Genomic DNA, 131,833 nt, shown 5'->3' with positions numbered 1-131,833 from the left:
GTATTGAACATATTCAGCTCGAACACACTGCTGCTGTAATCTTGACCAAAACATGAACATTTGACCATAATAATGTCTCTCCTCTCCTCACTACAGTGACTCCCAATTTATGTCAGATGTGACTTCAAGGTTCAAGATTCAATAAATGTATTGCCATGTCAATTTGTCTTGGTTCACTCTCAGTGAAGACAGTGCAGCAGCACGCAATATACAAACAATAAACATTAAACACAAGGAAAAAAAACATTCAGGAACCCAGCAGCATCGTATTCAGCAGAAAGTGCCTACAGTTTAAAGTGCTGTAGGTCAAACATAATGAATCAGTGCAAGTTCAGATGTCTTATGTCTTGGAGGTAGGTGCTATCTCTGCAGCGAGATGTTTTTCTCTTGATGCTCCTGTATCTCCTGCCTGATTGGAGGAGATTGAAGCGGTAGTGTGCCGGATGAGAGTTGTCTGCTATGATTTTATTAGCCTTCCTGATTATTCTTGTGGAATAGAGTGTTCTTCTCTAAAACACTGAAGCACTATTCACCCATGCCCTATCACAGCTTCAGTACAACATGTCCCATGCTGCTAAATGTAAATAACCCCCCCCCCATACAATGTATTTGCCGCAGCAATATGTAGCCTGCTGAGCATGAATGCACCTTTTCAGCAAGGCACGTCACCTTCAATGAGTTACTGGCATTCATACCTGGGAGCTAGCAATAGCATCACAGGCTTCTACTGTTGGACATTGAGCTACCGATAGCACCACAGGCTTCTACTGTTGGACATTCAGCTACCAATAGCACCACAGGCTTCTACTGTTGGACATTGGACAATACCATTGGACCAAATGAGGGTTAAGTGCCTTGCTCAAGGGACATTTATGGGCATCCTTTGGATCTTTGGTGAGCCCCCGCTAAGTGTAAAGCCAGCCTAAATCATTAATTTTTAAGATGTTTGATGTTGCATGAAAGTGCATGACCTCTACTGTATTTAAGTATGAGAGTATGAACCACTTGAACTAGGGATTTCAAACCCATAAGCATCTGAAAAAGACAGTTTTTCATAAGAAGAATTCAGATAAAAAAAAAGGGATCTGGATAATGTAATGGGTTATAAAATACACAATATATGTATTAAACATGGATCAAAGTAATCTAAAAAGGAATATAGGGGGCATTTTGAATTCTTTCCCCCTTTTATAATTTCAAACCAGCTTCCTTTGTGTTGAAAGTTTAACCCTGATAGCCATAAGAGGAGCACTCTACAGTCTTGGGAACAATAAAGCCTCCATAAGTGTTCTGCACACTCTAAAAGCATTCCCCCATAACTCTAAAGCTGTCCTACACAAAGCAACTCCATGCCCCTAATGGAAAATATGGCCTGACCCTCTGTGCTGATGTGGTCAATGCAGCAGTAATGGGTACACATTGCCTCACGGCAAAAAATAATGATGAATAGAATTCTGTTCGGTGAGGAACTTTAATTGTCTGCCTCCCCTGGGCTCTCACAATGGGTTCTTGCTTTGTCAGTGTTAGAGGTACAACATTATTTTCTCACTGGAAATTCAGTTTGCAATGCCACCACCACAGAAAAGGTGCATAGGCTATCACATTCAGCACATGCACTAGTTGACAGCAGTCAGAGTTATTGTGAAATGCTGTATTTCCCCCTATAGGCAACAAGGGGTAAATAGCATTGAAGGCATAAATACCATTTTAACTGCAATTTCCTGGTGGGATTTTGAAAAAGGTTTATCCAGAAATTGGGTCTTAGAAAAGTCATGGAGGGACATTTTGAAAGCTGATATTTCACATCTAACCTTCAAAACAGCAGCCAAGTAACTGCTGCCGCTGCCATCTAACTGCTGCCTGGCCTACCTGTCTAACATTATCTACATTATGGGCACCGTCCAAAACAAATGGAAGAGCCTGCACTATAGCTTCCCATTAATTTAATAGAGTGCATCGATGTTTGCAATGTCCTGGTAGCTCACCTTCGAAAGCATACCATTAAGGCTTAGTCCTTCAGACAGCCAACCCGGGTTCAAATCCAACCTGAAGTCATTTGCTGCATGTCCTCCACTCTCTCCCTCCCTGCTTTCCTGTTGCTGTCTAGCACTTTACTGTCCTATCAAAAAAAAAAAAATCTTAAAAAAGAAAAAGAAAAAACGGTGCTGTACAAGGTGGTGAAGTGAAGATGGTGCTTCGTTCTTTAAAAGAAAATGAAAACATGTTTTTTTTAGCCTATTTATCTCATTAACATAAATCAAACGAATTAAATTGAAATTGCATTATTTGTGATTAAAATAATGGTTGTTGCTGTATGTTAGACCCCCACAGATGTATGTGTTCATAGGGTCTCAGACTCTCCTTATGGGAGCTCAGCCCCATTGGCCCCCACATAACCCTGCTCTTTGGTATGGCAGTTGGCTGGCAGCACCAACTGAAGATTGCTGCCACACTGTACTTAGTTTTATGCAAAAGTTTCCCAGTCAATATGGTCCAGGTGATGTGTGGCGGCTGGGATGTCAACATCTTTGTGGAGGGGAGGGTTGAGGGGGCTCATAACACCATACAGTACATCGTGTCAATTTGTCTTGTTATCCACATGTGTTGCATTGAAAGTAACACAGATGTTTGTTGTCCCATGATGTACATAGAGGTGTTGAAAAGGACACAATGTTTCTCAGTGTCTGCTCAATCCAAGTATTACCTTTGTGGTAGTACAGGACAGAACATTGGTATTGAGTCATAGCAAATATGATGGAAGTCTATTTTAATACACATGGGCTCCCTGGAACGATCCCAGTAGGATTGAGAGTCATATCCTCTGTTACCATCTGATGAGATCTGACGTGTTAAGATGCAAGGCACATACAGCTGTGAAATCACATGAGGATGATGAGGAGGGCAACCTTGCACTGAGCTATAGGGATATGAGCTCGGGGATTATTGTAAGGTCAGGGAGTACAGAGATGTACCAACACATCTGGAACGGAGATGATTTCCAGCACAGAGGTGGAGGGATGGATAGATAGTAGATGGATTGATTAATAAGCAGAAAGGAGGAAGCATCCAAACTCCTGCATGGATTATCGGCGCATATGTGAACGGATGGATGGATAGATAGATGGACAGATGGGTGGAGGAACAAATGGAACACTGGTGCACTGCAGTTGATGGAGCAAACCATTTTCTCACCCGGTCCAAAGAGCGCAGTGATAGAGATCGGACGTGACCAAGCCAGAGGCTGGAGATGAGACATGCTCGCCCACGTATGGAGAGACATTGCTGGATCTCAGAAGGACATTTTATGATGTGGGCAAAGTTGGAAGGCCAAACCACAAACACTCAAGATGACGTCGAGGGCCTCAAGTGGCAGGAGAGTGCACTGAAACATCACGGGTGGATTTACAATAAATACAAACAGAAAATCATACATTAGACAAACCATTAATATGGCATAAATTGCTTAAATGAATTGCATTGGATGCATGCATGGTAACTGTGGGTGTGCAACAACCTTTTTTCAACATAGTGTCTGCCATGGTCAGCACCTCTCCAAAGCGTGTGTGCATTTATTATTTTTACAATTTTATTGGATTGTAACATCCATCATAAAAGCCCATGCATCTCATCAAGGATAACACAAAAAGTCCAAAACATATTTTAATTTTCGTGTTTGACATCTTAAGATCCTAACCTGTGAGACCCACCACACCTTGCAATATCGTGAATATCTCTCTCTCTCTCTCTCTCTCTCTCTCTCTCTCTCTCTCTCTCTCTCTCTCTCTCCTTTAAAAGCCACCCTGGCTGCCCCCTATAGCTGAAGCTGCCAGTGTGGCAGAACCAGTTCCTTTGACAAAGGACACAAGTTCCCCTGGGTGTGAAGCCTTGATGCCCTGAATATACTGGAAGTGTCTCTGTTTGCATGCATGTGTGTGTGTGTGTGCATAAGTGTAGGTGTGTTCTTGTATTTCTATACTTATGAGGACCAAGTGTGCTCGCAAGGATAGAAAGATGAAGATCATTCTCTAAAGCAAAGACATTTTGCCACTTTTCACAGGTGTTATTTTCGGATTAGGGCTAAGGTTTAGGGTAGGGAATGAGTCTAGTTGTGAAGGTCCTCACAAGTTTACTGTAGTAATAACAATGTGTGTACAACATGTATGTTGATTATTATCATCCAACAAGTTAAAGCAGCTATGAGGAATGTTCATTTTGTGTTGATTTTAGCAGCCCCTGTGGACTAAGGCGGTGTTGTTCTCCTGGAAGAATGCATTTTCTGAACGCCTCTGCCCGCTGTGACCAGCAGGTCGGCCGAGCTGCGACAGGCTGGCCAGGGCTTCTCCATGTCAGTGAGCCTCCCTCACTCTTTTATTTACTGCATAAAGTTAACGTTATTGCTTCAATCGTCGACCGGAACAAAAATTACAACCAGTTTCCTGCTGTTCAACAACCAACCATAGTAGTGGGGCTCAAAAAATGCACTCTCAATGTAAAATAGGTCGCTTCTGGAAAGAAGCGCCAAAATTTGCACAAATACTCCTTGTGGATTCTTATTTTGATAAAAGTAACTGGCCACGCAGAAATCTCGATCTTTCCAAGATGGCCGCCATTTGCCGCCCCAAAAACACTATTTTGGGGGCAACTTTGGGTAGAATTGTCCAATACGAATTATCTTGTTATCAAACCATACATTTATGACCACAGAGAAGCCAGATTTGTTCCATGTAAATTTCAAAATGGCTGCCATTTCAAAGATGGCTGCCATTTCAGCTATTTTTACCATAGGATTTCACTGTCCAGGGCGATTTTGATGATTCTGGTGTCAAATGACAGGTTTTTAACTATGGAAATTTAAAAATTATACATCAGAAATCATTTGTATATCTCCTTTTGCCATTTACTCTGCATATATTTTCAAAGTAATGTGAAAATATGCATAAACAACAGTATTTTAGCACAACTTTAGCAAAAGAGTTTTGTTATTGGTGTACTGCTAGGCTTGGGGGGGGGGGTTTGTTTACAAGATTACCCCCCCTCCACACTCAAAAAAGTGCTGCCCCTTTAAATCGGCTGTCACTGCGCTGCCAGCTGTCATTTGGTGGTCGCTTGGTTTGCCAACTTCTGTCTAATCTACTAAGAAAATTCCTAAACTACATTCTGTGTCTGTAAGTAATAAGTTACATTTATTTTTAGATATTTACCGTCATGTGATTCTCAGCTTTGATCCCTCTATACTTAGCGTGCTGCCTACCAGGCTGGATGCATATGGGCTCAATCATTACTTTGCCAACCAGAAGCACAAAGTCCTTCTGACTGGGGATGGATCAAGAAAGGCGATATGTGGCAGATCTTGTGGACTGATCTCCCCCCCATTGCAGAGAGTTGCCGACAACTGACCAAGTGTGGTTGCAGATTTGAATGCCGTGGAAGGTGCAAATGCTACAGATTTAGTCTTGTTTGCACAGCACTGTGTAGCTGCAGATGCAGATGTGAGGAATAGGCTCCGTTTCAACCCAGACTATAGGTTAGTTGATTATATATGCACATTTTCTATAACATAACTGTTGATACACAAATGGTCAGGTTATTAAGGTTGCAGATGTCTTCAATGCATTGTATGCCATCTGTCCATCAGAATGCTGTGTCCCCTGTGTGCCATCAGAAGACTTGGATGTCAACGTGGTGGGGATGGACTACCTGCTGGGCTACTTGTAGCGGAGCACCAGCAACATGAGCAACTCAGGGGTCAGCCTGCCTAGCAGCTGTAGTGTCAAGGACTACTCCAGCGCCAGCCTGCACCACCTGCAGGACACTCAGGAGATGACCCCCCCCCCCCTCATTGATTTCCTGTCCCCACCTTGACTCTCATTCTTTCAAAGCTATTTATTGTTTTAGCAAAAATGTATGTAATTACTTTACAGCAAGGTGTCCATTTATAAAAGTGGTAATTATTAGATCAAATGTACTTTATTAATTAATAGATTAATGTATTTATTTATTCATTTATTTATTTATAGCTTATGCATATTCAATTGTAACCAAATAATCGCTCCCTGTGAAAATAAAATGTAAATTTCCTATACATTTCTAATAAAAGTTGTGCTAAAATACTGTTGTTTATGCATATTTTCACATTACTTTGAAAAGATATGCAGAGTAAATGGTAAAAGGAGATATACAAATGATTTCTGATGTATAATTTTTAAATTTCCATAGTTAAAAACTAGTTAAAAAATTGCTGAAATGGCAGCCATCTTTAAAATGGCAGCCATTTTGAAATTTTCATGGAAAATAGTGTTTTCAGGCTGGAAATGGCGGCCATCTTGGAAAAAAAAAAATTCTGCATGGCCAGTTACTTTTATCAAAATAACAGTCCACAAGGAGTATTTGTGCCAATTTTGGCGCTTCTTTCCGGAAGCGACCTATAGTTGCTGTTTTGAGCCCCACTATAGTGCATAGGCATTTAGAATAACGACCGGTGATAGTAGGAAAACAGACATTTATGTATATGGAAATGTCTGCCACCTCTGGAACCACACTCGTGCTGCTGCTGGCCAAGGATCCAATCCTGCCAGTCCTTTCTCTCCTGTGCGTCTCCCTTTTTATTTTCCCACTGTCTAAAAAGAGTCTCTAAAAACAGCTTCCCTCAGAGGAAACAGCAATCGAACAGTAACAAATCTAGAAGACAACTAAAAAAAATCAAGAAAGATGGTTTTGTAAGTTGGGGTGACGCAAAGACATTTCGTGCTTGTGTCTCAAATTGTAATGTGCTTTTCCATGCATTGGACTGAACATTGAGACTAAATCCAATTTGTTTTTACCACTAGCATCAAGTTGTGGACAGTTTATCTGAAGTGTTTCCGCAATGGCCATCTGGCCCTGTTCCAGCTCCCTCCTCCCTGCCGGTCTCAGAGATCAAACCAGCAACCTTCCAGCACCCCCGCCCTAGAGCAGCGTTAGGATCAGTGCCTTGCTGACAAGCTCCTCGACAGCAGTTCCCTCGCTACGTCCTGCAGCTGGCTCCTGTCCAGCCCCGCCGCATGTAAATAATGCGCGCGCACGCACACACACACACACACACACACACACACACACACACACACACACACACACACACACACACACACACACACACGCACACACAGCATCAGGGATTGAACCAGCAATTTTGTAGCTATTACAAGGCCTCTCTTTTTCCCAGCCCTATTAAATCTGGTATATTATTAGAAAAACATACAATGCATACTGTATACATATTTACATGGAAAACGAATGAATGGGTGAATGAACAAACAAACAAACAAACATAAATAAATAAAAAGTATACATAATGGATAAACAGCTACATAAAAAATAAGCCACACAAGCTACAATAAACAAAAATGAATGAATAAATAAATATATAGGGAAAAAAACAGCTTGTGGATATTTAGACATACAATTAAACATTGCAATTATATTAATTTTTTTTTGTTTTCAAAAAGCCAAAAGGAGCTTTTTCCATTTTGCTGTATGGTGGGAACTTGAGTTTTCTAAATGTTATATAGTAAAACAAGCCTCTCTTTCCTCAAAGCCAATCTGCCAAAAACAATTAATTTATTCAATTCCTGCATGTATGACTACCTACTGTAGCAACCATACTGTAGAGCAGCAACATAGTTTGGGTCAATTGACTTTAACATCATACTATAGAATAGGCTACCTCTTTATTTATAATTATTTATAACAGTTAGGTAATGGTAATGACGTTCACATTGATTTGGAAAGGATATGTTTGATGGTGTAATTCTGATGTTTTAGAATTTTATTATGTTAATTTTCTTTCATTTATTATGAAAAATCAAAAGCATTTTTCAGGATGATATGGACACAGTGGATGGCTGGTTACTAAAACAGACATTCCTCATGGCTGCAGCACACGCAGCACCATATGTGGATCTGCTCACTTAGCCTATGCATGGCTGGTTTTCATCATTAGCACAGAATAAAAAATACAAATTAGACCTTGTAATTTCAAGCATTGTCTTCCCCTCAAGCGAAGATGGGGCTTACTGATATGGGTGGGTGTTGAGCTGTGCAAGGCTAGTGAAATATACACAAAATCTGAACAAGTGACCTAATCTATACATAATAAAGTTGAAGTTGTCTGTCTGTCTGTCTGTATGTCTTATGCATGCACACACCGAAGGTCGGATTGGGCCAAAATTTTGCATTGCGGGATGTTATCATCTGAGGAAGGTCATGGGCACGTCATCAGGCCCTCGTCCTCCTGGAAAATCCTGGAAACCACCTGAAAATGGGTTGTTATGATCTGGGGAACATCATAGGCACACCATCGAGTCCTGGAACAACCTGGAATATCCTGGAAAACACCTCACGCCCACACCCCAGGTCGGACTGGCCTGAAGGTTTGCCTGGTTGTGGATTATGATCTGGGGAAAGTCATGGGCAGGTCATCAACTCCTGGAACCGCCTGGAAGGTCCTGGAAAATCCTGCAAACCTCCTGCAAAACACCTGAAAATCTGCACAGCAGTGGGTTACGATCTGGGGAAGGTCATGGCCAGGTTGTAAAGTCCTGGGACTGCCCTCACACCCACACCCCAGGTCGGATTGGCCTGAAAATGGGCATGGCGGTGGCTAATGACATAGGTAGGTTGTATACTCCTGGAAAGCATCTGGACACCACCATCAATTCTGACCAAGCAAAAGACGCAGTTGTATTGCTTTGTGCCTATTTAACCTGGGCAACGCCGGATACATTGCTAGTTACAATAACAGACTATGAGATAGTATTAAATTAAGTAGGCATTTCAGCACAGATCTTGCATTCAGAGCGTTGTTCATGAAACCATCAAACTGGCCTGGAGATAATCCAAAACTACCTGAAAACAAAATGAATGGGTAAATCTAAACTCTGTTAAACTGCAATTTTGACACTCTTTTAAACACCCCTGATGAATTTATGCTGGATAAAAACATATTTTCAGGATACAGATCCATATGAAAGGACCGCACACTCCAGCTTGTGCCTTCACCCATGGCACAAGTTGTTGTCTTGTAATTTTTTGTTTGGTAAACTGTGAATTTATGCCCCAAGGCTTGGGGCATAAATTCCATTGCCATTGGTAAATAAATTACCAATGGCATTCGCTTGGGGCCCAAGCGAATGCCATTGCAGTGGCATGCGAATGCAGTTTACTTTACCGAGGCAATGCAATGTGGTGCAGTCCATGGGTGCTGGGGATTCAATTCCCTCTATCAGCTATAGCACTGACTGAGTCCATTGGTTTTTTAAATCAACTTTTCACTGTCTGGTAAGGTTGACAAATGTGCTGGTCTGGTGTGGTATGACATATGCCCCTCCTTTTTTCTGGGCCTGTACTAGACGCATGCTCTTCTGGAGAGAGGAAGACATCCTCTGAAGTTGGTTAATCTCAGCAATGCCGAGGGACAATCATCTTCTGCAGGCTGCTAGCTCCCCTTGGTGGAGAGAGTTGGTACACACATGATACTAAATAGAAAAGGGGAAAATGAAAAAAATGCACTTCAGCAAATAGAAGTGTTAGTAACAGTTAAACAGGACCTCCATTTTAATCTGGGATCACACTTGCAGATATCAAATCAGTCATGTCATAGCTGCTGCACTCAGGGGAAATCAAAAACAGGTGTGGTGGTGTGGTGAGGACCTAAATGCAGGACAGCAGTGAGGCACGTGGTGATCAAAGCCTAATGAATGTACACCAGATGCTTTACGATCGAACTATAGCTGCTAGCTGCTAGAAGGTCTGTGGATTATCTTCTTGATTAACAAGAGAAGGGAACTTTTTTCATTTCCGAAGGTGGCTAGCTGGTTTTTGAACTTATGCAAAGCATTATATCTCATTTTCATTCATAAAGTGTTTCATAGAGATAATTTATGGACCTCATTTAGCCCTGTATGTGCATTTCAATAATGAGAGACTAGTAGAAAGTTTAACAAGCTTTAATGATACAAACAACAAACAAACAAATTCGTTTTGGCGTATGACTCCATGATGACGCTCATCTGAGATGATGAGAGGGTGTCGTCATTGAAGAATAGGATAGGAAATAACCCATAGGGAATTCTTCAGGAGTCATGATGATGGTGGTGGTCAGGGGAGGAGGTGGGGCAAAAACAACTGCTTCAGCGATGATGATCAGCAACTGAGAATGACACATGGCACATACACAGCACATAGCAAACAGAGTAAAACATGGATCCTGATATATTATGCTGATTAGGTGATTGGGATCAGCTGGAAAGGAATAGCTTGGGCTGATTGGTTATTGCCACTTAGAACACGGCTCTCTCGAATACTCGATTCTGATTGGTCAATCAACAATATTCACCGGTCATTATTTCTCGACAACCGACCGCTGCTCTGCCACACCTGGATTAATCAGTTGATAAGAGCCTTTTGTCAGCAAGCCACTACTAATTAGGCCAACCAGTTGCAGCTGTGGTGTCTTGTGTGCCAATTACGAATGAAACCGCTTTGTCGTTGAAAACGCTATTAAAAAATATATTTGAATAATTATTTTTGTCAGATTATTGAATGATTTAGTTGTAGGCCGTGTTCTAAGCGGGATAATGTATATTGAGGCGGTGATTACTGGGAAATAATGACCTTCAGGTGAACGATTAAGCCCTCCGCTACGCGTCAGGCTCAATCCACCTGTCGGTCATTATTTCCCCCGTAATCACCGCCTCAATATACATTATCCCTTACATGCAGCGTGGTAAACTGTGAATGGATGAGGAGACAGCATCAGTGAAAGGGGGCGAGCCTAACAATGAATGGGTTATACAACCTCAAAGAAAGGGGGCGTGCACTGTGATATGACCTGAACTGGGTGTTAGCTGCTAAGTCTTCATTATTGAAAATAGTCCAAGACATTATTTATGAGCTGACATCTCATTTTAATGCGCTCTGGGAGTGAATGTGACCCTTATATCACTGCCAGCTAGCTGTAGAAAACAAACCTTCAGCTTCAATGACCCTACTACAGGCTGTATGTGTGTGTAGTGATGAGTTATACGTTATTAATTCACCCAGTCAGAGTGCATCAAATTACTACTTCAATTTCAGCAACGACAACACTCATCCATCAAAAACATGTCATTAGGCCAACTCCTTTTGTTACCCCCTCGAAATATTAGATTGACATTGAATCATCTGATAGGCTAAATAAATCCCATCTCGTCTTCCAATTAGTTTTCACCAATGTCCTTGTGTTGTTTTAATAACTTTGAAACTAAAGCAAGATAATAAGTTCTTTGGGTTTGTGATCCCTCACAGGGAACTGGAATATTGTTATATCCCAAAGCAGGAGGAAAACACACACCAATTTTGGAGTGTAACTAAGGCTACGTTCACACAGCCATCCTTAGTGCTTGAATCTGACTTGATGCTCACATCTGATTTTTTTGTGTGGCTGTTCACACAGACTTTTTAAAAGTGGCCCATATCAGACTCCAGTGTGAACAGATCACGGACATGAAGTGACCCGCATGCGTAGAAGAACAACAATAACGTCACACGCAGCGCACTGCTGTTCTACGTAAACCCGAAAGAAGACAGCAGTAAACATGGCGGTAGCTGACGATGTTGTTTCATCTGTTGTTCACGGTTTAATTTCAATGCCCGCGTGTTGGTCTTCCCCCTCCCTCCTCCCGCCAGCACAGAATAGTGACGAATGTCGCTCTGGAATGACGTAAAAGTCACATTGAAGTGGTGGACGCTGCCAGGAAATTTTGGGATATTGAAGACATTTCGGGAGATGACTTGACGAAAACGCTGAATGAAGTGTTCGCTTCGGCCTAGACGACTGGTCTGGGCCACAGTATGGATATTGGGGTGAATGGGCGCATTTTGGGTGGACACTTTATTGATATTGTATTTGCACTATAGTTTTAGCAATACAGTAGGTGGCGGTAATGCACCATTTAAGGATGCCAACTGCCATAAAACTCAACAGAAGAAGATGTCACATTGAAGCATTAAGTCAGATATGGGCCAGATGTCTGTTCACACCAGAGTCACTTTCAAAAACATCAGATTCGAATCTGATGTTTTACCACATTTGAAAGTAGCCCAGGTCGTCTTTAAAAAAGTAACTTTCAATGTGACTTGTACTGTTCACACAGTCATGAAAAAGACTGATCTGAGTCACTTAGGGGGGAAAAGATTAGATTCAAGCACTAAGGATGGCTGTGTGAACGTAGCCTAAAAGGCCTAGTGGGAGTGTCTACTGAATAAAGTAAACAGCTGTGAGGAAGTGATACTGTAAATTACATTTTTAAAATGAGTAATGAGTTGTTTTTTTGCAGAATACCCATGCAGTGTATCGGGCTGCGCAGCCATTGTGCAGCATCACAAATTTGGCCATTAATCCCCCTTAATTACCTAGGCCTATTAAAAATCCATCTCCTCAGGACACCCGTGATCACATGTAAAATGGCATAGCTGTGGCCGAACACAATTTCTGTGATACACTGATGAAGGCATATCCGTGAACTGAGCAACAATCTCCCACAATTTGACTTCCGGTTTAGTGATTTTAACCCTAAACCCTAACCGTGACCCTAACCCTACCTGACCCTAACCCTAAAACAACCTAACCCAAAAATTGTTGCTAGCTTTATCCTGCCGATGAAGGCTGGATGGCCGAAAGCGCTTTGTGCGACCAAATAAATCTTTGTACATTTTCCTGTTGTGCGACCATCCTTCATTCCATGGATTTACACATTTGACCACACACCAAGAGGGTCTGAGCACAGAGATATAAACAATTCTATATTCAAACACAATTTCTGCTGAAGTGAGTATGGTAGCTACTCAACAGGGAGTTAATAGTGTAACAGACTGTTTTGTGTAGGCTATGTTACTAGGCTATCTAGGCTACTCTTATTTTGAAGTCCGGAAGAGTATGCTACCTACCATAACATACACATAACAGTAGCCTATATTGTAAGTTAGTTTTTCTTTTTACAATCTTTTTTCTTTTTACACTCCATTATAGGCTATAATATTCCTATAATATTCCAATTGAGAGTTAGGCTACACTTTCTCTGTAGTACTAGTGACCTTTGTTCTGGTCTTGATCTCAATACAGTTCCTATTTGTATAGCCATCCATTGAAAATGGGTCATAGAATTTCTATAGCCTAACGCTTTTACTGTAGTTAGTTAGGCTATAATCTGATTGCGGAATCACAACCATATCGCTAACTGCTCTGTTTCTCAATAGGTATGCAGGTAAAGGCTAATTGAGAGTAATGAAATGCGCAATACGATCTCTCTTTCTCTCCCTCTCGCTCTCCCCCTCTCTCTCTCTCCCTAGTCTCGCCCCCCCCCCCCCCTCTCTCCTCCTACCCCAGCCTCTCAGTAGTGACACTGACATGTAACGTCAGTCTCACCGCTGAAACATGTACCCGGGCAGGCCTGCTGCTTTGTGGATGGATTGATTGAGGGGAAACCACCGAGGCTCCCGCGCAGCTCTAGGCTATTTCTGATCCTCCGGGTTTCCCATAATAACCTGTAACCAACATACTGCCCTCCAGATGAGACAGACAGACCACCATTTGTGCTCTCCTGTTACTATCTCTTTTGTAATTTTTTTCGCGCTTTCCTCGTCGCGTGTTTACCACCCAAACCTTTTCTTCTCCATATCTGTTTCCCCCCTCCTTCTCTCCCCCCCCCCCCCCCCCCCCTCTGGAATGACAGCCGAGGTGCATGTGCGCTGTCCGCGGTGCTGAAACTCCTTCGACCTTGGCTGCATACGGTACGGATCATCCCCACCAATTTAATTGACACACACCGACCTCTAATTGATTATTGACGCAGGATCGAGCCACTTGGAAACCGACGGAGGTGGAGACAAGTAGTGTAGAAAGGGCTTCAACTACCTGTTGTAGCCTAGCTGCGCGTTGGACACCATGATGCAGGCGATGGGGGAATAACAGCGGCTATACCAGCGAATGAAACGGAAATTTGCGACCTTGTTTAATATTCATTCAGCATATTTTAAATGCGACTGCATAGCCTAGGCTACTACCTATTGACCCACTTTTGCAAGTTGGAAATATAACTGACTGCTGGCTTGATTTGTGTCGCTCAGGATTGATTCATGCAAGGATTTCTCTGACTTTTTTCCTCAATCGTGAAGGAAAAACTACATTCTCTGTCATATTTTGGTTTTATACCAAGGCCTGCATTCAAAGGACAGAGTATGACGGTGTGGAAACAGTAACACTGGGGACTAAGGTATAGTCTATCAGTGATTTTCAACCCTTTTCATATCAAGGACATCTAATTTAGTACACATTAGAGCCACATGCAGGACCCCCATTTGACGAGATTTTGTTTCTCAGACGAAGGCTATTGTCAATATCTTGTCCAGAATTCCATGATTGCAGAGACATAACAGATCATCTGATTAATCTTCTACAGTATATTCTCTAATTGTGTTAACTTCTTGTAAATGAATAACACTGAAGTTGAACAATTAAGCAAATTTCTGGGGGTGGGCCCTGGACCCCCTCAAGGTGGTCCCCGGACCTTACGTTGAGAACCATTCTCTATGCAGCATGTTTTGGCGTTTATTGGCAGAAAGTTCCAGTGAAACGCCGGGACATTTCCCAGACTGTCAATAGGAAACGAGAGGGAGAGCCAGAGATGTGGATGGAGAGAGAGAGGGTCATGACCGCCTCTCTCGACCCGAACCCCGGGCTGCTGCTGCTCCTGCTGGCCTGTTGGACCCACACACCCATGATGGTTGGAGGAAGTAAGTCCCCCTCATGTGTTTCTCTCTCTCACTCTCCCTCTCTCCAGTGCACGCACACACATGCACGCACACGCACGCACGTGCACACACACACACACACACACACACACACACACACACACACACACACACACACACACACACACACACACACACACACACCATAACACAAAACTTCAAAAGTTTGTGACAGGGACTGATGAGTTTTAGTTTTTAGTTTTAGTTTTTGAGTATTAAAAGAAATCTTGATTTGTGCAATTTTATGGTTGCCTACTTGTTTTTTCCAATATTTTATTTTCAAATTTTCTGAACAATGCACAGACAAGACAAATGAACGTGCTCAGACACAGGGGAAAAAAGAAAACATACATACAAAACATTACAATGTGATTAGATATAAGGTGCTTATTTGCTTGTGAGAGATATTGTGCCTGGGATCCCACGCAAGGGGTCCATGAGAAACTAACCAGGTGAGTCACCCGTCACCCCTGACCTCGTCAAGGTAGGCTAGAAACAGGTCCCAAATGGTTGAAAACTTTTTAAGTGAATTGGTCCTCTGGTTGCCTACTTGTTGCCCCTTTGGACCGTGTCACATTTTATCTCAAATTCGTTAATCTTTGATATTATTATTATTATTATTATTATTATTATTATTATTATTATTATTATTATTATTATTATTATTATTGTTGTTGTTATTATTATTATTGTTATCATTATTGTGACATATTTGGTGCTGAGTGCTCATTGTTGTGGTGTTCTTGCACTGCATTGTCACCTTTTATTTGGATTTTCTATTGACAAAGTTTTTTAAGCACGTTTCCTCGACCAGTTTTTTCAGATTGAACCATGTATCTCAGCAGATGCATCTCATCAATGATAATGAAGTCCAACAATTCATTGAGGTTGTTGACCTTATACAGTAATAACACAGAGACATAGCCTGACAAATTAATCACTTACAGCACTGCATAACCACCACCCACCTTGCTTGGAGATACAGTGAATATATTGCCTTCCCCCCACTCTCTTCTCTCTCTCTCTCTCTCCCTCACTCACTCACTCACCGTTCCATGTCATGTCCCCCTCTGCGTGTCTATCTCTCTCTCAATCTGTCTTTTTCTATCTGTCTCACTCTGTCTCTTTCTCACTGTGTTCATATATATCTCCCTTTCTCCTGTCCTTTTTGTGGTTAATCTGAGACTGTTCAGCATGCGTTTGTACAATGTCACCGTGTTGTAGCCTACCTGTTGTGAATGTGTTGGATGTACTCTATTATATGTACTCTGATGCTTGGGGCTGTTTATTTTGGGATCTATACATTTAGGACGAGGGCTAAATGTGTTTTGCTTACTTTCTGTTTGGCTGGCCAGGAGAAACAAGGTGCACGGGCACACGCCCTTATGGCTCTTACTGTAATGTTCAGGGCGATGGTCTCCGCATACTGTACTTCAGGGCAGAATACGCTTATGACTCTCTGGTTAATGACGTTCCTGGTTTTCTAAATGTGTCTGGATAACAGATTGTCTGGATAAGAGATTGTCTGGATAACAGATTGTCTGGATAACAGATTGTCTGGATAACAGATTCTCATGGCAAACTCATCAAATACAACCGTTTAGTCAGGACCCCATGGCATCACTTTTTAGTGCCCTGGGTACTAAATAAATCAACATGGATCACACACTGCTGGAACACAGTTTTTCAACACAGAGAAAAAGCAATAGAGAACCAAAGTCAGGACCTCTTCCGGGCCAGGCACGTGAAACAAGAGACCTTATAAAATAAACAAAGAATAAAAGAAATAGTTTTGGTCCGAGTTAAATGTTATGGTATCTCCTGATTCTGTAGCTGCTTCTATTAGCTATTCTATAACGCTTGGCTATTCTATAACGCTTGACTAAGTAAAACTATTTTCATAAGCATTTTACGAAATGTCTATGAAGACTGGGGAGGTGGGTGGGGCGAAACACAGCTTCAGAGAATGGGATGCGATCAGCTCAGGTACAGCGACCAGAAGGATCAGGGAAAGAGGACGATGACACGCTGAGCATGGCTATAAATACTGCCACGTCATAGCCTCGGCATTGACGACATTACCGGCGTCATATTGGCAAGTGCGTCACACGGACATCACACTAGGATTACACTTGTCGTCACACTAGGATTACATATGATGTGAGGCAGCGTGTCTGGTCTTCATCTTGAAACTAGGTCGAGACCACCATTTCAATCATGAGAGACCACAGGGTAGAGTTAACAAGCAAGCTTTATTCAAGTATGGCATGGCGATAAGATCTATGGCATGAAACGGCATGGCAACATGGAGGATGAGGACACTCCGTCACTCCATGAGTGCAGAGCTGGAGTCAGAAGTCCAGCCATTCGCTCATGTAGATGCAGTTAGATGGAGAGATTTCTCCTCCTTCGTGACAGTCATCAAACACCGGACAGAGGCTGCAGGGCGCCTTCACCAGGCCTGTGGGGGGTATGATGGTGTTGACGGCATGGTACAGCTTGACCTGTCCATCCACACTGCCCACTGTGCCCTCCTTAGCCACCATAATGCTCCTGTCCACCTTCCCATCCCAGATCAGCGTGTTGAGGATGGTCTCAATGTCCTCCATGGAGAGGTCCACCTTGCTGATGCCCAGATCACAGATGTATTTCCAGACTTGGTGTGACGTGGCGATGGAGCACTTCCTCTGCACCATGGGGCTCTGCTTACTGTCTCGGGCCGCTTCAGCCTTGCTCTGGAGGAAATTGAAGCACTGCTGGTTGAGAACTTCCACAAACTCGGAGACAAACTCCTGGTCGCTGTACCAGGCCCCACCCGTCACTGAGCGGTCGGGCTGTAGGTTGAACAGCATGTAGACCTTCTTGGACGCAGCGACAGACTTGATGGCCTTGATCAGTTTCTTGCTCTCCAGGTTCTTCAATATCTTGTTGATCTCTGTCAGAGAGAGGTTGCTCTTGAAGCGGATGTCTCTGCTCCAGATTCCTTTGTTGCCTGCATCCTCAATGACCTGGTACACCAGCTTCTCCTGGTTGTCTAATGCTTTCATCTTACTGGCCATCTGAGCATTCTTCATATGGTACAGAAGACCTGAACTGTTCCTCAACAGGTGCAACTGGCCCATTGACAGCAGGTTGTTGATGGCGAGCGCTCTCTGCTGGGGCTCCAGGTGCGGCATGTCGTTCTGGATCACCTGGTCTGTGAGGCCATGTGGAAACTGCTGACACAGCTCCTTTATCCTGTTTTCAACCTCCACGACGTGTGGAGACTCCTTCACCTTCACTTCTGCCATTATCTCTGTTCACTTCTACTATGGCTCTACTGGGTCTCTTCTTCATCTACTGTAATGGCTTTCCGGCAGACTGGATGTCTTGCGGCACATTGCTGCCTCTCACAGAATATTACACAAATTCCAGATTCGGGGGTCCGCCTCCTTCTCAATGTTCTCTTTCACAGAATGAAGAGAGAGTTCACGTAACCGGATCCTCTACTGGGTATCTAAGGCCATGTTCAGACTAGGAGGCCAAACCATTTGCCTGTAATGTAATGGGATATGGCCTATAATGGTTTGGTTTCACTTCTTCTTCTGTGGTGTTTTATAGCAGTTGGCATCCTTTATGTTGCATTACCGCCTCCTTCTGGATTTATCCATCCACTGTTTCCATACATTCTGTCCCTCACGCCGACTCTCACTCCTCCCCTCCTCCTTGCCTATCGTTTCACTTTCTGCTGTGACTGAGCTTGACATCACTGATGATGTCATCAGTGATGTCACTCGAGCAATTGTGATGTCATCAGTGATGTCACTTGTGCAATTGTGATGTCATCAGTGAGTGATGTCATCAGTGAGTGATGTCATCAGTCACAATGTTATGATGCCATAATGTTATGATGACAAAATGTCAACACACACTTCAGTCCTTTCATAAAGCCTTCTGTTTGAGACGCAGCATACACACATAGTCAGTGTGCTTGAGCATGGCATGACGAGTGGCAGCTCCGCAATGCTGCCTACACATGAGACCTGGACAATACCACTTCAGAAGGCAGATCAATGAGCGGGGTTCGTGGGGTATCAAAATACACTGTAGCATCCCCAGAAGGAAGATGGTTGGACTTCAATTCACACTGTAAGAGCTGAGAAAAACAGCAAAACCACATCATGTCAGAGAAATCAACAATACCTAAAACAACGTAATTGTAGTTATTGACTCTTCTTATTCATTATGAAGTAGTATGTGTGTGTTCAATGACAAAATACCATAAATTAAAAACATAAAAAGGAAAACAAAGTGCTCAGTACATGCCAACAAGGCAAAATAGCTACAAATTGTTACTGAGGCCATACAGCATTTAAGCTATGCAGACAACATTAATTGAAAAATGACAAACATGAAATAAAACACAGGTGACAATAAACATCACATTTGTACATTATTCACTCTCCAACATAAATTCACTCACACACACAAGGCTATAGTTCAATGATGATGTCACTGATGACATCACTGATTACATCATTGATGACATCATCAAAAAAATACGTTTTTGGGACCTTTAGCCATATTTAGAGGAATATTTAATTTTAAATTAACATTAGGATTATACTGTTGTGATGTCATTATTCAGTATCTTCTCCTCTTTGCAGTATTACTCAATTTACCCTCAGGAATCAGGGACAGTGATAGCCTACCTGCTATTCCTCCCATCTTCTCTTTCTTTTTTGTCAGTCTTGTCATCTTGTATCTCTTTCTCTTCACAAAGCTGGGATTTGACTGGCAGAGTCATCATTTTTGTCTCAGACTCCGTGAACAAAGTAAACACAGCTATGTAAACACTAGTTTCAACGTGAGGCTAATTAAACTTCAGTATTTCCCGGAGTGCACACTTCACATTGTGTGGATCCTACTTTTACACAAGAACCACTGCGTTGAGCAAAGATCGTCTATGGACAAGATATCCACTACACAGCACAGACCCATGCACAGAAACACAGTAGAGCCAAATCCAACAATTTCGAAAATTCCATCTCTTGCCACCAGGGGGTGCTGCCGCACCCTCAGCACCCACCTTCCCGTGCCCTTGGAGAGGGGGGGAGAGACTGAGGGAGAGAGAGAGTGAGACTGAGGTAGAGAGAGGGAGACATTGCGCGTGTGCCAATAGGGCAGGCAAGGCCACGCACCACTGAGCTGCGGGCGATGCGAGCTGCAGGCCGTGTGAGGCCGCCAGCCCGCTCAGCGGGCGAGCCTAGGAATCGAGCGCTGCCTAGTAAAGTACAACTAACAACTAACTAACTAATTGATTTAGCAAGTTAATATTGCTGGGATGCTTCTCCTTGTGTACAAATGCCGCATTCATGTGCTCCTCGGATATATGGGATTTACCAGGGGTGACGTCGTAATTACGACAGGACCCTGTTCAAGTGCTCTTGGTCGGAAAGAGCAACAAACATGGACACTTGTTTTCTCGTGGCTGGTGTTTTCTTACTAAAAGCAAGTAGGGGGTCATTATGGTAGCTTCATAGGCCATAATGTGCAACTACGAAAAGAAATGATAGTTACTATGAACAGAATAACAAAATATATAACTTTTTTCAATTGGTGCCACGGACTCCATACTAAAAGCCTAGCAGCACACCACTTCCTCAGAATTTTCCAAAAACAAAAGCCTCAATTTCAAAATAAAATGTCCTCTATAATTTACATGTAAACAATAAAACCATACAATTGCAAGAAACTAGTGCATGTGTAAATGTGTGCAATGCTGACAAATACAAAAATAAACAGATAAAATGACACTGAAATAAAGTGTCCTTGCATGCACTTCTCTTTTGCTCAGTCATCCAGTGCCACGCTGCCTCCTGGTCTCAGGAGACTTGACTCGAGTGACATCATTGCTCGCTGCTTGAGTGACCTTAGTTCAACCAGCAGATTTTCTGGCTGAACGTCCCACCTACTGGTCAATGAGATACCCTGGTCCTGTATACCTTAAACCCAATGTACACACCAAAGATGTGATCTATGCGGATCCGGTAAAACTGCCGGAACAGACTCTTGCCCATGTTAATCGATTTGTCGGATCCCGCATGTGTCTGACAGATTACTTTGGTGTTGGTCTGTTCAGGCAGCGGCACGGAGCCGTAACACAGCCGGTGGACATACACCATTATTACACTAACTTCATTGTAAACCCATCGCCATCATTATTAGACGCTCAGAGCAACTGCTCCTGTCACAGGTTTGTTTCAGGAATCCCCGGGCCACAACAACACAGACACGAGAGGCAGATAACTTTAAGATATAAAATGATTTATTACAAAATAACCAAAAAGGGTGTCCACAAACGATAATTAAAACCTGCTACTGGCCAGTCAGTAGTTCTAGATAAAAGGGTGTTAAAAGCCTATTGAGCAGCTAAGTGGTTTCTCCCCCTCAGGCACAGTCAATGGGCTGAGTCTGGGGAAAGGGCAAGGTCCCTCCGTGATCCTGTAGCTCCGCCCGTGGCTCGCTGCCACCGCTCCGTGCAGTCCTCTGCGTGTACCAAGCCGCCCTCTCGTCGTCCCGTCTGTCCTTCCACACTCCTCACGGCAGGGGCTATGCCAGTCCGCCCACAGTCCCCACGGCAGGTGGAGGTGGAAACGCCGTCACGCTGAGTGGAGGAGAGCACAGAGGCGCACACACAATCACCGTCCGGCGTGTCAGCAGTCACAACCCATTCATACAAATGTGCAAAGCTGGGTTACTCTCCTTTTACTTATCGTTTTAAAGCGTATCACATCGCCGTCTGGACGTCCCGTCTCCTCTATCCTCCCACGGTCCTCACGACAGGTGGAGGTGGAGACGCCGTCACGATCGCCGGCTCGACGTCCCGTCTCCTCTATCCTCCCACGGTCCTCACGGCAGGTGGAGGTGGAGACGCCGTCACGCTGAGTGAAGGAGAGCACAGAGGCGCATACACAATCACCGTCCGGCTTGTCATCAATCAATAACCCATTCATAAGGAGGGGAACGGCTGGGCTACGTTCCTTTTACTTATCGTTTTAAAGCGTATCACATCGCCGTCTCAGTTCCTCCAGTGGCTGCTACTGGCTTGGTTCGGCGTCGGCTCTGGTCGCTGTACAGTCGGGCGCTGCGCCACGCCACGCCACGCCACGGATCCTACCAGCCTGGTAGGATCCCAGGTAGGTACACGGAAGAGGAAGCGCGCTCACAGGTAAGTTCCACCTGTCTTTATACCAGGTGCAGGCTGGCCGGGGCCAATCAGTGGAAGACAATTAATGTAGGAGGGGGATTAAGGGGAAAGTGTGTGTGCAATTGTCCATGATTTGTACATGCAAATAAGTCCATGCATTGTCCTTCACTCATAAGAACTATATTCACCGCACTAAACAAGTTTGGTGCATAGTAGAAACAAAGTCAACTTGATAAGGCACAGCACACAATAAGATTATATGAAACCGCAAACAATACCGAGTCACACAAAATAGTTTGATAAGGCACAGCACACAATCGCATTAAATAATACACAGCACACCACATCTCCCTTGTCACCCCGTGACACTCCCGCCGTCCATTCTGAAATCGACATCACGGTAGAAATAAAACATTGGCCACTGAGGCCGTTGTGGTCAGGGTGCAGGAGGGGCATAAACACTTGTCGCCTTTCACAGCGTGCGCTCAAAGTCTACATTTCAACTGTAAGTCACATTTAACGTTTGTCTTATTTAATGCCTAACCCAAACCATAACCCTAACCTTGACCAAGTCGTTTTATGTGCCTATAAGACAACCGCCATGGTCTCGCAAAGGTAGCGTCCGGTGGCGTCGAAAAATGACAAGAAAGGGTCGCCTGTGCGTTAAAAAGTGACGCGGTCGTGACAAAGCAGTGGAATTTGACATGCTGGGATAAGAATGTGTTGCAAATATACAACTATCGTTTTCTGTCTCTCTCACTACAGTAGGTCGCTCTCTCTCACTCACTCTGATTGTGTTTGTTTCATAATTTTTTCTATTCAGTTGAATTCAACATGCTTTATGAACCGTCATAAAACTGTCAAAGCCTTAATTGAATGTCTGTCAGGGGATTAGACTTTCAAAGCAGTTTTTTCTCTCTCTCTCTCTCTCTCTCTCTCTCTCTCTCTGTTGTTTAATTAGCTGTAGCAGGAGTGCACGGGCACTTTCAATCAACAAAACTTGTGCCGATATCATGGCTCAGCCCTCCACTTCTCCCTGTTTGCTTACATTGTGTTTCATGCAAAGCCACCTTGGCAAACCTATAACCAACGTGCACTGCCTTTGCTGAGTACAGTACCAGCATGTGGCTAATCTACGTTTATGAGGCTCCATATTGATTTAGCCAATGAAACTATTATTTCCCCGCATGGCCTATAAACATCTCAGTGATGTGTGAATCAGGTGGCTTGTTGCTGCTGTCTTGGGTGGAATCGAAGAATTTTAATCATAAACCACTGGAGAAAAAGCAACTGGGCGATGATCAGCTTTTTTCATACAAAATAGTGAACACTTCTGAGGACATAATCACACCTGTTTTTACATTCTGACTGATGATTTTGAGGCAATGATTCTCATTGAAAATAGAGTAAAAAGAATGATTTGAGGTCCTACTCAGTATGGAACAACTAAAAAACATAAAATCCGTAAAGGTCTCCCTGACAGGGTCAGCCTTATTTCACCAAGCAGAACAACCCAAAGATTCAGTGACCTCCAATGATGTAATATTGTTGTGTGTGATTTACACTGCCTGTGCTGGCCTTGCAAACTGAATTTCCCTGGGGACAATAAATACTTTTGCATCTTGACACTTGATCATGCACTGCAAAATCTATCATCTTAAACTGATTTAATCTTGAATTCAGTCTTAAAGTCATACTTCTAGCCTATGCAGGTGCCCTCCTCTTGCCTCAAGAGCAGCGCCACTGGCCAATGGAGTCAAGCGCCAAAGTATTTGCCATGCATGCCGATTGCTAAATAAAGTTTGTCTAATCCTACCAACTGGCCTCTCCTGATTGAACTTCTTTTTTAAAGCAAGTGAATTAAATCTGTCAAACCTCTAATCCAATTTCCCTTCAATAATTTTGTGGATCACTCCATCAGAATCAACAAAATGACGTTGAATCAAGATACTTTTTGAGACAAATTGATTTACTTTGGGGCTAGGAGAATTATCTCAACCCTTTGAGAGATATTTCCACTTGTTGTAAGAAAGATACTATTTCAAAACTCAAGCCTCTGCAATGGACAATGCAGCGTAGTTCATTGAAAAATTAAGACGCTGCATGATTAATCAATTTAATTTATATATAAATTGTACTTGGCCAATTCCCCTGCTGTCCCGGTCGTTGCTACAGCCCATCTGTGGATCTGGGGAGAGTTGTAGACTAGCACATGCTTCCTCCAATACATGTGCAGTCGATGAAAACCTTCTATTGCCAAGTCAACTTTGAGAAGACTGTGGGAAAACACAGATTTTTGAAAACCTTAATGGGTTTAAAGTGGGGCTGAAAGGCAGAAGTGTTATGAAGTGCGCACAACATTTAGGGGGATCAATTTAATGTCAAGAAAGGCACCAACATCACTGGTCTTTACTGAAGAGGAGCAGGGCAAAGTGTTTTTTTTTTACTTTTTTTTTTTTTTTTACTTTTTTTAAATCCAGCAAATAGTCTACTGGAAATTCCTTGGACCCAGTATTGGTGTTTTCTATGAACTTTTATTAATGTCTATAGGCCTAGTGGATGAAATTCAACTTTGTTGCTAAAAGTTGCATGTTGAGCAATTTGAATAATAAGCATAATGAGCTAATTAATTGCCTATAATTTTGCTTGTAGTTAACTTAGAAACGTGATCTAAGAGTCTAAGGGCTAATGTACACCGCCAGTTGTTTAACTACATCAGTGGCTTCCTCCTGGAAAATTCATGTTGATCCCGCATCATCCTCCAGCTCTGCCTCTATCAGAGGGTGGGTTAGGAGTTCAGCTCTGCCTCTATCAGAGGGTGGGTTACGAGTTCAGTTTCAGGAGTTGCTCAAAGTGCTCCTTCCACTGCCTGATTACCTCCTCAGTTGAGGTCAGCAGTGTCCCATCCTTACTGTACACAGCTTGGATGGATTCCCGTTCCCCCCTCCTGAGGCCCTGGACGGTTTGTCAGAATCACTTTGGCGCCGACCAAAAGTCCTTCTCCATGGCTTCGCCAAACTCATCCTACACCTGCTGTTTTGCCATTTGAGGTTTGTCATCCCTTGAGGCACCAACAACCTTGAAACCACAGCTCCCAGCCATAGCTTCAGCAATGGAAGCTTTGAACAGTGACCACTCTGTCCCCAACCTCTACTGAGATGCCAGAAAAGTTTAGCAAGAGGTAGGAGTTGAAGGTCTCCTGGACAGGGACCAGATGTTCTCTGTTCACCCACACCACACTTTTGGGCTTGCCAGGTCTGTCCAGAGTCTTCCCCCGCCATCTGACCCAGCCATAGCCATTTCCTGTTTTGGGCAATTAATATTACGCAAATTGCTAAACATCCAGCTTTTAGCAACCAAGTTGGATTTAATCCACTAGGCCTATACGTAGATGACATTTCAATCATAAAAGTTCATAGGAAACAACATTGCTGGTTTCACTATAGGCCATATGGATGAGGTTAGGCGCGCTTCCACCCAAACAGTGCAGCAGGCTGGTCTGGTGCTCTCAGAAGACGGCAATCTTGCAGGACAGACTTCAGTTCAGATAACTAAAGTATGGCACTGGAGCACATGGATCAAGTGTAGAAAAACATTTTATTGAAGACTAATGTTTCGATGCCAAGTGCGTCTTCATCATAGTCATATAGAACAATAAGAATAAGAATGTCATTGTTCTGTATGACTCTGATGAAGAAACATTTGGTGTCGAAACGTTAGTCTTCAATAAAACGTTTTTCTACACTTGATCCGTGTGCTCCAGTACCATATGGTTGGTTTTCTGAACTGAAGTCCAAAATTGTTACACGTTTTAAAATAAATACTCCAAAACCTTCGTCCGTCATTAAAGTTTTCAGAGCAGGTTTGATTTTCTGCATTTTTCACATCTGTCAAAAGACTTTTGTGACCTGTTGACGGATTAAAAAAACATATACGGGGGGAAAAAAACAGACTGTGGGTGCAAAGACCTTTAGAGTATGTTCAAGCCCGATTTGACCTTCTGGGATTCAACAAGACCCACCCAGGACCAATTAAAATGCTCACTTAATTGCTGCCGCTTGGGTCGGATTGAATGTTGTATAAGGTGGTCATTAATCAGAAAAACCAATTAGGAAGTTGAGGCTCCAGTTGGCGTTTTCCTCACAGAAAACAGAAAAAAGACAATAATCGAGAATCATATTTATGAAAAATCCTCTCTCACCTTATGTTCTGCTATGTTAATTTAATCAGCATGTTCCAAACATTAGCTACTTCAAAAACAACAATATAATTCCGAAGTGAGGACACAGAAACCCACCCACTCACTCACACACACACACACACACACACACACACACACACACACACACACACACACACACACACACACACACACACAAACACAAACACACACAAACACACACACACACACACACACACACACACACACACACACACACACACACACACACACACACACACACACACACACACACACACACACAGATAGCCATCCATCACAGGCCAGCCATTAGCCAGATTAGTCTGCCTGTGTCTATCTGCAAACCGTCACTTCCCTGTGATTTACTGTCGTCAGTCTGAGGCCAATCATACGTCACAAAACTACTCTACTCCAGGAGAAACACCATCATGTAAACAAACAGTGGCTGCATGCTGCTGCATGTCACAAAGCTTGTTTTTGTCTTTGGAGTCGTCCTCGTAATCTTGATGTTCGGGGCTGTGGGGAAAAACTGCTTCAATTTGACAAGAAAGTAATTAAGTGGAAACTTTTGTCCAACGCACCTTACTGTACAGTGATGGCCCCAGTGGGAACACCTGTGTGTGTGTGTGTGTGTGTGTGTGTGTGTGTGTGTGTGTGTGTGTGTGTGTGTGTGTGTGTGTGTGTGTGTGTGTGTGTGTGTGTGTGTGTGTGTGTGTGTGTGTGTGTGTGTGTGTGTGTGTGTGTGTGTGTGTGTGTGTGAGAGAGAGAGAGAGATGCTCACAAGTCATTTTTGCAAGTCCAAGTCAAGTCTCACGTCTCTTATAGATGAGTGTTCTATTATCTGTTGCATGCCATCCGGTCTGCTTAGAAGATTCAAAGTATGTACTGTAGTATCCTCACTCCTTTATCTATTAGCATACAGTATCAGCATTGAGTAGTTGACATTATTGTTAGTAGCCTATACATTCCTTATTGTTAATGCGACAAAAAAAAAAAAAAAAAAAGATTGTTCACGAGTCCCAAATCTAGCATCTCAAGTCAAGTCTCAAGTCACAAGTTTAACAAACTGTGATAATATTGATAACCATGATAATTTTGGTCACTATGATCGTGATATGAAATTTTCATATCGTTCCATTTCTAATTATACCACACCTAAGGGTCGTGCGACAAACACCCTTAGGTGTGGTATAATGAGCAAATATCATGGCCTGAAGTGAGCTATATTCCAGCAAGCACGGACGGACCCGGACGAATCGAGAGAGCCCAATCGGGGCCAGCTCAAATCTATCATGACGAGTCAGATCTGGCCCAGATTATCACTGTATAATCACTATCCAACTAATTTCACTCACCGGTCACCACTGAAATATCCATGAGGATAACTAAATGGTTGCAATCAATCACGTATTTCTCAGCCTGGGCTATTTATTTATCCAAAATGTATTTATCCGAGTGATCAGCACTTGCATGTGGACAATCTGCGCTGATTAACAAACTGTTTATTCGTGGAGGAGGGACTACGAGGAGATAAATTGCGGGGAATCCTGCAGTTGTCTGCAATGTGTTTCGGGGTTCTTCTTACACACATTGGCTGAGTTTCCCAACAAAGAAGGTTCTTAAGAGTTAAGAAGCTTCTTAAGGAGTTAAGAAGCTTCTTAAGGAGTTAAGAAGGCTCCAAAGAAGTGTTTCCCAAACGCCTTCTTAACAGAAGAGAAAAAATAAATAAATAGAAGGCTCTTAAGAAGCATCTTAACTGGAGCTGTCCACCATCTCGATGTGAGAGGTCCTCTGCGGCCCATTAGATGGCACTCTGAGCCCACCAGTGGGCCACGACTCAGTGGTTGAGAAACACTGTTGTAGAATAACCTAATCATGGTCCCCTTAAACTTTATTAAACATTATTTATTTCAGACATGGACTGCAGTTCAAATTGCTTTATATACACAGCATACAACAAAACAGAGAAACACTACAGAATTTAAGCGACCTTGGGTTCTGTGAAAGGTGCTATATAAATCCACAACATTATAAAAGGAATCCATTCTGATTAGAGGAATATAGCCTATGGTTAAACATTTAAAACACAAGTAACCATACATAGAGGGGAGATTTTCAAGTGTTCCCCAATTTTAAAAACTAAAGGGTGCATGAAAGAAAGGAAAAGGGGAAAAACACAAGAGGAACAGTGGACACAAGTATTTCCTTTTGCCTGACGCGGCTGGATCTGCCAGTGTTTCGTCATTAAGAAGGTGTTAAGAATGCCCCAGACCCTTCTTACAAAACCTTCTTAACGAAAGATCATCTTAGCGCTAAGAAGCTTTTGGGAAACGCAGCCTTCTTAACGGAAGATAATTGGAAGATAATTTTAGGCTAAGAAGCAATCGGGAAACACATTGGCTTCGTTGGCTTCTTACGGGAGCCTTAAGAAGGGTCAAAGAAGCTTCTTAGCGCTAAGAAGCTTTTGGGAAACGCATGCCTTCGTAAAGAAGCAATTGGGAAACGCGTTTGCTTCTTAAGGAGGCCTTAAGAAGGGTTAAATTAGCTTCTTAGCGCAAAGAAGCTTTTGGGAAACCCAGCCATTGTAGACGGTTACACTGTGATGTCCGATCCAAGACTTGACGCCGTTTAACAAGTTTCTGCCATAATCCTACATAGGCTATATTCGTGTCTCATAGCCTAACAGGAGCACTGGGTAAACAAACGTTATAGGGTGATAGGCTACTTGTAAATTTTGAGGGAATTCCTCAATGATTCTTCGAGATTATGGTTTGAATTAAATTAGCTTTCGTTTTTATTAAAACTGTCCCGACTCCATGGATGTATACATGGATGTATACCGGTATAAAAAGAACAAGGGGTCCATGTTTTGAAACGGTAGGCTATATTACTCCAACATACAGCAGATAATTTCAGCGAACACTTAGTGTAGTGGTAGAATAAGTGTAGTGGTAGAATAGTCGTTCTGTAAGTTGTAGATCCCGAGTTCAAATCCCACACAGGGCGGTATTAATTATAGCTTTATGTATGCTATAAAGTTGCTGAATATACACTGTGTACATAGCAGAATAACTGAACATGCCCATTCATGGTAACGGTCATATTTCGACGTCAGCTTGACGTTCTCGCGTAGACGTCTAAATCATCCCCAAATCACCCTGTGATCCGGCCTAGTCCTGAACGTCACTGAAACACGTCATCACAACGTTATCATGACGTCATTTTGCTTGCTGGGATTGCTTTTATAAAACGGTTACCAAGTATGGCAAAATGAAAGGAATAAACAACTCCAATTTAAATGGCTGCTATTCATAAATCATACTCTTCTGCGTAATACGATAGTCCCTCCTGGAATCCCTGCACAACGGACGCAGTTGCTGAACATAACGTCAGCTGCAGGCTTGGTGAGAAACTTTGGCTAAATGCTTGTGCTAACGTTACATCCCCCGTTCTCACTCCGAGCGCGTAGCATATTGACGCTTTGTCCCGTCCCTTGTGCGTCGCTTGTTACTAACATGGTACCCTTGAGCGACACATGAAACGACTTGGGCTTTCCGACTAAACTCAATGCAAACCCATGGAAGTCATCTTTGACGCTTATGGCAACTGCTCCCCTATTAGCCTAACTGCTCCCCCATTAGGGTCTGGAGGAGCTAACCTCTCCCAGACCCTAACCCTAAACCTAACCTCTCCCACCCCCCATGCCTAAACCTACCCTCCCCCAGACCCTAAGCCTAACCCTAACCTCTCCCACCCCCCATGCCTAAACCTAACCTCCCCCAGACCCTAAACCTAACTTCTCCCACCCCCCACGCCTAAACCTAACCTCCATCCAGACCTTAATGGGGGAGCATTTGACTAATGAGGGGAGCAGTTAGGCTAATGGGGGAGCAGTTGCCATAAGCGTCAAAGATTACTTCCATGGGTTTGCATTGAGTTTAGTCGGAAAGCCCAAGTCGTTTCATGGGTCGCTCAAGGGTACCATGTTAGTAACAAGTGACGCACAAGGGACGGGACAAAGCGTCAATATGCTACATGCTCGGAGTGAGAACGTGTTGCACATCCGAGGCTAGGTGGCTTTTCTTCTGGAGATAACGTGTCCGGTAGCCACTGCATAATCCACTCGTCCATAGATAAGCCACCCCGTAGGTCGAAGTTAACCTTAAAGGGATAGGTCAACTTTTTGGGAGTTAAAGCCATTTTCCATATTGCCTATATTAAAAGTATACATGGCTTTATTTTCAATCTGCGTGCAGTACAACTCTGCGAGAGCCCTGACTACTCATAGTTTAGCGCTACAATGGCAGTCTATGGGATATTTGCCTACTCCCGTTCCGTAGAGCAGTGTTTCCCAACCAGGGGTACATGTATGCCCTAGGGGTACTTGAGCAGCTTGCAGGGGGTACTTGGAAAGATTGGGGATTACAATTTATTTACAAAATGATTAAAACATCATTCCAAGTAATTTCATAGGCACATCTTAGTAAAACTGATGACTTTTTCCAATTGAAAACAGTTAGAATTGTATTAAAGGGGGTAATTCAAATGATTTTCATTTAATAATCAGATGTGTTAGATAGGCCTACTAAAAGTTTAATATCATTTTAATAAAACAAATTTCAGAAAATCATCGACACACATGAGTGAGGGGGTACTTTGGCATGGCAAAACAGCTCAATGGGTACATAAGACCAAAAAGGTTGGGAACCACTGCGTAGAGCACATGCATTGTGTGCATGTGCGCATGGCAAACCAGAAAATAACTTTGGTTATTGTCCTGTTAGTTCGGTTAGGCTACTCTTTGTTTAGGTCTCGGTGTGTGGACTTGCTATGAAAAGGACCGTTTATCATAACTTTGGATTATTATTTGATCGCGTGGTGAGTACACGAGTCACACCATGTAGCCTACATGTGAGTGTTTTTGGCGCTGTTGGAAATGTGCATTTTGGGCGACTGAACGGGAGTAGGCAAAAATCCCTTAAACTGCCATTGCAGCGCTAAGTTATTAGCAGTGAGGGCAAAAATGGCCTAAATTCCCAAAAAGTTGGCCTATCCCTTTAAATGTTTCCATTTCGGTAGGCAGCTAGCAAACATTGTTATCGCTGATAGCTAGCTTGCGGCTAGCTAGCTCAGCTGTCGCATAGTGATGACGTCACTAGCAGGAGGCGACAACACTACCGCAAGGCACTCTGGGTATTATGATGACACGGTTTGGCTTAGGAGCTCCCGTCATGGGCTCCTGTTTGCGAGGCTAGCAGGCTAGCTAGTTACCATTTGTTTTCTCAGGGATGCGGCTCTAGATGTGGTATATGCTAAATATACAGCATCCAGAGACTTACGCACATCCACTAGTTGGTGCTGAGCTCAACTATACCAAACAGGAAAGTAAACGAAAAAAGGGTCTCGCAACACAGACAACATTTATTAGGACAAACCGTTTCGGCCTGGTTCAGGCCTTCGTCATTAGGCTATTTAAACTTGTGTTGCGAGCCCCTTTTTTCATATGCTAAATATACCACAGCTGTGAACCAATCAGCTTGCTTGATTTGAGAGAGCCGTTTTATAATCAGAATTCTATTGGACTACCCTGCACGTTGCAAAATGATGGAAAAGAGAAAAAAATGTGTTTTAAAAAGTGACACCAAGGGGTCCAAACGTCAGTATGTTGATGAGATGGGAGTGAGGATGTGTTACACTTACAAAGCGAGCATGGAAAAAAACGCAAAATGTGAAATGGGATGCGACAGGAACAACATAAAAATTATGAATAATTTGGACAGACAGGCATGCAATATGAAGGACATACAAGGACATGGGAGGAGAATGTGTGTGTGTGTGTGTGTGTGTGTGTGTGTGTGTGTGTGTGTGTGTGTGTGTGTGTGTGTGTGTGTGTGTGTGTGCGTGCGTGTTTGTGTGCAAACTCAACTGCTATATTTCATCATTTAATCAATACCCACACTCCTCCTCCTCCACTGTCCTTCATCCATCTCTCTTTTTACCGCTCCCTCTATCATTGATCGTTTTCCTCCTTCCAATCCGTCTCACTTTGCACGCATCTCCTTGCGATGCGCCAAAAAGGACTGAAAAGCGCTCGCCTGCATCTCTCGATAGCGTCCGAGATAATTTCTCTTCTCTCTCTCCTTTCTCTCTGTCTTTTTTCCTCTTGACTCATTCATCCCTCGCTCTCTTCTGTATCGCTCTGTCATACAGTATTATGTCTCTGGTGTCTATGCATACTGTACTGTACCTCTACCCTCTCCACCCCTCTCTCTCTCCCTGTCTTTCTGACTCCTACGTCTCTCCTCCCCTCTCACCTTCTCTCTCCTGGTGGGGTGTATAATGTAATTGCAGGAGTCTATTCGCTGTGTGTGCACTCCAGACCAGTCCTTGCAGATGAAAGGGGTTGGGATTTGGCAGCCGTGATGGGGGAGCGCTGCTGTCAAGAGACAAAGAGCGTGGTTTTGAATATATTTTCTCTGTGAGATGTGTGTGGAGGTGTGTGTGGAGGAGGAGGGTGGGAGTTGTTTGTGAATGTAATGTGAGTGTACTGTATGTGTTTCTATTTGCATACTTGTGGCCTTGTGCCATCAAGCATGTCTACATAGTACATACTCTGCTCTCCTTGAGAGGTGCACACTAAAAAACACTTGTTAGAGACTGTTGAAATGCGAAATTCTTGCACACATAGGCTATAGGCTGGTAGCACCATGTTGTAATGTTTTTGTTTCTTTGTTTTTCTTTTCCGTCTTTCAGTTTGAATTTGTTTGTTTACTTGTTTTGTTTTTTGTTTGTTTGTTTGTTTTTAATAATTTAAAAGCAAAACCTGTATAATCGACTAAGTTTACGGGGTGGGAGAAAACAGTTTATTTTCAGATCAAGCACTCACACTGTCGGTGTCGCCATTGCATCATACGTGTGCATGCAACTTATTTCAAGACTATTTGTTGTGGGTTCTGTCCCGTCTGTTTGTTGTTGTTTGGTTTTGTTCTTTGCTTGGGTGTGTGCACCCATTTGTTGATGTCTGAAAACGAAACAATAAAAAAAATTATATACAAAAAAAACAAAGACTGTTGATTCAAGATTTCAAGATTCAAGATTTTTTATTGTCACTCCATGATACAAGTATCACGTGTGAAATTCTTGTGCTGTGGACTCCGTTTACAACATAGTACAAATGGGGGGCAGTGGTGGCCCAATGGTTAGAGAAGCGAGCTTGTGACCGGAAGGTCGTCGGTTCAATCCCTGGGACCGGCAGGATAAATCTGGGTGGGGAAAGTGAAATGGCAGCGCTTGCCCCTCCCTCATTACCACCACTGAGGTGCCCTTGAGCAAGGCCCTTAACCCCAACTGCTCCAGTGGAGCTGATCAGTGGCCAGCAGATCAGACTGTGGTTGTACTGGTCAGCTTCCAGGTATGAATGTGTGTGTGAATGTGAACAGGGCACTCCTGAAAAAGAGAGCATTGCTCTCAGTGAGACTCCCCCTGTATAAATAAAGTAAAGTAAATACAACAGGGCATATGAGTGCAAAAACAACAAGAGACACAACAACCATAGGTGCACATGTCATGTGCATACTTTAGACGTGCTTAAACATTTTAAATTCGGCATATTTGACATACAGGTGCAAATAGCATATTCCTTATTAAACATACAATTAAACTCGGCATTTTAAATTCGGCGTATTTGACATACAGGTGCAAATAGCATATTCCTTATTAAACATACAATTAAACATTAGACATACGTAATGGTAGCAGCTACAGTACGGTACAGCACGGCTACTACACTATTTGTGTATGTTAAGGAGTCTCGTGGCCTGCGGGAAGAAACTGTTCCTCAAGCGATTTGTGCGTGCTTTTGGGACACTGTATCTTCTCCCTGAGGGTAACAGGGAGAACAGGCTGTTGTGGGGATGGTTTGTGTCTTTGATGATCTTCAGGGACCTCCTGAGGCACCGCTGTTTGTACAGTTCATGCAGGTCTGGCAACTCACATCCTGTTACGTGCTGGGCCGCGCGTCTCACTCTCCGTAGCGCCCTGCGGTCCATGGTGGTACAGTTCCCGTACCAGGTGGTGAAGCAGCCAGTCAGCAGGCTTTCAATGGTGCCTCTGTAGAAGTCCGTAAGGATTTCTGGCCTTAGCCCAAATTTCTTCAGGCGCCTGAGTCCGTGTATTCGCTGTTGGGCCTTTTTGACAACAGTGGCGGTGTGGCCGGCCCACGTCAGGTCCTGGTGGATGTTGACTCCCAGGTACTTGAAGCTGTCCACCCTTTCCACCACTGTGCCGTTGATGGTGATTGGGGGGGGTGCGCCCCCCCCCCCCCCCCCCCCCCCCCTCCTGTAGTCTACAATGATCTCCTTGGTCTTGGAGACGTTCAGAGAGAGGTGGTTGTCCTGGCACCATTGTTCCAGGGCCCCCACCTCCTCTCTGTAGGCCGTCTCGTCGCCCCCCGAGATCAGCCCCACGACTGCTGTGTCGTCTGCAAACTTCACGATGGTGTTCGAAGTTTGAGTCGCCACGCAGTCGTGGGTGTAGAGGTCGTACCAGAAGGGGCTGGAGACGCACCCCTGGGGCGCTCCTATGCTGATGGTCAGTGGGGAGGAGGTGAGGTTGCCCACCCTCACCACCTGGCGGCGGTCTGTCAGGAAATCCAGGATCCAGTCGCACATTGCTGTGTTTAGTCCCAGATCCTTGAGCTTGCGTACCAGCCTGGAGGGTACTATGGTGTTGAATGCTGAGCTGTAGTCCACGAACAGCATTCTTACATAGGTGTCCTTCCCCTCCAGGTGGGACAGGGCGGTGTGGAGCACGTGTGCTACTGCATCCGCTGTGCTCCTGTTGGGGCGGTATGCAAATTGTAGCGGGTCGTGGTCCGGGGGGAGTGTGGGGCGGATCTGTGATATGACTAGCTTTTCAAAGCACTTGCTGGCTATTGGCGTGAGGGCTATTGGGCGCCAGTCATTGAGGCTGGTCACTTTCTGCTGCTTGGGAATGGGGATGATTGTCGCTGCTTTGAAGCAGGAGGGAACACGTCGGAGGGAGAGAGACTGGTTGAAAATGTCTGTGAATACGCCTGCCAGCTGGCGGGCGCAGGCCTTGAGGACCCGCCCGGGGATGCCGTCCGGGCCGGCTGCCTTGCGTGGGTTGATGCGCAGGAACGACCGGCGCACCTCATCCTCAGTGATGGTGAGAGGGCGGTCTGGGTCTGTGGGGGGTGGGAGGTGGGGGGGGTTGGTGGTTGGGTGGGAATGGGAGGTGGTGGGGGTGCTGAGGGGTGGGGGGGGAGGGGAGGAGGGGAGGTGGTCGGGGGGAGGAGGGCAGTGGGGGTGGTGGGGGGGAGGAGAGGAGGAGGGGTGTTGGGGGGCGGTGGGGGGGAGGAGAGAGGGGGGGGGGGGGTGATGGGGCGGAGGAGAGGAGGAGGGGTGATGGGGGGGAGAGGTGGCTGAGGGGGGGGGAGAGGAGGGGGGTGGTGGGGGGGAGGAGGAGAGAGGGGGGGTGATGGGGGGGAGAGGTGGCTGAGGGGGGGGGAGAGGAGGGGGGTGATGGGGGGAGGGGAGGAGGAGGGGTGGTGGGGGGGAGAGGTGGCTGAGGGGGGGGGGAGAGGAGGGGGGGAGGTGGGGAGGAGAGTGGTGGGGGGGAGAGGTGACTGAGGGGGGGGGAGAGGAGGGGGGGAGGTGGAGGGGGGGTGGTGGGGAGGAGAGGGGTAGGGGAGGAGGGGAGGCGCTCTGGCAGAGGGGTCGAACCTGGCGTAGAACGCGTTGAGTTCGTCTGGCAGGGTGGGTGACACGTTGGCGTTTTGCTGTTTTTTCCCTTTGAAGTCTGTGAAAAGCAGCGACTGGCAGTGTGTGCATTCCTGGCTTCATTTCGTTGTCTCCCTGTGGTTAACGGGCCAAAGGTAGACAACTTGACTAATGCAGTGATTTCCAGTGTAGCTACAACTGAGTTTGATAGAAGAAAATGTTTCAGCGATCTAAAACATCAGGACTAGACATCAGGTTTTGGTGTCAGTCCCTCAGAATCAAAGAGCGAGGGCTTCTTTCTAGAGCCGCCATTTTGGACCGGGAGATAATTACAACACTTCATCACGAAATAGCTCCTGGAATGCATTGAACATTACCGACTGATGATACTGTAGCGTAAGGCTGCTTTACAGGGTGAAACTTTCATGCAACTAGCTGCAGGATGAAAATAGCATGAAAACTAATTTCCATGCAACTTGACAATTACACAAAGCAATTCAAAAAGAATCAGTCTCATGCAACATGATCGCTCATTCCACTTTCGAGAGAACCGTAGGCCTTGTAGGCCTCGCTGCCAGGCTGAGAGAACCGTAGGCCTTGTAGGCCTCGCTGCCAGGCTGAGAGAACCGTAGGCCTTGTAGGCCTCGCTGCCAGGCTGAGAGAACCGTAGGCCTTGTAGGCCTCGCTGCCAGGCTGAGAGAACCGTAGGCCTTGTAGGCCTCGCTGCCAGGCTGAGAGAACCGTAGGCCTTGTAGGCCTCGCTGCCAGGCTGAGTCCACTCCAGACAGGAGTCACTCATTTGATGTTCTCATTTGAGACAATTCCCACTGATTCATTGGTTGTCCCACTTCCTATGTTTTGAGCGACTGGACCACCATACAAGGCAGCGTGCAGTAGCCTACCCTACGATAACAGCGAGTGGGTGGGCGTGGGGGATTCATGAGCACTCAGACGTTCGACAGACTGACCTGTACATAGGCTATCGGACACTAAGAAGATTCGTTCAAAAAGATTTGTTTGTACTTTTTCACCCATCACTAAGTTTCAAGTGCGTTGCAGAGCGATTTACACCTTGCAACTTACTTTCAACAACAACAACCGGACAGACACCCACAACACATGCATGCATTGCAACCACACACACACTCATGCTGATGGTGGCTGGTGAAATGCACTCTCTGCTTGCTTAACCCACACAAGGCATGTCCTTTCCTCCTCTGAGCAGCCAGGAGCAGTGGGCAGCTTCAGTTGTAATGACAGCGCCCGGGGACCATCTTCTGTCGTCGTTGCTGGTCAGGTGGTGATCTTCTTGCATGTTTCTAGTGGGGGTTCATATATGGAAGAAACCCCAGGGGAGCATGTGGAGAACATACAAACTCTAGACAGAAAGGATAGCTCGGGGGGGGGGGGATCGCACCCAGGAACTTCTTGTTGTGAGGCAACAGCGCTACCACTGCGCCTCCGTGCCCCGTTTCACCTAGGCGGGGCAGTGTGCACTCCAGGGAGCTGGGAAGGCTGGCTTGCATAAATGAGCCACGGTTAGCTGGTTAGCCTCATGGAATAGAGCATAACGTTCCTGGTCGCATTCAATAGAGCCTCAATTCGATTTAGCGATGCATGGACTGCATTTTCATTCTGTTTTGAATAGAGGCCTGTCACAACATGTTTGGTGAGTGGTTAGGCCTATCAGTGCTTTTATCAATCAATCAATCAGTTTAATACATGTCCCAGAAGGGCACTTTGGTTCACATCAGACAGTAGTGGAAATTACAACATCATTACTAATTTGATAGTAGTAATAAAGGCACACTTCAGAATTGAGATACATTATTACTAGTTTGAAAGTAATAAAGGCACACTTCAATATTATACAGTACATAAACATTTGTTGCAATATGTACAGGCAGGTGACTGCCAATCTTCCTACCACAGAAATGACTCGTTTTGTTAAAGAGGAGAATACTAATCATAATACTAAGACTAATACTAGTAATAATAATAATACATTTGATAAATTTGATTTTTACGCTGTGCAAAAACATCAAAATCGGAAAGAAGCATACTGTATCAAGCCTAAATAAATGACATTCAGAAGCTGAGGTAGTAAAAATAAAATAAATGATTTTAATTTCACATGGTGCATTATTTAATTTAATTTTTTTAATACTAACTAATGTCCTCCTTTGTTAGGCTTAATGCCCTATTTGGCTGGTGTGCAGGCTCCTTTTCGCTTTTGATGGTGTTTTTTGGACCATGCTTCCACATGCACAGTTGCTTTCAGTGAATAAAGTGAAGTGAAGTGATGTGATGTGCTATTCTTATCCGGCACTAAAGAAGAAGTTAGATTGACCAATAGCTGACTGGTCAGGAGTACCTGACATCCAGTAAAAAGCCAGGTTATTGATTCCATTAGATATTGTATCATTATGAAGAGTAAAGTAATGTCTCCTAATCTCTTCCATCATATTATCTCTTTATTTCTCTCTCTCTCTCTCTCTCTCTCTCTCTCTCTCTCTCTCTCTGAGTGTAGGTCGTAGCTTTTAACAGTGATTTAGTGACATAATGACTGTCACACTCTCTTTGCGAACACTTCAAATCACCCATCTATTTTACTTCGCCCCAGAGAGTAATTGAAATGAGCGGTGGGGTGTGTCTGTGCCTGTGTGTGTGTGTGTGTGTGTGTGTGTGTGTGTGTGTGTGTGTGTGTGTGTGTGTGTGCGCGCGCGCGTGTTTGTGTGTGTGTGCGTGCGTGCGTGTGTGTCTTTGTGTGAATATACATTTACACTTTAGCCATTTAGCTGACACCTCCATCCAGAGCGATTCACGGTGACTGAGTGGACGGGCGTTATCTGTGTGTTGCTCAAGGACTCTTGGACAGGGGACAGGCCGCTGATGGGAGCAGTGAACAACACACACGTGCGCACAAAAGAGTGTGTGACAGGCCGCCGTTTGAGTGTCCCAGGATGTCCAACTAGAGCCCAGGACACTGTGAAGTGTGACAGGAATTTGCATTTTAGCCAGCCGGGCCCACTCCAGTCCGAGAAATCCTGGAGAGGTTGTCTCCTCATCTCTGCCATCAGACCGTTTCTCTGTCTGTCCCTCTCTCCCTCCCTCTCTCCCTCCCTCTCTTGCTTCCATCCAACTTTTCTTTCTGAAGGAGGGGAGGAAGAAAAGGAAGAAGGGATTATCTCTGTCTCTCTCTTGGTGAATTGAGACCGAGCGGGGTCGAGACCAAGACCGCAAAACTACGAGTCCAATTCGAGACCAAAACCATAGCAATTTATCCAATGTTACCATTATACAGAGAAGGAAAAAAGTTTGCACTCTGGAGCATACTTAAGACTTAGAGGAATTCTATTGATTAACGTTTCGGTTCAACAACCTTCATCAGAAGGTGAACCGAAACGTTAATCAATAAAACTCCTCTAAGTCTTAAGTATGCTCCAGAGTGCAGACTTTTTTCCTTTTCAACGTATAGCCTTGTTAGTCTAGCACCTGGTTTGCATAGTGGATGTGCAGACGCTTCTCTCTACCATTATACAGATGCAGCAATCTTCAGGTGGCGCCCGGCCAGACGGCTGCCACCCAAGGTCCAAATTAAACAAAGATAAAACAGAAACTTAACTTAATATACTTAATAGTTAGTTTAGTTAATAGTTTGGTTAATAGTTTGGTTAATAGTTAATAGTTAGTTTGGTGCTCATCCCTTGATGGTTTGAGGTATGTGTGTGTGTTTATTTGTTTTTATAGAGTGAAACTTATCAGAGAATATCGTTTTTTATGTGTGTGTAGTCATGTTTCTTATATAGTCATGATGTCGGGGGACTAAATATAGATAAATTGATTTATTCTATTATGCAAACCCAATGAGTCCTCTATAGGTTTTTAGCTCTTTTTGCAACTGCTGCGCCTGTTGCTTAATGCACTTTTTATACTCTTTTTTTAAGTTTTGTTGTGATGCTTTTAAATGTCCATTTTATTCTCTTCTTTTATTCTTTTATTTTCCTGTCAACCATTTTATGTGAAGCACTTTGAATTGCCTCTGTGTACGAAATGTGCTATACAAATAAACCTGACTTGACTTGACTTAACTTAATCCCTGCGTTTGAACGGTTTACCGGTGCTCTCTCTCTCCACATAAACACAACCTCGCTCGACCACATAAACACAGAACACAGCAAACCAATGTGCTATCACTAAAATACACACAGGGCGCAGCGTCTCTCTACAAACACACACTGCCACACTATTATATGGGCCAGAAGTGATCATTTTGAGGGTAAACGTTTGTATAATTATATATTTTTTTAATGAAATAGTTGCATAGTAAACCTCATTAGTTTCTTTAAAGCAGTGTCCCTTAAGGTGTAACAAAGTTCAGTTCTTAGGTATGGCAGCCGGCTTGCAGATGAAAGGCTTTCAGCTGGGAGCACCAAATGAAGATTGCTGCCACTGTATTTGACTAAAATAGTATATTTTTGTTTATTGCCTAAAATCGAAGGGAGGTTTCGAACGACATTTCAACAAAATTAGTATGTTTTGAGGACAAATTACTTCAATTACTGTTCATAACAGTTGCACCTTTACTTAACTAGAAGTGGACTAATCTATTTAACCTACTTTTTCCTTACTGCTCCTGCTGCTCTCAGAATTGCTTGACTGAAATTCTTACCTGGCATGACATTTTAATTTAATCATATTTTTTAAACTAATCTTGTGCGCTGCGCGCACTCGATTCCTAGGGTGGAGACTCTGGAGATGATGCGCCATGGCTGCAGTTATGGAAATCGCCCACCGCAGACAGACATCGTGGAACTGTCCGCCATCAGCTCACCACAGTTGCTCGAGTGACATCACTGATGACATCACAACTGCCTGAGTGACATCACAGTTGTCAATCACAGTTGCTTGAGTGACATGACTGATGACAGTTGCTCGAGTGACATCACTGATGACATCACAATTGCTCCAGTGACATCACTGATGACATCACCACAGAGCCCACTTAGCCATTTGGCCCTGTTTACACGGCAACGCTCCCTGCATAAAACGGCAAACTTTTTTTAGCGTTAGTGCCTTCCTTTTACACGGGAACGGCGTTATTGGTGCCTGAAAACGCAAAAAAGTGAAAACAGATCCCAGAGTGGAATTCTTTGATAACGTTACTTACTGTTGCCATGTAAAGTGCCAAAACGCAATTCAGGTGAAGACAGCCCCTTTGCCATGGAAGACAATGATAGATAATAGGAGCATTGAACTAGCCCAATAGGCTACATACAGCCTTATGGCACAGGCACAATGAATCGCATTGGCATTCAACAAACATGATAACCTAAACCCAACTCTAACTCTAAACCCCTTAAAGAAGTTACCACTGAAGCCAAGAAGTTACGCACGCACGCACGCACGCACGCACGCACACACACACACACACACACACACACAGAGCAAGAGAGATACACTCAGAACACATTTTACATCTGTATTTGGGATGGGATCAAAGTCAGTTCCACTGAGAACACGATAGTCCTCACATTTACACACACACACACACACACACACACACACACACACACACACACACACACACACACACACACACACACACACACACACACACACACACACACACATTTCACTGCAAAGTGCACGGGAATTAAAAACTGCCGAAGCAAGTTGTACTTTAATGAATGAGGGCATTATGTAATGGCTAATGAATTTGACATGAACACCCTCATACAGGGCAGTGAATCCAGTTCACAGCAGGACAAATCCTTCCTACACGGATACAACACTCATTTCTCAGTGCTCATTTTCTACTTTGTCCAATGCAAAAAAAAAAAAAACGTTGTCCAAATGCAAGAAACAGGACATCCTATCCAGATTCCTCGGACCGGAGAGGGTCCAGCTGGGTGGAATGCAGATTCCTGCCACACTCCACAGTGTCCTGGGCTCTAATTGGATGCCTTGGGCCCCCCTGGCCCTGGACTTACCTGCAGTCTGTCACACACCCTTTAGTCTGGGATGTTTCATGCATTCTCACAGTTATTTTGTGAAGTCATGCGATTTTGGTGAAACCACTTTTCCTCTTCCTGGCTCATCTACTTTTAGTGATTTCCCAGAATGCTATTTGACAGCCTCCTTCGAATCCACCCACTTCACTGAGTTGAGTTTTGACTACTTCCGGTCTGGCATGATGTGCAATATCTATTTCCTCAGTTGAACAAACAATTAGCCAATCAGTGCAGAAGGGGGCTGGTGATTAGCCAATCAGTGCAACGGGCGGAACTAATGCCGTCAAGCGGTTGTCAAGTGCAGTAATAACAGCGACGGGTCTGTGTACGTTTTTGTGTGTTTGAAATGAGAAAGAGGGGGGGGGGGGACTGAAATATCATGGTTATAGAATAGAATAGAATGTTTTTGCCCAAGTTATGTTTGCACATACAATGGAATTGCTGTAAATGACAACACATCAATGGCATTCATGCATTTTTTGTCTTTGCAGAGGATGTATGTGGAAAAAACCTGAGAAACAGAAAGGAAAATACTGAAAGCTTCTGGAAGGATTCAAATATGGAAATATGGTTCCATTTTGTCTCTTTGAACTTTTGATGTAAGAGAGGCCTATAATGGCAGATTATTACAGTATATGATAGACTGCACGACCATTTAATTTCCACTCCATCACTCCATTATTCAGCCTGAGATTGCTTGCTTGTTTGCAGTTTTCTCTATGTGTGTGTGTGTGTGTGTGTGTGTGTGTGTGTCTGGGGGGGGTGGGTACTTCTTAAAAGGTACTTCTAATTATCTGGGTCGTTTTATGAACTTTCAAGGGCTTTTTCGCAGCGAGAAGCTGTTCATTTCTGACAGATTGTTGACACCCCACCAGGTCTAAAGCTCTGCAGTCACCTTTATACTGCAACCAGCTCTGCAGCAGGCAGTCCACATCCCCAGCTGTGGCTCGGCGGTCAGCCCTCCACAGCACAGCGAGTGCAACAAGAGCTCATTGAGATTCAGATGACGGCTTTGTTAGAGCTGAACAAACAGCATGATCCTAAGGAATCACCCGTCCTGAGCCTTGGCCCCACGTTGAGTTCCAATGCAGTCGATTTAACATCAGGCGGTGTGCGACCCTGAGCAACGCCTTGCAGGGTGTTTGAGCTGAAACCAGTTGCTGGTCGCTACTCTGTGGAGAGAATACTTCACATTAGATGCGTCTGGGTAGTCTAGAGGTAAAAGCATTCACCCCCCACGGACACCCGGGTTCAATTCTTGGCAGCGGTAGTTCCAGCTTGGTCAGATGATTACACTAATTCCAGACTCGGGGGTCTGACATTAAACTCAGAATTCTAACTGTATTCTGACTTTATTCTCAGAATCTTGACTTAAATTGTGTGGTGTAAAATAAATAAATAAATAAATGAAATTTAGAAATTCCAGGTGACTCCATTTAGGGTCCCAACCCCAAGGTTGGGAACCACTGTCCTAACATGTAGGAATTGCTGAGCAGCAGCAACAGCCGCCTCTGCTGCCACAAGTATGTGAATCAAACTTGTGCCTAAAGGCACACGTGTGTTATGCCATTTAACCACATAGCTATCAGCTGTTACGCCATGTAACCACATAGCTATCAGCTGTTATGCCATGTAACCACATAGCTATCAGCTGTTACGCCATGTAACCACATAGCTATCAGCTGTGCACTCCAGTTCAGATTGGAGACGTAACCACATTCATATTTTTCTGTGGCTAGGTACTGTATAGCAGAGCCTGGCGGGGATCTACATTCTATGCACTTTTTTTTTTGTCTCTGTGCGTTCAGATTTTGGTATCATACAGTTATATCAGCTTACCTGTTCACTGTGGTGTTGTAAATTATTTGAGTATCGTGATATACAGTACTGTATGCTCTTATAGATTTTTCACAACAAATTTGTCATGGATTTGAAATACAGGTATTCCATCTGTTGCGACACCACGTTTTACTGTGTACTCAAGTTCCTTAGTTCCAAATATGACGCTTCAATGGTCTTGAGTCACCATGTTGCCACAGCTCTCTGTTTACATGTTTAGGATGCACTGTCTGGATGTCAGCAATTTACTGTTCCTGTACATGACACAGCTTTCAGTAGACTAATCCACAACATAATCACATCATATGGAGTTGATCACTTTAAAGTGTTGCAATGGAATTGCAAGAGCAGGGCATTGGATTCCCTTTAATTAAAGATGAAATTGAGTAAATAATGTATGGAATGACAATGAGTAGCAGAGTTGCAAGCATGACATCAGAACTATAATGAAAATGGTTAAGGTGGGTTAAGGGTTGCTTTTTGGAATCTGTGGCTTTCTGCTTAAAAATAACTTTTTTCATTCAGGGCTCAGTTCAAGCTCAACTGCTCTGTCTGCCATGGCATTGCTCCAGCAGAGTAAAACCATGTAGTGTACGTTTCCCTCTGCTCGGCCTGCCAGCCTCTGCTTCATGTTGCAGAGTAAAACCATGTAGTGTACGTTTCCCTCTGCTCAGCCTGCCAGCCTCTGCTTCATGTTGCAGAGTAAAACCATGTAGTGTACGTTTCCCTCTGCTCGGCCTGCCAGCCTCTGCTTCATGTTGCAGAGTAAAACAGTGTATGTTTCTCTCTGCTCAGCCTGCCAGCCTCTGCTTCATGCTGCAGAGTAAAACCATGTAGTGTATGTTTCCCTCTGCTCAGCCTGCCAGCCTCTGCTTCATGCTGCAGAGTAAAACCATGTAGTGTATGTTTCCCTCTGCTCGGCCTTTCAGCCTCTGCTTCATGCTGCAGAGTAAAACCATGTATGTTTCCCTCTGCTCAGCCTGCCAGCCTCTGCTTCATGTTGCAGAGTAAAACCATGTAGTGTACGTTTCCCTCTGCTCAGCCTTTCAGCCTCTGCTTCATGTTGCAGAGTAAAACCATGTAGTGTACGTTTCCCTCTGCTCGGCCTGCCAGCCTCTGCTTCATGCTGCAGAGTAAAACCATGTAGTGTATGTTTCCCTCTGCTCAGCCTGCCTCTGCTTCATGTTGCAGAGTAAAACCATGTAGTGTATGTTTCCCTCTGCTCGGCCTGCCAGCCTCTGCTTCATGTTGCAGAGTAAAACCATGTAGTGTATGTTTCTCTCTGCTCGGCCTGCCAGCCTCTGCTTCATGCTGCAGAGTAAAACCATGTAGTGTATGTTTCCCTCTGCTCAGCCTGCCAGCCTCTGCTTCATGTTGCAGAGTAAAACCATGTAGTGTACGTTTCCCTCTGCTCGGCCTGCCAGCCTCTGCTTCATGCTGCAGAGTAAAACCATGTAGTGTATGTTTCCCTCTGCTCAGCCTGCCAGCCTCTGCTTCATGGCTGGTGAATCTGTGATGTTCCAGCAGAGGAGGTTGTGGAGGATCACGGGTGCCTTCACCACCTTTCCACATTCTCTGGGCACACCCCACACATATGATGCCATGGTACAGTTAATCCCCGCTGTGCAGCCAGGATCCTGAAGGCATCCTCCTCTCTCTGTCTAGCTCGTGACAGATGATAGTTACTAAAAACACAACGGTTTCTGGAGAGCTTGAAAATGCTACAGAGGGGGGGGGGGGGGAGGGGTGTCTTTTCACAGAGGAAAGGACTTCATTGATGAATGTCACAAGCTCATCTGCATTCAAGAGCTTAAAGTAAGATGAATATGCATTCAAGTAATCAATGATGCATTCAAGCTACAAGCCAGTGGTACCCACTTTGATTTGGTACATTCTTGTCATGCCATGGCAAGCTGCAGTGGGGGGGGGGGGGGGGTATTTGGTAAAGAGCAAAGAAAACATTGAAATAAACAAAAGCCCCACTTTTACAGCAGCAATGCTTTCACGGTGAGGTGTGCAAATGAGATAGCATTGTAAGCTCATCAGTTAACTTGGAAACCGGTCCAAGCAGGTGTTCAGCATTTGGGAGTGCTAAGATCCAGCCTCCCTGCTTGGAGAGCCTTTACAAATCCTCCATCGCTGTTCCTTCCCACATCCACCTCCCTGAACACCTGGCATTGCCCACAGCCAGCAGGACTCTGCAGAAGGTGCCTTTGTCATTAGGCCTATAGATTTGTGATCCAGATGACGCAGGGGGGGCGGGATCGCAACGTGCGTCCCATCCGTCCCATCGATTGCCCCTATACAGTTTGTGAAGCTCCATCGCTGCTCAAAGTCACAGGCAATCTCTCTCCAATGTGGGAAGTGGCATGTTTTGTGCCACAAAGCAGTAGCAAATCCCTGTGGAAACAGAGGGTACAATACTTGTCACGGTAGCTGGAGGCGATGCTGCTGCATGAATCCCCAGGAGCAGGGCATAGCTGTTGGAGGAACACAGAAAGATCTCAGTATAATTCCCGACAACAATGAATGCATTCATTTAGGGGAATGAAACAATAAAACACTGCATGTTATGAAGATGAAAACGGGGAAAGCAACAGCAGATGGTGTAATAGCTGCAATAACAAGATGGAGATGAAATATGAGAGAGGCTATGAGCAAATAAAAGCATGAGGAATGTAAAAGCTTTCCTTTTAAAACAGTCGGCAGAATAAAATGTCACCATTGTACATTTCTGCATCTATGGAAATGTAATATATACATGAACATATCTGAAAGAAATTACGTTGGATTTCACGTTTCTAGATACGTGAATAATTAACATTACACGTCATGGAACCTAATGACAACCTGAGTTTTAACAAGGACATGAAACATTTGATCATATGACTCTAGTTCATTTGCATTCACCTCAGACAAGACAGGACACGGCTTTCAAGTCTGAAATGTATCTAGATTTACTAGAAAGATTTACAACCTTTCACCTTTTCGCCAACTAAGGCACTGCTAGATGATGTTACTAAGTTGACAGTACAGTACAGTACAGTAGTGGAGTACCTACAAGCTAGTTAAGTGTTGGTACTAACGATTTGTTGACTTCTAACAGGCTCACATCATATGCTGTTGACTTGGGTTCTTTTGATTAATCAAAACGTTTAAAATCCTTAGCAGCGTGCTAGTTGGTGAAAAGCTGAAATGTTCATCTTTCTAGCAAATCTAGGTGCATTTCAGACTTGAAAGCTGTGTCCTGTCTTGTCTGAGGTGAAATGCAAATGAACTAGAGTCATATGATCAAATGTTTCATGTCCTCTTTAAGTATGAAGTCACAGTAGGGAGAAGGGAGGGAAAAGGGCTGGAGGTGGTGAACCTGCACCGTTCCCCAACTTGTAACTTTCTTGTCACAAGAGAGCTGGTTCGAATCCTGACCCAAACCATAGCCCTAACCCCAACCAAATTGCTTTTGTTGCCTAAACCCAACCAAGGCGCGTTGGTCACGCGGGTCTGGGGCCCAGGCCGGGTCGGTAACCAGGAAGAGCAGTCCTCCGGTGCTGGAGGACTGAAATGTTAATATTTTACATTTCCGTGGACTGCAGAAACATACGTCATTTTATCCTGCCGATTGGGTCGTTTTAAAAACACTGGCTGTTCCAAGCATTGAGCCATCGTTTGTCTTATAAGAAAGCAGCTCACTTCAGACCACCTTGGGTACATAAGGTATTATATAACTTATAACCCCACAGAAGGTGTTATATAACGTATAACCCCAATGCTGACACATTGAAAGATGTGAACCATAAGATTAATTTTGAGGTGCTTGTATGTGTCACGGCACAATCGATAGCAGACGTACAGCTCTGGTCCACTTACCGCGGACAGATGGCCGAACATTCTCATGTCCATCTTTGTGATCTGGGGTCTCACCTTCTCCAGACGGACGAATTGCTCTTTGTTCAACCTAAAGTGGGACTCAAATCTGTTTGCCTCAAACTCACCTTGAACTCACCTTTAACAAGAGAGACAGCAAAGTTGTATGTTCCCAAATGCTGATTTTTTTTTTACTATTGATTTTATTTTATTTTATTTGTCTATTTGTTTTCTTGTTTCTGTTGTATTACACATTAATTTGTATGGATTATTATTATTTGGTTTTCTGAGGTAAAGACCCATAAGCCCTTTCAGGGATTCTCATCTCTACCTGCACTTTGCTTTCATGTTTGCATTAAATCCGTTTTATATTTTTGTGTGGGGAAAAATTGATTGGCTAGCCTAGTCTAGTCTTCTGTGCTGGATTAGAGGGAATAACAAGACTCTGTTACATTTTGATCTTTTGATTTTAGCAATAGAAGAGACAATTTGTATGCCCCGCTTGTGTGATGATGACATATCGACAAGCCCAGAATACTATATACACCATGAAACAACTAAATGAGCCCAGAATACATCACATAGAAATCCACCATCAAACAACTAAATGAGCCCAGAATACATCACATAGAAATACAGCACCAAACAACTAAATGAGCCCAGAATACATCACAAAGAAATACAGCACCAAACAACTAAATGAGCTCACAATACATCACATAGAAATAAACCACCAAACAACTAAATGAGCCCAGAATACATCACATAGAAATACACCACCAAACAACTAAATGAGCCCAGAATACATCACATAGAAATACACCACCAAACAACTAAATGAGCCCAGAATACATCACATAGAAATACACCATCAAACAACTAAATTAGCCCAGAATACATCACATAGAAATACAGCACCAAACAACTAAATGAGCCCACAATACATCACATAGAAATAAACCACCAAACAACTAAATGAGCCCAATACATCACATAGAAATGCAGCACCAAACAACTAAATGAGCCCAGAATATATCACATAGAAATACACCACCAAACAACTAAATGAGCCCACAATACATCACATAGAAATACAGCACCAAACAACTAAATGAGCCCACAATACATCACATAGAAATATAGCACCAAACAACTAAATGCACCCAGAATACATCACATAGAAATACACCACCAAACAACTAAATGAGCCCAGAATACATCACATAGAAATACACCACCAAACAACTAAATGAGCCCAGAATACATCACATAGAAATACACCATCAAACAACTAAATTAGCCCAGAATACATCACATAGAAATACAGCATCAAACAACTAAATGAGCCCAGAATACATCACATAGAAATACAGCACCAAACAACTAAATGAGCCCACAATACATCACATAGAAATACAGCACCAAACAACTAAATGAGCCCATACATCACATAGAAATACACCACCAAACAACTAAATGAGCCCAGAATACATCACATAGAAATACACCACCAAACAACTAAATGAGCCCAGAATACATCACATAGAAATACAGCATCAAACAACTAAATGAGCCCAGAATATATCACATAGAAATACACCACCAAACAACTAAATGAGCCCAGAATACATCACATAGAAACACAGCACCAAACAACTAAATGAGCCCAGAATACATCACATAGAAACACAGCACCAAACAACTAAATGAGCCCACAATACATCACATAGAAATACAGCATCAAACAACTAAATGAGCCCAGAATATATCACATAGAAATACAGCACCAAACAACTAAATGAGCCCAGAATACATCACATAGAAATACACCACCAAACAACTAAATGCACCCAGAATACATCACATAGAAATAAACCACCAAACAACTAAATGAGCCCAGAATATATCACATAGAAATACAGCACCAAACAACTAAATGCACCCAGAATACATCACATAGAAATAAACCACCAAACAACTAAATGAGCCCAGAATATATCACATAGAAATAAACCACCAAACAACTAAATGAGCCCAGAATACATCACATAGAAATACAGCATCAAACAACTAAATGAGCCCAGAATATATCACATAGAAATACACCACCAAACAACTAAATGAGCCCAGAATACATCACATAGAAACACAGCACCAAACAACTAAATGAGCCCAGAATACATCACATAGAAATACACCACCAAACAACTAAATGAGCCCAGAATACATCACATAGAAATACAGCATCAAACAACTAAATGAGCCCAGAATATATCACATAGAAATACAGCACCAAACAACTAAATGAGCCCAGAATACATCACATAGAAATACACCACCAAACAACTAAATGCACCCAGAATACATCACATAGAAATAAACCACCAAACAACTAAATGAGCCCAGAATATATCACATAGAAATAAACCACCAAACAACTAAATGAGCCCAGAATACATCACATAGAAATACAGCATCAAACAACTAAATGAGCCCAGAATATATCACATAGAAATATAGCCTAGGTAAACCCAGCCACCACGTGACCTGCTCTCTCAGTTCCCAGTGACTGAGAACAGGTCTGAGAGCAGGTCACGTGGGGGATGGGTTTACCCAGGCTAATAGAAATACACCACCAAACAACTAAATGAGCCCAGAATACATCACATAGAAATACAGCATCAAACAACTAAATGAGCCCAGAATACATCACATAGAAATACAGCATCAAACAACTAAATGAGCCCAGAATATATCACATAGAAATATAGCCTAGGTAAACCCAGCCACCACGTGACCTGCTCTCTCAGTTCCCAGTGACTGAGAACAGGTCTGAGAGCAGGTCACGTGGGGGATGGGTTTACCCAGGCTAATAGAAATACACCACCAAACAACTAAATGAGCCCAGAATACATCACATAGAAATACAGCATCAAACAACTAAATGAGCCCAGAATACATCACATAGAAATACACCACCAAACAACTAAATGAGCCCACAATACATCACTAGGAGCTGTTTAAGTGCATGCTTTAGGGTGGATTTTTCCTTTACGATCAGAATTTGGACTAGGATTAGGTTCAGGTTAAGGTCTCATTATGCTTTCCGCATCAGCGAGGAACGCGAGTGTCCACGCGGAAAAGTGACGTCAAATCAGCAGACACGCCCCTCCGCAAGGCTCCGTGCGGACGGTTTTCGACCGGCCGTGCGCACGCCGAATTTTGTAACTACGCGGACGCGGACGGGCGGACAAAGTGGAGTTTTCAAGACTCGCGCTCAATTCCGCCTGCAGAAACCCACACAGAGTATACAAGCTCCACACGTTTCCTCGTCGGATTCCGTGTCTCTCATTTCCGTGCGGCCGGCCAAAGCGTCAAGCATAATCCAGGCTTTAGGGTTATGGTTATAAGGTTAAGCATGCAGTGGAGCGGGTTACTGTAGGGTCAGGGAGTTTCTTTGGACTCTTGTGAATCCTCTGCCTTTTAAATACTTTATTGTCTTCTTCTTCTGCTGTTGCAGGACATGCACCATCTGCAAACCGGCAGTTTTGCTGAGTAGGGCCAAATTGTTCCAGATTTCTGTGGTGTTTTAACTTTTTCTTCTGTATGAATAAATTATTGAATGAACGAATGTATCAATATAGTCACTAAAGGTCCTCACAAGTATAGTAATACAAATGTGTCTGTATGTGTGTATGTTTTATAGCAGTGCCAGCAGCCCCAGTGAACGTATCGGTCACCCAACTCAGGGCGCATTCGGCCATGGTGACCTGGAATATTCCCCAGGGAGACACTGTCATTGGATATGCCATCTCACAGCAGGTACAGTGTGTGTGTGTGTGTGTGTGTGTGTGTGCGCGTGTGTGTGTGTGTGCGCATGTGTGCGTGTGTGTGTGTGTGTGTGTGTGTGTGTGTGTGTGTGTGTGTGTGTGTCAGGGCCGGCGCCAGGATGAAATGACTGAGGGGGCTGTTATAACTGGCGAGGGGGCTGTTTTTTTTTGTTTAAAAAAAAATATATATATGATATTTTTATATCGTAAAACATAGGTTATATACCCGCTATGCCTATTTCTGGACTTTTTAACCATAATAACCTCTGAAAAGCGCAATAACAACACAAGAAAGACTACTATTCAAAATCAAATAAAACATTTATTTCACAGCAGCAGATTAAGGCATTAATAGAGGTTCAAGGGTTCATAGGTTCAAATTTAATAAATAGCTACATCTCTGACACCTTGTGACAACCAAAGCACAGCAAATAGCGCTTCCCTGCCAATTCTGAAACAACAGAGCTATGTTTACAGGGAGTAGCCTACATCAACTTAAACTGATCAAATTTGATGAAGACTGCAGAAACAGCAGCCTAAACATGTCAGGTACAAACATTGCCTAACTGGCCTTTATAGATGAACTATTCTTTAAAAAAAAAAAAAAAAAAAAGATTTCAAGTGAGGGGGCCGAAAATTGAACTGAGGGGGCTAAGCCCCCTTAGGCCCCCTCGTGGCGTCGGGCCTGGTGTGTGTGTGTGTGTGTGTGTGTGTGAGAGAGAGAGAGAGAGAGAGAGAATACTATCTACTATGGCCATGCGTGCAAATTTAGCTATAAGTGTGATTTTATTTTGTTTTGTTATTGGTTTAGTCCTCGTTTAGTCTTGCTGGCCAGCCTCCCCTCCCTACCGTGAGAAGAGTCTGGCGGCGCAGGTCTCGATTGTCGGATTGCGATGGGCGTCGCTTGGGGGCAGTGCCCTTGTAAAATAATTTCCAACAATTGCCATTTTCAGCGTGTAGCAACGAGCTAGCATGTAGGTTTGTGCCGTTAGCTTGCTAGCTAGTTAGCGTTGTTGGCACTATTTACAGCGACACACAGGGAGTGGAAGCCGCTCTGATTGACATGGTCGGAGCCAATGACAGAGCTTGTAATAAGCCGGAAGCGGACATCCGGCCATGACTGAAACAGTCGCTCCAATGGGGAGCAGCTGTAGAGCAAGGGAGGGCTTATCCCAGGAGCCTGTTTCCGTGCAGCCAGACGACTCTCACGGTAGGGAGGGGAGGCTGGCCAGCGAGACTAGTCCTCGTTAAAAAGCCAGTCAATTAATTTCTCAGACTCCTCATTAACTTCAGTCAATCCCTCTGTCATTTTATCGCTTTGCGCTCATTTGGTAGCAGACCAATCAAGTTGGCAGGAATACAAACTGAGGCGGTCTAAATAATATATTCAATGGCCAAAAACCTGGAACGCTGCCATGCTGAGAGAACCAGAAAAATGGCTTTTTAAGCACTGAATGATGTATTTTTGTGATACTCTGTGAATCTCTTGAGGAGTGAGTGATTCTTTCCTCTCTGCTCCTGTCCGCAGAGGGTTTCAAACACGCAGGGCAATCCAGTTGCCAGAATAAAACTTTGGCATTTTGCGTGTCTGTAAGCCAGGAAAATGTACAATCACAACCTACATTTTAAATACATTTCAAAACCTTGCAAAAAGCCTTTCCAATGGTAAACACAAACAAAACAACTTTAAGAACTTGGGTTATGTTTAGGCAAACAAAACAATTTAAGGTTAGGATTATAACACCCTTACACCCTTACTGGCCACTGCACTATTTCAATAGCAGACTCTATAATGTTGATACACGTATCTAGAAATGCGATACGTATTTATCGTGATACATATTTTTGGTTCAGATATGTTTATATTCAACACATTCTCACTCCGAGCACGTAGCATATTGACGCTTTGTCCCGTCCCTTGTGCGTCTCTTGTTACTAACATGGTACCCTTGAGCGACCCATGAAACGACTTGGGCTTTCCGACTAAACTCAATGTAAACCCATGGAAATAATCTTTGACGCTTATGGCAACTGCTCCCCCATTAGCTTAACTGCTCCCCCATTAGTCAACTGCTCCCCCATTAGGGTCTGGGGGAGGTTAGGTTTAGGCGTGGGGGATGGGAGAGGTTAGGTTTAGGGTTAGGGTCTGGGGGAGGTTAGGTTTAGGCGTGGGGGGTGGGAGAGGTTAGGTTTAGGGTTATGGCTAAACTACTGCACAGTTGTTATATTCTACATATCCGTGGATTGTAGAAACGTACAGTGTCAACGTTTTATTCTGACAAACAGGCTGCGCACTGAGCAGACGTTTAGCGTCTTGCTCACAGGCACTTCTGCATGGCGGACACTTGGGGCGATGAGGAATTGAACCTGGAAAGTTCCGGTGACTCTTTCAAAGTTTGGAAACGCCAGGGGAACCTGATCGCTTCATTTACCGAAGATATTAATGTGAAGCTTGGCTGCTGGTCGCATCTTTGAAGGAACAATAAAAGTAAAATACAAGTCTCCTGTTGTAAAAAAGAGTTTTAGCCAGAGGTCAAACTGTGTTATTTATCAAATGCACAGTAGTATAACAGAAGGTCATTCTGAACAATGTGATTCTTAGGACAAGCAGTGTTGCCAACTCTTTTCCAAGGAAAGTAGCTTGGCTGCTCAGAAAGTCGCTAGAAGTCGCCAGATGATGTCATACGCTGATTTGCATATCAATGTAATGCTGCACAGCGCGGCATAGCCCGTTTGAATATAGTGCGGACTCTGCCCGCCAACCCTATCTCCAGGCAGCCCCTGCTCTCAGGAGCTGTGCTGTGTGTGGGACAGGCAGAGAGAAAGAGACAGAGAGAAAACTGGCATCACTCGTACCAATTTATTGCCAAATGCTTTGGGATTCAACACAATAACATTGCTTACCATAGTCAGAAAAAGTCCCCAGATCTGTCACTAGTTGCTTTTGAGAAATACATTTGCCGGGGGGGCGGCAACACTTACGACAAGGCAAACGATAACTATGTAGTGGGGGTGGGGGATAATATATCAAATATTAAATGTCGCAAAGAGTCACAAATAAGGGCAAAAATAGCCAAAATAAAAAAATAAATTAGCAAGCAAGTCAAAACCATAGATGTAGCCACCGTGACGTCACCCATTGGTTTGTGGGCTCCGGTTTTGAAGCCTTGAGTTTGGCATTTTGACGGTCACCATTTTTCTTTGTTTTTGTTTTGTTGTCTTGGAGCAAGAAGCAGCTAGCGCGAGACCAGGGGTTTCTCAGCCGCAGCGCTAAGTCTGCTCTTCGTCCAGGATCGGCGAGCTGCGCAATCACTGGACAGGTGACCTGCCAATCACACCCCAAAGCATAGTCTGCTTTATCATCTACTCCATTGGTTCCCAAATGGTGTGCCGTGGCACACTTGTGTGCCGTGAGGCAATTCCAGGTGTGCCATGGGATTTTGTAACAACCAAGGGTTAAATTGAGACAGTTATAGATTTATTATAAAACAACATATCACTATTCACTATAATATAGAATAGACCACACATAAATGGTCTATTCCTTCTTATCAGTTGGGCCTGAAGCCACAAAATCCTCCAGCCTTGAAGCCAGAGTGACTCGAGTGGAGAGAGTGAGAGGACGCGGACAGGCACGTTCATAGGGATGCATTAACTCCTCCAGGTAGCATGGTGCAATTCAACACAACATCAAACAGTTTAACAGCGTCTCCAGAGGGCATTTCAAACAATTTCAATTTCTCTTGTTAGCTGATAGCACCGACCCTCTCCCCACAACCCCTCATGAAAACAGAGAAAGAAAATGAGGATGATATACTGTAAGACAAAACTGCATTAACAGGTGGATGGAAAGGTAGGGAGAAAAATAGGTCAGAAACCAAGGGCGCGGGAAGGTGGGTGCTGAGGGTGCGGCAGCACCCCCTGGTGGCAAGAGATGGAATTTTCAAAATTGTTGGATTTGGCTCTACTGTGTTTCTGTGCATGAGTCTGTGCTGTGTAGTGGATATCTTGTCCATAGACGATCTTTGCTCAACGCAGTGGTTCTTGGGTAAAAATAGGATCCGGGAAATGCTGAAGTTTTGTTTACTTAGCCTCACGTTGAAACTAGTGTTTACATAGCTGTGTTTAATTTGTTCACGGAGTCGGAGACAAAAATGACGACTCTGCCAGTCAAATCCCAGCTTTGTGAAGAGAAAGAGATACGAGATGACAAGACTGACAAAAAAGAAAGAGAAGGTGGGAGGAATAGCAGGTAGGCTATCACTGTCCCTGATTCCTGACGGTAAATTGAGTAATGCTGCAGAGAAGAGGAGAAGATACTGAATAATGACATCACAACAGTATAATCCTAATGTTAATTTAAAATGAAATATTCCTCTAAATATGGCTAAAGGTCCAACAAACGTCAACGCTGTAAGGAAGAGTCCCTTCTTTACAGCACCCCCTATTTAAAAGTAGTTCCAGCGCGGCTGTCAGAAAGATTCAAGATTCAAGATTCAAGATTTTTATTGTCACTCCATGGTACAAGTATCACGTGTGAAATTCTTGTGCTGTGGACTCCGTTTACAACATAGTACAAATATAACAGTGCATATGAGTGCAAGTCTGACATGTTTAATAACAGAATGTGAATTGCTCTGATATTCTGCTTAAACGAGTAATTGCATTGTGTGTTGGTGCTTTGATATAGGCTAATTTGATAAAGTTTCAAATTAATTCTTAAATAAAATGCATTTACAGACTATTTTGGATGGATATGAATACAGGTGTGCCTTGAGATTTCGGCTTGCCCTTGTGCCTTGGAGACAAAACGTTTGCAAACCACTGATCTACTCTACTGTAAAAGAGACCATAATTTACAAAATTAACACCATGCTGTATTTGAAGAAGACTTGAAACTAGTGATTGGAACCATAAACTTATTAGGAAAGTGTTTACTGAGGTAATAAATCGAGTGAGAATTAGGCTCATTTCCCCATTGACTTCAAGACAATCCGACTCCTTTTTGCAGCCAGTGCTGACCATTGGACCATTAGGTTTAATGCACTTCTGCAATTGGCTTTATTTTTCAGCTGTGGAGCTTGCCCCTTGCTGGCCAGAACACCCTGGGGCTTTCTAATCAGCCGATCAGCGGAAATGTAACCAATGAACGTAAATATTAGACATGGAAATTGTGCTATATATGTCATGCAGTAGTCTTAAAATTAAGTTAGCAGCAAATGAGCTGGAACCCTGTAATGGGGATTTAGCATTTTATTCTGACCATATATCAGCTCATTTTCATTTTGTTGGGCTTACAGCCAAAGCAAGCAGAGAGAGCCGTGCATCTACTAGCCCAGCCTGCTTACTCAAGTCTGCATCATTTTAATCAGGTTTTATGACCCACAGCTTGGCAAAAGGCAAATTAGACCTTAGCTGGGCTCTGAGTGGGTCGTCTCCATTAGATGAAATTATTTGGCCGCGACTCGGCTGACAGGAGAGCATCCACAGCCGCGAGTAGCAGCACGCACTGCCAAACAGCCCTGTCTTTAAAGTCACCTCACGTCCCACTCATCCATCAACCCCATGGCCTCTTAACAAATGCAACACAGCTTCAAAATGCCCCGAAGAATCTCGAGCCACAACCTCAAAAAGCACTTACATTAAAAACTCAAATATTAAATGCAAAGGTGGCAGGGGGGGGGGGGTTGGGGGTGGCGCAGGTGTTTTGCGGGTTATGCGGTGGGCTTTATCTACTGAGTGTAATCTTTCATCTTGCTCTACTGTCAAGTTCAGTGGAAGTCGTTCTGTCATTCTGGATAAAATAGGTAAATTATACCCTGATGGATTGGTCTGGCTTTTCATAAATGCAGTTATATCAGTTACTGCACTAGACACTGTCAGTCAGTGTATCTTGGTGTATCTATTTTTTTTGCTGAGAAAACAATACTGTCAGTTGTGAGTAAAACATACGGTCAAATTGTCAGATCTTTAGCTATAAGAGATTATTCCAGATATCTTAGGATGAATGAATCTGCTCAAAGGGTTTATTTCACTCATCTGAAATCCTTCCAGATGCCTGAGCACAGACTGGTGCTAATCACATGTTATGTAACAGCGTGTTCATACAGAATTATGGTGTGTCACACACACACACACACACACACACACACACACACACACACACACACACACACACACACACACACACACACACACACACACACACACACAGCATTCAAATCCGATTTCCCATCTCAAACATAAAAGTCCCAACAATTGTAATTAAAATGTATAAATGCCAAAAGATATAGCACCAAAAATGTAGCATGGGTGCAATAAACACGATTTCAGACGGACAAGCCCGTCTTTTATTGTCACACGATCACACATCAACACATGCATGGCCACAAACACACTCATGCTGACGGTGGCCGGTGAAATTTGTCCTCTGCATTTGACCCATCCTGGCTTGTCCTTTCCTCCGGGGGGCAGGCCAGGAGCAGTGGTTGCTTTCTCGTACAGCGCCCGGGGACCAACTTCGGGTGTTGTCGTCACTGGTCGGATGACGATGACGATCTGATCTTCTGCATGTTTTTCATGGGGGGGTTATATATGGAGGAACCCCCTGGGGGAGCACGGGGAGAACATGCAAACTCCACACAGAGAGAAAGGCCCTTACGATGAGATACCCCACCTGGGCAGTGGGCACTGAAGATATGGGGGGGAACACAACCACAGCACCCACAGTGTCCCAGGCGAGAATCGAACTCAGGACCTTCTGACTGTGAGGCGACAGCTCTACCACTGAGCCACCATGCCCCCAATATAATCTCAAAATGGAGCTTTTGTTCTGACATTTTGAAATGACATAACCATAATATTATACAATAAACAAAAGGTTAATTGATGATTAATGTGTTAATGTGGGTGGATGCTGACAAAATGCACTTGCAGCCTGCAGAGAGTATCCAATCCAAATGATAATTGTGTTATGAGATTTCTTCATTTACTAGACACTGGCCTGTTGTAACAGTTGTGGAGAGATTTGTTTATATTTTATACCAATAAGATGGATCACCAAATGCCACCATTGGAATGGATTTGGCTGCCAATATTGATTTTGTAAGTTGCCAATGCATTTGGACTTGTATCTTCAATGATATCCAAATAAAAATCATTTTATAACCAAAGCTTGTACCAAAATCAAGATCCAGGCTCCAGATCAGAAGCTCGCGTGTTCAAATCATGTCAGGATCATGTGTGAGTGGAATAGAGCCTATTCTCTTGCTGGGATGTCACAGCTTCAAAAAGCCACACAAAATATGTATATTTTGTGGAATAGACCTTGAGCGTGACCTTTAACCTGCTGTATCTTTGTAAGTCTCTGCCAACCTGTCATTGATCTTTTTTGTATTGACTGCTACTGCTGAACACTCCAGATAGTAGCATCAGACACACTGCAAAATCTGCCATTCATCAAGCAAATTCTCTTCATATTAAGTCTGAAGTGAAGTCTTGACGTGATTTCAATCAGGAAGACTACTTGGCTCACGCCCAGTTTTATTCATATTTTTCTCAATCCAAACACAGTTATCCACACATTCCCACGCTATTAATAGCCAATCAATGGAAGTCTTTGCCCTCCCTCCCTTTGCTGCTGAACCAATCATCTAAAGCTAAGTTCACACTAAGCGCTCCGCGCCATCGGCGAGGTGTTTTTGGAGGTCTGCGACAAACCCAAGTCATGCTGGCAAGTCAGACAAGTCATGCTGGCTCGGTGCTCTTCGCGAATCGGCGCCCACTTGTTAACACATTCACTGCCAGCCGTTTTTTCAATACTGTATGTAGGTTCTGCCAAGGTTTTTTTTTGAGGATTCTGCCTCATCTTTCAAGAGCTGAGGATTCTTTTCTGCTAAGATTTTGTCAACACAAATGATCTCAAAAGAACTAATAGAATGTGTGCTTTCTCTGTCTAAAAGAGTTAGTTTGTAGAGTTAGTAGTTATGTAGGCATTAGCAGTAGAATACAGCATGGTTTCAGCGTCTGAAAATTTATTCTGAGATAAATGGCTTTTATGAAATTCGATAGAACAGTCACTTTAACCATTTATTTTTGGCGTAAGACGTCAGACATCTAAACAATAGTTTTGAACAGTAATTTCCTCCATAGCAGCAGGAAACCCCCCTCTCCTTCAAACTCCTCCCTCCGTGGTTGTGTCTCTTGTGGCTTTGCAGCGTTTGTCACAAGCGAGGCTCTGCCTGTCTGTGCTGCCTGGCTGCTGGCGGCTGCTCTTTGGGCGAGTCTGCATGAGTCGTTTCGGTTGTTGAGCTCAGCTGCAATGAAGCTGCGTGCGATTGTGGGCTTTCTGCGCGTGTTTCAAAGTGTGTTGCATAATCTATTATGCAAATTTGCAATCCCCCACCGCCAGCTCCCAGCGCGATAATGCGCGAAAGCGAAAGCGTTTTCGCCAATCCATTTTACAGTATGAGAGAATGGTTTCCTCGCGCGTTCCCCTGCAGTTTTGGCTCAGCTTTTTCTAGTCTGGAGAGCACTGTCGCCACTTAGTGGGTCGGTGGAATGGGTTGTACACGTTCGGTGGCTCCAATATTTTTATAGGAGACGTGGGGGGCGTTGATCCACGTCCCACCGTCAATTTTTTTTTTTTTTTTTTTAAGACGAGATATCTCGTCATTGGCAGTCAACCGTTGGATTTTTTAAGACGAGATATCTCGTCAATGGCAGTGAACGTGTTAAGTGTTCAAAGAGGCGAGCGGAGAGCTCCCTGAGTGCTCACGGATGAGTCACAGAGGTCAGATGGATATCTAGCCTGCTAAATATCTGCTCGTGGTGGGAGAGCACAGTAGTGAGGCAGACAAGGCCGAGGTGATGTGGCGATGTCTGCTGTCTGCAGCACACGGGGAGCTCCCCGCTCACCTCTTTGAACAGTCCACACTTGACTCATTCCCCGCCATTGATGGGATATTACGTCAATCTGTGTTTTCACTGCCTGTTTAACTCATTGGTATTGATCAAAATCCCTATCAACACACTGCAGATATATTGTAGTCATTTTATGCTGTGGAGCTATAAAAGTCATACTTATTGCCCTTATATGAGAAATTGCTTGATGGGATGGGTATTTTGTGCAGCGTAATGTCGTGTGCTGAAATAGATGTTCCCAGCATTGATTATTCTGTTCTATCAATCGATTCAACAAATAAATCTTACAGATGAAGCAGGCAGGATGGCCTGATGGTTAGAGAGGTTCTGCCGTAACAAGGCCTGGGATTGAAACCCCTTATAGCCATATAGAAGCTATAGAAACATTAAACCCTCTACTGGTCTAGGGGCATCGCACCAGCAGGCTGAATCTGCACCCCAAACAGAAGCAAGTGTATTCCCATAGACTGTATAGAAATATGGACGTAGCTAACGTGACGTCACCCGTTGGACAGCTGCATGTGTCTGCATTGCTCTGTCTGCATGTGAATGTGTGCGCGTGTGCATGCATTCTCTCAAGGTGAGGAGTCTGGTATAACCACATTCAGCAGATGGCCCGTGTTATTATTTCATGTGTGTATTTGATGCATGTGTTTGCAGAGGCAGGACGGGCTGATGTGTATTTTGATGTGTATTTGATGTGTATTTTGATGTGTATTTTGATGTGTATTTGATGTGTATTTGATGTGTATTTGATGTGTATTTGATGCATGTGTTTGCAGAGGCAGGACGGGCTGATGTGTATTTGATGTGTATTTTGATGTGTATTTGATGTGTATTTGATGTGTATTTGATGTGTATTTTGATGTGTATTTGATGTGTATTTGATGTGTATTTTGATGTGTATTTGATGTGTATTTGATGTGTATTTTGATGTGTATTTGATGTGTATTTGATGTGTATTTGATGCATGTGCTTCCAGAGGCAGGACGGGCTGATGCAGCGCTCCATCCGCGAGGTGAATACGTCGAGCCGCTGGTGTGTGCTGTGGGACCTGGACGAAGACACACACTACAGCGTGCAGGTGACACACACTCAACACATACTGATAACACTTTGTTTATGGCAAATCTATTAGTTATTACAACTAATTCTATTAGTAATTAGTTCTGATGCAGCACAAGTGTATAATAGCTCATAGTACATTAATAACCAGCACTCATTCCAGCTAAAGCAGATGATGGAGCAGTATCTAATTTGTGGCTCTATGGCTGATTAAACATTGTATAATCTAGTATAGCTTTATTACAGACTGACAGATTTTTTATATGGTTTATTTGATAGGGACAATGTAAATGAACACAGTGTCACTTCAACTGGTTGGAAACAAGTTGATGAAACTCATGTTCTGCATACAGAGATTATTAGAGCTATTTCTAGTTTCCAACTCCAAGCCGACTGCTGGCTGTTGGCAATGTCTGCATCATCGGTAAACTGTCTCCCTAGTCTTTGTGGTGTGTCCCGCACCGTTACTCTAGTCAGCCTTGACGGCGGCTTTTTCGGCATCGGGACGTCGGTGAGAGCAATCACTCTGATTGGCTGGTCAGCTCGTAGCGAAGCAGTGCATGAGAAGAGACGTTCCTCTCATTTTTCAAAAGACGTGGCCTTCAGAATCTCATTTTTCAACTATCACAAAGACGTGACCTTCAGAAAAAAAACCTTGAGCCTGTCACACTGTATGATATCACCCATTTAGTGCAGTTTCTCCTTATTTTTCCACCTCCGCCTCTTCCTTCAGACATATTTTCAACTAGAAGTAGCTATATTACGATACCATCTTAAGAGGTGAGTGAGAGTGGCATGGCGTGGGCGCAGAACGTACGTGCTAGCCGGCTGTAGTCTTTGCAGTGTGTTCAAGTGCAACCTTTTTGGCCCCGACACAGACGACGTGAGGCAACACAACAGTTGGCCTTCATCAACGCTAGTCCTTTGAAGTTAGGTTAGTGTGTTCCAGCCTTAAGAGAAATAAGAAAATATCAAGGTTAGATATAATTATAGATTTTTTTTAATAATGAGGGAAAAAAGCTCTTTTAACGTGTGAGCAGATTGTCCTTCAATGGGAGGACTGGCCTCAATAAGCATCCGCCCTGCAGGAGTGTCATTGAGCAAGACACTCAAACCCTGCTAGCTCCAAGGTCTCTGCTCTGTAACTGACCTCCCAAAGGATGGAGAGCAGTGAAGAAATAAATCAAATAATTATACAGAGCGACTTTGAATGAGAGAACTGGAGCTCAGGCTCCGTGTCTTGCTCAAGGGTAGTTTGGGATAAAACGTGTCTCTTGAGAGGAAAAATCGACTTCCGCTTCTCTTCTACTTACTGTATATCATCAGTGATCGAAGTGTTGTTTAATTTTTTGGTTTTCCGGAGTCACTTTGTCTCATAACCCGTCTGTGATCAGGAGGAGTCACTTTGTCTCATAACCTGTCTGTGATCAAGAGGAGTCACTTTGTCTTATAACCTGCCTGTGATCAGGAGGAGTCACTTTGTCTCATAACCTGCCTGTGATCAAGAGGAGTCACTTTGTCTCATAACCCACCTGTGATCAAGAGGAGTCACTTTGTCTCATAACCTGCCTGTGATCAGGAGGAGTCACTTTGTCTCATAACCCACCTGTGATCAAGAGAGGTCACTTTGTCTCATAACCTGCCTGTGATCAGGAGGAGTCACTTTGTCTCATAACCTGCCTGTGATCAAGAGGAGTCACTTTGTCTCATAACCCACCTGTGATCAAGAGGAGTCACTTTGTCTCATAACCCACCTGTGATCAGGAGGAGTCACTTTGTCTCATAACCTGCCTGTGATCAAGAGGAGTCACTTTGTCTCATAACCTGCCTGTGATCAGGAGTCACTTTGTCTCATAACCCGCCTGTGATCAGGAGTCACTTTGTCTCATAACCTGCCTGTGATCAAGAGGAGTCACTTTGTCTCATAACCTGCCTGTGATCAAGAGGAGTCACTTTGTCTCATAACCTGCCTGTGATCAGGAGTAGTCACTTTGTCTCATAACCTGCCTGTGATCAGGAGGAGTCACTTTGTCTCATAACCTGCCTGTGATCAGGAGGAGTCACTTTGTCTCATAACCAGCCTGTGATCAGGAGTCACTTTGTCTCATAACCTGCCTGTGATCAAGAGGAGTCACTTTGTCTCATAACCCGCCTGTGATCAGGAGGAGTCACTTTGTCTCATAACCCGCCTGTGATCAGGAGGAGTCACTTTGTCTCATAACCTGCCTGTGATCAGGAGGAGTCACTTTGTCTCATAACCTGCCTGTGATCAAGAGGAGTCACTTTGTCTCATAACCCGCCTGTGATCAGGAGGAGTCACTTTGTCTCATAACCTGCCTGTGATCAGGAGGAGTCACTTTGTCTCATAACCCGCCTGTGATCAGGAGGAGTCACTTTGTCTCATAACCTGCCTGTGATCAGGAGGAGTCACTTTGTCTCATAACCCGCCTGTGATCAAGAGGAGTCACTTTGTCTCATAACCTGCCTGTGATCAGGAGGAGTCACTTTGTCTCATAACCTGCCTGTGATCAGGAGGACTCACTTTGTCTCATAACCTGCCTGTGATCAGGAGGAGTCACTTTGTCTCATAACCTGCCTGTGATCAGGAGGAGTCCTTTGTCTCATAACCTGCCTGTGATCAGGAGGACTCACTTTGTCTCATAACCCACCTGTGATCAGGAGGAGTCACCGGGCGTGTTTCCAGCAGACTATTATCGTAGATTAATAGATAGATTATCGTCAGATGGGTCTAAGTGATGAGAGGAGCTGGCGCGTCTGGGTATTTTTAGACAGTTATTGCTCCCATGGGAGAAAGTTGTAACAAGGTGCAAAGATTATTTTAGGCATAAAAACATATTTTAAACTGCAAAATGCCTCTGCCTGTAATGCCCCAAAATCTACTGTATGACCACACAGCAGCTGCATTGTATATGAGTCAGTGGGTTCTATTCTGACAGATCAGGAGTGGAAAGCAACATTTTGGAATCTTCAACTCTTCGTAAACCCTGACTTTACATTACGAGGCCTTTGGGCAATAACGCAGAGCTTTACTTCTTCTGGCATATGCCCTTCAGCTCTGTTGAGGCAAGCCAGTCCAGTGTGTCATTGTCCAGGTCAGTCAGACCACGATGGCCATTCGGTGGCCGGTGTTTATTATGTGTTCCACAGTTTGTAATGGATCCCCGCACTCGCAGTGGGCACTGTCCACGAGGCCCCATTTTTTTCATTGCTGCACCGAAACAGCCTACGCCTGTCCTCAGGCCATTCAGGATAGTCCATTGCTTTCAGGGCAGGTGCTGGGATCTTTAATGTAGCGATTTACCCTAGATGGTTCTGCTGACTCCCACTGGTCCTTGCAAGAAGAATATCCCCCGCAGTGTACGCAAAGCCTATGTTCCCTGCTGGGATGACGAATGTGAAGACCTACTTTGTGCCAATACAGAAGCACAAACCTGCAAGGACAGGGACAAAACAGCAGACAATCTATTCTGCAGGCTAAACGAGCAATGCAGGCAATGATGTACAGAGACTGTGGAATCAATCGACTTCACACACTCCAGCCACCAGGCGTGGGAGACCATGAACAAGCTGACTGGAAGGTCAACAACTCCAGCACAGTGTCCCATTGTCCCATTCCATTGCGTCGCTCCTGCTGAGTAATGGCCGCTTCCCTAACGCAAACAAGGACTTCACCAGAACAACATCAGCGAGAGCCCATGAGCTGCTCAGGGCCCCAGGCTGCGATTCCAACCTATCCATTGATTTCACGACATAGGAAATCGAGCAGACCACCCAACGCCTGAAGACCGTAAGGCACTAGGAGTAGACGGAATCCACCCTCAGTACCTAAACCACCAAGGAAAGAGGGCAACTGGCTGCACACTTTCTTCTCCACATGTCTCCACTATTTAAAGCTGCCAAAGATCTGGTGTCGTGCCAAGGTGATCGCCCTGCCGAAGCCAAACAAGCTGAGCGACGAACCCAAGGGATACCAGCCCATCTCATTGATGTGTGTTCCATACAAGCTCCTCGAACGCCTCATCCTGGCACGTCTCAACCCAGTGATCGACCCCCAGCTGCCAAAAGAACAAGCCGGCTTTTGAAACGGTAGGTCAACAGCAGACCAGGTGACCCTCCTGTGCAAAGACATAGAAGACAGCTTCCAGGCAGAGGAGAAGGCTGGCGCCGCCTTCCTGGACCTCACAGCTGTGTACGACACTGTCTGGCTGCGTGGACTACACATGAAGCTCCTGGAAACCATCCCAGACAAGCACATGGTGAGCTTCATAATGGAGATGCTGAGCAACCGCAGCTTTTGGCTATACACCAGCAACGGCCAAAGCAGCAGCGTGAGAAAGCTCAAGAACGGCATCTCGCAGGGCTCAGTGTTGGCACCTACAGTATGTTGTTCAACATCTACATCCACGACCTACCTGCAACAAAATCAAGGAAGTACGGCTACGCAGATGATCTGGCCATTCTACTCAGCAAGCCATCCTGGGAAGCAGTAGAAGAGGGCCTCTCTGAAGACATTAACATCTTCTCTTCATACAGTCTGAAGAACTGGTACCTCAAGCTCAGTGTTGACAAGACTGTATCATCAGCGTTCCACCTCCACAACAAAGAAGCGACCCGCGAAATGAACATCATGGTTGACAACGCTCGGCTACAGTTCCAGCCCTTCTCCCTACATTTCTTGATCCTATTTATATGTTTTGGAATTTATCTCTATCTATCTATCTATCTATCTATCTATCTATCTATCTATCTATCTATCTATCTATCTATCTATCTATCTATCTATCTATCTATCTATCTATCTTATCTATCTATCTATCTATCTATGTGTTTGGTGTTGTTAGGTGCAGTCTGTAGGGCCTCAGGGTGACAGCCAGCCGAGTCGCACCATTCACTTCAGGACACTGGAGAGGAGCGACCATTACCCAGCCGGAGTCCTGGACCACCGTGAGGACGCGCACGCACGCACGCGCATGCACACACACACACACACACACACACACACACACACACACACACACACACACACACACACACACACACACACACACACACACACACACACACACACACACACACACACACACACACACACATCCTACTGTATAAATGTAATGTAAATGTATTTTATATTTTTGCCATGGCGCTGAGCTAGGCCTGCTGGGGTCGGGAGATGGGAAAGTCAGAACACTCAGTCACTCACTCGCTCAGTCAGTCACTCATGTATGTTTAGTGAAGCTAGGGAATATGGGCCGTAGCTAGGGATAGGAAGGTGGTAGAGAGTGGGAGTGGGAGTGGCATGGTGCCATAAAGCTGAATGGCCACACCACTGCGCCATGGGCTTAAAGGTTTGTTCCTTTTTTCGAAGTAGTATGTGTTGAATGTGCTGTTTGTGCAGATGAACCAACCATGGAGGGTCTGGGCATGACGCCTCACCTGCAGACAGGAGAGCTGCTCATTATCACCACGGTACTGCTGCTCTGGGCAGGTGAGGTGTGTGTATGTGTGTGTGTGTGTCTGTGTGTGTGTGCATGCGTGCACATTCTTGAATCTGTGTCAATGCTGGGGAAAGTTAAGAGTTAGTTAATATTTAAAAGTAGTTATTTTACATTGATACAGACGTTACAAAGTAGGCTAACTAGTTACGATAAAAAGTTTCTCTTTATTAAAAGTAGCTTGTAGGCTACTTCTGCATTGCCAACTTCAACAACATTGTAGGAGCCATATGGTTTCCTACTGTATTCATGTTTGAAGTTGAGCACTAGGTGGCACCCTTGGGTCAATGGTTGCTTTGAGTCACGGGTTACTTAGGGAAGTGGGCGGCAATGATTCTCCAGGTGTGTGTTGCTAGACGGGGAAGCAATACAGTTTTTGACCGCCACCATATGCCACGGTTGGTGCTTTATGGAATAATTGTTTGTTATGATGAGTGGCACTGCATTGGTATGGATTCTTGCCAATTTTGATTGTTGAAGACCATTAAATGGTGGGCACATTCATCAAACTGAGAAACTGGAGTGTGAATCTTATTTATTTCACAGACACTGCTGTTGGCCGGCGTGTCAACTAGGTCACCTATGCAACCACCTCAGTGGCTTAAAGTTGTAGGCTTAGCCGCTACAAACATGCTGTAGAGATATGGCTTATACACTGTGTTATACACACCAAGTGTGTTCATCGATCATCATTTTAAAAACTCATGCAAGATGATTGCTCTGTTATTCAAGCAAATCTCATTTAGATCAAGCATAGACTGCATGTTAATTGTAACATTTAATAAAAAAATGGAATTCAAACCTGATTACAAGAATTGGAAAAACGTGAAATGACTAGTTCTGAATACTCAAACGTGTTACAAAGTGGTGTGTTATCCCCAACACAGTTTAACACATGAATCATCAATTAACCTTGTGTTTATTGTATTATGGTTATGGAATTTCAAAATGTCAGATCAAAAGCTCTATTATGAGATTCTATTGTGCCCATGCTACATGTTTCACTGTGCAGATCTCTCCCTTTTGACATCATACATTTGAATTAGAATTGTTGGGAGTTGTATCTCAGGTGGGAAATCTAGATACAATTTGGATGCTTCCTGTGTGTGTGTGTGTGTGTGTGTGTGTGTGTGTGTGTGCGCACGCGCACGTATGTTCCCTGACTCTTCCCCTCCTCGCCCGCAGCCGTGATCGCCCTGTTCTGCCGGCAGTATGACATCATCAAAGACAACGACTCCAATGGGCGGACGGACAAAGCCAAGCGGCCGTCGGTGCGCGCCGCGCCCTCCTACTACAACGCCTCCACCCACAGCTCGCCCGTCTACCACAACGGAGCCGTGTGCAGCAGCAAGGTGAGGCGCAACAACTCTCTCTCTCCTTTGACCTTCCTGTCCCCGGGCTGCATTCAGAAAGTCAACAACAATACATGCTCACTCCCAACTAGTCAAATACTGACGTTCAGTCAGGACGTCCCTCTCGTTAACGTTACGCACTGCATACTCCTTTTTCATAATTTTTTGACCGCATGTTTTTCATCATTTTTCAACGCCACGAGACCGTAGCCAAAAACTTGTTATGTTATGGTTAGGTAAATTGGTTAAGGTTAGAGAAATGGTTTGGTTGTGGTAAAATAAGAAAAGCGTTTGTTAAACATGTACATTTGGCTTAAGGTTGTATGTACGGTTGTATGTACTTTGAAAACGCTGGGCATCGAACCATGGCCATTAGCATCGAAGGCAAACGTATACGCCCATCAACCACCCCGACCACAACGCTCTCACTGGCCACCGTTTGATTTCATTGTCACACTCCTGTGGTGTCAATTTCACACGTTTTGTGGGAGTTCTAGAGAAGTCTATTGGACTACCCTGCATGTTGTGGGAGTTCTATTGAAGTCTATTGGACTACCCTGCACGTTGTGGGAGTTCTATAGAAGTCTATTAGACTACCCTGCATGTTGTGGGAGTTCTATAGAAGTCTAATAGACTACCCTGCATGTTGTGGGAGTTCTAAGTCTATTAGACTACCCTGCATGTTGTGGGAGTTCTAAGTCAATTAGACTACCCTGCATGTTGTGGGAGTTCTAAGTCTATTAGACTACCCTGCACGTTGTGGGAGTTCTATAGAAGTCTATTAGACTACCCTGCATGTTGTGGGAGTTCTAAGTCTATTAGACTACCCTGCACGTTGTGGGAGTTCTATAGAAGTCTATTAGACTACCCTGCATGTTGTGGGAGTTCTAAGTCTATTAGACTACCCTGCACGTTGTGGGAGTTCTATAGAAGTCCATTAGACTACCCTGCATGTTGTGGGAGTTCTAATGAAGTCTATTGGACTACCCTGCACGTTGTGGGAGTTCTATAGAAGTCCATTAGACTACCCTGCATGTTGTGGGAGTTCTATAGAAGTCTATTAGACTACCCTGCATGTTGTGGGAGTTCTATAGAAGTCTATTAGACTACCCTGCATGTTGTGGGAGTTATATAGAAGTCTATTAGACTACTCTGCATGTTGTGGGAGTTCTATAGAAGTCTATTGGACTACCCTGCATGTCGTGGGAGTTCTATAGAAGTCTAATAGACTACCCTGCATGTTGTGGGAGTTCTAAGTCTATTAGACTACCCTGCATGTTGTGGGAGTTCTAAGTCAATTAGACTACCCTGCATGTTGTGGGAGTTCTAAGTCTATTAGACTACCCTGCATGTTGTGGGAGTTCTATAGAAGTCTATTAGACTACCCTGCATGTTGTGGGAGTTCTAATGAAGTCTATTGGACTACCCTGCACGTTGTGGGAGTTCTATAGAAGTCCATTAGACTACCCTGCATGTTGTGGGAGTTCTATAGAAGTCTATTAGACTACCCTGCATGTTGTGGGAGTTCTATAGAAGTCTATTAGACTACCCTGCATGTTGTGGGAGTTATATAGAAGTCTATTAGACTACTCTGCATGTTGTGGGAGTTCTATAGAAGTCTATTGGACTACCCTGCATGTCGTGGGAGTTCTATAGAAGTCTATTGGACTACCCTGCATGTTGTGGGAGTTCTATAGAAGGCTATTGGACTACCCTGCATGTTGTGGGAGTTCTATAGAAGTCTATTGGACTACACTGCATGTTGTGGGAGTTCTATAGAAGTATATTGGACTACCCTGCATGTTGTGGGAGTTCTATAGAAGTCTATTGGACTACCCTGCATGTTGTGGGAGTTCTATAGAAGGCTATTGGACTACCCTGCATGTTGTGGGAGTTCTATAGAAGTCTATTGGACTACCCTGCATGTTGTGGGAGTTCTATAGAAGTCTATTGGACTACCCTGCATGTTGTGGGAGTTCTATAGAAGTCTATTGGACTACCCTGCATGTTGTGGGAGTTATATAGAAGGCTATTGGACTACCCTGCATGTTGTGGGAGTTATATAGAAGGCTATTGGACTACCCTGCATGTTGTGGGAGTTCTATAGAAGGCTATTGGACTACCCTGCATGTTGTGGGAGTTTCTATAGAAGTCTATTGGACTACCCTGCATGTTGTGGGAGTTCTATAGAAGTCTAATAGACTACCCTGCATGTTGTGGGAGTTCTATAGAAGGCTATTAGATGTTCCTCTGAGAAAGTCAGTATTTCTATAGAAGTTCTATAGAAGGCTATTGGACTACCCTGCATGTTGTGGGAGTTCTATAGAAGGCTATTGGACTACCCTGCATGTTGTGGGAGTTCTATAGAAGTCTATTGGACTACCCTGCATGTTGTGGGAGTTATATAGAAGGCTATTGGACTACCCTGCATGTTGTGGGAGTTCTATAGAAGGCTATTGGACTACCCTGCATGTTGTGGGAGTTTATATAGAAGTCTATTGGACTACCCTGCATGTTGTGGGAGTTCTATAGAAGTCTAATAGACTACCCTGCATGTTGTGGGAGTTCTATAGAAGACTATTAGATGTTCCTCTGAGAAAGTCAGTATTTCTATAGAAGTTCTATAGAAGGCTATTGGACTACCCTGCATGTTGTGGGAGTTCTATAGAAGGCTATTGGACTGCCCTGCATGTTGTGGGAGTTCTATAGAAGGCTATTGGACTACCCTGCATGTTGTGGGAGTTCTATAGAAGTCTATTGGACTACCCTGCATGTTGTGGGAGTTATATAGAAGGCTATTGGACTACCCTGCATGTTGTGGGAGTTCTATAGAAGGCTATTGGACTACCCTGCATGTTGTGGGAGTTTATATAGAAGTCTATTGGACTACCCTGCATGTTGTGGGAGTTCTATAGAAGTCTAATAGACTACCCTGCATGTTGTGGGAGTTCTATAGAAGGCTATTAGATGTTCCTCTGAGAAAGTCAGTATTTCTATAGAAGTTCTATAGAAGGCTATTGGACTACCCTGCATGTTGTGGGAGTTCTATAGAAGGCTATTGGACTACCCTGCATGTTGTGGGAGTTCTATAGAAGGCTATTGGACTACCCTGCATGTTGTGGGAGTTCTATAGAAGGCTATTGGACTACCCTGCATGTTGTGGGAGTTCTATAGAAGGCTATTGGACTACCCTGCATGTTGTGGGAGTTCTATAGAAGTCTATTGGACTACCCTGCACGTTGTGGGAGTTCTATAGAAGGCTATTGGACTACCCTGCATGTTGTGGGAGTTCTATAGAAGGCTATTGGACTACCCTGCAAGTGTAAACATGATGAAAAGGGGTAGTACCCCGTGTGTTAGAAAGTGATGCTAAGGGGTCGTGATTAAATGCCAGTATTTGGAGTTGGGAGTGAGAACAGGTTGGGGGAGGAAACATCTTTACTGTCTCCCTGGCTTTTATTTAGAATGACTTCAAATGATGCATTATAGAGAAGGCCCATAACAAAACAGTCCTTCTCTGATGATGGTTCTGGGCTCCCAGGAATATTTTGTTTTCTCTAAAGAGGTTTTGTGGTTTGCGTCAGAAAACCGCAACCAGCGGTGGCCTCATCCTGGCTAAATATATAACAGGCTATAGGAAAGACAGATAAGTGAAAAGGACAGTTGTGGTGTGTGGGTGTAATCCATTCATTAAGGTAAGGATTAATGTGAATAAACTGACAAAGTAGATTTGTTTCCCAGTTTAGCTCAGTGAGACTTGAGAACCATCAGCTCAGTTAGCGGGAGTTTGGTTTATAAGCCACAATAACAATCTGAAATGGCCTTTTTCACAGCAGCCATTTTGTGTCTAAAAGGCAGGGTAAACACAGCTGCAACCAAAACATTAATGAGGGCCCCAGCACTGGAACACCTAAATGGATTGGAGGTTGGAAACTCTCATTAATGTTGTGGTTGCACCTGTGTTTACCCTGCCTTTTAGACACAAAACAGCTGCTGTGAAGAGGTCAATTGACAAACAATGTAAGACTGCAAACTAAACATTACAATTTCTGTCTTTTCTAGATTTGCAGTACCTGCGTCAGTTGTACTGCAGAAAACAAGGCGAGGTACATGACAAACTTTAGGCTGAAACAAAGCAACACCTGCTCTTATGAAGGGGAGAGGACTGCTTGTCAGTCCCGATGACCCGCCTACTAAATGAGATGGCCTCTACCATCATACATGGAAACATTTTCTGTCCCGAAAGTTTGGACACACCACATTTTTCTTAATTTTTTACTGTTCTCCACATTTTAGAATAACGGTAATTATGCAATGACCAAAAAAGTATGTTGGTTAAACCCACTCCCCAGTATAAAAGGCTGTTAAGCAGGTCTGGCAAGGGAGCTAGCTCTTTTTGTGGTTGTGGTTAGTGTATGTGCTTTGCAAATGGGAGATTGTGGGATCAAATCCCCCCTCCACCCCTGAGTATGGCCCTTAACAGTACTGTCAACCCAACACATGCTACATCTGGTTGATCCCTCTCCCCCCTCGTTAATAATATCCCATTTAGAAAAAGTTACAAATATAAAGAGGATATTTTCAATGTCTAATAATAATAATAATAATAATAATAATAATAATAATAATAATAATAATAATTGGTAGGACTTATATAGCGCTTTTCTGACTACTCAAAGATGCTTTACATAAACATAAACAGATAAACATAAAAACATAAACATACACAGATACAGAAAATACAAATAGAAAAGAGGATGGTAGAGGTGAGAATTTCAGTTCTAGGGAGGCAGTGGAACTGATATTTTTTTAACCAGAAAGCAATGCAAACCAATGCAATCGAGAGAGAGATTCAGCTCAGCCTGACCCCAGTCCATCAAGTCCAGACAGGTCTCATTTCAAGCCTTCACACACACACACACACACACACACACACACACACACACACACACACACACACACACACACACACACACACACACACACACACACACACACACACACACACACACACACACACACACACACACACACACACACACACACACACACACACAAACATGGAATAGGTCATCGATTAGTTAATAAATCTTTCACATCATATGGGGAGTACATTAAGACACGTGGGTCTGCATGTGAGCATGAACCCACACACTTCCTTCAGGATGTTTATGAGTCATGGATATAAGTGACTGTCTCTCTCTCTCTCTGTCTCTCCCTCTCTCTGTCTCTCTCTCTCTGTCTCTCTCTCCCTCTCTCTGTCTCTCTCTCTCTCTGTGTCTCTCTCTCCTCTCTGTCTCTCCCTCTCTCTGTCTCTCTCTCTCTGTCTCTCTCTCCCTCTCTCTGTCTCTCTCTCTCTGTGTGTCTCCCTCTCTCTGTCTCTCTCTCTCTGTCTCTCTCTCCCTCTCTCTGTCTCTCTCTCTCTCTGTGTCTCTCTCTCCTCTCTGTCTCTCCCTCTCTGTCTCTCTCTCTCTCTCTGTCTCTCTCTCCTCTCTGTCTCTCTCTCTCTCTGTCTCTCTCCTCTCTGTCTCTCTCTCTCTCTGTCTCCCTCTCTCTGTCTCTCTCTCTCTGTGTCTCTCTCTCCTCTCTCTCTCTGTCTCTCTCTTCTCTCTGTGTCTCTCTCTCTCTCTGTCTCTCTCTTCTCTCTGTCTCTCTCTTCTCTCTGTTTATGAGTCATGTTTTTATGTACAGTATACTGTATAATGCTCTCTGTTTGCCTCACTGTTTTTTCTCTCTCTTTGTCTGTCTGTCTGTCTGTCTGTCTGTCTGTCTGTCTGTCTGTATCTCAGCTTCACAGAGCCTCCTCTTCCATCAGCATCATCAGAGTTTGAGGGATGCCAGTTTTGAGACTCGGTGCCAACCTATGGATGGATGGCGTGGCACTACAGGCCTGAAAAGGAACGCCTGGCATTACAATGACAAAACAGAATGCATAGACCTGGTTGGGAGTCTAATTTTGTTGTAGAATGGAATATATGGGAATATGAACAGGGCGTTCAATACACAGCAAATTCAATGGAACTAAAGTGGAGACATCATACTACTATACTGACTATAATGACTATACTGTTCTCTGTGGCAGAAGACTAAAGCATGCTACTATCATGGAGACAGCTGTGTGCTGGCCTCTAGTGGCAGAACAATGGCATGGCATTGCAATGACAACAGAACAAACCTGAACTGAATAAACTGGACTAATGTATGAGCAGATTGAACTGATCTGAACTGCACCCAACCCAATTCCCAGTTATGTACAGATTTTGTTTTGTTTTGTTTATTCATTGTCTCCGATGTCAAAGCCCTATTGTTTACATTTGCCAGCATGTTGGCCTACCACTGATTTATCAGTATGTCAAATGTCATTCTGAAACAACTATAAGTGTATAGAATCATGTCAGCCGCCTCTGAGTAGTGTAGAAGTAGAAGCACTCGCCTACCACCGCAGAGACCCGGGTTCAATTCCTGGCAGCGGTACTTCCGGCTTGGTCAGACGTTCCGACATACACAATTGGCCATGTCTGTGGGTGGGAAGCCGGTGGGGTATGAGTCCTGGTCACTGCTAGCGCCTCCTCTGGTCGGTGAGGTGATTTATGTGAAAATGATCAGATGAATATGTTTTAGTTATGATTGACAATACAAATTTCCCCAAAATAAATTAATTACAGTATAATATCAATATCAATTATCAATATATAAAATAAAATGATAACAAATCCAAATGGAGATACCTGTTTTTGCAAATGAACTCTTCATATATATAATCACGTCAGCCATCGAGTCATACATGAATTAAAATCGTATTTTCGTGAATTCCACATTTTAACTATACCACGCCCATATTTGCATTCCATATTCAGTCACTGGTTGTACAGTACTAACATGTAAAAGAGTGTACTATGTAATATGAACATGTACATAAGTAATAAGGTATTCAAAATAGATTAATTCAGACAACTGAAATATTTGAATGTATGGGATGAAGGTAGAGCAATATATATAGATTGTAAATGACAATGTTACACATGGACAGGATCTGATAGGATTATCCCTATTAAAGCTACACTAGGCAACTTTTTGATGTAAAAATACACCTGTCTTATCAGCTTGGATAACAAAGTGGGGCTGCAATAGAGAAGGGCCTATCCCCCTTATAGAGACGATGTAGCTTTGCCCTATTTGCCTGAAAGAAATGGCGATGTCAGGTGTGAACAATTGTGGAGTTTACTGATGTAACGTTACATGTTTTCTGGGTAATGAAGTCTTCAAAAAAATGTAAACACTTGTCTCTTGCTGCCACTTGGGGGCGCCAAAGTCCAAAGATGCCTGGTGTCGGTTGATGTTTGAATGGATCGGCCCTCTGACCCTAAACCCAACCAATCGTCACTCCTTGTGTCCCGATCCAGCCGATCCATCCTAGCATCGAACTTTAAAGTCCCCATGAAATGAACACACCCCTCCCATCAAATCGCACTGCCTTCATCTCCCTATAGTAACTGATCTCCCATTGTTACACTTTTGATGGGTCCCTTTCTGCATTATGTCCCACCCCAACATCCTGTTTAAACAGGAAATGCATCAAACCAAGGGAGTAAAGATGTTCATTTCATAGGGCCTTTAGGGTGAATGCAAACCTGTCATGGATGATAGAAAATGTGGGTAAGACTGGATATATTATTGCTGTTGAAATATACTAAATATGCTCAGGAGTTCAGCCGATTAGCTGGTTACAGAGTCTTCCAAGCTCAGATTGGGTGCAGAGTCGCTTGGTAATGTGCTACAAGGGTTTGACTGATATTTGAAGACATACACAGATATTTTTGGATTGATATTTTGTGCTGATATTATGTTTAGAATTTAGATTTTTTTAATGCCAAAAAACTCAAACAAGAGTGTTCAGTGTTTCCCATAGAATTGTATTCTTAGCAGGGTAGGAAAGCCTCAAAAGCTTTTTAGTAAAGTCGACTGGCCAATATCCAATGTTTCTATTTAAAGGCCTGTATCAGCCCAGTGTATTGGTCTAACCTCAATTGTAATTATTGTAACTAACGCATTAAGATTATCGTAACCTGATTACAGAAACAGTAACTGTAATTCATTACAGTCCATTTATTGAATATTATTGAATGGAATAATGGAGTAATCAAATTCCACACTACTGCTGGTGATTACTTGTTGGATTACTCACTAATGTATTCAAAGGGAAAATATATTTTGGTTGTGAATACTGTACACAAACATTTTACAAAACTCAACAGAAGTAATGGGTTGATAATGGCTGCGGATCATGATGACAACACTTGAAATTACAATCTGTAATTTGGGATCAATTGTCTGTTTTGTATCACATTCTGTCAGTAGATTGAAATTAACATTATAAAATGATGTTATAGTATAGATTTATTATAATTTCACAATCACTTCATTCTCTAAGTATAATAATAAACATAAAGGAATATGTCTTGGTGTGGATACCTCATAGATAATGGTGGCGTTGACATTGCATACACATTTTAACTACCCTAATTTATCTAAAGTATGACTGCTTTAACTGCTTTCGTATTGACATTGAATGAATTTTTTTTTTTTATTGAACAGAAATAAAGATATAGTACAAACATGAATATTTACCTGATCATATAAAATTGTCCCATGAATGTATACAAATATTTGGCGAGACCATGTCTAATGTTTGTTCCAAAAATGGATTTAACCATGAAAATTAGCCTTAATTTTCCTTTATCTGCTCTGTAATACCCGGCTGCTGTTCCTTAATGAATTTTAAGAACTTATCTTTCTGCTTTTCACCGATGCAATTCAGGGGACTATAATGTATAGTTCCCTCATCTTCTCCTGGGAGGTAGGTCTAGCTATGACATTATTGTATGCTTCTTGGGTGGTAATTGTCTCGGCCAGGAGTTTATCCAAGATTGGTGCGACGATGCCCCGTCCCACTTATTTATCCACAAAGTGCTTACACTTAGGGTGCCCTGAGGAGAAAAGAGAATGAAAAATCACTCATTATGAGGTGATTGATTTGAGGGAGCATCAGGCTAATCAGCTTGTATCATGAAGGCGACTTTGCTTCTGAAGGATATCATGAAGGCTTTCATTTGAAAAAATATCATGTCTGCTTATTTTCCATCTCCAAAATGTCGGAAATTCATCAATCAATCTCTGTATTATAATTCCACGAATCTTTGTATGTGTGTGTGTCCTTCATGCATCTCGACAACCGTTGGTCTGATCGACTTCACACTTGGTGGGTGTATTGCTGGGGACCTGAGGAAGTGCGGCGTTGGATTTCATGCAATTTGGACACGCGACAGATTCAATATACCGTAAATAAACTTTGACTAAACAAGTGAACAGTGAGCCCCTCAGCTCTGTGTCTGAGTGAACAGTGAGCCCCTCAGCTCTGTGTCTGAGTGAACAGTGAGCCCCTCAGCTCTGTGTCTGAGTGAACAGTGAGCCCCTCAGCTCTGTGTCTGAGTGAACAGCGAGCCCCTCAGCTCTGTGTCTGAGTGAACAGTGAGCCCCTCAGCTCTGTGTCTGAGTGAACAGTGAGCCCCTCAGCTCTGTGTCTGAGTGAACAGCGAGCCCCTCAGCTCTGTGTCTGAGTGCGGTGGGGTTGGTTCAGGCTGGTTCAGGCGTGCTCGGAGGACGGAGTGGCAGCAGGTGAACACAACTGTACCAAAACATAAACTGGATTGCTATTTCTTTACAGTGTGATGACCGTATGGTTTGGACTTTTGTAATCTCTCGAGACAGACTTAACCGATGGGTTCCCAGATTGGGACTATTGTGACCAGAGGTAAATCCTCTGTGACATATGGTGCAACCGTAACAGGCCTTTGGAGAATCATCTTTGGCCAGATGTCCTTTTCAATAAAGGGAGCCAACACATGGAATACGCTGCCAGCTGAACTTTAAACTGGTCAGACTTGTCAACATTTTACAATTAAACTGAAGGATTTTATTTTTTTTAAACAATCAATCGTGTAGTCAAATGTAGGGGTGAGGGTGTAGGCTCAGGGTATAACAGTTCACAAAATGCAGGGTTCAGTTCCATGGGGAAGTAGCCTACTTTCCAGCCTATACATTTTCTTAGCAGTTCCTCTGGTGGACATGTTCTCTCTCACCAGGATCAACCTGGATACATTGAAATGTGATGGAGGAGGGTGGGTGGGGTGGGGGGGCACCTACACACCAATCACGATTCTTTCTCATTATGCATATATTATTTTAGTATTGAAGATTCAGGTTGCTTTCTCACTGGGAATGATTGCTTTCGTTCCGTTCCGTTCTGTTCCGCACTCGGGAACGATTGCCCCCCCCCCCCATCCCGCTGGTCAGCTTTCACATTACAGCATTTCTTCCGCGCTCGGAAACGGAACAGAGTGCACTTGCATCATCAACTATGCCTGGAGTTTATCATCGCCCGTTTGTTGTCTATGTGGTTTGGAACGGTTGGCTTTCGCACTCTCAAGTGTTCCGTGCCCGGGCACGCCAAAGCACACCCCAGACCACCTTTTCAAGTGGATAACAATCCTGTCACGGTTCCCCGTTGCGCACCCGGGCACAGAACGGAACGGAACGCAACGTTCACACTCAAATGTTCCGAAACTGGGGTCAATTTGGGGACAAGTGTGCGTGGGAATGGTATGGGGCGCCAGTGAGAAAGCACCCTAATTTAGGCTGCGGAGTAGGCCTACTATATAACGAAAATATGACAAAGCTTATAAAGAATTGAATTTGAATTTGCGGTGCCCCCCAACAAGGCAAATTGACTGGTGCCCCCGGGCACTCGCCCGATGTGATATATGGATAAACCCCAGAGTCTTAGTTATAATTCTGGCCTTAATTGTTGTGAGGGGGGGCCCTTTATGTATCCAGGCCCAGGGGCGCGTCATGTCATAATCCACCTATGGGCACGGAGGGAGGAAAAGGCACAAGTCCCAGTCCCCACTCAGTGTGGGAGGCAGGGCCGGGTCGGTGTGCACCCGGCCCGTTTGGGCCGTTATGCACACGGCTCTTCCTTGGCTCTGGTTCCCTACTGAGTACCAGTGGTGTGAATAGTCCCACCACCAGTGCACACCGGCCCAGCAGCACCCCCCTCTCTCTGGTTCTCTGTTGGGGCTCCCATTGAGTCTAGACTACATACTTGGATCTCAATGTCGTCATATAGTCTGCCAGAAAAGAGAAAAAAGGAGCTTCTTGGATACTTATAGACAGATTTTAATTTACGAAGTAAAGTACACAACAAACAATGTACATCTTCAATAGCCAGGGGCACAAAACGCAATGCGTTTCAACCTCTCTGGTCTTCGTCAGGCTGTATGGCTGAAAGTGGACTGCCGAGTGCGGTATTTATGGAGGATGTAGAAATGTTTTCCCTCGCCAAGATTTAGCATAAGTTTGGAGCGTTATTTAGCCCCTTCCCAACCAGCTAGAATGACCTGGTTGGTACTGTAGCAATGGATGCCTTAGGTCTAGTTTAATATGATATCAGTATCTTCACTTAAAAATGAGCCTCCGAAATACAGTAATGTTGGCCATAGATGCCAGCACCCTCAGGGGTGCAAGTGCCACCCCTGGCCACTCCCTAGAAATGCCCCTGCATAATGCTGCTACAAGCTACATCAATGGCTCTTTTAACTGTGTTGTGTTGTGCTGTGCTGTGTTGAGATGTACATGTGCTTTGTCAGTAATATGCCGTTTCATTTGTAAACCTGAAAATCCCATAAATAAATCATAAAAAAGGGGGAAACAGGTGCTTATTGTAAGGTAACAATACAGTCAGTCAATACAGTTATAAAGTGCTATATGTTATGCAGTTTATTGAGATTGAAATAACTTGTTATATGAGCCAAATGTATTTATTTATCTAGCATTGAATTTAAATTAATTGAATCGAATGGGGGTGGTGGGCTGTGTGTGTGTGTGTGTGTGTGTGTGTGTGTGTGTGTGTGTGTGTGTGTGTTGTGTGTGTGTGTGTGTGTGTGTGTGTGTGTGTGTGTGTGTGTGTGTGTGTGTGTGTGTGTGTGTGTGTGTGTGTGTGTGTGTGTGTGTGTGTGCGTGTGCGTGCGTGTTCTCTCCTCTCTCTTCTTCCTGTTTTGCTAAACCGGATGTGGTTGGAAGAATAACACTTCACAGCAAGTCAGGCCATTTCCCAGAAACAAGACCTCCAAACCGAAAGTGAAACTGTGAAGGAAATCTGTGTGTTCTTTGTTCTATTTGTGCTGTAATAATATTAGCTATCAAGGCTTATACCAAACACTTATTGATTAACCTGATGGCATGCAATTTGTTTGTTTGTACTGTATGCAGTTTGTGTATTCATTGGAAATCGTTTTTCACAATAGAGCTGGGGCAACTATACGTCACGTCTGGGCGAGCAACGCAAGGCATTGTGGGTAAATACTATAAACTACTGTACACTAGTGCCACTCGTCGTTTACTTCAATGTAAAATAGCGGTAGCCTACAAAAAAAAACGATAAAAAAACTGAAATAATTTCATTTATGAATGACCCAAAGACAGCATGACATGACGATACAACTTCGCCGGCCATAGATTGCGCAAGATGCATCGAAAATTGTCACTTAGGATTTCATCCTCCAGGTTGCCTAGTTATCCGATACACCAATTTTTTAGCTGCTGTCAGATCAACATGCCCTGGAAACACACAAAAAACACATACAAATATGTATGATTTATAGTATTTATGATTTATATTTATAATTTATATTTGTTTATATTTATATTTTATACCACACCCAATAACTATTTAGACTCTTGTAAACTATTATAGTGTCTTCCCTTATCTCCCCAAACAATGTTTTCTCACTTAGCCTACATCTTCACCTCAAAAAACGGAAGATTAACCCACTACTGTCCTCGCACAAGTGCTTCAATTTAGGAAAGATTAACCCACTGTCCTCGTACAAGTGCTTCAACTTTAGCAACACTGTACTTTGTTACTAATGCAAAATAAATTCAAACCTGCTGCATGTCTTTACAAACTTCAAAGGGTCCTAAGCATAAATCAACAAGTTTCATCCATACAATTTGATCAGGTTTATTACCTTGGCCACGTTTGTCTCGGGTCGGGAGTGCAGGTAGAAGGATTTGGTTGATATGCTAGCCATCTTGTATTGACAGGAAGTAGATTTTTCTTCTTCTACTACGACAAAATTGTAGATTAGTCCCCAAGTGAGGACAAGAGGTCTGAGTTCAGCAGAATTAAGTATTATAGTGTAGAAACGGCAAAATGTGATGTCCTCGCAGGAACCCCGGGGGACTCAGGAGGTTACGTTTTAAATATTAACTGTTGAGACCATGGGTTAAAGTTCCTTTAAAGTGTTCATAAGTAATACATGGGAAAGAAAGTCGTATTATTTGTCTAGATTGTCTTTTCTTTCTTTTTTTTTGCAGATCCGAAAAATCCGTGATCCGTGGCTCAAAATCCGTCACGCGATCCGAGCCATGGTTTTCTGATCCATGCCAGCCCTAGTATTAAGTAAAATTAGGGTTAAAAAGAGGTCATAGCATAAATAGCCTTTAAGGTCAGATAGGTCAAGGTCAATACTCAAGAGGGGATAGAGGTTTTTCACTCAGGAGGTGGCCCAAGGCCATAAGGCCACTGCACAGTTTAAAGTGACCCATATGAGATTGAGAGCACTTGTATGATGATGATGCACAATGATCTCGGCACATCGTTGCTATCGGCTGATAAATGACTGATAAATGACAGGTCGATAAAATGACACCCAAACGCTTGATGCTCGACTGAATGGATGAATGAGTTTTGTTTGAAAGAAAATGTTATATTAAAAAATATGCATATTTTATATAATTTAAGTTGAAGTCGTTTTCTTATTTTGCCCAGTGAATGTGTAGCCTACGTTTTGAAATGCATTGTGTCTGCCTCTGGCAGTGGGCCATTATGCTATGAGTAGGCATAATAATGTGTTAATTCCACTACAGGAGAGACTTGATGTTCTCTTCGGTCGATGAAAATGTGCACATATAATGGTATCAGCAATCGGCCAAGAGTTGAAGAATATCCAATTCAAATATCCAATATCATACATCCCTCATAATAGAAATAATAGAAATGTCTTCTTGTCAGGATGGAAACGCCTTTGAAATGCTTTCTCCACTCCCACTCACCAAATAAGAGCTTCCAGTGCAAAGGATCTAGATTGTGTTTCTGCTGCAGTCAAATGACAGCACACTTTGGTTAGAATTAAAAAGAAAATACGACAAAAGAATCACATGCATTTTGTTGGAAGGCACAGAGTCCACTGTACCATCAGTTTAGGCTAATAACGCTCCTATACATTTAATGCATGCCTGAAAATGTTACAATGTAAAGGAAACATTTTGATTTTAACATGAAGTTACATTATGAGCTTTGAACAATAGATGGCGCCTGAAGTCTGTCGGATTCAGATTGTGTCCTGCGAGTTGGAGAAATCCAGTGAGGGGGGTGTGTGTGTGTGTGTGTGTGTGTATGTGTGTGTGTGTGTGTGTGTGTGTGTGTGTGTGTGTGTGTGTACGTGCTTGTGTGTGTGTGTGTGTGTGTGTGTGTGTGTGTGTGTGTGTGTGTGCGGGGGGGGGGTGCATGCATGCATGTATGTGTGCGTGTGTGTGTGTGTGTGTGTGTGTGTGTGTGTGTGTGTGTGTGTGTGTGTGTGCATACATACATTTACATTTGAGAAAAATGGGGAGCTGGCGTGCTCTGTCGTATGTGTGTCTGTTTGTTTGTTTGTTTATTTGTTTGAGGTGCTCTTGGTGAGGGAACAATTATAAAATAAAGTGCCAGAGGCCACTTACTTGGACAGTTTGGTGGTCTCAGGCGGAACCAAGGCGACACTCGTTGAGGGAGGTAAGAGGAAGAAAAGTAGGAAAAAGGTACATTTACATTTGTCCTTATGATCAGTGCCTGTGTCTTTGTCCATCTGCACGGCAACACACCTGCCTTTGTTTCATGTGTTCATGTTTTTTGACACAATCCATCATAACAGTGTGTCTGCTGGCCTGGCAGCCTTGAGGTTAGGGAAGCAGGTTTGTGAGCCGAAAGTTGCTGGTTTGAATCCCTGGACCAGCTGGGAACATCTGCAGGAGGGGAAATAGCTATTAATAAGTGACTGTCCCTGTTTTCTCCACTGCAACTGACCTATTACCAACAGCACAAGACTGTAAATATTGTAGACTGTACAAGACTGTAAATATTGTAGACTGTACAAGACTGTAAATATTGTAGACTGTACAAGACTGTAAATATTGTAGACTGTACAAGACTGTAAATATTGTAGACTGTACAAGACTGTAAATATTGCAACAGTCCAGAAAAATATTCAATTACCAGTGAATTCCTTTAATGAAGTCCAGCTATAGTGAGTTTGTGTTAGATGATTAACGTTTTGTTCTTTGTAACTAAGGCATTCCACTTTTTAATGTTGAATGCATAAAGGAATATCTTGAAATTATTGTAACAGCATTTGCATTAATTTTTATTTTAAGTTTATTATAATGTAAATGTTGGATAAACATTTATTTTGCCCTGTGTAGTAGTAGTAGTAGTAGTAGTTATAATAATAATAATAATAATAATAATAATAATAATAATAACGTATTAACAACAACAATACATAGCCTATATGAGATAGAAATACTGTAAGAAGCACAAGTGAGAAGCAACGGCTGCACGTGCCCGCTGGCATGCATCATCCTCCAGCCTCATTTGAACAAAGGTAAATGTCGGCGGAGCTCCTTCTTCACCCTGCAGTGAACATGGAGCCCAGACCCAGTGCTGCTGGCCGGGTCACATCACACCACAGGCCCTCCTTCACCTTCACACACAGTCAGTCACACACGATAGAACAGAGAGAAAAAGATCCACATTATTCCCTCTCTGTTTCTGTCCTCCCCCTCCCTCCCTTCCTGCACCTCCCTTCTTTCCGTCTTTTACACTTCAGAAACTGACAAACTTGTTATTTTACCTTGTGCACAGACTTATCAAGCTTTGTGTGTGTGTGTGTGTGTGTGTGTGTGTGTGTGTGTGTGTGTGTGTGTGTGTGTATGTGTGTGTGACATCATCCTACTGCACTAGCAGATCATTTGACCAGTTTTGAGTCATTTGACTTGATTAGAAGCTTAATAGATCTGAAATGAGTTAAAGTCGATGGAGAACAGGTCTTGAAGGAAGGTATCCTTGGTGAGGTAAAGGGCAGGTCAGCCTGGCAGACAGATTGAAATCAGGGCTGGCCCCGGGCTGCATGCTGGCAGTCTGATGCTGCAGGGCGGTGAGTGAGTCCTGAGAGACAGAGGAAGACACGTGCAGACCACCGAGGATACATACCACCAAACACTTCTCTCTCACTGCATCACTGACTGCAGGCAAACCCTCCTCTTTAAATGTCTAACGCTTCTGTATGTTTGCAGGTTGAAAACAAACAAATTGTGCGGTGTGCGCTACTCCCTGCATCTGGACTGGTGTTTCCTGCAGGTAATGGAGATCTACTTGTAAATGTCATTACAAGTTAATGAGATTTTAATCCGATGTATAAAACAGCTCCCGTCCCGGTGACATTTAAGGAGGTCATTAAATGGCGATAGGTGAGAACAGGTGGGGGCTGGGTAGCCTGGTAAAGCAGCCGGTCACGTGAACTCACGTTTCATTTTGTTCTTCGTTCCCATCTGGCCTGAAGCCTTCACCCAGTGTTTGCAGTGTGCGGAAGTTGGGCGGGTGTACTTGCCTTGACAGACAACTCGTGCAGAACACAAAGGTTCTGAAATATTGACAGCTTTATCAGACTGATCAGTTTGTTATTAAGACTGGAACGCTCTGGGCGTAAAGACTAACCCCATGTAAAGACTGGAACGCTCTGGGTGTAAAGACTAACACCATGTAAAGACTGGAACGCTCTGGGCATAAAGAGTGGAACGCTCTGGGCGTAAAGTGTGGAACGCTCTGGGCGTAAAGACTGGAACGCTCTGGGCATAAAGACCAACCCCCTGTAAAGACTGGAACGCTCTGGATGTAAAGACTGGCGTCTCTTCACGAAAAGCGGGCAGGCAGTGTCTTTTCCACTCCAAAAAGACGCTGACAAACGCTATGTTGACATGCAGCCTAACATTATGAGTGAATGTACTGTAGTAGGCCTAATCCATGACTCCTTCTGCCCTTTGACCCTGAGCATCATTGGGAAGAAACGTCACTCTATATGTCATTTTTGCCATCCCACACAAAATCACTCACAGCATCCAACACTCTGTACTGTAACTGTACTACTGCATTCCAGAGAGAGAGAAAGAAAGAGAGTATTGTGGGAGAGGCCGAGACATGAGATCTGAGACGAGGAAGCTGTTGGAGTGTTGCTGATTCTCACTACGTAGGAGGAATCCTAATGACTTGTAGTTAGGGAAGACATGGGGGTTTGGATCCAGTGTGCTGTCTGGACGCACACTGTAACCGCTGTCTGCATTGTCCTCTCATGTGGCTGTTTGTCCTCCGATGGCGCCAGTTTCTAGACAAACAGCCAGTGTTTTACAAAGGGAGGGAGGAGGGGTCAATTAGAGCAACCAGTTTTCTATCAGATGATCGCAGTCGCCTTTGTATTTAGTCTCACACTGGGTACCCCTTTTTTGACGCCATGAGACCGTATAGCCAACAACTTGTGTCATGGTTATGGTGAGGCAAATAAAAGAAGGTTAGAGAAATGGTTTGATCATGGTAAATTTTTTTACAAAAGGTGGTTAAAATTTAAATGTGGCTAAAGCCTATCAGAATCAGAATAACTTGATTGATCCCTGAGGGGAAATTGAGTCATGCTACTTGAAAACACTGGAAATCAAACCCCATTCACCACCCTGACCACAACGCCCGACATTTTATTTCATTGTCACACTCTCGCGGCGTCTATTTCAGACATTGTGGGAGTTCTATAGAAGTCTATTGGACTACCCTGCACGCTGAAAAATGATGAAAAAAGGTTACCCAGTGTGTGAAAAAGCGATGCCAAGTGAGTGAGAACAGGTTGAATATTTAGGAAGAGGCTGTAAAATATACCACAAGGCATCGTTTGATTCTCTCTGTTTGCAGATGATTGACAGGCGTCCATTGAAATGCAAGTGAAAGAGCTTCCTGTCCAAACAGTGATAGGTGCAGAGCTTGTGACCCAGGTAAATGACCCAGGTAAATGAATCCCCACAAATGCTTATTGTTCATCCAGAGTGGCCAAGAAAGGCTTGAGCCATTATTTCATCCAGAAAATGGAGTTTCTCCAAGGTTCACTGGGTGTTTTTCCCCTTGTTTTTCCGCCCTCTTGCTCTAGACCCAGAAGGATCCGAGGAGCAGAAAGTCAGACCGAAACCACCGTCACTCTCAGCCCAATAGAAAATGCAAGAGTTAGCTAAAAAAATAAATATATCCACCTTTTGAAAATGCAGTGGAACGTGGTCTGGGTACATCTTTCATAACATTTAACATAACAATCAAATTAAACTATAGTGCTTTTTGAAAAATAGGAGGCAACTTAATGAATCAAATCATTCAAATATGTGATTCCATTGCAGAAAACACATCTTTGATTGCCTGAATTTAACTGTTTATTATTGAGGCTACTTGTAGAGTACTGCAGGAATGAGTCCGGAAGTAGCAATGGGATTTTTGTATGGGGATTTCGGTTAAATGCATGAAATAAGGTCTGTGGTTAACAAAAGTTTATGAAACAGCAAAGTTTGTGTTCAGCAAGATAATCTTCACAGATGAGGACCAACCACTTTTATGACTTTTGAAATGTAAATCCATTCCAAAAGTCATAAGTTATCTTGCTGAACACAAACTTCACTGTTTCAAAAACGTTTGTTAACCACAGACCTTATTTCATGCATTAACCAAAATTCCCCATACAACAATCCCATTGCCTTTTCCCCCTATGAACCAGCAGCACAGGGACTTCCCGGGGTAAGCCTAAAAATGTCTTTCGTGCGGGACATATACGCTATAAATAAGACTATTCCTAACTATTGATCTCATCACTCTGTCTCTCTTCTTACCTGGTTTCTCACATATCAAGATTTGTGAACTCTTACTTGCTTGCAAGAGTCTATCTGATTAAATTCTTGAGTCGTCAGTTAATTATCATCTTATCTACCATAATTATCAGCTGAATAAATAAGGCTGTGCAGATGGCTGAATCGTTACGGGCCCTAGAGTCCCACTGCTCTTACTCAAACTTCTAATTCAATCTAATCAAAACAGCATTATTTTGTGACAACTTGTTTATGGAAACTGGAAGAATATGCTTTGAATGATAATTCCCACTCACAAATGTGTAATTATTAACACTGGCACTCGACTCAATGTAGCTCAATGGGAAGAGTGAGGTACTTAAATGTACTGTATGTGGTATTAAAATAAAAAAATAAAATAAAGTGTTAAATAGTTCTATACATTCCGACAGCCATATCCCATCATTGATATAGAGTGTTTGGCCAGTAACATGGGTCCTCTGTTGTGCAGTATACAGAAACTACATTTTCTGGGATTCCATCCCACTTTTATCCAATCAGGAGAGAGGATTCCACAAATGTATTTCCTGTTTACTGCAGAGCGGAGGGACCGGGAGACCCACGTTACTGACCAAACACTCTATATCAGTGATGGCTGTCAGAATGTAGAGCTATTTAACACTTATTTTAACAAAATCATATCACTCACAGTACCTTTAAAGGCATACTATCCAGCATTTCATAGACTACCAAAATAATCCCTCTCAATCATCACTTATGAGCCATAGAATTGTGTGGCGGTGTAGATATCTGCAGACCCTGCCCTCTGCCATTGTCTTGTTGGTGGTCTATTCTGGGCGGCAACCTTCAGGCAGTGGGTGTGTAGCCCCCAGCCAATAACAGCGCACAGGTGTGGTCGGGACTCTTAAATGGTAACCACCAACTGCTACTACTACTACTGTGGTCAGGGGGTCCGCTTCTGGTGTTGTTGAGTTGGGGGAGGAGGGGGCAAGTTTGAATGCTGTGTTTACAATCAGCAAGTTATCGACCGAAATAACCCAGTACTGTAAGTAACTTCGAAACTTCTCTAGTCAAACAATACCTACATTTGATGCTTTACACAGATCTAGAAAAAATAACTGTTTGGTTTTGCTCACAGTCACAGCCAATCACCGGAAGCGTTCTTTGATTTAATGCGACATGTGATTGGCCCACTATCGCAGCAGATACAAACCCATACAGTCTGTGGCGGTGAAGTTGAGCATGGTATATGTGACAGAGTTGAATGAATGAATGAATGAAGAAAAAAGGTATCAAATGAAGTAGGCTACTCTATTGGTATCGGTATATCACCATCGTAATTCTTTTAAACGATACCCAGCCCTACACAGAGCGGGGTGTGAGATTTCTTTTTTGAGAAAGACAGTAGAATTGAACACCGACCCAAGCCAAATCATCCTCACACTCTTTAAATGAGCGTGCAGGCGGACACCTCAGCATGGCTGGTATCAGCAGCAGCAGCTCTGACCTCATCCTCCAGAGAAAAAGAGAATTAGCGGGCATGGCAGCCAGATTTGTCCCATTATTCATTGCAATTAATTGCCCCCCCCCTACTCCGGGCCTTTTGGGGGGGGAGAGAGAGGGTGGTGGTGGGTAGGGTGAGGGGGAGAGAGAGGGTGATAGTGTGTGTGTGTGTGTGTGTGGGGGGGGGGGGGGGTGCAGATGGTAATATGAGCAGAGGACTTAAACCTGTCATTCAAATCTCCCAGTGACCTTTTGGGAGAAGAGACTGTTTTTCACCCAGTTTGCAGGGAGCCAAGACGTTCGGGGTGTGTATGTGTGTGTTGCACTTCTATCCCTGTGTGAGAGCAAGTTTGAGTTGTAGACTTCCCGAGTGACGATGTTTTTGCGAAGTTACGCCAATTTTGGCCAGTGTGCTCTTCTAGGACTAATGTAGGATTAGGTAGGGATGGACGATACGGTTGAAATCAATATCACGATAATCACAAGGATTTTGTTTCCTCTGATATCGATACTATGATATGGCTCACATAAGCGAAATCAATGATCAATAATCAAATGAATGTTCATCATATTAAACTGAATGGTAATGTTTAATGTGATGTCAAACTAAACTGAATTTTTGACATAGCCTAATATTCCTACATTACTACGAGTTTCTAAATAAAATGTGCTTGTTCTCATCAGTTCATACAGCTGATTTGTGTGCCTCGATATCCCAAAATCATCATATCATCACAATAGATCCCTCTGAAAGACGATACACGATAATATTGAATATCGTCCAGCCCTAGGATTAGGTTTCGGTTTTAGGGTTAAATTAATTTAAGGGATACATTTGAGGTTAGTTTATGGTTAGGATTGGGTTTAGAGTTAAGATTAGGGTACTTAAGTTAAAGGTTGGTTAATGAATGAATGTTGTCAATGGACGGACCTCAAAGGAAGAGAAGTACATAGATGAGTATGAGTGTATAGATTATAAGAGTGAGTAGCTACGTATATCTTCTTCCTATCTCCTTCTTTGGGGAAAATGTGGCACTTTACATTTCTGCAACCCTACAATCTCAACCTAGATTTGAAACAAAACAGCGGTTAATTTGAAAACCTCGCCACACGCAAATAAGACATGCTTCAACAACTTTGGTTATGTTTAGGCAAGTAAAACAACTTGGTTAAGGTATGGATTATGGTTTGGGTTAGGCTTAAATAACAAAAACATTAAATGTGGAAACACTGTGACCATGACTGGGAACTGAACACCTCTGGTGTGAAAGGCAAGTGTTTACGCCCTCCACCACCCAAACAACTGGCCACCGTGCTGATTCAATAGCAAACTCTATCACATGATGTATAATGTTGATACAAGTACAGTAGTCTATTCAGAAACATGATACAGTATGCAATGTATTTTTGGTTCAGAAATGTGATATTGTACATATCCATGGATTGCAGAAAGAGACAATGCCGACGTTCTATTGTGGCAACAGGCTGAGTATATAAATGTACTGTAAGACGTGAAACAGAGTAAGTGTCTTTGCTTTGAAATAATGGCTATCTCCTGGTAAACATGCAGCCATTGTTTGTGCTTCCTGTTCACAGGCTGTCACGGGCCTGTTCCCATGTGAGGGAGGGTGGCCTGTTGTGATGCCCAACATGAATGATAGTCAGCGCAATGTCAAAATCAACACAAAAAACACAAAGCTCTGCAAGCAACCAGATACATTTAATTAGATAATTGACTTGTTTTTTTTTCCTCCCTGAAGACTGACTCCCAGTAGTCTTACAGTATCCTCGGAGGAAAGAAAATAGGAATATGATTCTCTTTGAGCCTGGATAAAGCTGTAATTTCATCCAAAGGAGACAATCCAACAGTGGGATGCGGATTTACGTCGTGTTGCCCATGAGCTATTCTTGACGGGTCGGGGTTGGCAGTTTGAAGGGTCCTCAGTGTTGAGGCTTTGTACCCAAACCCCCATGTGACGACACGCCGATACACACAGTCCAGTTCGGTTACAGTGTTGCTATAGGCCTACATCATGAGAGAAACCTATGGAATGATGTTGGTGTTGTTTTTGCCTCACTGCATCAGAAAAATCCAAAGCCCAAAGAAAATCACCTGTGGAAACTGTTGTTTGTAAATCACGATACAAAGGTATTCAGAAAACACATTCGGGATACACAGTTATTTCACAATATACTGTAAACCCATGGAAGCTTGCGGTGGCGCTTTTGGAGAAAGGTCAGGTTAGACGTGCCGCCATGTTGGACGAGCGACAACCAGACTGTAGCATCATTACTTCTTCTATTATGAAAAAACAATGACCGCGCCCAATTTTTGTGTGTGCATTCAATTTAGACTATGAGAAGGGGAAAAGTTACTACTGTATAGGGTTGGACCAATATGTCAGTTTGCCCATTACTTTCGTTTTATTAAATATACATACCGTAAAAACAGTCAGTCTGCTTTATTTTATTTGCATCTTTTCCTTGTTCATTTAATTATTTTTCATTTTTTACAAATTAATTGTTCATTAAAGGTCCACTGTATCTCAAGAGTTCAGTCTGCCATTGAACATGTGCAGGCAGCAGGTTTCACATCCCATTATGGGCTAAGTGCTGATTCATATTAATAACAAAAAAGAATGTATATAAATACAAATAAAAGGTTACATTTAAAGATATTGAATATTTGGGGGTAATGCAGGTTCAAGCCTGCCTCCGGCTTGGTCGGGCTTCGATACAGGCACAATTGGCCATGTTTGTGGGTGGGAAGCCGGATTAAGGGTCCTGGTTGTTGCACTAGCGCCTGCTCTGGCCAGTCAGGGGGAGGAGAACTGGGGGGAATAGCGTGATCCTCCCATGTGCTTCGTCCTGCTGGTGAAACCCCTCGCTGTCAGGTGAAAAGAAGCAGCTGGCGACTTCACATGAGGAAGCATGCTAGTCTACAACTCTCCCCAGATCGGCAGAGGGGGTGGAGCAATGACCAGGGCAGCAGGGGGAATTGGCCAAGTATAATTGGGGAGAAAAGATACTGAATATTGGCATGGAATGTCATGACCATCGACTTCAACAGCCATACCACGGATCGGTCAAACCCTAGTTGCTACTCCTTCAACATGGTGGCCTGTCCCTTGTAACCACAGCAACCGCAGACTTGTGTGACAGGCTTCCGTTGTTAAAACGGATATCCCTTTTAAATAATCATCTTTACATAAACATCTTTACATTCTTAACAATATTGCCTGTGCTTGTTAAACACGGAGTATGGTTATGTTTCATATGATTTTATACCAAGATATACCAGATATTACCTTGTTAAATAAAGGTTAAATAAAATAAAAATAATAGTGTCACCTTTAGGCATGTCAAGGCACATAGCATACATTCATACAATGCCTTTCAATTCATTATGAGGAACCTAAACAAGAAGCTGAAAGAAATGAAATAAAAAGTCTATAGCCACCAGTGTCATTATGAAAGTCCATATGATTGGATTGAAATCTAATTTTGTCACAATAAAAGGTCAAAGAGCAGACAACATGCAGGATTATATTAATTTTCTGCTGATTCACTGGATGTGCGTATGCATCTCTGAAACTTAAAAATAACAAGCACAGAAAGAAAAGAATAAAAGAACAAATCCACCTCAGACAGAGATTATAAAAATAAAGATGATTTCAAATCCTTTTAAGAATAAGGTTGCTATATAGCATGCACTCCCTCCTTTTTTAATGAAACACAACTCACACTATAAAATCCTGTTTTTGTGTCATGTTTGTTGGCCACATCGCCACCATCAGACCTTTTGCAATCTATATAGAATGTTCTCCAAGTATGGCTAGAGTGAAGATGAAAAAGAAAATATTTTTCTATATATATTCTGTATTTTTTCTTTTAAAAAATAGATATAAAGAACAGAAGTACAGAGGTGATTAAAAAGCATTTTGCAGAGACGGTCAGACAGTAGTGATAAAGCTGGAGACCTTGTTTTGTAAACTTCATGAGTAGTAGTTTGCTGGTAGTGCAAAAGACAGAAGAGAGAGAAGTGCAGTAGAGAGGAAGCTGTAAAGTTCTTACCACACTTATCCCAAAATAAAAGCCTACAAATAATCCTAGGGTTGGGCTAACTTCTGTGTCATATCAGCATATTTTAAAGTGTACTAACTCTGATTTTAGCCCAGTCCTGGACTAAAGCAGCTAAAGCAGGGTAACTGATTCTATAATAAATCAAAGTACGGTAATACAATTGTTAATCATGGCCTAACTGTCGCCATATGAAAATGAGCTCAGTTAGCCGCGGGTCAAAGTTAAAAAAAATGAGCAGCATGTAAAATACTATAGAAACATCTTGCACAGTGCATAAAGTAAGAATAATTAAATATTCAGTGGTATCTGACTAGTACTTGTAACATGCCAACATCAGAAACAACACATTGAAATGTATAGTTGCCCTCTGAATAAGCTGCATGAGGAAATCAGACTTTTCCTTGGCAATGCGAGTAGTGCATGCACAACAATCAGCAGGTTAACAAAACAAATGTAAGCTAAGTCTAAAAGGAGCGGCGGAGAAATGACGAAGTGGATGTGTCAATGAAAGTATAAAAGGTATTGTGAAGACAGTATAAAACGGATACATTGTGTGAGGCACCAGATATCGGTGTTGAGGAACCAGTCGGCTGGTTCTTTCAGTCATGAAAAACAAATGTCAGCGTTTAGCCCGCTCCCTCCCCCATGTTCAACATTAGGTATGATTTCACCAAAACACTCACGAGTGATACTGGTCTGCTCTTCATTTGGCCAAATTCATTCAGTCAGCGTCCTTGATTGCAATATTGTCATTCAAACCATCTAATTTCCATATGACCTCTCAGGGTTTTTTTCAGCACCTGCAAGCTTGAACAAACAGTAGCTGCTTTTTTTCTTTTTTTTGGCAACCCTGAAATCGCGGTGTGTGCTCAGACTCCGCCCCCGCTGCGGTCCACCGTCACGGGGCCTCGCCTATCCAGACTCTCCTCGGCCGTCTTCATCAGTATGGCCAGGCGGCTGTCCGACACTTGTCCCTTCTTCACCGCACTCATCAGCTGCAGAGAAAACGGCAGAGAAGCTGCTATATACAGTATAGTGTGTATTCCACAGCTGGAAAGGTTAACTTTTCAAATGACTTGGGGCCTGATTTTCTCAGGTGTTGGTTAAAGCAGGGATCATTATTTGTGCAATGATGAAAATACTCTGCTGCACACTAGAAGGCTTTAAAACTGTCCAATCACCTTCACATCTTGTATCTCAATAGAAAGTTTACTTTCTGTGCTATCCTGAGTCCTCATTGATGTTTTGAGATCAACAATGTTACATTGTCCCAAAATACACCTGTCTTATCAGCACAAATCACAAAGTAAAGGTTCAACATAGAAGAGTGTCCTATCTCCACTATGTGAGACACATTGCCCTATATTTGCTCAAATTAAATTCTGGGGTTGGCTAAGTACACAGCTTAAAATGCTTCTTCACAGCAATATTATGTTGGAGAGAAAAGGCTGTTTTCGCCTCCAGGCCTCATCAACTTTGCTCAGCAGAGGACTGGGTTATGTGTTGATTGTTGTGTGCCAGGTAATTTCTTTTTTGAATTAAGTGGCGTGTTTGTTTGCCTTTGTCAGGTCAGCCTTGTTGGACCGCGACGCTAAACTCATTATTGGTTTCCCATCAAAACGTCATGACCCTTAGCACACAAACACACCACCTAAGGTCTGTCCACCAAGTCTCTGTAATAAGGCATACACAAGTAACACAACATGCTACAATCAGATTCAACACACTAGCCACTTTTACATAGAGATCCCGCAATATTGTCGTTACGAAGGCCCGCAAATGAGTCAGCGTTGGCTTTTTACACAGACATGGAGATGTGAACAGCTGTACCTGCTGCCACAGCATGTGCACCAGCCGTGGCCATACAAAATATCCACATATTCTTATTGCCCGTTAGCAGAGCACGTCAGTTGACTTGCCACTTAACGAGGAGTCTATTTAAATATATATTTAAATTATATATAATATAAAGCTTTCAATATTCGTTGATCAACTTCATGGATCACAGGTAACACAAGGCAATTAATATTCTCACCTTTGGTTCCAGTTTATTGGAAAGCAAATATTCCCATGTTGTGAAGTAGGCCTAATAAGTCCGTTCTGATAGCGAGTTGGACGTCCGCGTGTCAAACAGCTGCGGTCTGCTTTTAATAATGTTATCGTCGTCATCTTGGTTTCAGAAAATACTTTTAAAAGTTTGACTGTCTGGTTATGGCTCATCTCTCGCTCGTCTCCGCTTGTCACAAACACGTAGGATGATGACAAGCGCGTGCTTCCTAAATTGTAAATGTAACAGTTGTCTGTGTTCCTATTGGGAGTTATGGATTTAGTAGGCTATAAATGGACAGGAACAGGCTACTTGTTTTTTGTAAGGGGACTCAACAGGAGAGCTGTTAGACTGCAGTAACAGCTTTCTCTCTCTCTCTCTCTCTCTCGCTCTCTCTCTCTCTCTCTCTCCATTCCTTTGATTCCACTGCTGTATTGAATTATATCTGCCTTAGTTAATTTATTTCTGGTAGTAACGTGAATCTCAGAGCAGTTTATTTTTGTTAATGAATGAGCTGCTTCCCGGCTCGTCGGCTCACCCCTTTTTAGAGAGATGTTGATTTGGTGCTGTTACTACCTCCACTGGTGGAACAAAAGGCATAACAAAATGACACGCCATTCCGACTTTTAAACAGGAGGCGAGGCGTAATGACGCTGCAACGATCGCAGCTTTCACAGGCTGTGTAAAAGGAGCTACTGATATATATACTGTATCAGTAATATATATATATATATATATATATACAGTATATATATATATATATATATTATGATTTCCTATCAGTGTTTTTTCTGTGATCAAAAAGGCTCTAAAGTAAAGAATAGAGACCTATTTCCTAAATTTGATCTCACCCCTCCCCCCTTTTTCAAAGTATACTACTATTCTAAGCTGCACAGTATTTCCAACTATTCTAAAGTACATGTTGTGTATACATGAGCTTGTGGCCAGTCATTCATATTACACATTATACAGTATATTACATGGCATTTGGCAGGCGGCCCTTGGGCCACAGTCAGTAACAAGATGCATCGTCCCTCCAAGCTTCGTCAACATCGGGCCGGGGGTGTCACAGTCGTGCCCTTTCTGTTTGAAATTTTGACCTTTAGTTACAGCGCCTCCAGCAGGCCAATCAGTGTAATTTGTTAAAAACCAGAACACGGTGCCAAAAATGTACTTCGTCCAGCCACTTTTGGTCAAAATCCGAACTAAAGACCAAATCCAATAATTCTGAAATGCCACAACAAAATGCCAAAATACATTATTCCACCACCAAGTTTTGTCAAAAGCATTCTCTCTCTCTCTTTTTGTTAAATATCTTTAATGAGAAAACAGTACTAATACAATTCTATTTGTCCTTTTCAGGCACATTTGAGAGACTGACAGCTACACATTAACTGATCTTTCCTGTTACGCGACTTTCTCTCTACCGAGGCGAGCGAGGAAGTCATTTAGACCTGCACACTTCAGCCGCTGTCGCTTCTCCTCGCTAATTAGCCTCATCTGGCCGAAGTCTTTTTGTCTGGGGGGGAGGGGTGAGGACGAGGGGGGGATCTGCCAATGGGGCGAGATAATGTTCCAGAATTTTATCTTGAAATAATAAAGAAAATTCCACTACCTAAATTTAATTTTTTCCTCATTATTGGGGTTTCTTTTCTGTTTTTAGGTTTTACTGCCTGTTTGTAAGTTTTTAAGACTCAATACCTGATTCAATTACATTTTTCACTGTGTAGCTTCACTGTCCAAACGTTACATACCTGCAGGAACTCATCAATTTCCACTTGTCCGTTTTTGTTGAGGTCTACCTCGTTAAGAATGTCATGGAGTGCATTTTCATCAATCTGGATGTTGATGCTCTGCAGTAAAGAACACAGACAGTGATGTACAGAATATAAAGATAGGTGGAAAGAAATAAAGAAAGAAAGAAAGAAAGAAAGAAAGAAAGAAAGAAAGAAAGAAAGAAAGAAAGAAAGAAAGAAAGAACGAAAGAAAGAGGTTCAGTACATAGGGGTCTTCTCATTTCTTACATCTCATAGGTAGATCAGGTAGAAGGATAGAGAGAGGAAGAGAGATAGAAAGAAATAAACAATAATGAAAGAAAGAAAGACTCACTTCCAGAACCTCCTGGACATCGACAGTGGTGATGAATCCTTTGCGGTCGTGGTCAAACTTCTGGAAGCGCTTCTTGTACCTGTCAGGCAGAAGCCCAGAGGTTTACTGACACCTCATGACATCATCATTACAACCTAAAAACCTCCTAACAGCTGACATAACAAAAACTATAAGAGGACAATTTATATGGAAATGGTGTCAACTCAGAACAAGGGTTTGAAAATCATGATCTAAGTTGAATAAGGGTACATTTTCTCAGCCTGAGAGAGAGAGAGTTAGTCAGTCCAGGTGACCAGGTGAGAATAACGCCATTCAAACCCAGATGACTGAAAATGTGAGTCTCTGTCCTCTTCTTTTGAAGGAGATGGATGTTGACATGTGATAGCCAGCAGTTCCTCCTGCTTGCAAAGCTTAGCAGAGCTGAATGAATTCTGGACTGATGTTCATATTCAGCTGTTTCTTTATGTGTTCTTAAAGGAGAACTTCACCGGGGGAAAAAATGCTGATTCATGTTGCACGTGATCTCACACATCCGAAAACTGGAATCAGTTTGGCAGACATTCATATACGTTGACTGTTATTGAGAGTTTATTTGAGTTAAGTTGTGGACCAGTGATGTCATTTGTGCACAAACATGTGGATATGTGTGAAATCATGTGCAAAATAAATCAGCTTTGTTTTTCCGTGAAGTTCTCCTTGGTATGAACACCACAGAAGTAGAGACAGACAAGTCAGCAAAAAGGAGGTGATGCGTCTTACATTTCTGGTTTGTTTGGAATGAACAGAAGAAGAAGAACTGGGTAGTTAGTTAGCATGAGCAGTGATAGCCATCATGGCTGAACAGACAAAAGAAGAGCGCCACACCGCCACCTACAGAAACTCAAGGGAAAAAGCTAATAGACCCTTTTTCACGGGGGCCATTTTGTGTCGAAAAGGCAGAAGAAACACAGGTGCAAGCAAAACACTAATGAGGGTTTCCAAATTCCAATCATGGAAGTTTGAAACCCTCATTAGTGTTTTGCTTGCACCTGTGTTTACCCTGCCTTTTCGACACAAAATGGCCCCCGTGAGAAGGGTCTATTGAGGCTGGATGAGGATTGGGATAATTACCGGATTACTTCCTGGTAGTCCAGGTTGATCTCGGAAGTCTTGGTCAGCTGCTCAGAGCGAGACCTGTAGCCCATCTCAAGGTACAGGAACTTCTTCGCTGCTTCAAGCTCCGCCTGCATGAGAGCGAGCAGGCAGAAATCAGCTTGTTGTGATACTGCCAGTATGAGTCAGCATTAGCATCATTTTCAGTCCGCTAGCACAGCAATAAAAGCCCTGAGGGCATTTGTCTTTACCGTGATTATGGGTACAAAGGGTACATGACGCACCTGGTTGGCATCGCATTGAAGTCATAAAGATGGCAAACCCCTTTTTATTGATAGTTGACAGAGAGAGACAGTAAAGACTGGGAGAGGCAGAGAGACAGAGAGAGACAGTAAAGACTGGGAGAGGGAGAGAGACAGTAAAGACTGGGAGAGGCAGAGAGACAGAGAGAGACATTAAAGACTGGGAGAGACAGTAAAGACTGGGAGAGGCAAAGAGACAGAGATAGACATTAAAGACTGGGAGAGGCAGAGAGACAGAGAGAGACAGTAAAGACTGGGAGAGGGAGAGAGACAGTAAAGACTGGGAGAGGCAGAGAGACAGAGAGAGACATTAAAGACTGGGAGAGACAGTAAAGACTGGGAGAGGCAAAGAGACAGAGAGAGACAGTAAAGACTGGGAGAGGCAGAGAGACAGAGAGAGACAGTAAAGACTGGGAGAGGGAGAGAGACAGTAAAGACTGGGAGAGGCAGAGAGACAGAGAGAGACATTAAAGACTGGGAGAGACAGTAAAGACTGGGAGAGGCAAAGAGACAGAGAGAGACATTAAAGACTGGGAGAGGCAGAGAGACAGAGAGAGACAGTAAAGACTGGGAGAGGGAGAGAGACAGTAAAGACTGGGAGAGGCAGAGAGACAGAGAGAGACATTAAAGACTGGGAGAGACAGTAAAGACTGGGAGAGGCAAAGAGACAGAGAGAGACATTAAAGACTGGGAGAGGCAGAGAGACAGAGAGAGACAGTAAAGACTGGGAGAGGGAGAGAGACAGTAAAGACTGGGAGAGGCAGAGAGACAGAGAGAGACATTAAAGACTGGGAGAGACAGTAAAGACTGGGAGAGGCAAAGAGACAGAGAGAGACATTAAAGACTGGGAGAGGCAGAGAGACAGAGAGAGATAGTAAAGACTGGGAGAGGCAGAGATACAGAGAGAGACATTAAAGACTGGGAGAGGCAGAGATACAGAGAGAGATAGTAAAGACTGGGAGAGGCAGAGAGACAGAGAGAGACAGTAAAGACTGGGAGAGGGAGAGAGACAGAGAGAGACAGTAAAGACTGGGAGAGGCAGAGAGACAGAGAGAGACAGTAAAGACTGGGAGAGGGAGAGAGACAGAGAGAGATAGTAAAGACTGGGAGAGGCAGAGAGACAGAGAGAGACAGTAAAGACTGGGAGAGGGAGAGAGACAGAGAGAGACACAGTAAAGACTGGGAGAGGGAGAGAGACAGTAAAGACTGGGAGAGGGAGAGAGACAGTAAAGACTGGGAGAGGGAGAGAGACAGAGAGAGACAGTAAAGACTGGGAGAGGCAGAGAGCCAGTAAAGACTGGGAGAGGGAGAGAGACAGTAAAGACTGGGAGAGGGAGAGAGACAGAGAGAGACACAGTAAAGACTGGGAGAGGGAGAGAGACAATAAAGACTGGGAGAGGGAGAGAGACAGTAAAGACTGGGAGAGGGAGAGAGGCAGAGAGAGAGTAAAGACTGTGAGAGGCAGAGAGACAGAGAGAGATAGTAAAGACTGGGAGAGGCAGAGAGACAGAGAGAGACAGTAAAGACTGGGAGAGGGAGAGAGACAGAGAGAGACAGTAAAGACTGGGAGAGGCAGAGAGCCAGTAAAGACTGGGAGAGGGAGAGAGACAGTAAAGACTGGGAGAGGGAGAGAGACAGAGAGAGACACAGTAAAGACTGGGAGAGGGAGAGAGACAATAAAGACTGGGAGAGGGAGAGAGACAGTAAAGACTGGGAGAGGGAGAGAGGCAGAGAGAGAGTAAAGACTGTGAGAGGCAGAGAGACAGAGAGAGATAGTAAAGACTGGGAGAGGCAGAGAGACAGAGAGAGACAGTAAAGACTGGGAGAGGGAGAGAGACAGAGAGAGACAGTAAAGACTGGGAGAGGCAGAGAGACAGTAAAGACTGGGAGAGGGAGAGAGACAGAGAGAGACAGTAAAGACTGGGAGAGGCAGAGAGACAGTAAAGACTGGGAGAGGGAGAGAGACAGAGAGAGAGAGAGAGTAAAGACTGGGAGAGAGAGAGGGGGAGGGGGGGTGACAACGGTCCTATAGGCCGGATTTGAACCCAGGACGTTATGATCTTACAAGATATTTTGTTTTTTACACGTTGATCAAAGAACAGGAGAAAAGAACAATGGTTGATAACTAAACATCTGTGCTGATATGACAGGCCGATTTAATTATGCCTTGCTTTAATTATGCCTAAATGCTTGACAAAATCTGACATAAATAAAAAGATGGCATGTTTTACATAACCTAAGATGAAGTCGTTTTCTTATGAAAAGCATTGTATTTGATGTTCTCTGAAATTAGGTGGGGAAAAATGTGTGCGTAGCCGTATTGGCAATCGGCTAAAAAGAGTTGGGAAATAACGGCATATCTGCAAAAAAAACAATATGGTGCATCCCTAACAATACTGTAGAATAAATCCAGACATAAAGTACATGGGTCGCTGCCTGACAAAACAGCACCTGGACACACTAGCATTGCCTGAAATTGCTAGAAAATCACAGATCAAGTCCATGTATGCAGTTACAACGAATAGGTTAGAACACCAAGTCATACAGAGGGAAAAGAAAACAGGAGGTGGAAGATAAGGATGAAGTATGTTTTCACATATTTATTATGTCTGCATACTTTCATGTAGGGCCATATGATTTCCGCAAAATGGAAAAAACGGACGGAATCATGGAATTTGGTAATAAAAATGGAATAAACTGTAAAACATGGAATATTGCAGAATTTTTCCATAATTTGTCTGGAATTGGTAAATGGACTGTATTTATAGAGCGCATTTTATATAGTCTATCGACTACCCAAAGCGCTTTTACATGAATACCTCACATTCACCCATCTACAGTGTCTACAGCGTCGTCGGGAGTTCAGTGTCTTGCTCAAGGACACTTCGACACACTACCGGGAGGAGCCAGCCTCGAACCGGAAACCTTCTGATTCCCAGGCGACAGCTCTACCTCCTGTCCTGAGCTAATGCCGCCTCGGAAATTGATATAAGTAGGCTTGATTATCAAAATCAAAAGTAGACCTAATTATTGTATTAACCGAAATGATTTCATAATTGTAAAATAGGCCTAGATAAATTATTCTGTTTTCACTTAGGGTGTTTTGAGAGAGAGAGAGGGGGGGGGGGTAATCTTGCATGGGACCCTTACATTACTTCACAGCTTGGTTTTCACTTTGAGGAACATATCGAAGAGGCTGTCTGAGAGAGCCAAGTCATCAAAAAAAGAAAAGAATACCGATCGTAACCCCTAAATTAAAATTAAAATGGAAAAAACTGAATTAGGAAAATAAAATAAAACAGAATTTGGGGGGGGGGGGGATAAAATGGATTTCATATGGCCCTAAACCTTTATGTAGGCCCTCAATCTTACAGTATGTAAATTATTAAATTACTACTACTACTTCATATAATCCAGTTCTTGTAAACCACACTTGTTCCACTCAAATCAGCTTGGTTCAGGAATCCTCTGGAATCAAGCAACATGATCAAGTAGAGTGATCTGGCTTTTTGTTAAGATATTGTCTATCTTTACTCACAAGTGAAATTGGAAACAAGTACATTTATTCTATAAATCACCCAATTGCATGATTCTTTCTACTTGGTCTACAAAAAGAAAAAAAGACAATGCAACATTGACTAACTGTTTACTTTAGAGAGTGATTTTTGTAGTGATTTGTTTCCATTGGTAATCAAGGAAGACTTGAATCGGGGGGAGAGTTCACAGATGAACAGTTTTCATGCACAATCACACAGTCTCATGATCCATGTGCATGCATGTGTACGTACGTATGTACGTCGGACACACACACACACACACACACACACACACACACACACACACACACACACACACACACACACACACACACACACACACACACACACACACACACACACACACAGCTGTATCCCCTTGAGAGGGGATAAAGGGTGTGGATCCCTCCTCCATTGTATACCGATCTTAGAAGAATCACTGCCAGGATTTCAAAGCCCACCAGGGATTAAAGCATTATGTAAACCAAACAGGTTTTCTGGAACAAGTAAATATATAAGAGAAACCAGTACAGTACAGTATAGTATAGTACAGTACAGTACAGTACAGTGAGTAAGACTGACTGTCTATACCAGGGGCACTCAATTAAAATTCATAGAGGTCCAGTTAGAGAAAACGTCCTCAAGCAAAGGTCCAGAACATTGTAATGTAGCTTGCGTTATGATTCAGTGCCATTGAACTTAGGCTACTTCAATGATTGCAGTAGCCTAAGGCCTTGGCCACACTGATCCGTGGTGTCTGTCCGTGTGCGTTCATTTCTCTGTTCACTTCCATTCATTTTCAATGACAGCTGTCCGACTGTCCGTGGGGCACTCAGAAGCGTACGTATCCAGCAAATTTGCATACGTTTTGATGGACAGAAAGTTGAAGAGGGATGAACTTTTTCTGGATGGACGTATCGGATGGTCGGATGGTCGGATAGTCACTGTCCGTTTAGCCAATCAGAGTCGAGGTCTCGAGAGGAGGCGTTCCGAGATTTGTTTCAACTTTTCAAAGATGGCGGCCGAGGCGGTGAAGGAGGCTAATTAATAACGTACTCGCTTGATTTTACACAGCAGAGCCGAAATTGTAACATAGCAACGTTGGTCCACAAACGTTGCTATTTTACAATTTTTTGGGAGATCGGGTTGCAGTCAAAGAGGAGTGCACAGACACTCCCCCAGCCACAGCCACACACAGACCCTCACGTGACGTTACGTTAGTCTGCCAGTCATACTCATGTCATGACATGTAGCTTTCCGACACATCTGCCTATTAAAACAATGCATCGGACAGACATCTGTCCGTTCAATAATTCTGTCCATTTTCTGACGGATCAGTGTGGCCAAGGCCTAATGGTACAATGTCTGTATGTAGTCAACGACTGACTGTTAAATAAAAATAAACATCAACAATGTTTATTTCGTTTTCATATTTAACTGGATTAATTATAAATAACTAGCCTACACTAATAATAAATACATGTTCTTTTCTCATTTCAAGTAAAATAATGGCTGCATTTAAAAATAACATACAACAGAGTGCTTTGGGAAAATGTGCATCTTAAAAGTGCTTTCATTTTAGAAAGAAAATCTTCTTTTCTTCCCTTAACTCCACCTTTTCTCTTGAGAGAAGTGAGCTCCCTATCTATCTATCTATCTATCTATCTATCTATCTATCTATCTATCTATCTATCTATCTATCTATCTATCTGTCTGTCTGTCTGTCTGTCTGTCTGTCTGTCTGTCTGTCTGTCTGTATCTATCTGTCTGTCTGTCTGTCTCTATGTATCTGTCTGTCTGTCTGTCTGTCTGTCTGTCTATCGATCGTTCGCAATGCAAACGTCACATGCCGTTGGGCAGTGAATGTGTGAGTGTGCCCTCAGTCTGGATTTGAGTGTGTTTGCTCGTGTGGCGCTTTCACAGACAGCTTAGGATCGCATCGCACTTCACATGAGACATACTGCCTGGTTTTGAACTGCCTGTGAGAACAATGAATGAACATCTAAGAGTCTGCCTGCTCCAGATTAAAACAAAATCTTTGTTTTTGCGGTCTACTCGTTTCTTTTGAGCACGCCATGTGAAATTACTTATATCTCTCGCATATCTCCGAGTCTCTCGTCTCTACTTCGTCCATGTGTCACTGACACTCTCTCGCCTGCAGCACTGGAACCGACTGAAACAGGCAGAATCGAATCGGATATTTGATTGGCTGAGTAGCATCACATGTGATGATTTACAGAGCATGCATTGGTCTGGGAGCTTCCTGGCAGATAAACCAGTACCGTAAAGGGTAGAAAAGCATGTACCGGTTAAAAAAGAAAAGCTCCGTGAAATGTAACAATTCTCAATGATTTATAGGTTATAGGGCTCGGTCCGGATAGGACGGCGTCTGGGTCCGGATGCGGACCGGAGTTCGGACTTTGAGGATCGCTGAGTCTATACTAATAGAATGGCTGGGCCTTGTAATATTCAATTGAGTAAGTGTCAAGCAAAGAGGTAGTTTTTGTTTCACTAGTTTTAAGAAAAATCTGATTTTGCAACTAAATGAATCAGCTGACAGCCCGCTGGATCAGTGTTGAATCATTCACCAATCACATCCATTCTCACAAGGCAGTCCATTTAAATATGGCCCTCTTCTACACTAGTCTTTGCTACTCTAATGCTGCCACATCACTGCTGCTGCTGCAAAGCTTGGCCTCCACCAGCCCAGCCGCCACCTTTCTAGTTCAGAGTCTTGCATGGCTCAAAGGTTAAACATAATGTCTTGCCTTGGGCTCACTTTTGTATACCCATGGGGGGATTCTGCATTGTGCTCCCTATAGCTTAGCATGCTGTTTGGCTAATCCAGGGAGCATCTTCTGTAAAGCCATCAGCGCCAAACATAACTGTATTTCCATTTGTTGCAATACATGGTTAAATCTATGACGAGTGTTCCTGACTGAAATTACATCTTAAGAAGGGGATTGTGTGTGTGTGTGTGTGTGTGTGTGTGTGTGTGTGTGTGTGTGTGTGTGTGGTGCCAAATCGTACCGTCCTGCGCTCCTGGCTCCAGTCCAGTTGTTTGGCCATGATCTCCACGATGCGCGGCAGGGCTTCGTCTGCCGCCTGCACGTTCAGGAAGCCCAGGCGCGTGCGGCGGGCGATGACATCGATGGCTGTGCAGGCGTACTCCTTAATGGAGTACAGCACCTGCCATGGAGAAACGGCGCACACACGCTCTCAGACTAGGAAGACTACAGGGTGTTTATGCCTCAATAATATTGTAATGTGATACTTATTGATCCCAGCTGAGAAATGTTCTTTCTACAAAACAGCCAACACTGTTTCACTTTTCAACTGTTTGCCTGAATTATGTGATAAAATCTCAAAGTAAAGCTAAGATCAAGACACTATCACTTGATTCTAGGGGTTTCACAGATTAGTCGACTATCAAAACCACTAGTCGAAACTGTGCATCATAGTCGACTAATCGTTCACATGGTTTTAGGAATAAACAATATAAATAAATAAATGAATGAATAAATAAATAAATAAATAAATAGAACATAGATTTGTTCTATGTTATGCCATGTTAAAGACTCCCGTCTATGTTGTTACTGCAGTCAAACAGTCGATATCTCCAGCTCATACAAGTTGCTGGGGGAAAGCGGGTCATTTGTAAAGAGCCTCCCAGAGCCAATCAGGACTCTGCTATTTCACATACCCCCAGATTGGTCCCACCTACATTTGTTCACCCTTTATTGTCTTTTTGACGAGAATTGATCATTCTTATTGTTTAAAAAAAGAGAAAGATATATCTCCTGCGGCGAGTTGACTACTTTTTGGGAGTAGTCGATGCCCTACTTCAGAGATTTTCAAAGTGGGAGGCGGGCCTCCCCAGGGGGGCTCCAAGCAGTTTCAGGGGAGGCTCAGTGAATGGAAGTGAAAAAATATTACATTCATCATCAAAAGGAGATCACATAAAACAGCCTAAATGTGTGTGATTTGGATAAATTTTACTGTTTTTCCCCACCTTGCCAGAGGCAGAAACTAATAAATGCCATCAGACAGACACTTGTTTTATGTATTTGGTGTAGTCTGAAGGATGTCAAACAGCAATATCAGGCTATCCTGGATCAATTGTTGAGTATCTATGGGATCAAATAACAAAATCATGATCCCATAGGCTTCCAGGAATTAAGTGAGCTCCTTTTTCCAAGCTTTGTCTGGGGGGAGGCCCACAGTCTCAGACTTTGAAAAAACCCTGCCTACTTGATTCAAGAAAATTATGGGTTTGAGAAGTGAAGTTACACTGGAAACAAGTGCAACCATCATCCCACTAGCAGACTATTTCACTTGTATGGCGACAACATTGAAGAGTAGATAAATTAAGACATTGTACAGTATGACAGATCGTACTTTACCTCGGCCTCAATGTAAGGGAACTCAGACACCAATCTGGTCCCGACTATTGGCCATCTCTTCCCAGTGACCTGGGCCATCTTGGCCACGTCGAACGCCTTTCCTCCGTATGTCGATGCCAGGTGCTGTGCGACCTGTGGATTCAGACGAAGATACAAGAAATCATATAACACCATGTGCTGTCCTGAGGAATTCAATTTGCAAGGCCAATTGTGATTATTTAACCGAATATTTGAATTGTGAGTTTTTCTTTCTAAAATTTCTAGAACTTTAAATTTGTAGTGATTTAAGGTTTTTAAATCTCTACATGTGCATACACAGTCATGCTGTTCTACCTTTCTCTTAAGCAATTCTGTGATTTGGAAATTGCAGAGGTTCATGTTGCGATCTAGATCGTTTTTTTTTCAATTAACTGTTCAGCTCTACATACAACCTGTCCCAAATGAAGCGTGAAGAGTCAGTGATTAGTTGAGTTTTAAGCTCTGCTGGAATGGTGCTGTTACTGTAACTATTCCAGTTTATTATAAATCATCACGGCAGACTAGAAATATTTACAATAAAAAAATACTATTACTGTTACTAAAAGTACTACAATAAAAACTATTAATAGTCATAGTTATAGAAGTAATGCTTTCAGTAATATGGTGCTTATTCAATGAGTTTGACCATGACAACAGGCTATTGTTCTTAACTCTAACATGAGGATGGTAACAAGTTGTGCACGCATCTACTTTTGGTCCTATCCATACAAAATTAATGAAGGCATTGGTAAGATGTTGGAAACAGGTTAAATAAAGCTGATTGTAATGGCAGCTGCTGGTATTCAGATGATTGATTTCATCACTTTGGAGCTAAACGCTAAGCGTTAGCGTTGTTTCGTCGATGAGGTGTCATAATGCTTCGAGAAAACCAAAGGGCTATTTGCTATTCAGATGGCTGGCTTGCCGATCATGTGAAAGGGCAAATGCTGTCCAAATATCAACAGTGACCTTTTAGCAATATTCTACAGAACAGCACAGCCGGCACAGAAAGCCTCTAATGAGGAGTAAGTATACTGTGGGTACTTGGTACTGCAGTCATCTTCCCTCCTGCTCCTGGAACATGGTGCTATTCAAGTGAATGAAAACGCAGGGCTAATTATTGGAAGGGTAGTGTGAAGATGACTTGTAGCTTGATGTAAATCAATGTGCCCTTACTTAATGCCATTGATGAAACTTACAGCGTGATGTACACTTCAATGTATGTCCAGTCGTTTGGCCCACGGAAATGTCAGCATCGTTACAATACAGAGCAGCCTTAATGTCAGCTCCACTGCTCCCTAGTTAGCTGCTAGTGGGGTGAGTGTGCTTTTACACATGCAAACATCTTCACTTGGCTCTGGGGCCATTCGGCTGACAACCGGCTGCCAGCCAAGAACGCTGGCAGATTAAACAAAGATAAAACAGAAACTTAACTTAATATACTTAAAGTCGAGCTGAACCCAAAAATGACTTTTATTTTCTTTTAGTTCAAATACCTGGGTATGCAGTGCACCTATTTAATAATGTATGCAAAAAAAACAATCACAACAATCTAATTTCTTTAGTTTTTCCACACTTTTTCACATCAAAAGTTCATTTTTCAAGATTTCATTGATAACAGTAATGTACAGTTTGCTGACGTCACCTAGTACTATCAAATTTCTACCCCATTTCAACCAATCATATCACGACATGCAGCTGTCAATCAAATCTTCATTTCAGGATAATTTTCTCTTCCAAATGAAGTAGAAAATGGCGCCTAGTGCCCATCTGGCAGAATTCCTATCCCATAAACTAACTACTAACTTGGTCAATTGTATGAAACATGAACAAAAAACAAAAACTATAATCTCTAAGAATGCAAAGAAATGTAACTGGCTCGTTAAAACGCGCATTCCATATCGTATTTACAGCAGCGATAATGGGGCGCGCATCCGAGAGCTTGGTTGTCAGGGGTCGCACTTCGGAGATTCCAGGCCGACGTGCTGCACTCTCCGCTCGGCAACACGAAGGCAGCTGGCTGCCTGCGGCTCGCTGAGCTCCACTCAGCCACTAACCTCCCGTCAAAAGGCTCTTCCCGAGGGGATGAGCGCCACAACACACTGAATCCCACTCGATTAGGAGGCGGAACACACCAGAATGGCCAAAGCCCAATCCAGTCCCCAGAATTGTCAAATAAAATCATCGACATGATACTATGACCCGCCTCTCAACCTGTCATCTTAGACAAACTATGTTTTCATTCTGAAACGGACTCATATGCACGTGACGAACGGGTTCAGTTCGACTTTAAACTTAACATAACCTAACCTAACCTAACCTAACATAACATAACATAAAAAAAGATGCATTGAGATCAGCAACTAGATAACTACTACCTTAGAAAAGTAGCTGGGCAGTAGGCCCTACTACAAAAACCAAAGGCACTCAGTTTCCAAGTTAAAAAGCCTTTATTTAAGAATGCGTGTCGGCAGTACATCTGCCTTCATCAGGGGTAGGTTAAAATCATCAGTACACAGGTGTGTTAAGAGTGATCAGGGGCCAATCAGCCGACCAATCACTAGACATCATACCAGACAATTATGCAATCAAGAACACAAATACGCCATCCGAACAGCCAATGAGAACTACCCCATGGCAATGCACTATAAGGAGGCAGGACATGGTAGCGCAGACACTCTTAGAGCTTGTGTCATTGAAGTGATACATGAAAACAAACTGGGAGGGGACCGTTTAAAGTATCTTCTACAACGAGAGTCCTTTTGGATTTACACTCTCAAAGCTACAGTCAAACCAGGACTTAATGAGGAGTTGGACCTTACCCCTTTTCTTTAATGCAGGCTGGGTATTTTCTTAATGCAGGCTGGGTATTTTCTTAATGCAGGCTGGGTATTTTCTTTAATGCAAGCTGGGTATTTCCTTAATGCAGGCTGGGCATTTTGTATTTGGTGTTTTGTGTGTCCCCCCCCCCTTCCCTCTCCCCCCTATGTTTTTAATCTTCACTGTCATGGACTAACTTTTTTGTCCTGACTTTGGCCATGGTCTATATTTTGTGCTTGATATTGCACTGCTTATGTTGTTGTTTGTTTTTTGTCTGAGTACAGGTTATATGGGTGCTTATTCACTGTCATCCTTGATTGCATAATTGTCTGGTATGCTGTCTAGTGATTGGTCGGCTGATTGGCCCCTGATCACTCTTAACACACCTGTGTACTGATGATTTTAACCTACCCCTGATGAAGGCAGATGTACTGCCGACACGCGTTGGGTTTAGCCATTCTTAAATAAAGGCTTTTTAACTTGGAGACTGAGTGCCTTTGGTTTTTGTAGTAGGGCTCACTGCCCAGCTACTTTTCTATTTTTCATAGATAACTACCTTATCTAGATAGCTATACAGTAGGCTAGTATGGCTAATTTAAACTTGGTCAGCTAGGCTAACTAGCTAACCTAGAACTTACTGTAGTATGGCTAGATTGCATTTGGTCAGTTAATAGCAGTTAGGCTTCATATAGTTATCTCATCTTCTCTTTTCTACTAGGCTTCAGTCTAACATTACTTAGCCAATAAAACTGGATCTTTGGCTCCTCCCAGTAAGGTTTAACTCAACAGGCCTGCCTCAGAGAAAATTGTTTGCATAACTAAAAATCCAACCTGGGTACTATATGAGGCATTGTGTATAAAAGCACAAAATGGTGCTCATTATCCACATATCTGCCCTACCTCGTTCTCCAGGCCGTAGTCCTGGACCAGGCGGATGTAGAGGGTGGGGGTCCAGTCCTTCCCACCCTCCAGCATCAGACCCACAGTCTTAGCCGGCTGCGCTGAGAGGCTGTGGGTTTTGACGGCTGCATCCAGCGTCTCTTCAGCCATGGACCGGTAGGTAGTCCACTTCCCACCTGAACACACACACACACACAAAATGTGGCACGTCAACATATCTAATACAGTATATAATATAGCATACCATAGCTTTGGTCCAAGATAATCCTTGCATGTTCACAGAGACTTAGAGCCACTGACCTGCGATGGTGACCATTCCACTTTCGCTGACGTTGACGATGTGGTTCCTACAGATGGACTGAGTGTCTTTGGAGTCGGGGTCAGTCACCAGAGGCCGGATGCCACTCCACGCTGCCAACACGTCTCCTCGACGCACTGCGGACCCAATACAGACAACACGCATGCACATAGGCACGTAGGCAGGCACACACGCACGCACACACAGACCAAATATCGATATTGATGTTGCAACAATATTGTAGAGATGACTATTGGTGCTTTCACAAAATGTTTACAATAAGATTTTTTATCATCAGTAATGTGGATATAATGACTAAGTGGGTAAAGGCAAATAATACACCAGATAGAATAGTCTGGTAAATTCAGAAAATTACGTCACTTTACTGTAACGCGGCCTTTAAAACAACACTTACTGTATGCCATAACACTATATTACAAAATATAAAATCTAAGAAGATATCTAGTCTCATATCACGATATCGATACAATATTGATCTATTGTGCAGCCCTAACCATTATTACCAGTTCATGAAAGCCTTTACATTTACTGTTCACAATTGTCCAGGCTTGGAAGGCAAAATTTCAAACTTTTCCACTCTTTCCGTGACCGTGGGAACCTTGAAAGGGATGAGATGGGGTTCCCGTACCGTTGACGTCGGGGCTGAGGTAGTTCCGGACCTCGGTCAGGATGAAGTTGATGTCCTCCTCGGTGGGGATGGGGTGTGCCGTCACGTTAGTGGGCGTGTCTGTCGTCCCGGCGATGGTCATCTTCTGCCAGGGCAGGAAGAAGATGACCCGCCCGTCACTGGTGGCCGGATCCAGCAGACCCATGTTGTCAGGACTGGAGGACAGAGTGGAGGAGGGACCGGGTTTTTATTAGTACTAGTAGTCGTAGTAGCCTAATTGTAGTAGTTGCATTAGTAGTAGTAGTACTGTAACAGTAGTAATTGCAGTAGTAGTATGAGTAATTGTGGTAGTAGTAAATTGTAGTAAGTCAAGTAGTAGTGCTAGCAGGGCTGGACCCGAATATTTATGATAATATTCAATTTTGGGATTCAGATATTATTATTATTTTTTTGCTACATTTCCCCCCCCCCTTGAATCAAATTGTACATTATCAGCTTTATTTTAGCATGCAAAAGTAGCGCGAGACCCATCCCTGGCTGTTCATTGGCTAATGAGTCTTGCATTTTGGTCCGCCGCTGACGCCACTCTCTCCCTAGAGGACACTAGTCAGAACGAGTGGATGTCAAGGAAATGTTTTGGCTGTCCTGAGTGGGCTACAAAATACAAAATCTGTGACGATAGTAGCCTTGCTCCCAGCCAATTAAGATGTATGCCATTGTTTCTAAATAACTGTCTGCGATCCCAGATGAGGTTGAAGTTGTCAATGTAGGAGACACAGTGGGCAGCGCAGGCTGATAAGAGCCAGGTGTGCAGACACAGTAGCCTGCTGAAACACATATCACCGCGGCCACAGGAGGGAAGGGTGGCAGATACACATTGATCCATAGGAAAATGGACAGAATTACTAACGGATAGATTTCTGTCCTTTGGGTTGTTTTGGAACGCGCAGTAAATTTTCTGTCCGTCAAAATGCACGGAAATCTGACTGAGATGGACATGTCATCAGCGCTGCCCAGACAACAGACAGCTCTCAATGAAAATGAATTGAAATGATCGAAAGATGGTAAGGATAGTAAGGAAGAGGTGAGGAAAGCGACAAACAGAATGTGAGGAGTTAGAGAGGAGAAGAAGGAAGAAGAGGAAGAGAACAGATAGACAAATGATAAAGACAGATAGGGGGAAGAGGAGGAGGGGAGTGGGGGCAGATAAGGCCAGGAGGAAGACGAGAGAATGGGACGAAGAGAATTAGGCGGTTGGCATTTCTGGCTCTGTTCAAAGGGCTCGCTCTCCCTCGGGTTTCACTCAATAAGCTTCGCTGAACTTTAAAACCCCCGACTTCAACAAAACCACCCGATTGCGCCGCTGTACCTTAAGTAGATTGTTCTATACAGTACATGTAAGGATAGGTCAGGGAATAGTTCCTATACATGTAAGGATAGGTCAGGGAATAGTTCCTATACATGTAAGGATGGGTCAGGGAATAGTTCCTATACATGTAAGGATGGGTCAGGGAATAGTTCCTATACATGTAAGGATGGGTCAGGGTCAGGGAATAGTTCCTATACATGTAAGGTAGGGGTGGGACAAAATATCGATACTCACGGTATCGCGATATTTCCACTTGCGATACGTTATCGATACACTGGCACCAAGTATCGATATGTTTATTATTATTTATTTATTTTTAATAAACAGGCTAAAATATTATGCTGTGTGTGGTAGTTGAAACATAGTTTCAAGTTGACGTTTATTTATGTTTGTAGTTGAAACAAAAACATAAATACTTTAGGCTACATGAATGGAAATGTTTGATCATTAACATCTACTTTTAGAAATTATATAGGTAGGTAGGTTATATAGGTTTTCTTGTTTTAATAATAATAATAAAAAGACTTAATGTGTAACTTTTCCTCCGTGGTATCGAAAATGGTATGAGTGAGTGAGTGAACTCTGAGAGAGTTCATGTCAATTCTGCTAATAAATACATAATACCTGCTTCTTGCCTTTTAGGGGTATTTTTTTCTCTTCAGTTACACAGATATCGTGATGTATCGTAGGTTAAATTTCTTCCAATATATCGATTATCGCAGAATCGCTGTATCGTGATAATATCGTTATCGAGGGCCAAGTATCGTGACCATATCGTATCGTGAGTTACTCCACGATTCCCACCCCTAATGTAAGGATGGGTCAGGGAATAGTTCCTATACATGTAAGGATGGGTCAGGAAATAGTTCCTATACATTTAAGAATGGGTCAGGGAATAGTTCCTATACATGTAAGGATGGGTCAGGGAATAGTTCCTATACATGTAAGGATGGGTCAGGGAATAGTTCCTACATGTAAGGATGGGTCAGGGAATAGTTCCTACATGTAAGGATGGGTCAGGGAATAGTTCCTACATGTAAGGATGGGTCAGGAAATAGTTCCTATACATTTAAGAATGGGTCAGGGAATAGTTCCTATACATGTAAGGATGGGTCAGGGAATAGTTCCTATACATGTAAGGATGGGTCAGGGAATAGTTCCTACATGTAAGGATGGGTCAGGGAATAGTTCCTACATGTAAGGATGGGTCAGGGAATAGTTCCTATACATGTAAGGATGGGTCAGGGAATAGTTCCTATACATGTAAGGATGGGTCAGGGAATAGTTCATATACATGTAAGGATGGGTCAGGGAATAGTTCCTATACATGTAAGGATGGGTCACGGAATAGTTCCTATACATGTAAGGATGGGTCAGGGAATAGTTCCTATACATGTAAGGATGGGTCAGGGAATAGTTCCTATACATGTAAGCATGGGTCAGGGAATAGTTCCTATACATGTAAGGATAGGTCAGGGAATAGTTCCTATACACATATATGACATACTGTAGGTCAGGGAATAATTACCCAGCTTTGTGTACGTATTGCCATCCCTACTAACTGAGATGCTGTAGAGTCCCCTATTTACACAAATGATATTCTGAAGTCAGGTATAATGAAATCCAAACGATCTCCTAAACAGCATTGAGTGAGCTCCATCCAGAGAAAGCTGGACTCACCAATGTTAGATATTTCCTCTCTCATGTCCATGTCTTTGGTTTCCTTTGTTAATATAAAGCATCACAAAGCGGCTGCTTGATAAACATGAGCGAGCTGTGTGAGATTTACTGACCTCACACTACAGGATTTCTGGGTATTGAGTTCAAACAGTAACCTCTTGCTGCTAATTGGAGCCATCAACATGTGAAGTTGTCTAGTGGAGCTTTAAGATTTGTGAGTTTATGAATCTCAAGTAAATCAATGATATCATCATCATCATTATCATCATCATCATATCATCATCATCATCAGAGTTTTGTCCTGGAAGTGATGCCACTCAACTGGAAGTAATGTCATCAGTGATGTCACTTGAGCAAATTGTGACATCATCAGTGATGTCATATGAGCAACTGTGATGTCATCAGTGATGCGAAGTTGTGAGATTATCAGTGATGTCATAATAACAAGTGAGCCCGCACAGCGGTTGAGCTGCAGGATGGGCGAGGGAGCAAGTGAGCCCGCACAGCGGTCGAGCTGCAGGGCGGTCGAGGCCGTGCAGCGGCCAAGCTGCATATGTGAGCTGCAGGGCCAGCTCGGCGAGCAGCGGGTGAGCCTAGGAATCGAGTGCGCGTAGCGTGCGAGATGCCTAGTGGTTTTAAAAGGACAAATATATACTGTAAGTTATTCGCTTTGGGCCGTACCTGTAGTAACCAGGGATGACGATGTGAACGCCGGCGCTGGGTTGGCAGATATTGTCAGCTTTCTGGTTGTCCATCTTCCTCAGCGAGTCTGTGAACGGTCCGGTGGCGTTGATCACACACTTTGCTTTCACGTCGAATTCCTCTCCTGTGAGGGTGAGGGGTAAAAACAAACAAACAAACAAAAATGGTCAAATGCCAGTGACATACCTGCCAATTTGGCTGTGAAAAAGATGGAGATTTTCTGGGGTATATCGGTGATTGGCTTATCCTCAATGTAACACCCCCCCCCACACCACAAATTAATAGAATAAATACAAGGATGTAGGCTACAGAAAATTATGTTTTCAGTGTTAAATTAATAACTCACAGTAAAATACATACCGATAATGATAAAATAAAATAAACATTCAACATGTACAAAAGATGTGATCAAAGGTGAACATCTAAAATTTACATCACAAAAATTATCAAGTGCAAACATTAAGAGTGTCAGTGAATATATGGTAGCTAGAAGTTCCATTCTGTGCTTCCACGGCTTGTTTGTGTTTGGCATCAATGTTTAGCATGTTTGCTAATGTCATTTTCCCCACCGTGTTCTATAGTGGGGAACATAATGGCTATATAGCTTGCAAAACAACATAGCCCGACATAGCTTGCAAAACACAGCTTGCAAAACATAGCTTGCAAAACGCATGGTATTTGCTAATGTGGCTAGCGGTTAGAAACGGGAGGAAGGTCTTGTGCTGAAATTTGGCAGCATAGCTTGAACGAGTGCAGTGACGCAGTTACGCACCATGCGTCACTCGTCACTGCCTCTGGGTTGGGTTGCCAGGTAGTACCAAGACACTTGTGACTTGTGAATGACATCACTGGTACACAACTTGACTCAAATCAACTCTCAATAACTGTCAAAATAAATGAATGCAAGTTTTCGGATATGTGTGAGATCACGTGCAAAATAAATCACCGTTGTTTTTTGGTGAAGTTCTCCTTTAAGGAGAAGGGGCACTCAATTTCTCATGAGGACTGAGGACTGAGGACCTGTGCATTATTAGGCCACACTGTCACCAGAGGGCTCACCTGTGATGACATCCCGGCAGTGGGCGCCGCACACCGTCTCCTTGCCGGTCTCCGGGTCGGTCTTCTTCAGCAGGTTAACCACCTCGGTGTAGTTGGCGATGGCGGCACCGTGGCGGGCGGCGGTGAGGGCGATGGCCAGGTTCATACGGGCGTCATTGTGCTGCCCTGACAGACAAGAGACGAAGAAGAAGAGAGTGAGAAAGAGTGAGAGCAATGGAAACAGGATGGGCTCAGAGGAGGAAGGAGAGGACAGAGGGTGAAAGGGAAGCTATGTTTGCTTTAGTTTTACATTTTATACATTTACATTTTACATGTACTGGGGAGAGATAATGTGATCCTCCCATGCGTTACGGTGAAACCCCTCGCTGTCAGGTGAAAAGAAGCGGCTGTATCAGAGGAAGCATGTGCTAGTCTATGGCTCTTGCCAGATTAGCAGAGGCGGTGGAATGACCGGGAAAGCAGGGGAAATTGACCAATGACAAATTTGCCAAATTCGGCACTGCACTCCCCTCAGCGCACTCCCCAAGTTTGAAGTCGATCCGACGAACGGTTCTCGAGATAGGTGAAGGAAAGTCAGACATACAGACAGACATACAGAATCGCCTTTATTAGATAGATAAAAATGTCACAGAATATTACTTTAAAGGATGGGTTTTCCGTGGGGAATATGAATATATATTAAATCTCACGCCCCTAAGGTTTTCGAATCCGTTGAAATTTTTGAAATTGGTGGTTTACTCACAGAGATATCAACCGAAATCCACTCTGTGTGTGGGGGGGGGGGGTGGGGGGGGGGAGGTGCGGGTGCGGGGACTCGAAATACTACATTTCCCACAATGCACTGGGCTCGCGTGGCCTTCGTTTTCATGCCCACCCCTCAGGCATTTGGCTGATATCAAACTCCAGTAGGTGGCGGTAATGCACATATATGTTTGCCAACCGCCATAAAACTCAAAGAAGAAGAAGAAGAAGGCTTCGACAATAAAAGATACAAAGAAGAAGAAATAAATCGAAAATAAAATTGCCTCCAAATTGCACCAAATGTAAACGGTAGTATATATGTCGGGAGATGTCTTCATAAAATTTTTTTCATGCATTTTAAGGCATTTTCGTAGGAGTTACGCGCATCTGATGTTGTAACTATTTTCTGTAAAAATGTGTAAAAACGGGTACATTGCTCAGCGTTGATTTCGTTACTTCAACCCACCTACTACTAGATGTAAAATTTGACGATCTTTCCAATGCCGCCAGTCCCGTGTCTATTAGTGCTTCCGTTCCCGAGATATGGTCTCTTTGCAAGGAACTATGGGAAGCTAATATTAGCTACAGCAGGCTAGGCGGTTGAAAAAGATGGCTGCCTTTTTGTTTTTGTCAAGGCCTCTGAAGGGGCGTGGAGGACCTCTAGAGGCGGGACCATGGCCAACAACAGTTGTAGTTCATAGGTGCACGACTTCCGCAAGGCGGGGGGTGACGCTCTGACGCGTTTTGCGTCAGAGCGACATGGAAATAATGTGATAGATGCTTGATAGGCATGGCAGTGAATATCCAATTTCAAAAATTTCAACGGATTCGAAAACCTTAGGGGCGTGAGATTTAATATATATTCATATTCCCCACGGAAAACCCATCCTTTAAGTGTAAACAAACGGTGGTGCGCTTTAAAACAGGAAGATGAACTGAGAAGGCAGAAACAGTCTGGACAGCTGTTTGACGCTCACTGCCCTTTCCATCAAATCATATTGAAGATCAGTGATTTTCCCTCATGGGAAAAAACACAGTTATTCCTCATAGAGAATATTCCGACATGCAAACAAACAAAACAAACCAATCAAACCAATCGCTCGCTCCCTGCCCCTCCCACAATGCTCTGTTTTGGCTGTCTGTGTTTGTGGGTTTACAGCTCCTGGTATCGCTGGCAGCAAGCATGGGGAGAGACATACTGTAGCTGCTGTACCTACAGCAGCATAGACCCAGCCCCATTTTCCAGCGCATTCCAGCCATATAAACAAATACCAGCCTCCCACACACCCAATTCAAAATGAGAGGGTCCCTGCTCCTTTATGCAGGATGAAAGAATTGCTCTGACTGTTGTTATTGTTGTTGTTGTTTTTGTTGTTGTCGGCGGTTTTGGTGGTAAGCTAGACAGAGAGAGGCACGGCTGTAGCAGGCAGCCGGTCCGACCGACGACGAGGCTCCTCTGTGCCCCACACCGCCGCCAGAGAAGGTCAGATTTTCGAAATGTCACGGCCGTGATTGTTCCAGACGGCATAATTGGAGAAAAGACGCCCCACCCCTCCGCCACCCCGGCCCCCTCGGAGCAGAGGATGGGGGGTGGTAAGGGGGTTGGAAATCAAACATAGACTACTTTGCACAAAGAAAATGTTCTCCCTTTTCCCCCTGCTGCAGTAAATCCAGTTATTTACATTCCAGGTACATTGAGCTTCATGTTTGTAGACCCATAAGGATATGGTATATATCCATTCAATATATATTAATGTTAGAAAGCATGAACAACTCCATCCACCAAAACGTTACCGTTTTGACTCATGGTATATAATCGCTGCAAAAACTGTAGCACCAACTCTTACCAAATTTGGTATGAGAGCACATTTTCTCACATGCTGGCCTGGGTGACTCATTTTGGAAAGAGATTCTTCAAGTAGTTTACTGCATATCAGAATATACTGCCATTTCAACAGCAAACACAAATGCATTTAAATTAGTTTTGTGATGAGACATTTCCCAACAACTCCTCCTTAAATGAGAACATCTTTAAACTCTGGTGCTAAACAAATGGTGACGAGCACCAAGAATTTAAATTAATATTGAATTAATCACTTATGTTCTAAAATTCCATATATCCATTTTGGATAGAAAAGTAGCTTTCCTGATGTTTATAATTCAATAACATAATTGTCAACCCAGGACTTAAATGACCTACTATCCTTTCAAAAGTACCATTGATGAATTTATTTTGGTGCTACTAATCATGTTGCAAGAATATGTCTAATATTCTTTTTTCATATCTCATTTTTGTGTGACTCTTGAATACCATTGGATAATACACAGTGACCCCTGGCAGACAGATTGCCGGCGGAAACAAAGTTGTTCTTTTCAGCGGTGGAAAGGAAACAGTGCCTGGGGAGAGAAGCTCCTCACACTCAGATGGATGCTTAGCATACGGTTGGTTCTCCTCAGCGCTCATCCAGGGAACACATAACCTTTGACCCCCGGGGCAGAGGGCGTACCACCGGCCCGTCAACACATTTTGTTAGGGACCAGTGGAGATGTGAAGGCCAGCGGCTACATTATGTCTGAACCCTTTTATACAAATCTGTGTAATCTTCATTGTTCTGTTTGGCTTAATCGTACACTATTTAGACAACCTACAGTGTGTTGTTATGTGAAAATTGCCTCTATATTGCAATTTATTCAGAATCCGGACTTACATAATTTGCACTGCATTTCCCAGAGATAACCTGTCAATCAACGAGTGTGGGTGGTTTACTTCAAATGAGGGGGAAAAAAACAGAACTAGAATTACAAAGGTGTTCGTGTAATGTTACGAGGTTATGGTCAAAGCACAGTTTCTACGTGCCTCGTGTCTACGTGTCGTGAGCCATTTCCATCAATAGCTAATAGCAGCAAAGTGAGTCAATGGAGAAGAATGGAAAGGGGCAACGAGGGGAATGGCAAGAGCAATGAAGACTACTTGTACTTGCTTATAGAAAATAGAGGAATAATGCAACAACAAATGAAGTGTCATTTTTTTGCATGATAGGTTCTACATGGAAATATCTTGTGTGTCTATCTGCATTTGAAACTCCACTTCACCGCTAATTTTAGACAAAGGCAAGACTTTAGCTAACCCCTGCTGGTGCAACTTGAAGCGCTATTGGGCAGCGACTCACCATCGTAGTAGACAATGGCTCCCACCAGCCTGTCTTTCTTCAGCATGGGGAAAAACTCCAGGGCCTTGGTCTTACTGAGGACGTAGCTGCTCTTCAGGCACTGACTCCCGGCCACCACGTCGTACATCTTGATACCGGCCCAGTAGTAAGGCAGCTGCCACCATCTTGGAAAGAGAAACACGATGACTAAGATGACATGGAGATCACAAACTGGATGTTCTATTTAAACCCCCTCAAACTAGTGTGAATATTGGTGTGGGTGTTTAAATGCAGAGTCTATGTGGGCGGCTGTTTACATACACTACTGCATGTCATTATCTGAGTGTACGCTGCAGTACTACATAATACTCAGAATGGCTAGAAATGAGTGCAATAATATGTGAATACATTATTGTTAAACTTCAGCATTATTTCATTTACCCCAAGTTAACACAATTAGAGAATGTAGAATAATTACTATTTTGATCATATTGTCACTGTTATCTACGCTAGTACGCTACTACTCCAGATAAACCGGTATGCAAATTCAAAAACACGTACAAAAATCCAAAGAAAATACAACAACCACGTTGTAAAAGACGAAACGCACTCCAGATATCCAAAGCAAATACTTTAACAGGAAACCAGCTGTAAAAAAAATATCTAAAATCCTCTGAGAGAATATTCACCAGCCACTTTCATAATTTTGACCGACAATTACATTTTTAGATCGGAATAGTCCCTCCAAAAAATGTGTTACCTGCCAAAGTAGCTGGTAATACAAACAAACCTACCAGCCACAGCGAGATGTATAAGCATTTGTTTGCTGGTGTTAATTTCAAAATGATGAAACATCTTCCTTATCTTATGTCTTCTTCACTTGACCGACGGAAAGCTTCACCCTCAACAGACAACATAGTTTTGGGCTGCGTGTGTTCTGTGATGTTTACTTTGTAATGTCTCTCCAGGCTTATCTTTGGCATTGTTGTGTGTATTTGAGCAGGGTTTTTGGCTGGCCAGCCGTATGAGTCAGACACTTACTTGTAAACAGGAAGCATGATGGGTAGTGGAGCAGATAGATGAGGAGCAATCTCCAGCAGGTTGGCCCGCTCATGGAGGGCTTCTTTCACCATCATGTACTGTTTCAGTAAGGAGAGAATGAGAAGATAAGGAAGATTTCCCATTTCTAGCCATATAATATTAGTGCTTCACACACAAAAAACTGCTGCGGATGACAAATTTAATGAAAATACAAAAACACTCCCCAAATCCCTCACCTTTTATCCACGACATCGATGGAGTATTTACATTTTAGGTATTTAGAAAACGCTCTTATCCAAAGTGAGTGCAAAATCAAGACAGCAGCACCCTGGATGGCATAGAATGGAAAGACGATCCACCTACCTGTTCATAATCCAGCTTCATGATGGCCTTCTGCAGGTAGCGGACCCCCCCGTGGATTAGCTTGGTACTGCGGCTGCTCGTGCCCGAAGAGAAATCGTTTCGCTCCACCAGGGCAGTTTTGAGGTCTGGAACAGAGAAGACAAATCAGTATTTCTACAACAGCATGAGTGAATACTGGATTCTGATTGGCTAGCAACAGTGGTAAATAGGCCAACAATCTACAGTTCGGCTCCAACCGCAGTATCACTCCGCTCCCTGATGAATGAAGAACACCTGTGCTGACTCCGCCCACTGTTAGCCTGTCAGTCTACAAATCTCTAACAAGGAAATGTCCGATTTCGTAGTAACGTTTGATTTACTGGGTGGATTGAGTTTTGAGCAGTGGTTAGATGAAGATGAAGGTGAAGTGAACAAAGAACGACATGGTGAAATTGGGAAGAGAGAACTGGCTGAGCTTGAGTTGTCACGGAGTGAACCTGGGACTATATTCTGTGGCGGAAGGATAAATGTATTCTGAAACCAGTAATGATTGTAAATAAATGAATTGAATGTTACAATTGTGTATTTTTTATATTATGTGGTAGCTATTGTAGAAAAGAAATTTACCACTCGAGGAAGGGGGTTGTGGCCACATTTACCACTGGTACAGGGTTTATGGCACTCGGCGAAATGTGGCCACAACCCCCTTCCTCTCGTGGTAAATTTCTTACACAGTCTGACTCTGCTACAATTAGTTATCAGATGCACAAGTTTTAATTTAATACCGAAAGGAAAGAAAGGGCTACCATAAGATGGGATGAAGTCCTATAAAATGCTGGTTGGTTTCACGTATTGTAGAAAGACCTTATTCCACTGTATTAACCTATGGAAAATTACTGTGAGTACACATTAATTAATTCGGTATGAAGTTCCTTAATACATAATGTACTTATAACAGATTACAAAGTTAGTTAAACAAACATTTTCTGAGGCTCTAGAGGTAAATGTGACTTAAAAATCAGTGGGCGGAGCCAAAGAACCAGCTTTTCGGAGCACAAGTTGGCGAACTGGCAAACTTGGCTAACTGGCAAATGGAATTGCAAAAGAGTTCCTCCTTTGCAATTCAAATTGAAATATTAAAAAACTGTAAATGCATGATTACCATTTCTCATTCATCCTTGACCATGAGAGTCATGATGTTGGAAGGTCAGCAGCTAGCTAACTAGCTTACCTAGATATCTACATGTACAGGCTAGTATGGCTAGTTTGAACTTGAAGGTTAGCTAGGCTAACTAGCTGGCCTAGATAACTTCATATATATAGATTGCATTTAGTCAGCATTAGGCTTTATAATAGTTTCAACCTCTCTTACTTTTGTCTCTTGTCTTTTTAACTGGCCTCAGTCTGACATTACAGAAAGTGTGTGTGTGTGTGTGTGTGTGTGTGTGTGTGTGTGTTTGTTTGTGTGTATGCGTGTGTGCGCGTGCGTGCGTTTGTGAGTGTGTGTGTGTGTGTGTGTGTGTGTGTGCTTGTGTGTGTAAATATTTGAGAAGTACTTGTAAATCTTAAACCTCAATCTTAGTTTGTACATACAAAGGTGCAACAGGACAATGCAAGTATAACCACATGCACTTTGTACTGTACGTGCTGTTACACCATTTTAAGTTCTTCATACATTAATAGATTTTCATTGAATCCTAGCATTATAGTGCACTTACAGTACATTTACAAGGTAACACATTGTAGATTGTTACCGGCTGGTCTCATGCCAACCTACACAGCTCCTTTCTCTCCATGAATCATGACTCAACCTGGTCATTTATAGAGCTGGTGACGTCCAGCGTGTGGGCAGTATGTGAGAGCAGCTACGGCCCGGAGGGGGTGAGCTTACTGCGTGTGACAGCGTCTAAGGCACATCCTGCGCCTGTGGCTCCTCCTCCAACAACCAGAACGTCAAACTCTTCCGTGTTCTGCAGGGCCGCCAGCTGGGCCTGCCGGGTGGGCAGCTCATCTGCAAATGGAACCTTCAGCTCTGCTTCGGCTGCCACGTGCGCTAACCGGGCCTGGATGAGACACACACACACACACACACACACACACACACACACACACACACGCACACACACACGCACACACACACACACACACGCACACACACACACACACACACACACACACACACACACACACACACACACACACACACACATATGCACACACATATGCACACACACACACACACACACACACACACACACGGACATGCATATGCACACACACACACACACACACACCAAAACTATCACACCTACTTATTATAGATTAACTTAAGGCAGGTTCTTCATATAGTCCTTGATTTGCTCCAATGTATTTCAAAATGTGTTTATATCAACTATATTATGTTAAATTCTAGATGAAATTGTAGGTTAAATTCTAGGTTAAATTCTAGGTTAAACTCTACAAATGTTATATATGCTTTCCTTGAAGTGCATTTTGAAGCATTATAAGCACATTGTAAACACATCACAAAAGTATTATGTGCTTATGCACTATTCTTGCATTATAATCACGGCAGGAAATACATGCATATTGACTTGCATGCATTTTAATACATTATGAATTTGGAATGAAATTATTATTAGCAATACAGTTGTCCAAGAAACTAATCCACCTCATACACACATTTTCCCTAAGTAGTATGTATGAATGGATATGAGTGGAAAAAAACAGCAGAAAGCAAAAACGCCTGTTTCCTGGTTACGAGAAGTCGCATGGCAACCAAATAAGAGATATAAGAATTATCAGCACAGTTTTGTTTGCACAGTCTGCTTTGCTGCAACTACCCTTTGTACTGTAGAAAGGATGGTTTGAATGTGCTTATTTGATGCCTTATAATGCCTGAAGTGAGGGGGGGGAAAATCCATAACACGTTAGATATTGATGAGTGACAAAGTGAGATTTACCACCCGAGTGCTGAGGGTATCTACCTGTTGAACATGCTCAATCAACCTTCTGTAACCCACAAAACGATCAAATTCGCCTTTGAACGTCCTTTATCCACATTGTTTGATTAGCAAATGCATTAAAGAAATGAATCACATCTGAATGAAAACACAGTCAGCTCCCCTTCGACACGAGGACGTCTCACTTCTAATGAAATATTTATTCATTTTTCTATTTAGCAGTTCAAGCTAAATGATTGCATCAAGCTGCTTTGAAGTCAATGTGCTGTTTGACTTGCAAATATTTGCGGGCGTTTGAAATTTAGGTCTGCAACAGCAAACAAGAAGACAATAATAATCATTGTCTATTTTTGAGGATGCATAGATAAACACAGCCACCGAATTAAGCACCAGCGTGCCCCTGCAATCAAGTGAAGTTGGTGAACGGCACAGCAAGGCCCGTGTTAACGAACAGACCAATCGGCCGCTGTCTTGAAAGCTTCCCAAAGCCATAGGACGGACATTCATCTCATTAGCATTGACATTTCTAGGATTAGAGGCATGCATGATTAATTACACATTATTGTCAGAACAATCATATTCCATCAGGTTGGACTTTTTGCTTACCAATCCGTGCTGGGTTGAGGGGACGTTGACGGGGGGAGACATTAGTGCACCAGGACACAAAACAAAGTTGACATTGACATTAGGACGAAGGGTGAAATAAAGCAGGACATGTAGTGGTGTGATGCGTTAAAACGACTGTAGCCCTGACTGACATGACATGTAGTGGTGTGATGCCTTAAAAAGACTGTAGCCCTGACTGACATGACATGTAGTGGTGTGATGCCTTAAAATACTGTAGGCCTGACTAACATGACATGTAGTGGTGTGATGCCTTAAAATACTGTAGCCCTGACTGACATGACATGTAGTGGTGTGATGCCTTAAAAAGACTGTAGCCCCCCTGACTGACATGACATGTAGTGGTGTGATGCCTTAAAAAGACTGTAGGCCTGACTGACATGACATGTAGTGGTGTGATGCCTTAAAAGACTGTAGCCCTGACTGACATGACATGTAGTGGTGTGATGCCTTAAAATACTGTAGGCCTGACTAACATGACATGTAGTGGTGTGATGCCTTAAAATACTGTAGGCATGACTAACATGACATGTAGTGGTGTGATGCCTTAAAAAGACTGTAACTCTGACTGACATGACATGTAGTGGTGTGATGCCTTAAAATACTGTAGGCCTGACTGACATGACATGTAGTGGTGTGATGCCTTAAAAAGACTGTAACTCTGACTGACATGACATGTAGTGGTGTGATGCCTTAAAATACTGTAGGCCTCACTGACATGACATGTAGTGGTGTGATGCCTTAAAAAGACTGTAGCCCTGACTGACATGACATGTAGTGGTGTGATGCCTTAAAAATACTGTAGGCCTGACTGGGGTCAGCTAAGGTCAGGGGAGACAGCTGTTTCCCACTCTCAAATGCAGCCAAGGCTCGGGGCTATTTGTGTATTTGTGACGATGCTCTGTGGCAGCACTTGGAGCGCTGACAACTGAAACAAACACTCATGAGACAGTAAACCATTTGTAGCCAGACAGTATTCCTGATACCAGTGGGATAATAACGTCAGACACCAGCCAGATGCCTGTACCGGTAAATCTATCTACCATTAAAACTCTGTCAATTGTCCTTCTTAATACTTCACACCATCCTCAGCAAATCAGGAAGTCCAAAAGCGGGTGGGGAGAGAGGGGAAAAAGTCCCATTGTGTTGACTTCCTTTATGTTATAAAACCCTGTTGATTATTTCAACCTACCTTATTAGGTTATTTTGAATAAGAAGCAAATAGAAGAACAAGCAGACGTCCTAAGACTCTCAAGCTGTCCTCAGTAAGGAGGAGCTGATTGTGTCATGGGAGGAAATGGACACAAACAGAAACATCCTAAATTCCTAGCAGCATAAATGAAGTCGTGTTTCCATTACTCTCAGAAATGCGCAAAATCTAAATATCGCAATAGAAAGTGGGTAATGGAAACACGTAATTTTCGAAAAACCTCCCAAATATCGCAAAAAGTTTTTGCGCTCTCATGAGGTGGTTTTTCAGTGTGTCGATATAGCAGTTTATCGCAAAAGTGTAATGGAAACGCATTTTTCGCACTTGCATGTCATGTGACCCATCTTCTCCTTTGGAAAAGGAGCGGAAAATGAAAGGAAAATGAGGGAGAAAGGGTTCGATAAGCCGTGGCAAAACCTCCGCAGCAACCTAGCAGAAAGACGAGTGTTGTGCAAAAGCGAAGCTGGGGAAAATAGATCATGTTTAATGACAGAAATCGGTCCATGGTGACAGGCTGCCTGTCTGTGTGCGCACAGTTATAGGCTACCTTTTTTCCTCTGCCTCTCGCGCTCACTGCATTCACCGCAGCCAGCAACATGTTGGGGCAGGGTACGACACTCATTTCTTTTGAATTGTTAATCAGTTAATCTCGTTTATATGCGTTGTAACTTCATGTGGTGATTTGCATTGACCATTGGTTGGATTTGAGCATGCAGGGGACGGGATTTGGGGCAGATCCCCGTGCGCATGGCAGCTGCTGCAACGGGGAATTGCGTTCAGGTGTGTGCGCCGTCACTCAAACTCAACTTCAATGGAAACGCCTACAAGTCGCAATTGTACATTGTCGAAGTTGTAGAAATATCGCAATTATTTTGCGAAAAACTGTAATGGAAACACAGCTATATGGTGTTGGAGCTTCTGACAATGGAGCATCATAATGTAGTCAGATCATATTATCAGTTTATGCAACGAATAGAATAACTGATCTCTTTTATGTAATGAATGAGCACTGTTCATTCATACTTCGCTGTTTTGGGTGCTAATGCCTATCACTTAAATTGAATGTTCAATTGTTTTCTCGATCCTGCAAAAATAGCTTTAGGATTTGGAAGTAAGTCTCTTCTGTCTCTGTTAGTTGCATAGTTACGGCTGGAAAACAAAAATCCACCAAAATCTGACAAATTGTCCCTTGGTTCACTAAGTTTCATGGAAAAGCTGTTCATAGAAATATCCTGACGACAGACAGACAAACTAACAGGGGAGAGTTGGAAGAGGTTATCCTTGGCAGAGGTGACAAATTATTGATCGCCTAATGAGATAATAGCCTAATGACAGTCAATAGAGCTGAACTGTCACGTGACATTTCTTGCCCCGGAAGAGTTTCCCATAAAACATTTCAGTTGGAGCAAAAACAAAAAATAAAAATGTTTGTTGTTTGTATATAAGGATTTTTCAAAATGTCTATGCAAAAATGAATGGGGAACTCTCCCTGTTCAGCTCTATAGTGTAATTTGCCTTTTGTGTCAGCAGGTGTCACACATCACAGAGCAGAAACAGAAGTGATGTGCAACGGGGGGGCATGGTGGTGCATTGGTAAGCGCTGTCGCCTCACAGCTAGAAGGTCCTGGGTTCGATTCCCACCTGGGACGCTGTGAGCGCTGAAGGAGTGCGTGCCCGTCCGCATGTCCTCGAGTGCGCGCCGCCCGGGTGGGGTCGTCAAAAGAGCCTTTCTGTGTGGAGTTTGCATGTTCTCCCCATGCCCCCTGGGGGTTTCCTTCATATAGGAACCCCACACCAAAACATGCAATATCCTGGTCGCTGATGTGGTGCCTCCTCTGGTCGTTAGGGGCACCTGTTCAGAGGGAGGGGAACTCATTGGAATAGCGTGATCCTCCCACGTACTATGTCCCACTGGTGAAGCTTCTGCCCATGTCTCGGAGGAAGCATGGAGCCAGTTTCGGCTCTCCCCAGATTGGCAGAGGGTGGAGCAGCAACCAGGATAAATAAATTAAAATTAGCATTAACAGGGGATAAAAATGGGATAAAAAAATCGAAGGGGGGGGGTGCTTTATAGCACTTTATCTGCACTTTATAGCAAACCACATTCCTGTGTTCAGATGGGACAAGCCCTGCAAGGCCTTCCCTCCCTGCTTCATCTACACTTGGCCCACACTGATGTGGGTGTTTTAAGGCCCATATTGAAGTCTGACACCCATATTCTGAATATCAGCACAAAATATTCGATGTCAGAATGGGGGTGTCAAATTTATGTTGAAATATCTCTAAATTTGACTATTTTTCATGCTCCAAAAATGGCACGTGTTCAGCGTTTCTCCCAGAATTTTACACTTTTCAGGGTGGAAAAGAGGTGAATACTAAAAGGGAAACTCTGAGATAGATTACTACTTTGCATACTGTCAAAAGAAAAAGGCACAGATTTGTACCTTTTGTCTCTGGGGCTGTACCGTTGTTCTGAGAGTGCATGATGGTCTACTCTAAATGCTGTATCAAAGGCTTTTCTTCAAGAAGACACACTGCATACTTCAAAATTTCTTTTGAATTTTTGGCATGAGAAAATGGTCATATTCAAAGATAGTGAATATTGCAAACAAAGAAAATCCTGTAAAAGGAAATATTTAGGTCCTGTAATGTTTACTGTATCGTGGAATTTATCACCATGTCAAATGTTAGAACAATACTCTCTCACCCTTTTCATTTCTGTCATGTTACAGCTTACAGGCAACTTGTCGCATACAAATCACCAGGTGACATCTCTTACTAGCTTACCTGTGCCTTCCTGTATTCCGCGAGCTGTGATATGCCGAAGATGGTGGCGACCGCCCCCCCTCCTATGAGCGCCGTCCGTTTCAAAGCCCTCCTGAACGCCATTGGTCCTGCAGGGAAAGCACAGTGGACTGAGCAAACTGAGCGTGCGCTACCCTGGGTTTTAATGCTCTGACACGACAGGTGACCATGTGAAGAAGGTATGTGGCCTGGGGGCACGTCTACATAGTCTGCCACTCAGGCTGAGGGACAGGAGAGGAGAAAAGATCATGTCAAAGTCGTGGACAGACTCAGAGACGAAGACAGACAGAGAGAAAAGCTGCATACCTGTGCTAATGGCATGAGCTTGGGTGTGTGTGTACATGTGTGTGTGTGTGTGTGTGTGTGTGTGTGTGTGTGTGTGTGTGTGTGTGTGTGTGTGTGTGTGTGTGTGTGTGTGTGTGTGTGTGTGTGTGGTGTGTGTGTGTGTGTGTACACAGGATGGAATGCAGAAAGGATCAGGAAGTAACCAAACAACTTTCTCCAACATTTTGTGCGTGCCAAACATCTGCTAGCAAAGACATTTTAGATTATTTAACCATTTTAGATGATTCTCTTATCTGGAAAGCCAAAGCCTAAAGCAACAAATGCCTTGTGAAATTAATATCTGTGTTTCTGAATGTCAGTCTGTCACTGTAACACATTTCACTAGATATACTTTAATAATTAACTGTTTTGTGAGCTGTTTGATAACAAAAAGGTAATGATTGTGAAAATGAGGCTTAAGGTATTTCTTCAGTCATAAGGGATGTTTCATACCAGGTGAATTCTAGTGGACAATGACGCACTCGCTCCAAAACAAGATTAGCTTAAACTTCACGGTGACATTGTGTTAAATCCTGGACTCCATGGATGCATTCCTGTCTCACAATGTTGCCATTTAGCTGTAACACTCACAGTTACGAATATATCTGCAAAAAACGTCCAATCCTAACAAGGGTTTCTGTCTATTGTGCAGTAGCCATCGCCATAAAATCTTATTTTTCTTTCTTTAAGTATTCTGCCACAGAGGTGAGATCATTTGACTTCTTCCCAATGCAGTTTCACTTCTTGTCACAGTAGACATGTCTTAGTAACAAGTGTGCATATCTTAAGGCAAAATAAGGCAGATCACTCCTGACACTATCGTCAAGAAAATGACACTTAACTTTTGTGACGACCCTCCCGGTCATCACAGAAGTCAAGTGTCATTTTGTTGCCCTGTCTTGCAAGAGTCTGCTGGTTGGGGTCACGGAATACTTGTAATTTCTGTTTAATGAAAACAGAAAAAATATATTTATAATACAATTTTGAATATTGGTGTGCAACTTTGTCTACAACAGCTTCAAAACAAAAACATATGCATCACTATCGGCCTTTAAAAAAATACATAAAAATTAGTCACTTTCACACCTATACACCATTTATTGACACCATTTATTGAGAGGTTATGACACTTTCATGACCCAAACCTTTTCATGTCAAGGAGGCATCAATTAGGCCAGAGATCCCAATGTCCTAAGAATGTGCCATAAGGAAACTCTGAGAAGACGTGTCATAAAATGCTACAGTACATACAGTAACTGTCTTGTATATGTGAAGAGGTTACAGTGTGGCAGTGAAGAAATTGAGAAATTAAACTATTGTTGATTATGCTGGGGAGCCCTGAAGCACGGGTTCTCAATGTGGGGTCTGTGGATGACGAGTGGTCCTTGAGGGGGTTCCAGGGGGTCCCCAGCAAATTGATGGTGTTCAACTTCAACATTACTTAATTTAGAAGTCCAAGCTGTAAAACTCCACAAATGTTTTGTGGAATAAGAAACTCCACCCGTCTTTCCATCGGCATGGGCGGGCGTGAGTAGATAATGACTTTTTGGGTGAACTTATATTTCAAGATGATTCGAAAATGTAGAAGAGTGACTATTTTGGACATAGTTTCACTGTTATTTCTCTACCATATTGTGGAATTAATCTATCCCAACCCATTTTGTGGAAAAAAGGTTGAGAATCACTGCCTTAAGGGAACCAGAAGGTCCCTCCACCGCACTTTTTGGAAATCAGTGACCTAGTGCCTTCCATGTTTCCTGCAGAGTCATTCTGAGTCAGCACTCAGCAGACATGAGTCAGGGATGATCTGGTTGTAAAACAGCCACATGGAGCTGCTCAAATGACGACAGTCACACGTGTCCTTTCTTTTTTCTAGATTATAACAGAGAGGGGAAATACTCCTGTTTATAGTAGCCTAAGGACCAATAGAGTAGACTGGCGGTTACTCCGTAGACCAGGAGTCAGCCAAACTCACAAGTCTGGTGTAGTGAGTTTTAGCTTGAAAACTAACACTTACATGTTGTTCCTGACCTTTATGAATGGATGACTTAAACTTTAATATTGGGTGACAGCTTATTTGCATAGTCCAGTGCTGACACTCTATCAAATACATGTTCAGCAGTGTCAATTGCCTGTTTGCTGCATCATATATGGACATGTAACCCTAACCGCATGTGTAGAAGCCATGAGGAAATATAAGAACAGATTTTGTACTAATGATAACACCGCTTATATTAAACTAGGGTGGAGGGGAGACTCTGGAGATGATGCGCCATGGCTCCGCGGGGTCTCAAAATCGTGACTGACAGACAGACACCGGCAACCCACCTAGGTGCCATCGTGTAACTGTGCGCATACTGTCACTTTAAGATGATCATACGCACAGTTGCTCGAGTGACATCACTGATGGCATCACAATGCTCAAGTGACATCACTGATGACATCACAATTGCTCAAGGGACATCACTGATTACATGACATCACAATCGTGACAGACACCGCTGCCCGCTTAGCCAATTTCAACTAAGATTAGAATAACTAATAACTATTTCAGGACGAAGCAGCAGCCATGTCTGTGAGATTTGGAACTGACGACTGACTGTGGATTAAGCTCCATTAAGATCTTAGATCAAAACCAATCCTCTTCTATCTAAGCCATGAATAGTAACGTTACTGTAATAACTAACTA

At 43.3% G+C, this 131,833-nt stretch overlaps 3 protein-coding genes across 4 annotated transcripts in view; 1 reads left to right on the top strand and 2 right to left on the bottom strand.

The window, feature by feature from the left end:
* Positions 1-14,723: 14,723 nt before the first annotated feature.
* Positions 14,724-74,186, top strand: LOC310773442 (fibronectin type III domain-containing protein 5b-like; the record flags this gene model as incomplete). The annotated part of the gene is made up of 7 exons (XM_083633325.1): positions 14,724-14,808; positions 51,380-51,495; positions 61,408-61,509; positions 66,353-66,455; positions 66,907-66,996; positions 68,189-68,355; positions 74,145-74,186. The coding sequence occupies 7 exons, from the start codon at positions 14,724-14,726 to the stop codon at positions 74,184-74,186; spliced, it is 705 nt and encodes a 234-aa protein (XP_083489451.1).
* LOC310773441 (DNA-directed RNA polymerase III subunit RPC6-like) lies at positions 17,178-18,116 on the bottom strand (the record flags this gene model as incomplete). Of its 2 annotated transcripts, XM_083633324.1 has the most annotated exons (2): positions 17,178-17,561; positions 17,703-18,116. In XM_083633324.1, the coding sequence occupies 2 exons, from the start codon at positions 18,114-18,116 to the stop codon at positions 17,178-17,180; spliced, it is 798 nt and encodes a 265-aa protein (XP_083489450.1). The 2 variants fall into 2 exon arrangements, with proteins under 2 accessions (XP_083489450.1, XP_083489449.1); XM_083633323.1 differs by having other exon boundaries at positions 17,178-18,116.
* A 16,205-nt stretch (positions 74,187-90,391) lies between the features above and the next one.
* The window catches only part of LOC310774143 (glycerol-3-phosphate dehydrogenase, mitochondrial-like), a 41,761-nt gene continuing 319 nt past the window's right edge, over positions 90,392-131,833 (bottom strand). The window contains exons 2-17 of the mRNA XM_083634217.1: positions 128,803-128,909; positions 123,110-123,281; positions 121,240-121,364; positions 120,877-120,974; positions 119,857-120,020; positions 115,946-116,110; positions 114,866-115,010; positions 111,157-111,350; positions 110,510-110,644; positions 110,210-110,385; positions 106,472-106,603; positions 105,099-105,257; positions 98,249-98,361; positions 97,139-97,217; positions 96,784-96,882; positions 90,392-93,977 (exon numbers count right to left, since the gene is read on the bottom strand). Coding sequence (XP_083490343.1) covers positions 93,852-93,977; positions 96,784-96,882; positions 97,139-97,217; positions 98,249-98,361; positions 105,099-105,257; positions 106,472-106,603; positions 110,210-110,385; positions 110,510-110,644; positions 111,157-111,350; positions 114,866-115,010; positions 115,946-116,110; positions 119,857-120,020; positions 120,877-120,974; positions 121,240-121,364; positions 123,110-123,281; positions 128,803-128,904 — 2,184 coding nt within the window. The 5' untranslated portion in view covers positions 128,905-128,909 and the 3' untranslated portion in view covers positions 90,392-93,851. The remainder of the gene's footprint in view (positions 93,978-96,783; positions 96,883-97,138; positions 97,218-98,248; positions 98,362-105,098; positions 105,258-106,471; positions 106,604-110,209; positions 110,386-110,509; positions 110,645-111,156; positions 111,351-114,865; positions 115,011-115,945; positions 116,111-119,856; positions 120,021-120,876; positions 120,975-121,239; positions 121,365-123,109; positions 123,282-128,802; positions 128,910-131,833) is intronic.

This window comes from Poromitra crassiceps (assembly GCF_964638095.1).
Source record: "Poromitra crassiceps genome assembly, chromosome: 3".
Classification (NCBI taxonomy): domain Eukaryota; kingdom Metazoa; phylum Chordata; class Actinopteri; order Beryciformes; family Melamphaidae; genus Poromitra; species Poromitra crassiceps.
The sequence above is the reverse complement of the archived record's forward strand: the minus strand, read 5'-3'. Positions and strand labels throughout refer to the sequence as shown.